The 121,896-nt window shown below is 39.7% G+C and overlaps 2 protein-coding genes, 1 long non-coding RNA gene and 1 pseudogene across 6 annotated transcripts; 2 read left to right on the top strand and 2 right to left on the bottom strand.

The window, feature by feature from the left end:
• Positions 1-1,961: 1,961 nt before the first annotated feature.
• Setd5 (SET domain containing 5) lies at positions 1,962-78,304 on the bottom strand. Its single transcript, XM_021224849.2, is given in 24 exon segments — positions 1,962-2,934; positions 3,550-3,638; positions 4,064-4,197; positions 5,572-5,870; positions 9,470-9,940; positions 15,518-15,765; positions 24,519-24,648; positions 30,989-31,231; positions 31,594-31,914; positions 33,071-33,328; positions 34,541-34,624; positions 35,214-35,463; positions 36,117-36,226; positions 36,916-37,033; positions 37,423-37,571; positions 38,144-38,386; positions 40,682-40,699; positions 40,702-40,722; positions 41,708-41,886; positions 42,235-42,293; positions 42,632-42,840; positions 43,167-43,272; positions 48,239-48,425; positions 78,009-78,304. Coding segments are annotated over 23 exon segments (4,419 nt in total). The 5' UTR covers positions 48,310-48,425; positions 78,009-78,304; the 3' UTR covers positions 1,962-2,325.
• LOC101832160 lies at positions 56,767-57,264 on the top strand (annotated as a pseudogene).
• A 101-nt stretch (positions 78,305-78,405) lies between the features above and the next one.
• LOC121136756 lies at positions 78,406-84,288 on the top strand. Its single transcript, XR_005873871.1, has 2 exons — positions 78,406-78,549; positions 83,277-84,288. It is a non-coding gene; the product is annotated as an uncharacterized LOC121136756 (long non-coding RNA).
• Positions 84,289-85,421: 1,133 nt separating this feature from the next.
• Positions 85,422-109,533, bottom strand: Thumpd3 (THUMP domain containing 3). Of its 4 annotated transcripts, none has more exons than XM_013110257.3 (10): positions 109,424-109,533; positions 108,127-108,413; positions 106,340-106,417; positions 99,324-99,800; positions 95,514-95,644; positions 92,449-92,518; positions 89,578-89,693; positions 87,873-87,983; positions 87,228-87,351; positions 85,422-86,781 (listed from the first exon to the last, which is right to left on the bottom strand). In XM_013110257.3, the coding sequence occupies exons 2-10, from the start codon at positions 108,379-108,381 to the stop codon at positions 86,629-86,631; spliced, it is 1,515 nt and encodes a 504-aa protein (XP_012965711.1). In that variant the 5' UTR covers positions 108,382-108,413; positions 109,424-109,533; the 3' UTR covers positions 85,422-86,628. The 4 variants fall into 4 exon arrangements, with proteins under 4 accessions (XP_012965711.1, XP_005066215.1, XP_012965709.1 ...); XM_005066158.4 differs by having other exon boundaries at positions 109,390-109,510; XM_013110255.3 differs by having other exon boundaries at positions 109,407-109,426.
• Between the last annotated feature and the right edge of the window lie 12,363 nt (positions 109,534-121,896).

Genomic DNA, 121,896 nt, shown 5'->3' with positions numbered 1-121,896 from the left:
GTTTATATCTCTCCCCTAGAACATAAGCTCTAGGAGAGAAGAGATCTTGCTTTGTTCAGACCTATTTCCATTTTAACCAGTGGTACCACAAACAATATCTGGTATTGTCTTTAAATAAGGGACACCAATGAATAACTGCCGAGTAAATGACAGCCACCAGGACACTGTACAAAGTCAGCTTTCAAAGATGTGTTCCAATACCATAGATTTGCATTAACATTGGCCTGATACCAATCACAGATGGCCAGAGGAAGATGAATCCGGATTTCTGGCTCCACTATAGGCAAAAAGCCACTAAGAGCAACTCTTCCTGACATGGGTCCATTTTGCACTCGGTCAGGTAAGGTTAAATCAGGGAAAGTGATCTTCCAGAACTGAACAAACATATTCTCAACATTATGATTATGGTTAAGAATTTTATTATCAAAATTATTACATCTCTTGTGAAAGTTCAAATGTTACAGCAAGGTGTAAACACTCCACTTGAGGAAGAAGCGATGCTCCTTTCCTTCCAAGAGCCCCCCTCCCCCCACCCTCCCCCCCCCCAGAGGTCTGGTCTTGACAGCACCCTGCCCACACAGAGTGGCTGGGGTCTCTGCACGTGCCAGGCAGGGTGAGGGCCGCCTGCCCGCTGGCCTCTCCCCTTGGCTAAAAGCCAAGGGGAGAATGCAAACCCCAGCCCAAATGGAGAGACATTTACATACGTTTTATATAATATACAAAGAAACCAGCATCCCAGGCAACATGATTTCCACTCCCAATGCTCTCCCAGACTGATGGGTTTGTGGGGGAAACAACAAAAAGAAAAGTACTATGCTGAGGGCTCAGCATCAAAAACAAAAATCTAAAACCATAACAGAAAAATCTCCCCTCATTTGAGCAAACACCTGATTTCAATTTTGAAAAAGTGAAATTTTGTAACAGTCACACACAAAGAGAGAAGACTGTGCATATGATAGCTATAGGTCAGGGTAGAAAAGAAGGAGATGAAAGAGGCTGGGGAATGGGAAAGAAAACAGATTAGAGGTAAGGAGGGAGACTCACAGTATATCTTGTCCAAAAGAAGTACGGTCCACTGCAGCACCAGGGATCACACTGTCATACACTCACTACCCTACCATGGTTATAGCCGAATACAAAATTAGATAAATAAAAACACGCCAGGTATTACAGTAAACAAGTGAAAGAAATAAGCTGGCAACCATATGGAATTTAAAAAGATTGTGTACCCCACCTGGGCTGGCTCCAGGGCTCCTCCAGGGGTGTACAACAGGCACAATGCACTGATGGGGAGAAGCCAGTCTACTCTTGTCTCTCATCCAGAACAGTGTTAGGGGTATGGGTGACCTGTTAACTCTCACGTAAGCATCCCCCAAGGAAATGTGGGGCAGACCCCACACACAATCACAGCCCTGTCGGTGCCACTCTACAACCCTATCTGCCCCATTCTTACCCTGCAGTCATGAGTGCATGTTTCTCAGCCATGGAGGCAGTACTGCTCTCAGGACAGCAACGCCTGATTAACCGGGAATAGGAAAATTAAAACTCAAAGGTTCCCCAGACCACTCCTTCTCTACTTACTTCACTATTAGTAAGCCGTGACATGTGGAAGCAGTGGAATGGTAACAGCTGAGGCCCAATCCATCCCAAATCTGCTCCAATAACCAGAAGCTGACTGCCAGCTCCTCTCAAGATAGCCAGACAAGCCTCAGCCAGAGCAGGCAGCAGACATTCCTCTCTGCCCATCTCCTGGTGGCTTTAAGACAAAGGTAGGGAGCACTCCTGGTGGAAACACCTTGATCATGCACCTGCTTTTGGAATGGTTGTCTCACAGCAAACATTTACATACCTACCTTTTTTTTTTAAGTGCAGAAAACCCTAACACTACTCAGATGGCTTGGGGCTTTGAGATTGGCTCTTTCCACTTTTTTCTTTTGAAAAGAAAAAATATTTTTTTTTTATTGAAAAAGATGTCCTTACTGCACAAGTGACTACAGGCTACAGGCAAGGATGGGAGACATAGGCTTCAACACAAGTCATTGCACTTAGAACCGTTACTAACCGAAACACCATTTGCTTGTTAACAATGTACCCTTAACAGCAGGGAGAAGCTTCTTTATAGTCTCTGCTTCAGACAAGATTTACATCTTTCTCCAAGGCCGGAGGCCAGTCACGACCACAAGTCTCATTTCTTGCTGACCAGACCCATTCCTCTGGCACCTTGTACCCCTCTTCCCCAGCAATACACTCGGCCTTGGTTCCAGAGGCAGCTGGAAGGAAGCAGCTATGGGCTCATCAAGTTCAGTTTGCCCATATCCAGAAGCCCTAGGAAAGTCCTGTCTGAGTCTTGACTCCTGACCCTTGCAGTGGCTGGAGTCGGTACTGGTGTACACCCCCACTCCCACGATGTGGGTAGTGCTGTGAATTGGAAACCGCAGATACCCTGGAGGCCTGGTAGGCAGCTGACTGCCCAGCAGCGGGCAGACTGATAGTCCGTAAGTCTGATGGCAATGACGACCTAGAGTTCTGAGGAAAGGAGGTGGAACTCAGAGTTCCTGTGCTGGGCTGAGAAACCGAGTCTGAGGTTGGTGAGTCTGAAGTGCCCTGTGGGGTAGGGCTAGCAGCACTCGAAGAACAGCTCCTCCTCGGAAGATTGCTGCCAGTGCTGTTTCCAGAATGCGGCTGGCTGCTATAATACCCTGCAGTCCCCGTAAATGGGGCCAATGAGTCTGTGGACACAGGGTGGGCAGGGCTGGGGTAGGATGTGGACGAGAGGGATGATTCTGAAGAACCATGAGAAGGGGGGTTTCCAGGTCTCAGTGCAGTAGTTCGATAACTGTATCCTGGAGACTGGGTGAGATGTCCTCTAAAAGGGGACGAACTCTGTTGAAGGAGGCTTTGTGATTCTGTCCGTGGACTGTCACACTGCAGAAGCTTCAAAGAGTAGGGAGGAAAGCATAACGAAGTTAACATAGTCCTGCCAACAGTGTGTAGTACTTACAACATTCTACTTTCATGTTATTATTATTTTGGTTTTTTGAGACAGGGTTTTTCAGTGTAGCCCTGGCTGTCCTCAGAATCACAGATCTGCCTTTCTCTGCCTCCCAAATGCTGGGATTAAAGGCGTGTGCCACCCATCATCTGGATATAGCATTCTATTTTTATCCTTTCCATTAAAAAATGGTGTATGTGTATGTATTACCACACTAATGTGGAAGATATAGGACAACCAGAAGGAGTCCATTTTTTCCTTCCAATGTGTGGGTTCTGGGGATTAAACTCAGGTCATCAGGCTTTTACCCACTGAGCCATCTTACTAGCCCCTGAAAAAACATTTTTTTAAAGGACACAACAGCAGTCAAATGGCCGACTCTAATTATCTCATTTGCTTTACTAAGATCCCTGAGGTAAGCAGATGATGGCTGACTTACAGGGCTGCTAGACACCATATGACGTCAGCAGCTGATGATGTATCAAGACTAGGCATACAGCATCTAATAAACTCCACAGGCATCCCTCTCCCTAGAGCTCAGCAGTCTTTTGACTTACCTGGTAGCTGTATCTGGAAGGGCTGTAAACAGTTGCTCCTTTAGAGAGTGCTGAGCTCAACGGCTCTGGGGCTTCTCCATCTGCAGGGTCTGGAATGCATTACAAGAATCAACTGTGGCTTCTCAGAATACATAGGAAATAGGTATCATCCATTCAAATCATATAATGGTATCAACACATGCTGCCCTCTGTGATAAAATGAGCGCAGCATGCCAGGAGGGCAAAGTAAGTGGTTAATTATGCGCTAAATTTTAAATGCCTCATCTTATTCTTGTCTCCTTCTTTCTCTTCATCCTTCATGGAGTTGGAGCTCCGGAACTTTGGAGAGATGAGAGTTACAGAAAAGTATCCCTTGGGAAAAGAGCAGACAGAGAGCAAGCAATGCTAGATCTCGTGAATATTGTAGCTCAGAGAGCAAGACTGAGCTGGAAAGTAGCACAGAGCAGAACTCAAGCATGTCAGAAACGGACTCTCTTATTCTAGCATTTGTTGTGAACTGCAGACCTTGGCTCACCTGACTCTTTCTCTGTGATGTTACTCTCCCATGTGGGAGAGGGCTCTCCCTTTTGGGCCACTCTCACACTGCTTCGGAGAACCTTAGGGATGCTTCCTCCTTCTCGGAGTCGTTCAACTGATGTAGGAACCATCCTGAAAGGTGGTACCAGGGTGTAAGTTTAAGCAATGGGAATTAGGCAAGAGTCTGAATCAAATAACCACAATAAAGATGGTGTAGTAGAATCTCTTTCTCCTTTTTCTTCTTTCTAGACAGGTTTTTTTTCTATATAGTTCTGGCTTTGTATACCAAGCTGGACTTGAATTCAGAGATTTCCCTGCCTCAAAGGTGTGTGCCACCACTGCTGGCCACAGCAGTCTCTTACATGAAATTTTCTCTTCTGTGAAGCTGTGTTCCTGACACATATAGTGTAGTTTAACATAGGATTCTTAGATTAATGAATATAATCTTCCCAAGATCATTTCAAGATCCCCACACACACCTGAGGGTTCTTGGAGCTCACTGGCCAGACTCTGGCTTAGTCAGTGAATTCCAAGTACAATCAGATCCTGTCTCGTAAGACAAAGAGGGAAGTGATAGAGGTAGGCACCCAGTGTTGATCACTGGCCTCCAAATGTACCATGTCAATGTATCCTCCACCCCACCTCTGGAAAAAAAACAACAACAAAAAAAAAAAAAAAAAAAAAAAACAAAGAATGAGTGCTGTACCCCTAGCTCGGGTACTGTGACATACATTTATAATTCTAGTACCCTGGAAGCAAAGGCAGGTGGATCAGAATTCAAGTTCAGTTATGGCTACAGAGTGAGACCCTGCCTCAAAAAATTGCAAAGGGAAACAAAACTAATCTGTATTACTATTTCATCCAATACCCAGAACTTGTCATTACTATTATTTACTTGGATTTCTATGATGTCTCCTAGCTAGCTGCACGGGATAGATTTCTTTTTGAATTAGACCAACTTGGAGTGAGCAAGATAAAGGTGTTTGTAACCAAGTCTAAGATCCAAGTTCAAACTCTAAAACCAACATGGTGGCAAGGAAGAACTGATTCCTGGGAGTGCCCTCTGACCTCCACGTGCACATATGTACACTCTCCTGACCTCCACGTGCACATATGTACACCCTCCTGACCTCCACGTGCACGTATGTACACCCTCCTGACCTGCACATATGTACACCCTCCTGACCTCCACGTGCACATATGTACGCTTTCCTGAGCGCACACACGCACGCGCAACTTGACTGAACTGTTTACTTACCTTTCATATAAATTAAGACAAAGAATTCTCTTAATAAAATGGCTTATGGGTCCCCACAACTACACATTGTCCAGCGAGACTCTACAACATAAGGATGCAGCTTAAGCGAAGTAGTTGAACAGGACAGACAGCAAACTGGCTGCCTATCTCAGTAAGTGCTCCTATACATTTTAGGCAAGGCTGGAAATGACTGGAATAAATACTTCCTACCTGAATTTCATTATATAGCTAATTAGATATAAGCTTACCACCTACTGCTGATGTTCTCTTGAGGTCTGCAATGAGAGGAAGAAGTGCCCCTGGAATCTGATGGGCTTACTGCCTCCGAATGTGATGTAGAGGAATGAGAGGGGGAGAATTTTCTGTGAGGGGATGAGGGGGTTCGGGCTGAGGATCCCTGCACACCATGGGCAGTATTTTCAGAAACAGAGTTACTGCTGCCTTGCCCAGCTCCTGCAGACTTGCTTTTGCTCTGTGAAGAGTCATTTCCCCCTCCAGAATTCTCCTTAGCTTCTTGTTTCCGTTTGCGGTACTCTAGCAAGGATACCTAGATAAGGAAAAAAAAAAAAAAACTATCATTAGTGAGTGGCTTACTGGCAAGAGTAGCAAGCCATGCAAACAAAGCAGGCCCCCAAAACAACAACCTTTATTGCATTTTAAAAACCATCATGTACATCTGTGTATGCTGAATGCAGGTGCCTGAGTTGGAAAACTTGAATTACAGGCAACTGTGAACCACATGATGTGGGTGTTAGAAACTGAACTCAGAACCTCTGGATGAGCAGTATGGGCTCTTAACCACTAGAGGGTCATTCTAGCCCCTCTATAACCAACTTTTTCAGGCAAAAAAGAGATGTCATCACTGCCACAGATTCAAGCCAGTAAGAAACAGGTGAGGGGGAAAATGTCAGTTTTGAAGAACGGTGCTTAAGTAGACTGTATCCTTTGACTTTCTTCAGAGGAACCTGAGAGAATACTATCACCTTGGTCACCTTTCAGTTATGCCCAACAATGGAGGCATCTGTAAGAGTAGGGCAGAAAGCCGGGCATTGGTGGTGCACACCTTTAATCCCAGCACTAGGGAGGCAGAGGCAGGCGGATCTTTGTGAGTTCGAGGCCAGCTTGGTCTACAAGAGCTAGTTCCTGGACAGCCTCCAAAGCCACAGAGAAACCCTGTCTTGAAACCCCCCCAAAAGCACTTATTTCAATGTTCCTCATTACACTCAAATTTTGACACCACATGGATTTGTGACTATTTGTATTATACATAAGGGAATAGAAGTATTTTAAAGGAAGAAGAAATTATTTCATTTATAGACTTCAGCAACCTATCTGTAACCTGGAAACTTTACCCAATTCTCAAACCACCTTCTAATCTTTACCCATTTTTCCCCTTGCTGTCAACAACAGACCCTATTCCTGTCCACCAAGTACTATTGCTTATTGAACCTACTGTAGAATCTTGACTAAGCTATAAATTAAAGTATAAGTTAAATTTACTGGGCTTTTAATTTTTTCCTTTGTGTGTGTATACAAGCATATATAATGATGCATATATAGGGATTAGAGGACAACTTTTCTGATCTAAAGTTGGCTCTTTTTGAGGGAATTAGTCTTATTTCTGCCCTTGGACTTCTGTCTGATTCTTTTATCATTACTTTGCATCTTGCTACAAAGTGCTGAGGCTGGGATTACAGACTTGAGCTACTTAATCTGGCTTTGGTTTAAAAATTAAGTCTTTTTTTTTTTTGAATGAGTGTTTTGCCTGCATGTGTATCTGTGCATCATGTACATGGCTGATGGTGGCAGAGGCCAAAAGAGGGTGTTGGATCCCCAAGACTGGAGTAACAGATCACTGTGAGCCTGTGGGTACTGGGAATTGAGCCTTATTTTCTCAAAGAGCAGCTCTTAACTACCAAGCCACCTCTCCAGTCCCGGCTCTGGCTTTTTAAATGAAGGTTCCAGAGATCAAACTAAACTTTTTTTTTTTTTTTGGTTTTTCGAGATAGGGTTTCTCTGTATTGTTTTGGAGGCTGTCCTGGGAACTCGCTCTGTAGACCAGGCAGGCCTCGAACTCACAGAGATCCACCTGCCTCTGCCTCCCAAGTGCTAGGATTAAAGGCGTGCGCCACCAACGTCCGGCCATTACCTGCTAAACTTACCTTGCTGGCATATATTTTATTTTTGAAAGGAAGAATTGTCTTTCTTTGAAGATAGTTTCATGTTGTCCTACATGGTCTCAAATTCCTGCCTTTACCTCCCAACTGCTTGGATAGATTACAGCCTAGTATTTAGCTTTTCAAGATTTTTATTTTTTTTCTGGGCCAGGATCTATGTGGCCAGGCAGGCCTGGTACTTAGGATTTACATACTTCAGTCTCCCAGGTACTAAGATAACAGAGATGTACGACACCACATATAAGGCAGAGGTAGGCAGAGATGTATGACAACACTTGGGAGGCAGAAGGTAGGTGGATCTCTGTGAGTTTGAGGACAGCCTGGTCTAAAGAGTGAGTTCCAGGACAACTAAAGCAACACAGAGAAACCCTGCCCTGAAAAATCAAAACAAAACAAAAGGCCCCAAAACCAAAACAAAATACCCCCAAACTATTTTATTTACCCATATGTATGTTTATGTGGCTTCAGAGGGAAGAAGGGGATATGGGATGCCTTGGAGTTGAGTTATAGTTGTTTGTGAGATATTCCATGTAAGTGCTATCTATGTTCTAACTAAGGTTCTGTGACAATCAGTAAGTGTTCTTACCTGCTGAGACATCTCTCTAGTAACCCATTCTTTGGCTTTTTATTGCTAACATTCAGTACAAAAATTTGGCATATCACAGGTGCCCAATTTATTTTAGAAATAGTTCTGAAGCAAACTCTAATTACCCATATATGTAACAAATGAAACCAGAAATGCAAAGACATTTGTCATGCTATATGATTTTTTTTCAATAACTTATTTTATTTTATATGCAATGGTGCTTTTGCCTTCAAGTATGTCTGTGTAAGGATGCTGGATTCCCTAGAACTGGAACCACAGTCAGAGAAAGCTGCAATGTGTGTGCTGGGAATGAACCTAGATACTCTAGAAAAGCAGTCAGTCCTCTTTAACCACTGAGTCACCCATCCAGTCCAATGTTATTATGTATTTTGTAAGTCAGTACTGCTGGAGTTAATTTTTTTTTTTTTTTTTTTTTGGTTTTTTGAGACAGGATTTCTCTGTATTGTTTTGGAGGCTGTCCTGGAACTCAACTCTGTAGACCAGGCTGGCCTCGAACTCACAGAGATCCGCCTGCCTCTGCCTCCCGAGTGCTGGGATTAAAGGCGTGCGCCACCAATGCCCGGCTGCTGGAGTTAATATTAAGCAGCTGTATACCACCTAACCCAGAAGTTGGGAACTTAAGTTGAGTCCTCCAGTCTCTGTCATGGAACTCAATCCTCCTGCCTCAGCTTCACAAATGGGAGCTGAGATTATAAATGTGAGCCACATCTGTCTGAGAAAACACATTTGATGATCTTAAAGCTGTGTCCCAAACTGAGTTCTGCAATAACACACCTTTCAGTTTTCTTTCCAGTGTTCTAGCCTTTCAGCTGCACACAACAGCTATTTAAGATTTGCTGTGTTTAAAAAGGCTAGTATGGCTTCAGCTTTGCAATTCCAATTCAACCTCAAGAATGCTAGGGTCATAGCTATTTGCCACTATGCCTAGCTGGATATTATTTTATTTGTATTGAGGATACTGGAGATGGAAGAAGGCCTTACTCATGCTACACAAGTACTCTTCTGATTGCACTTCAATCCTTCTGACTATTCACAACACTTACCAGCTGTACTAATACAGTCTACTTCTCAGGGCCTGAGAGATGCCAACACTGAAGACAACTCAAGTTCAGTTTCAGGGCTCACATGGTTGAAGGAGAGAACTGATTTCCACAAGTCATCTTCTGACTTCCACATATGTACCTTTGGCATGGTCATGCCCCACACATTCCACATAAACCAAAGAAGTAAATGTAATTACATAAAAGATCTACTTTTCACAGATTACAACAGAGAGGCCAGTGTTATGCACTGGACCTTGGAAAGTTCTGAATTATCTGATTAATATCTTTAAAAGAGGCCCCATATAACATGAATACTTACTTTTTTCCTTTGTGGGGGATTCTGAGGAGCAGATGGGACTCCTTCACAGGCCCTTTCACCACCAGGTGACATGGATCCACGAGAAAGATCTTTCATAAAGCCATGTTCATATCTGCTGGAAAAGCCTTCTGCAGGGGAACAATATCCTCCATCTAAATGTAAAGGCTTCCTGTCCCCCACCAAGGGGGACCCTCTATACAGTCCATCTGCTCGAGGCATAGCGTTCAAAGGGGAGTAGGCGTACATCAGGTTGAACTCTGTCCTAAACGCCTGGTCTGAGTTTCTCAACAATGTCTGAGGGCCATCTCCACTCCTGCTTGGGAAGCCAGCCTCTGAGGTTGGAGCAACAGGGGGATGAGAAGCCAGGTCAGGATGACTGCAGTTGAGCATGGAAGGCCTATCAGCACAGCTGTGAGTGCTGGAGTCTGGGTATCCCACTTTTGTCAAATCCAGGTCTTTTCGGTGACAAAGCTGAAAGGATAAAAATCATCAGAGATAGGGGCATGGCAGAAAGGGAAAAGTCAATGTGCAGAAAGGGAAGTAAAGGAACACAGGTGTACAAGCTGAGGGATGGGAGCAGAAGAGAGAGACTCATTAACATGTATAAAGTCCATTAAGAAAACAAAGGGTCAACCCACCAGACTACTGGACAACATGACTACTCTGTCTGCTTGGGTTGCTGGTCAACTGATAGCACACTTGGGGGCTGGCAGTGTAGTCAGGGGCATATCTGAGCCCCAAGCACAACACAGAAAGGTTTTAAATTGCAGGTTTCTAGTAGTATACATTACTAAATTAGTATCAATGGAAGATGGCGAGGGAAGGTGCAGAAAAGTGGAACATAGCTGAAAAGCCAAGCATGTCAATTACTGGTTCAGTAGGAGAGTGGCATTAAAAAGACAGCAACCAACCTGCTCTTCATTAACTTACACCTTGAATTACGTTTCTCAATTATGTCTGCTCAATTCTTCTGTGTCCTCTGCTGTCTACCAATGTATCAAAGGACTGCAATGACTACCATTGAAGAGCACCGGTGATAAAAACCCACCTACTATTGCTATCTCCTAACATCAAGGTTTCCTCCACTAGGTCAACTGCCTACAAAAAGTACCAGAAACCCAAATACAATGTCAAATAGCAAATCCCTGCTCTATAGGACTCTTTAATAATCAAAGTCAGAACAACCTTATTACTTTCCCAACAAGATGGACTCATTACACCAGGAAATCAGCAGTAAACTAATGGAACACAATGTTTTCAGTTTCTTAAAATCCGACTGACTTAGAATTTGGTCAATTCTCAGGGAGTTGGGCCATAATTATTTTAGTGAGTAGTATTAAAGATTAATTTCTAAAAGATACAGAGATTATAACTTTCTCTTTAAGAGGAAAAAAAGCACCATGTAGATTTATAGAAATAATTACTACATTTTCCTAAAGTTTATAGTAAGAGTTAACACTAAAATCTGAATTTAGGATCTTTACAGCAGAAGAGTTTCCAAGAAAAACATTCAAAAGCATGTACTGATAGCCTGAGAGGTATCAATCACTTGTACAGCAACCATATCCCAGCCACTGCAGAACAGAGCCTATAACACAGAGTGTGGACTTAAGGTTTCTTGAATATTTACTACACCCAGTACAGAGCTTCAGAGAAAGTGAAGGAAAGCTGAGGAAAGTTGGATTCTCAAGGAAGCTGCTCAACTATCACCCGAAGCCCAATGCAGAGCTGCCAGTTTAAATCCAATAATACGTTGATAGCATGATGAATACTGAGACAGTGCCTACCAACTCCACTTTCCTTGTTAACAAGCAGACATTATTACTTTCTCTAACAAGGCTTTGATAGCATAGAATCTGTATCCTTTGCAGATTTTCTTCTTTAAAAACTCTTCAGCCACTGCTTCCCCCAAATGACAACTAAACCAACCCCACAACATATACACAGCTACTTAAATTTCCTTCGTCTATTTCTAGTTATACAGAAGATTCACTCTACTTGCTGTGAATGAGTGGCTGTCCTCCAGCCCAGCACCCCACTCATTCAGATTCCCAGCCCTCCCACACATTCAGGACCATGCTCACATACTTATTTTCTCAATCTCCTCCATGTGTGATTGAGATAGTGCGATAACTATCCCCAGGTGACAGGGACTCAGGCCTATGTACAGGGGGACTCTCTGGGGAAGATTTTTCTAGGGGAGGAAAAAGCATCTTGTTATGCATCTACTCCAAGTCGAGAATCAAAACAAAAGAAAGTAAAGGCAAGCATGGGTATTAGCCACAACTATTTTTTGGTGGTGGGGGTAGGTGTGCTTATGAAAGGACAGGAGAAATGTTAACTGTAGAACTCATCTCCATGGACAAAGTGATTTGCTAAATGCTTCCTGGTGTCTTGGAAAGAACTTAAGGAAAGCTAGGTATAATGTTTCATGCTGTAAATAAATACCTTAAGTAGAACTCAAGAAAGAGGTGAAATGTTAAAGCGTTAATTATTTTTAGAGGACTTAGTGTTTCTTATGGGGTGGTGAGAGCACCCTCCCCTTTTTCTTCCTAGAGGAGTTCTGTTCCTTCACTTCATACCTCTTTTTTTTTTCATTATCTTTCTTCATTTTCTTACTAGCTTTAGGCCTATCAGTTATCCAGGAGAATACCTGGGAACTAACATTAAGAGAAAGATGGCCAGTTCATCTTACACTTGAGCATCTCTAGCAGTCAGAACCCACTGTATTTTAGGGGGGACAACAAAACAAAACAAACAACACAACAAACACCACCAAACCCCCCTCCTCTCTCTCACACACCCAAATACCATGTATATATTTGTTCTGTGACCTACATAGAACACACACGATAGGACAGTTAGCTGAGGCAGTACCTCTCTACACATGGGGACTGAAAAGTGAACTCCTGATGGATGATATGAATGGCAACAGGAAAGTAATGATGGCAGCTCTGACAAGGACTTAGGGTACCATGGGCTGGGGTAGGGGGAAGATTCTCAATATACAGACTATCAATGACTGTGGCCCTAATAGCAGACATACGCTATGTCATAATAGGATATATGGAGCTGTTTCAGCAAAACAAGGTTTGGATAGTAAATGTTTTTCAGTGGGGAGGGTGCTAGAGCCTGTGTAAGATAGAGTATAAATCTGTGAGCTCACGAGAAGGGAAAGGCAAGGCTAAGTGGATGTGTTCTCTCAAGTTGCTTTTACTCTTCCTCTACATTCTTTCCCTTCCTGAAGAGCTCATTCTCTTTGACTGTGTACCTCATTCCCTTAGAACTAGGTGTGTCCTGAATGTATGTTTTGCCTCTCCACTTTAAGTTGGATTATATTTGTGACACCTTTTTGATATTTCAAAACAAACAAACTAAACCAAACCAAACAAAAACCCCCCAAAACTTTGAGATTCTACTTTTACTTAATGTGTTTGCCTGCCTGCATGTCTGTGTATCACATGCATGCAGGACCTGGAAGGATCAGAAGAGGGCACTGCATCCCCAGGGAGTTACAGATCTGTGAAGAGCCATGTGGCTGTGCTGGGAATTCAAAACTGGATCTGCTGGAAGAAAAGCCAAAGCTCTTAACTATAGGCATTTTAGCCTGTATTTTATTTTACTTTTTAAACCTTTAACAGAAAGTTTTATTTCAACACTACTTTTCCCAAATAACAATTGTACATTAGAAGAACAATACAGAAGTAAGTCTCATATTGCATCACCTTTCAATATATTATTTCCTTTTTAAACTAATGGTGCCTTCAAACCGCAGGGATTATAGATATATGGCCTAGTCCCAACTCTCTGTGTGACAGTTTCAATGATAAAAGCTTGTAAACCAACCTTTCTGTACTCAAATATAGGAAAGACTGTTGCTCTCAGAATGATGACAAAGATTGGTAGGATGAAGTTGTTTTTGTAATGGTGAGCATGGCGACACTGCCTTATTTAAATAATAACTTTATAATCATGTACCTACCTGAAGTTTTGCTATTTAACATATTTTCTTTCCTTCCTTCCTAATAATATTTTGAATAATTACCTTTTTTTTTCACTTTTTAAAGCACACTATGTATGGGTGCTAAACCTGCATGTATGTTTGTGCACCATATGCCTGTGGAAGGTTGAAGAGGGCATCAGATCCCTGGAACTGGAGTTAGAGGATTGTGAGCTACCATGTGGATGATGGTAATCAAAGCCCAATCCTCGACAAGAGCACCAAGTACTCTTCTTTTTAAAAATTATGTGTGAATGTGTATGTGTCTGTGCATGTTATTGCAAATGCCTGAGGAAGACACAAGAGGGAGTTCCGTCCCTTGGAGTTGGAGTTATAGGTAGTTGTGACCCACCCGATTTGGGTGCTGGCAATGCAACAAGCTCTTGACTGCTGAGCCATGTCTTTAAATTCCATGTTTTCATGTTTAAAACTTTACATTTATTTATTTTATGTCTGTGTGAAGTCAGAGGTTCAACCTGGGAGCTGGTTTTCTACTTACAAGGGCTGAACTCAGATGTCAGGCTTGGCATCAAGTGCCTTTTTTCTTTTGTTTTTCAAGACAGGGTTTCTCTGTATTGTTTTGGAGGCTGTCCTGGAACTCTCTTTGTAGACCAGTCTGGCCTCGAACTCACAGAGATCCACCTGCCTCTGCCTCCCGAGTGCTGGGACTAAAGGCTTGCACCACCAACGCCCGGCTTCAAGTCCCTTTTCTGTTGAGCTAGTCTGCTTTTTGGTATTTTAAAAGCATGCTTAGACTGTATGTTCTCTCTCTTAAAATACCTTGCATTTGCATAGCATTTTATACTTATTAAATGCTTCAAGGGATAGGAAATCTGCTGTGTATAAACTTACTTGTTTTGGAAGACTTCTAGTGTCTATGATTTCATATTAATAATAAAACTTGCTATGATAAGGTGAAACTCTATTCCTGTTCCAGGGACAATTTCACCTTAGGATATCTTACCATAAAATTCTAAATGTTAACAGAAAGTTTAACTGTTAAGCACACAAAGAAAGGTCTGAATTCTGCTTTAATATCTATCTGGTTAAAAAAGAATGAAACAGGAATATAATTTCCCTACGAAAATTAAATGTAACCAGGATGGTATTTTTCCATCCAGAAATGTTTGAACTATAGTAAATGAATACTGGATTGAATTAGAATTAGAGCACACTGTTCTGCTTTCAGTTGCTAGCTCCTTTGTATTAGTATTAGAAAATCCAGGTGTTTTTAATACTTACACTCATAAAAGTTTCAACAAGAGTGTGAACTGTTAGACATGCAGCCTTTTCAAGATGACATCCAGAGACATTAAAGTCAAGACTTTCTAGTGGACTGATCAAGTCATCCCCCACCCCGAATATCTATATAATTAAAGCAACATGTAAAAGCTGAGTTTTTAATACATATGGATTATATTCACATCTTCCACTTGAACTTGAATACTAAAGTGATTGGGTATAACTGTAAGGAACAGCTTAGTATATATACTTCTAATGTAATCCAACTGTTAAAGTATGTTACTACCTCTCAGTCCTAACACATTGTAACAAGGAGGGAAAGTAACCTGGAGTGGGAAAACCAAAACAAAACATCAACAACAAGAATGACAACAAACACATTCACCATAAGCCAAATCCCAAATATTTCTAATTCTCTGTTCCCTGGAGCTACCAAAGAACCTGGGAAATACTTTAGAGGCCTAAACACAGATGTGAGCCCACAGTGTAGTCTGAGTATCCAGGCTTGGGAAACTAATGGTACCACAGGCACATCCCTTTTGACCAATATGATGAAGATCCTGCAAGCTTACTACCTAAAATTAAGCAGACAAGTGAACGGAACCTTGGTAATCCTGTTCCTATTTTGGCAAGAATAAGGGCTGCCAAGACAAGAGGCTACCAGCTACCAGCCCACAGTGACCTTAGGTCGCTGATTTTCTTAATTAAGATGAAGACAGTTAAGAAACATCTGAAATGATATATTTGAAATGAAGGGGTATAAATAATTTCATATCAATCACTCCCAACAACCAAACCCTAATCACCTCAAACTGCAGAGGAGTGTTGGAGCGACTAGCAGTAGTAAGAGATGTGATTGGTGAGAACATGAGGCTGTATCCATTTCGACACTCCTCTTCTCCTGGGTGAGTCTGGCCAGGTGTGGACAGTTGGGGACTCTTTGAGCCTGAGCTGGAAGGGGGTGGTGTAACTGGAGACAGAGGCTGAAGCAACTTGGTGATATTCTGCTCCATCAGATAGCGAGACTTCCATTTCTTTAATGGGCTCAGTAAGTCTGTGAAACACAAAGCTTGGATGAGAGCCGAATCATATCTTACTGTAAGGCTAAGTAGCAAAGGCACCGACCTCTAACCTGCAATGGGTCCTAACTCTTCTTGTGACTCATCCCATTAAATGATTTCCTCTACTCAAGCCCCATACCTAAGCATACTTCCAATCACTACTTCCCATGTCCCAGAGAAATTCCACATGAAACTAAACAATTTTAACAATCAATGCCAAGATGATTGCTTAAACCACTCTCTACTTCTATACTACCACCTGCTAGGTTATCATACCCATGTTCATCTTTTCTTATTTATCTGTGTACTTTTCCAGCAGCTCTTTCAGCAAACACTCTTAAGTAGGACACACACATATTCTTGGATCCTTATCTAGCTCCTCGTGTTCAAATGCTGAACACTAAGAGCTAGAAAAATTCTCAATTATTAAAAAAAACCACAAGACTCCTTATGATTAGACTAACTGTATTCTTAGGTCCACTTAGAAAAGCAAGTTACTATATTAAGTATTTTAGTGACTGTGGTTTGTGTTTGATGTAGTGTAGTTACTTGTTTTTGAGAGGACCTTCAGGACAAAACATATCTCAGAGGGAAAATGTACTTTTATGTACTTATAGCTAAAAGATCATTTATTTAGTTAGTATGTACTACATGCAAAGTTAGATGTATAAGGGCCATTATACATTTATTCTGTTTTCAAAGAGCTTAGAGAAAACATGTAAAATATGTTTAACCTAAGTTTATTGTCAGTATGATCAAGCTGAACAGTAACCCCACCACTTTTGAAGCAGAGACAGGACTGCCTCAAATTTTAGGTCAGCCTAGTCTACACAGCAAATTCTAGGCCAGCCTGGGATACAAAATGAGCCTTTGAGATGATCTGACAAGAAAAGGTGCTTTGGGGTTCAATCCCAGGAGCCCACATAAAGGTGGAGAAAATCGACTCCCAAAAGTTCTCTTCTGAACTCTACATGCATACCATGGCCCCTCAGTAACGATGAAAATTAAAGCAAATAAATGTACACTTAAACACCCTTCAAAGTGGGTAAAGTCAGATACAGTGTCAAAGGACTATAGTCCTAGTTACTCAGGTGGCTGAAGTAGAAAGACTGCTTGAGTCCAACAGTTGAAAGCTAGCCTAGGCCTGAGCAGCACTATGGATTCCATTTCTCAGAAAACAAAAGAACATCATTATTTAAGTGGTTTCTTTTTTTTGTATACCAGGCATTGTATGGTATGCTTGACACGAGAATTTAAGATGTCTATAAACCTAGCATTACTGCTATTATCATCACCCTGTATTAAAGATGAAGACTTTGAGGTACCAAAAGAAAGACTAGGCATTACAGCACCTGTCAATGTTTCCCTACCCCCATATGGTGCTGAAGATTAAATAGTTTGGATCATGATCAGAGATGTGCTTAGGAAGATTTCTCTGGTGATAATGGAACTCGAACAGCAAAACCACTGTATCACAGGGCATGTGATACAAAGAGGTATGAGGCACTGATTATGTTTAAATAGACTCACTGTTCGGCTTTTTCAGGATTTTCATTTCCCTACACTGAAAGAGTACTTTTTCAATCAGTCTATATAGCATGTTATTTTAGCCTTCTTTTTTTTTTGTTGTTGTTAAGATTTATTTATGACACATGCCTACATGCCAGAAGAGGGCACCAGATTGAATTGTAGATGGTTGTGAGCCACCATGTGGTTGCTGGGAATTGAACTCAGGACCCCTGGAAGAGCAATCAGTGCTCTTAACCTTTGAGCCATCTCTCCAGCCCCTATTTTAGCCTTCTTAACGTGCTTAGATACAAACAAACAAACCAACATGTAATGCAAGACTAATCTACACAGTAACTTTTAAACACTTCTAAAGACTTCAAATCCAATCTTTAAGAGCTCTTTGAGAGTTCGATGACACATTTTGTTGTGAAGATCATTGTAGGGAAACAGGGTGGAACTGCTATAAAATGAATGAATGAACTATCTACTTTTTTCCTTTTGATTTCTCGAGACAGAGTTTTTCTGTGTAGCTTTGTAGACCAGGCTGGCCTTGAACTCACAGAGATCTGCCTGCCTCTGCCTCCCCAGTGCTGGGATTAAAGGATCTATTTGTAATGACATCCACTGAACACTTAGGATGCTATACTCAATAGACCTAATGACTGCTGGAATGATAGGTCAGTAGTCTTTGCCCTGTTTTTCTATTTCTTTATGTATACCGTTGTCAAATTCTCTCTCTTCTCTCTCCCTCCTCCTCACACACACACACATTTTGATAAACCTTGACTAAATACTTCCTAAGATTATGTAAACAAACATTCGTGCATTTAAGCCCACACATGTAAGTTAAAATGATTTCCCTGATACTGAAAAAAATTTTGAGAGTCTCGTTCTTTGAGGGTAGTATGGGGTTTTTGAAATAGGGTCTTATTTTGAACTGACCTTGAAATGGCCATGTAGTTCAGGCTGACTTTAAACTAGCATCCATCTCCTGTCTTCCAAAATCTGGAAATACAGGTATGTGCTACCATGTCTGATTTATGAATACCTTTTAAAAATGGGTATGTGACATCAACAGTGCCAAAATTTAACCAGTGCTGTTATTTTCCTTTAATGCAATTATAAGTGTACTCTAATGATTAAAAAAAATGTTTTCCCCTACTTATTTCTGTACTTGTTTTGTTATTTGTTAGGATATAGGACTTTTGTTGTTGTTTAAAAAGAATGACTATGGGCCTGGGAGCTATGCAAGCTTGAGAATGTGAGTTTGAATCCCCAAAACTAATATTAAAAACCAGATATAGTGGCACTCTTGCCAGTAACCTAGTATGGGAGGTGGAGGTGGACCAGACTACTGGGGCTTCCGGGTCACCAGCCTACCTGTAGGTTCAGTGAGGTGATGTTTCAAAGGAACAGTATGAAGAACTATAGAACAGGACAGCTAACTGCCTCCTCTGGTCTTCATGCATGAGCACTCACACATTTACATATGCTTACTAACTTTCTATTTATGTGTAAATTATCTGCCCATGTTCAGCTTACATTATATCAGTATGCTGATCTTTTCCTTGTTTTATAAGAGTTCTATAAATAAAGAAGTTGACTGTCAAAAATGTTACAAATACGCTTTTTCAGTTTATTTGCTTTTAAAATGTATTTACTGGGGCTGTAGAGATGGTAGTGGTTAAGAGCACTGGCTACTTTTGCAGAGGAACCAGGTTCAGTTACCTACATGGCAGCTCATAGACATCTATAGCTCCAATTTCAGAGGATCTAATGCCCTCTCTGAACTCCATGGGCACCAAGGACTTATGTAGTGCATGTACATGATATGTATAGGCAAAAAACTAAACACACACAAAAAACAACCTAAAAGTTTCTATTGCTTTTGTAACAATGCTTTTATTAGCTAAATGTATCTACTATGCCTTCGCAATTCTAAACCCCTGAACTATGAAAATGCCATCCATTGGCCCACCACCTATTTTGTTTTAAGAAAATATTTTATTTCATGTGCATGTGTAAATGTGTATGGATGCATGTATGCTATGTTGTGCATGTGGAAGTCAAAAGACAACTTGGGGAGTTGATTCTCTCTTTCACCACGTGTGTCTCAGGGACTGAGCCCAAGTTGTCAGCCTTAGTAGCATGCATGCCTCCATTTTTTTTTAAAGGTCTAACAATATATAGCCCAGCAGTCTGTAACTCAATATGTTTATGGGTGTGTTTGAGAACAGATCTCTCACTGTGGCCCATCATTTAGTTCAGGCTGAGATGGAACTTACAGTTGGCAATTTTCCTGCCAGAAACTCCTAAGTGTTGGGATTATAGGTGTGAAGCACCACACTACCTTGTTTTGAGGGTTCAACTGTGGGACATCGACACATACTACGTAAGCACTCTTACCATTTTAGCTATATCCCTGCCCAAATTTATATTTAAGAGGAAAAAATGCGCATTTGTACTACACATGTGTGGAGGCCAGAGGCAACTTTTGCAATCTGCTCTCTCCTTTCACCTTGTTGAAGCAGTGCCTCTATAACCCAGCACACTCCAGGCTCACCGTCCTATGCTCTTCTGGCTTGTCTCCACCTCACCTCATTACAGCAGTGCTGGGCTTAGAGGTGCATCTCATTCATCCTGCTTTTTACAAGGTTCTGGAATCTGAATTTGTGTCCTCAGACTTGTGCAGCAGGCAATTTTACTCACTTAGCCAACCCCTTGATACCCTATAAAACTCTTAAGGAAGAAGTACTTATAATTAAATTTAGGGAGCTGGTTTCCACTCCACCTTTCCTGTAGGTAAAAGGTTACTATCATTTTTCCCCTCTTTGCAAATCTTTTGTAATTGAAAAATAACTATAATCTTTCTTCACTGAATTAAAAAAACACATTTATTTCTATTAGACTAGTACTTTTAATACATATTTGTGGCCATTGTATATTTCTGGCAAGTACCTTACCACTAAGCCTCACTGCTCCCTTAGCTTATTTCTACTGGCTTTTAAATATACTGATCTTGTTTCTGAAAGTTATTCTATTTTCTGTAAAATGTGGAATTGATATTAACATACATTTCTCCACACCTTTTTTGAGACAGGGTCATGTAATGTAGAGGATGACCTCAAACTTAGGATTTTCCTTTCTCAAACTCTCCAGTGCTAGGATTCTAAGCACAAACCATATTTAGCAATACTGATATTCTTGGAAATACTAGCAAAATATTGCTATTGAATATTTAAGGAGTTAAGTAAATATAATTCAGAAGTGATACTATGCTTTTCTTGTGGTGTTATATCGGTTTGATAAACCAACCAAGGACAATCTATTTTAAAAATTGTGGCACCAGCCGGGCGGTGGTGGCGCACGCCTTTAATCCCAGCACTCGGGAGGCAGAGGCAGGCAGATCTCTGTGAGTTCGAGGCCGGGCTGGACCGACAGCCTCCAAAACAATACAGAGAAACCCTGATTCGTAAAAACTAAAAAAAATAAAAAAAATAAAAATAAAATAAAATAAATTGTGGCACCAGAGATCAAACCAAAGGCTTTTCTCATGCTAGGCAAGTAATACCACTTGGCAACAACCTCAAACCAAGAATAAAAATTAAAATGGCCCATGAAAAGGGCTCAGAAAGTAAATGTCAATAATAGTATACATTATTTCATTAAGATAATTTAGGTGAGCACAGATCAAATGACAAATTCTATTACTCTTTTATCAGTAGGAGTTTGGGCTTTTAAAATTTTTGTCTATGTAATTTTGTAACTATTAGAAATTATGAGTATTTTTGTACATAAATATTTGCTTGTCTACATCTTTACATAGTACCTGAAACAACTAGTGAGTTTAGGATTACAAATATTTTAAAGCATATGATAATTCTGAACAGACTGTTTTTTGTTTGTTTGGAGACAGAAATTCTCTGTGTGGCCCTGGCTGTCCTAAAACTCACACTGTAAACCAGGCTGCCCTTGACCGCCTGCTTCTGCAACCACTACCTGGCTCTTAACAGACTGTTAGTTGGAGTACTGTTCTATCATTTTTTGTTTGTTTGTTTTACGAGACAGGGTTTATCTCTATTGTTTTGGAGGCTGTTGGTCCAGCCCGGCCTCGAACTCACAGAGATCCGTCTGCCTCTGCCTCCCAAGTGCTGGAATTAAAAGCGTGCGCCACCACTGGCCGGCCTGTTCTATCATTTTTACTGAATATCTTTTTATTACTATGTTAACTCAAAGATAGCATGACCACAGAAACAAGTGTTAATACTATTTGAATTAGCGTATTGGGTGTGGTGGTACATACCTCTCCCTAGCACTTAGGACACTAAGGCAGAAGATGGCAAACTTGAGGCTAGCCAGGATTACCTAGTGAGACCTTGTCTCAAAAAAAAATAAACTCAAACAAATCAAAACCAACCAAAACACAAAGAACCCAAAAATAGTAAGAAAACATTTAAATACACTTAGAATTTGCACTGGCAAAGGATCCAATAATTTTACAATCTCTCAAGTAGATGAAAACTCCAAAGTAATTTACCACATCTATTTCACAGCCTAGTCTAGTTGTCCTGTTCCATATTCTCATTTGCTCTTGCACATGAGCTATGATACAGTCGTTAGTGACACAGGGAAGCTAATTGTGTATTTTCAAAGTACCTGATTACTACCTTTTCAAATTTTATTTGAAGTTTTAGATAAACTTAGAATCCTTGGAATCTACTGGTGTAATAAGAATATGAAAACACAGCATTTATTCTTTCCATTAGTGAATATGAAATTTCCTTTATGCTCAAACTTAAATCAAACTTAAAAAGTATTTCTCAATAATGGTTTGCATCATATATCCAAGTATGACCATTCCCAGGTTGTTTCTTAGTTTTGTTAAGTTTGAGGAGGAAAACCCTGTCTTCATATTTAAGTGGTATTTACTTTTTTGTTTTGTTTTTTCAAGACACAGTTTCTCCGTATTGTTTTGGAGACTGTCCTGGAACTCACTCGGTTGACTAGGCTGGCCTCGAACTCACAGAGATCTGCCTGCCTCTGTTTCCAAGTGCTGGGATTAAAGGCGTGCACCACCAATGCCCGGCTGGTATTTACTTCTAATCAAAGATTTACTCAACTGTTATTCCTATGTCAATGGTAATATTTCTTATTTTTATACAATTTTAGCTTTAAGCATCCCTTGACTTTTCCTTACTATTTCCTTACAGGTTGTCCTCAAAAACCAGATTTCCTTACCAGTTTTGATTACTGGGATTATATATTAGGCACAACTACATACAGTAGAGGAATTTTTTTTATTTTTAATCTATGTAGTTCATATTTGACAGGAAAGAATATTCTGTGAAGAATGACAGCAGCAGTTTCTACTATGGGTCTGACATTACACCAAGCACTTTATACATTATATAGTATTCAGTTTCTCATAAAGCAGGCATTGCTAGTCTCATTTTACAAATGATGTACATTTAGCACATCACACAGTTTTAAGGATAGAGAGCCAGTCCTCAAAAGAAGATCTATTTGATTTCTTTCTACTGTCTTCATACACTTTCCTCAGTATTCTTGTAAACAAAACACAACAAAATAATTCCTCATGGTTCACACCACATTTTAGTAGTAACAATGGATTGATTTCTTTATGTAATGCTTTTCTTCTATTATACTGATCCTTAAGGGCACGGTGTGATCTGAGAATGTTTCTCATTGCTTGCTTGAATAGAGGGTAGAAATGCAATCAAGGCTGGTGACTAACAGTGCTAATTCAATTCCATTGAGGACATGCAGCAACAAAGACAATTTCTAAGTATGTGAAAACCAGGAAATGAACTGCTATATAGTCTATTTTCCAAGACTAACTATATACCTACACAACACACCCACCAGATAGGAGTCACTCTAACATAAAAACTGCCTAAAAGTTGACATAATTGAGGGACATCTGCCTCAAAAATTTTGTTTATTCAAAACGGAATCTGTTTCAGTAGATGAAGATTAAAATCTACATGGATGTAGAATTTTAATATAATTACTAGTAAAATTCTTTTAATTAAATTCAACTTTATAATAATCACCCAGCAAGTCTACAAAAATAAAGCAACCCTCCACAAAAAACCCAAAACAAAAACACCCCCAAACAATACAAAACAAAACCCCAAAGTATTATGTTAGCTGTAGCCTTAACATGAGTTTTAGTAAACTAGGGTCATGCTATGTACCCCAGGCTGGCCTTGAACTTGCAGCAATCCTCATCTTATTTTGCCTCCCAAATGGTGGGTGTTATCACCACACTTGGCTATGTTATGTCTATATAATATTCAGAAAACTGATTTAGAGGTAAGCTTATGGAAATCACAGAGAATGGTTTATTTTATTTATTTCTTTGTCTGGGTCAGGGACTGAAACAGTGGCACCACAAAAGTTAAAAGTACATGTTTTGCCACACCCTCTCACCCCAAGGATCTACTAATTATGCTAATATTGCATAATTTTGAGAAAAAGGAGAAAGTTAATTAACAAAACAAAACAAAAACCCCCAAAGCTTGGCAGTGTGTGAAGATTGTGTCACAAGGGATGGTGGTATACATTTGAATATGAGTACCAGGGAGGGTGAGATTGATACCAGCCTGCACTAAACAGAATAAAAGGGTAGCATAAGTCAATCACCAATGCTTTCACAGGTAGAAGCCTACAATAAAACACTGTGAAGGATAATAGATCAGATCATTTTTTCCATAGTCATCTGGCTCATGAGGATTTAAATAAAAGCCATGTCATCTAAGGAGTTTTATAGTTCTTGGGGGCAAGTCCTTTAAAAAAAAAGTCAATAATGATTCTTCATAATGTCATTATTTCCTGCCCCTTTAGCTAAATCCCACCCAACAAGTCACATAACATTTCCATTTTTTCCCTGAATATTAGTGTTCCACCACTTTGTACTGCCTCCCCTTATAAAATACAAATAAAGAGTTCCTAAACTTACTACTTTAAACGTATCTAACCTTTTTTATAACCATTTCTGTTGTTATCTGTACACTGTCTAGTTCCTTCTTTGTCGTCCTGGGAAAACTGATCCCTGACTCGAGATCTTTCTCTTCCTCTGTAAAGACAGATGTAAAGTAACTATTTAGAGAACACACTATTTCTTTTTATATCAGAGTACCAACACTGAAATTTTTACTGTGAACCTCAAATGATGGCTATTCATGTCAAATTTAGAAAAAGATCAGATACATACCTGCATTGTCTTTACAGATACTAGAAGAATTACTATTCTCATTACTTTGGTATAGGTGCTGTGTTCTAGTCTCTTGGGGCACAGATGATGTCTGAGTCATCCCTTCTTCCAAGGCTTGCTTTATCCAGCGCTATAATGGGGGGGGGGGAACCCAGAGAATTAAAAAAAACTGTTTAAAACTATTTAGAACATATATTTTCAGTGCACTAAACAGATCACTACACACTAACTGATGAGAAATATAATACAAATACATGCACAAGGCTTTATGGTCAAGTGGTTCAGGACAAGGCTGGCTTTTGCTGTTCTTTTCTTTCTGTTTAATGAAGATCATTCTTGAAATAATCTCATGCAGCCTAGGCTGGCCTCAAACTTGTTAAACATGAACTTGAATTTATGATCCTCTGCTTGACCTTCCAAGCTAGAATTTCAGGCTTCTACCACTATACCATGTTTATGTGGTAGTAGGGACTGAGCCAAGGGAAGCATTCTACCAGCCAAGTTACATTCTCAGTCCTCACAGTCAAGTCAGTTTTCTTCTACTAAGCAAAACTGAAACAGTCTGAATTATATAATGTGATCCTATCAACCAACAAAAACTTAGGACAGCATTACTGTTTAAAGATAGATCGACACTTGAAAAGATATACTCTTTAGTGATAATGTGTGTATGAGCTTCTTCCCCATCATAGTTTATAGGTTCTGAAGAAATCAAAAGTAGAATGTTTATAAAGAACCCTCCAGTCACTTTTTTTTAGTGGCTAATATGCAATCTGAATGGATGAGGAAAAAGAAAGGCCAGAAGAAAACTTGCAAAAGGTATGAGGTAAAACTATGTATCCTGTGGAAAAGGAATTTTTAAAGATACACAGTTGTAAGCGGTTCACCATTCTGTGGTTCTCCTGCCCGGACATAAGAAAGATTCAATTTCAAAAAGCATCAATTTCAGCCAGACTATCTCCGAATAGGAAAAGGCTAACTATTATAATTTTACACCTTTAGAGAATATATGATACAGTAAATAAATACCCTCTTCAACAGAATAGTTCTGGAAGATCTGTGGTGGCTAGATTCTTAGAATGTAAGACAACCCAGGGAAAAATCCTGTCACATATCTTTGATGTTTATCAAATTGAAAAAACAGTAAACAGAGATGAGTGAATGGGTATATTAAAAAAAACATATCCCAGGATCACTTGAATCACATTAATATTCTAGGGCATGAAAAGGTATCTGAAAAGCCAAGATCAAGAGTGACATGCTCTTGTACAGAGTCCCAAAACACAGGCTATCAGAAGCACAGTTCCTTAGAATGCAGAGGAGACCTCTGAAGTCATCTTGATCTTTTCTTTCTTCATAGATGGGAGAAAACTAGCCTGGGAATACAAGTAAAAAATCCTTCTTTATAAATATACAAGTTTTTATTTACATTATATACAAATTACTTCAAATTAATTTTTCCGTACAAAGCAAATGACAAGAACTCAAATTTGAGATCTCTATACTCCCCATAATTAAAGAAAAAAAGGGCATTAGAAAATAATTTCAGAGCCGGGCAGTGGTGGCTGGTCTCCAACTCACAGAGATCCGCCTGCCTCTGCCTCCCGAGTGCTGGGATTAAAGTTGTGCGCCACCAACGCCCGAATGAGGTTGTGTGTGCCAGTTACCTATTTTTTTTCTGTCTTTTTTGTTATCTCCCCCCCCCCCGAGCTGACGACTGACAGGATTTTGTGCTTGCTAGGCAGCTCTACCACTGAGCTAAACCCCCAACCCCTCCACTGGGTTATTAAACTGGTGAAATGAGATAAAAAATGCAAAGAAACCTAGTAGCATAATACTGGAAATATGCCAAATTTTCAACTTCTCTTTTCAATGTGATTCAAGTGACTGGATTTTTTTTTAATGCACTTATCTCTTCTTGCCTCCTCTCTGAATTTCAACAATATGTTTATGTTTAAAGGAACAGATTATCAACCCTTCGAGGGCATACAATAAAACAACAATGTAAAACATAATTTCTAAAGAGTCCAGGAGACCAAATATCCTTTATATATGTGCAGATGACTTAATGTAGAACAAAGATTGGCAATGATGTTAAGAAAACAAAGAATTAAAAAAAAGACATTAATTTATTTTGGGGGGGAACTGGACTTAACTGAATTTAGACATTCCCAGGACATTAATAAATGTTCTCACAAATGAACACTCTGGGTACAAACACACTACTTTTAACTTAGGAGATCTATTGACTTGGGTCTATGAGTAAAAATACACACTGTTCTATGTGTTGGAGATGGCTCAGTGGTTTAGAGCACATGTTGCTTTTGCAGAGAACCTGGGTTTGTTTCCCAATACTCATACAGAGGTTTAAAACCACCTGTAACTCCAATTCAAGGTGATCCAATACCTTCTGGCCTCCAAATGTACCAGGCAGGCATGCATACAGTACACTTACATACATGTAGGGAAAACATTTGTACACAAGAAAAAGCAGACTTCTATTTTTAGCTTAAAAAACATAGTTTAGGGGCTGGAGAGACGGCTCAGTGGTTAAGAGCACTAACTGCTCTTCCAGAGATCCTGAGTTCAATTCCCAGCAACTATACGATGGCTCCCAATGACCCGTAATGAAATCTGGTACCCTCTTCTGGCATTCAGGGACACATACAGGCGTAACATTTTGTGCATGTGTTAATGAAATTTTTAAAAAGTTTACCTGTTCAGGAAAAGTTGGATGCTGCATAATATAGTCTGGATTAAAGAATTTAAAGCGGTGATTTAAACTGAATTCCAATGCAGACTTAGGTGTTTTAGGAAGAAAGGAGAGTAAGATGATTGTATGATTCTTCTGCTTTTCATCTCTCTCAAGAGCTATGATGATAAATCTGTACCACCAACACTTCCAGTTTATGATAGACGCCCACCACCTTTGTGAATGCTATGCAAACTCCCTTCCAACAGCTACATCACTGGCCAGAACAAATAATTAAAACTCAATTTTAATGAAGCAGCCTTGCTATGATAGTCTCTTTATGAATAGTGATATGGGGCTGGAGTTACAACTTGGTGGTAAAGTGCTTATCTAGCATGTAGAAGAATCATGGTAGAATACCTACCTAATCTTGCTTTAAAACCAAAACCAAACCAAGCCAAACCAAAAAAACAGGTATCAATGTTAAAACCAAGCTACTGGAAAAATATGCCGAATTTTCAAGTCTGTGATTCAAGTGACTGGATTTTTAAAAAATATACTCATTCACTTATCTCTTCTTGCCCCCCTCTCCAAATTTCAACAATATGTTCATGCCTTTAATGCCAGCAGTCAAGAGGCAGATACAGGCAGATCTTCCTGAGTTCGAAATGAGCCTGTTCTACATAGAATTCCAGGACAGCCAAGATTATTGTGACACTGGCTTTAAAAGTAAATAAACAAAATTCTAAACACAGCCAGATAAAAGGAGCTCAAAGATGGCTGGTGAGAAGGTTCAGTGGGTAAAAATGCCTGATTACCTGAATTATCCCCCCAGCAACAAAACAACAAAAAATAGGAGATCAAACAAATGAATTTTCTAATGATCATGTCATAGTTTTAAACACTTTTTCTTGTTTGCTTGGGTCTCATTGAAAAACCAAGATGCAAACAAGATTGCAATCCCGCATAGTAATTCCCAAGAAGGCACTTCAAAAGTTTATCTACATTATTTATAACAATCTTTATATTAATCACTACTAAAAACCTTCGGTAAAAACCATACTTTTTTTCTATGTGACTGTTTTGCTTAAATGTACATATGTGTGTTTGCTGCATGCAGGCCAGAAGAGGGAATTAAAATCTCCTGAAACTGGGGTAACAGACACTTGTGGACTAACACATGGGTGCTGAGTATAAAACCAAGTCTTCTACAAGAACAACAAGTGCTCTTAACTGCTGAGCCATCTCTTCAAAGACCCCATCAACTCTGCTTAAACACTAGAATAGATTTTTTTTACTGCCTGTCTCAATGAAAATGCTTTAAAGACTATATCTATATCCTAATGTCCTTTTTTAAAAAGTTGCTTTTCTTAGCATATACTAAATATATATAACAGGTCTTGTGAGTTTTCCATATATACACATAGCATATTTTGAACATGCCCTTTCCATTCTTTCTTATTCCATCCCACTCTTGCTGATCTTCCCTTTCTATAACCAACATAACTCCTATTTTCTTATTTATTTATATTTTTATTTAATAAAGGTTTTAAGAGCAGAGTTTCAAATTAGGGTGGTTTATAGGAGCAACTTGTTAATGCCTATTACCACTGAAGAAACCTTCCCACCCCTGCCATTAACTGAGTTATACATCCTTAAGAGACAGGGTCTTTCTTTTCTAATTTTCAATACTCCTCATGAAAGCTGCTAAGATTCTGCTGTTCCTTAAAACAAAAATGTTAAAACAGGGAGGTGGCAGTGAGTGCTTTTAATCCCAGCACTCAGGAGGCAGAGGTAGTCAGAGCTGAGTTTGGGGCAAGTCTGGTCTACAGAGCAAGTTCCAGGACAGTCTGAGCTGTTACACAGAGAAAGCCTATCTTGAAAAACCAAACAGTGAAAATTAAAAAAGAAATTCATTATATTATTGTGTGTATGGGTGCAGATTTCATGTCTATGTGGATGTTAGAGGACAATGTTGTAGAATAGTTTTCTCCTTCCACTGTTACACGGTTTCTGGGGGTTACTAAGCTTGTGTGCAAGTGTTTTCCCTCTTAGCTATCACTCTTAATGAAGAATTGAGCAATGTAGGCAGACTGGGTCTGTTTTGTCATTCTATACTTAGGAGTTGTATAATCAGTAAATCCTGCTTTATTTTTTGCTGCTTGTGTTTTTTTTTTTTCTTTTCTTCCTTTTTTTTGGAGACAAGATTTTGCTATGCAGCTCAGATTGACAATACAATAACCTTGTTCCAGCCTTCTGAATGATGGAACAATAGGCAAGCACTACCACAGCTAGTGATCGCTGATTTGTACAACAAACCATTTTCCTTTTCAGACAATCCCTTCAAGATCCAAGACAAGTTAGTTGATCTAAGTGACGTGGTAAAAGTCAATTCTCTATAGACCCAACAATCCTTTATTATCTAGACAAAACTCCTATAGTAAAGTTTTTCAAAAACTGTTGCCATTTATGACACCAAGTTACTTATGTTATTGTATCATGCAAAATCCCTTTAAGAAGGATCTTGTGGGGCTGGAGAGATGGCTCAGAAGTTAAGAGCACTGGCTGTTCTTCCAGAGGTGCTGAGTTCAATTCCCAGCAACCACATGGTGGCTCACAACTATCTGTAATGAGATCTGGTGTCCTCTTCTGACCTGCAGGGATACATGCAGACAGAACACTGTATACATAATAAATAAACATTAAAAAAAAAAGGGATCCTGTGATCAAATCTCTCAGAATTTCTTCTACGTGGAAGTTTTTCCCACACAAAGCAAGTGACTGCAACACTTATGTAGGATGTATCATTGATGCTTCTGCAGCTTGTGCTACTGACTCATTAACACTGCCTTTCCTTTATGTAGACTCCCGCTGCACTCCTTGCTTCCATCTCATGCTACATTGGCTATTCCTTCATATCCTTGACCCCCAAGAAATGACTTATGTTCTTGGGGAGAGAGAAAAATCTTTAAGTGTGGAGGAACTAGGGAGGACATGCCTGGAGTTGGAGACTTCATCACATCAAATAAAGCTACATACAGCATCCTCATGTATGTGATGCCAGTGGAGAAGGGCAATGGCAGACACTGAAGGAGGAAGTTTGAATCCAGATCTGAGGATTAGAGAAAAGGGTATTCCAGGGAATAGAACTCTACACCTAAAGGAGGAGCTAATGAAGTGTGTCCTCTGCTTCTGAAAAGCATTATAGCATGTTCCATATACCCTAGAGAACAAAAAGTCTAACCCATTGTTAACTAATCAACTAACAGGAATTATGTCAATTATGAGATAATTTTTCCTGTATACTCCTTCAAGAAGTAATAGTGATTGACTGATTAGTTATAACCACAATACTGTTTATTTTTATGGAAACAACAGTGCTCTAAGTATTTAGGGCCCAATATCACACAATAATCACAAATGGCCATATTAACCAGTACCACAAAACCATTTACAAAATATACCCCCTTCCATCAACTGCCTTGTGTTCTCACTCAGTAACCTGAAAAACTTCCAGGTGAGACAATATCGAAGCCATAATTTGAGTACCAAAAATGCAGCATGCATTCCAAACCTTAATCATCATGGCTCCTGATACATCAATGTTCATGTCTAACAACTAACACAGTAAAACTCACATAGTTATCTAGAGAATTCATGAACATCTAGACACTAACATAAAACATGTTATATGCCACAGTTATATGCATCCAATAGTGCTAAAACACATTTTCATTCACAGGAAGATGTGCATGGGCACACATATACAAACACCTACCTTCTTACAGGAGCTGAATGTGCCATCAGGCAGAAGGGGCCTTCGACGCCTCTCAGGCATAAAGGGTGAGCCAAAGCGAATGTAGTGTTTGGGGGTGGTACAAATTAACGGGGAATGAATAAGACCCGGTAGCATGTTCAATGTTGTTGCCAATACAGTTGGGTCGGTGGTGATACGTAAAGGACACTCAACAGGACATTCTTGCTTCTCTGCTTTGTCATTCAACCATTCTGTAACTAGATACTGAGGTTAAAAAACTATCATTAGTTAACAATGCATGTAACAGCTATCAAAAGCAGTAGTGTAGTTCACAAAGACAACCCTCATTTAAAACTAGAACACACATGCAGCAACCATAGCGAGGATATAGGATATCTTTCCTTTACCCTCTCTGTGCTCACAAAAGATCACTTTCAGTTACCAGTGATTTAAGTTTTGTCTAAAATCAAGTGAACAAAAGTAGATGGTTTCAGCTTTCAGTATAAATAACTTTTATCTAGAACATTCAATCTAATAATTCCAAAATCATTTCTTTTTTGGGGACTATAAAATGTCTTATTTTACTAAGACACTCCTTGCTAGACTAGATTTACATAGTCACTTACCTTTTTGGTTTTGGGGTATTTAGATGCAGTACGGATGACATGTGATCCAGTAGCTGATACAACAGTTGGGTCAGACCCCGTTAATTGTCTGTTCTCTCCTGAACTGTCTATATTTCCAGCTTCAGGAGGAGTTACTGAGTTGTTACTTCCTCCCTCATCCAAGGCAGCTTGTGAGAGCTCTGCCTGTTGTGCAATGGCCTGCTTCTGGCGTTTTAGTCTTTGGGCTGAACTGGTCCGGTACCGAGAAATTCGACTCTTCGGTCTGGGTCTAGAAGGCTTAGCTGGAGGCGGTTTGGGGATTGGTTTTTCTGCAGCTACATCCTGTAATAAACAATATCAGGGCCAAATTTTACTAGAAATTTCTCTTTTCTTTTGCAGACAGAATCTCCCAGGTTGGCCTCTAGCTTACAATCCTCTTGCCTTAGATTCACGAGTGATGGGATTAGACAAGCCACCTCTCACCCAGCATCAGAAATTTCATACCTGTGTCTTATTTAGTTTATCTATTGAAAGCATTCTAAATGACAATAATGGTGAAAAATTATTTACTGTCATTTTAAATGTAATCTTTGGGGCTGGAAAGATGAATCAGCAATTAAGAGGTCTTTGCTCTTGCAGCAAAGACACGGTTCAGTTCCTAGCACCCACACAGTTCACAACCTCTTCTAACTCCAGTTTTAAGATGCTATCTTCTGGCCTCTGTGGACACCTGGCACACACACGTGCACATACATACATGTAATAATTCACACATAAAAATAAAAAAATCGGAACTGGGCATGGTGTCACCTATCTTTAATCTCAGCACTTAGGAGGCAGAAGCAGACAGATCTCTCTGAATTTGAAGCCAGTCTAGTCCACAAAGCAAGTCTCAGGCCAGCCAGGGCTATGTAGCAAGACTCTGTCACAACAAATGTCTAGCTTAGTTACTTCTATTTCTAGTAAAAAAAATAAAAATAGGTCAGAAGTCAGCTAAAGGTAGCTACCTAATATAAAGTTTTGTTTATTTTCTACACGCAGCAGTTTTATGTTAAGCCTTAGTTATTGCTAAGTCAGGGAAGAAACAGATAGGCTTATCATGAGAAGCCCTGAAAGGTCAGGTATATAATTGGGCTATTCAGAGTGTCTATAGGAGAAACCCAATGATTTGCTCGCTTCCCTTAGGGATGGAGACTGAGGTAGGTGAGGCCTTGTGTATGCTCAGCATGCATTCTCATATTAAGCTATACCAAACCTAATATCCAAACAAAATGATTCTATGAACTCACCACCCTGCTTATCTGGGAGACAGTTAAGTGCTGAGGGCCTTTATCATTCAAATTTTGACTTCACCCGCATCCCACAAACCAGCTGTTCAGATCAAAATGTACTTATTCTCATACAGAGTCAAGTTGAAAATACTAACTTTTACCATTCAAAAAAAAAAAAAAAACAGACAGTTGATATAAGCAGACAGACAGTTTTCCCTCCCTCTTACCCCTGCATGGGAAGACCTCCTTGTATTCACACCAATGCTCTGTGGGGTGCTTGGGATGGCAATATTTGAAACAGGGTTGCTAACTTCAGACTCAGGAGCTGCAGTTTTTGTCTCTTCTCCAATGGCTGTCTCTGAACTGCTGGTAGTAATCTCTATGTCTGAGTTGCTCTGTTCTGTAGGCTGATCCCGCCGTTTCTTCCTTTTTTCTAAATTTTCAAAAGCATGCATGATGGCTTCAACCTTCCTATCTTCCCGGGTCTGGAGAAAAAAAAGAAGGAATGTTCAAGCAGAAGCAGACGCAGTTATTTTATAAGTAACATTAGTGGAGCTTATGACAACTTATTCAAGGTATTATTAAGATAGCACATGCATCACTGAACTAAAAGACAAAATTTTAAAATTTTGTTTTAAATATAGGAAAGTTGTAAAATAAAGCAAATTCAAAAGCTAAAAAATTTAAAAATAGCTAAGCTATATTGACATGGTTTAGTACATAAAGCAACCACAACCAATTTCTGTCTTATTTTCAGAGCTCAAAACAAAGTAAATTGTCATTAAACTTTTTCAAAGCACAGATAAACACAATTTAAAAACTTATTTAATTCATTTCACAGAAAAAAGTATTATGACTTAGATATAAAATGTGTCCCAAAGGCTCAGAATTCAAATGGTAAATAATAATGGGAGGTTGTGGAAATCCCAGCAACTGGCACCTACTTGGATGAAGCAAGCCACTAGGGGTGTGTCTTGGAAGGGCATATTCTGTTTTGGACCCTTTACTCTTTTTTTCCTGTGTTTCCTGTTAGTGACGAGGTAAGCAATTGTTCTTTGCAATGGACTCCTGTTGTCATATTTCTGCTTGCTTCCAAAGCAATGAAGCCAGCAGACCTGACTGAAACCTGTGAAACTTAAGCCCAAGTAAAGTGGGCCTCCTTTAAGATGTTTTTCTCAACCATTTCTCTCATGGAGATAGAGAGCTAACGAAGTTGATTTTCTCTCCATCCTCTCAGTAATTTGGGATTCAACTCAAGACCTTGTGTATGCTGTATAACTTTGTTGTCTTCAGTTCTACTTGATTTTGGTTTTCAAATATAAAAACATAAAACAAAGCAAGAAAACTCCTAATCAGACAAACTCTAGTCTTTATCATCAAATTTTAGGGAAATCCAATTGTTAGAAGGAAATATCTTAAAACCATAAACACTGAGCAGGGCGGTGGTGGCACACGCCTTTAATCCCAGCACTCGGGAGGCAGAGGCAGGCGGATCTCTGTGAGTTTGAGGCCAGACTGGACCAACAGCTTCCAAAACAATACAGAGAAACCCTGTCTTGTAAAACCAAATAAATAAATAAATAAATACTGTGTTTGTGCCTACATGTAGAAAAATAAATAAAAACTATAATGAAATCTATTATGGTAAAATTCCAGAGTTAGGAGAAATGCAGAGACAGCCACTAGATATTACTTACCCTCCTGTTATGAGCTGGGCTCTCCTGGTCATCTGTAGCTTCTTCTTTTTCTTCTTCAGGCTTTTCTTCTGGATTGTCAACTTCCTTTAAGATAGAAGCACTATTAAATCATACTCAAGCTCAAAGCAACATCAACCTGCTTTATTCTGGCATCATTAATTCTCTACCTTTTCCTATGCTCTATGTTGAGAATTAAGTTCCAGGTCCTTATGCATGCTAAGCAGATGATCTATGAGACATGGTCTTATTATACAGCGTAAGCTAGCCTCAAATTCACAATCATCCAGCCTCAGCCTTACAGATGATGGGATTATATATATACCAGGCCTTGAAAGGATGGTTCTTGATATTATTATTAGTATTATTGATTTTTCTTTCTAAGACACATGTTATGTGTCTTGTATTCTAAAACAGGGTTTCCCTGTATAACAACCCTGGCTTTCCTGGAATTCATAGAGATCTACCTGCCTCTGCCTCCTGAGTGTTGGTATTAAAGGCATTTGCCACACGCCTCAGGTGGGCCTCATGGTTCTTACTATCATAAAGTGAAAAGAAAACCCAAATAAGTATATTCATGTTGAAATAAATAGCAGTAAATGTTTTAGTACAGCATCTCTAAAACAACACATGGCAACCTAAGTTCAGATATCCTTGACTTGGCCAGGGAGATTACCTCATGTTCGTTGGAAACAGTTACTTTTTCTGGAACTTCTTGTGGTTGCGGGTTATGATTCTCTTCTGGAACCTCATTTTGTTGCTCCATTTCCAGCTCTTTCCGCCGTGCTTTTCTACGTCTGGTCTCTGCTCCAATGGTGGGAAAGCTAGGAGGGGGTGGGAGCGGCAATTCTGCAGCATTGGGATTTCTTTTCTGTATAGGGCAGTTCCGGTTTCCCTTGTGACATGCACAGTCCACCTTGTAATTACTATGCCAAAGAAATAACCAAAAGTGTCTCAATATTCTTGAAAACAGAATATTATGGCACATTATCCATTCACTTGATTGAAACATCAGTGTAATAATTTTTTCAACTTAGAGTAGGTGTGATAATTTCAATAAATATTCTGTTTTTCTGTGTATCTCTACTTGTAGCCTATGTACAGAAGTGGAAAGAAAGCAAACCTCCACTAAATCAGCCCTCCTTACAGCTTTTACTTATTCATTCATTCATTCATTCATTCATTTTTGAGGCAGGGTCTGGCTGGCATGAAACTCCCTATGTAGATCAGGGTAATCTGGAATTCACAAAGATCCACTTGATTCTGTCTCCCATCTGCTGGGATTACAAAACTTCTAGGCAGGAAATACATTACTTATGAAAATAAAAGGTAGGCAAAAAAAGCAGGGGATTGAAAACAGACTTTCAGTTAAAATCTTTTTTTCCCCCCTGAGACAGGGTTTCTGTGTAGCTGTGGATCCTGAAACTCACACCATAGACCAGGCTGGCCTCAAATTCACAAGATCTGCTGCCTCTGCCTCCTGAGTGCCAGGATTACAGGCTTGCACCACCACCATCCAGCTCTGTTAAAATCTTAATAATGTCATTCATTCATGCTGGTAAAGTTTCTGATGTCTTACCAGTTACTATATTCATAATCAAATGCAATGGTGACTTCAGCATCCTTGGTGATAGCAGATACAGCATATATACACAGGTGAATCATCCCATCTGCAATCATGTGTCTCACCTGTGTGAACAAGGTATCATTAGATTTGCCTTTAAGACCAAAATTTTCATAAATAGGAAGTTTGTCAGCCAAATAATTTCTGCCCATTTTGAGGAGTCTGTTATTTAATTCCATCATTTCATTTGAAATTATTATACATCAGAAAACGGAAAATTAAGAATTCTTTAAAAAAGAAAGACCCAACACTACAAATCAGGGTAAATTTGTTTTATATCTTAAAGCTTGTCTGCATTCTGCTAGAGAATTACAATTCCTTAGCCTGCAAACAAAGCTCTGTTGATCATACTGCACTTACTGTGAATGCACCAAATGAAGAATTTTAGAAATGTATAGAAATTCTTATAACACTGTTTTCCACAATCCTTAAGAGTGAAGACAAATGGCTTAGTTGGGCCTGATGACTACTACTACCACATTGCCTTTCTATTTTTTTCCAGTCCAATTTATAGATTTTTTTTTTTATCTAGTTTGTCTTATTTCTTAGCAAATACTAACTTGCCTCATCTCATTTCTGTCCTCTCTAAAGAAACAACCTCATCCCATCTCCATATGGCACCACACATCTGCATTTAAATATCATACAACTAATAGCTACAGACCTTTGTCTGAGTGAAGTTTTCAGATTGTTTCTTCAGTATACGTGTCCTTTGGTGGTTCCATTGAAAGGTAAGTTGCTAAAGATTGCTTACCTCTGCATTTGGTGTACATGATCTTCTGATGAACCGAGCATCATTACCGAAAGTACGAGCATCCACACACATCTCTACACCATTGAATTTTGAGTAGAAGAGCACAAAGGGATATGGTCTAGGGATACAATTAAAATTCCTGTAATTCTCAACACAAACAAAAAGGCCACCCCACGACTACAAATGTGAATCATATGCTGACACATAAGGAGGAGGCATTTGCAATGCCTAAGCTAGAAAACACCACAAACTTGTCTGCTTTTCATTAAAGAATAAACACAAAGCAAGGAATGCTGGGCTTGGAAAGGAGTGGTCTCCACTTCATATACTAAATATTTTGCAGATTTATTCACCCTTTTGTACCAACAACAGGCAGACATGAGCTTGTTTGAATCATTAGCCTTTCCTCAGAAGCAGCCCATCAAGTAGGATAATTTTTACAGCAATACTGACTGGTCATAGTCAGAACCATGCAAGCCCTCAGTGCTCAATGAATGGTGTTCTTACTTTTTGAAGAAATGCCCATTGACCTCAAATTGTTGTCGTAACATGACTTTCCCACGATATTCTATTATAAGAGTGTCCAAAGCCAAGTCTCTTGCAGCCCTTAGGATTTTCCGGTGCTTTTGAACACGAGTGACTCTCCCCAGCTGTAACTGAATAAAAACAGAGAGCATTAACATTTAAGAATAGCAACAGCAATTTGGTAAACATTTTACAATGTTTCCTAACTGTTGAAAAGGCACCAACACTTTTAGTTTTTATCTTTTGTGTTATAGCTTGGAGAATCAGAAAATTTTCATTTTGACATAGCTCAATTTCCCCAGGAAACATGCTCCAAATAGTGATCTCAGAAAAGGCAAGATGAAAAAAACAAAAAACAAAACAAACAAAAAAAAAACAAAACCAAACAACAACAAAAAACCCCAAATCCCACCAATGTCAGTGGAGCTATATCTACTCTATAGAATTAGCTTCCTATAACTCTTTTGTAATTCCTATCTAGGTTGCATTAGAAACTTTCATCGCCATTTATTAAATAAAGACATTTCTAAAATATGTACCTAAGACAGTGTAGTTACTGCAATCTGATTTTGGTCAGAAGATGGGCAGGTAAGGTAGGTAGTTCATTTGTTATTCTGTAAGGGGCTATAATTTCATCTATTCTTATCTTTGGGTATTAAAAAACATCTCAATCTTCTAGTGTCTTTAATGTTTTAGTTCTTACCTGCATTTGGGAACCAATTACTGTATTATTACAGGCCAGTTCAGTCTTATTAATAGTGTCTAACATAGCAGGTTTGCCCACAAATTCCTTGTTAGAATGTAGATGTTGCTCAAGGGCATTCTGTACATCTGCACTGTACTGATTAGTGAAAGCTTCTTCATACTGATCAGTCCATAGTCTTATCCGATTTTCCCAGCCCTCAGTGGTATTTTCATCTAAATTCTGTGCTTCAGAGGGAGAATTCTGTAGAGAACAAAGACCAAGTGAATCAATAAGACACCATTCATGGATATGGGTGGCAGGATAAGCAAGATACTTGTTTTCATTTGTCAGTTGGTGTGCTACAAGAGCAATGGACTGAGAATCAGAGGATCTGGACAACTTCAAGTAAGAAAACTTGTCTGCCCACTTATAAAATGAGAAATTAATCTAGCCAGTATTTTCACCCATTACTGATTTCATGACCACTATAAATTATAAAAATCACTTTCCTATCAAGATTTATATCAAATTTCTTAAATAATTCATAAAAAGGCAAAAAGGGTCTTGTTACAGTGCATAAAATTTCAAAATGGATTAACATTCAGCTGTATAGCATTATAAATAGTTTGCCTTTGTATTAGGAGAATGATTTTGTTTCTGTGTCACCTATTATTTTCATTAGCAATACTAGTTCATAATCTTACTTCCCACAGTAAAAATCACCATTTGCGAACATTACCAAACACACTTCGAATAATGTACTGCCATTCCATGTAATCTATCATACAGAATTATTTATCCAAATGTGTTGAAGAAACATTGGTTAGCTTTATTGTTTTATTTTTAATATTTATTTTACTGGTGTGCAAGTGCAACAATACTCTAGAGGCGGTAAGAGGAGTTAATTTTCTCCTTCTGCCATGAGGGTCCCAGGGATCAAAGTCAGACTGTCAGTCTGGGCAGAAAGTGCCTTTACCTGCTCAGTCACCTTGCTGTCCCAAATCTATTGGTTTTTGTATCTAGTAGGAAAGTGTCTTTGAGATTAAACTTTCAAATGCTGTTTTCTATTCATTTTCAAAGCTCATACTTAAGATATTTAGGAAATTTCTCAGTAATTTCGAGGAGAAAATTTAATAACCCAATGTTAAAAGTTACAGTGAAACCTTTTTTATTCTATTTAGATTTTGACACACTTATGAGGCTACACTGAAACTGTAAACAAAGTGACTAGCAACTGATGACTTTCTAAAGGCTTCAAAAGTATTAGGTTTCAATAATTAGCTAACAGTAGAAAAAAGGGTTTGTAGTTGAGGTCTACAGTTAGCACCCAAATTTATGTAAGGTCCTTCTTAGTAAATAAAATGAAATGAGCAGTTAAAATAAATTTGGCTACTCAAAGAGATCTATCTCATTAAAGAAAGAATGATTATCATGTGTTACAAAAAACAGTTCAGGCCTCTGAAGCTATGTGGTTGTGAAAGTTGTCTCCTAGTTTCACAAGAGGCCAGACCTTCAAATTTCAGGTAAAATATCACTTGATATCACTGATAACATCAATTGGTGCTCCAAATAAATACAAAGTAACCTCAATAAGTTTATCCTAATTTAAGGAAATCATTGTTTATGTAACGGCCAACTTAAGGGATATGAATACTTAAAAGAAACAAACTACACATTCAAACTAAAGATCTTGAACACAAAATTTTTAGGAGCTGTGAGAGAGCAGGGAGCCGGACATTGGTGGCGCACGCCTAGTCCCAGCACTCGGGAAGCAGAGGCAGGCGTATCTCTGAGAGTTTGAGACCAGTCTGGTCTACAGAGCAAGTTCCAGGACAGCCTCCAAAACAATACAGAGAAACCCTGTTTCGAAAAACCAAAACCAAAACCAAAACCAAAATAAACGGAGAGGGAAAAGAAGATACAAGAAAGTACAACCAAATCTCCTTTCTGCTAACTTTTATAAACCAACCAGTATAACGAACAACAAATCAGCCAGTATCTAAAAGGTACATCACTTCTCCATTCTCCACCTAACCCCCCCTCTTACATATAATCAAGCCACACAAGCCCTACTATTTGTTAACTAGTATTACATAAATCTCCACCAAACAGATATGCCAAAAAGTGCTAATTTAATAACAATTCATATTAACAACACCAACTTCCTCCCAAGGAGTTACCCTTCCTAATGGTGATTCAAAGCCTACATATTGTCAGGGAAGGTTTCCAAGAGTTTGGCTCATTAGTAGAAAAACCTCACTCCTCGGGTTGAGTCCAATCACAGGAATATAACACACAAGTCTCATTTTCTCTATAAAAAACTCTGACTTACCCCACCACCACAAAGGCAGCTAATGAAACAGAAATGTGAAAATATTGCATAAAATAGCTAAGAAAATCCACTCTGGAGAAAAGCTCTATGAAAACCGGATGGCAACAATTACAAACTCATGAAAAGCAGACTCCAAGATTCTCAGATCATCAATGTCAGGAAAGAAGCCTACCAAAATGCAAGATCAAACATAAAACACAGCATCAGGGAAGGTGACCCCTTACCTTCATCCGCAAGGACTTCCATCGGATCCCTCTCGAAATGCCTATCCCAAAGAGGAAAACAAGTAGAACAAAACAAAACTTGGTACCAAGAATGACAGTTAAATCCATGAGACTAAAACTGAGGCACTAACTAGTACTCTATTCTGTCACATTTTCTCAGTGTAACCAATACAATGGTATACCTCAAACTGTGACCAAGGAAAATGACAGTTCAAAGGCTAATGAACACAGATAAGAATTCCAATACTTTGGTAGAACTAGACAACTAATAGGTAAGAGCGTGCAACACTTAAATACTATACATACCCCTGACACTGAGCAGAAAGTAATGGCAATCCTTAAATTGCAGATTATCAGTCTTGAAATTAAGAAGGAAACAAAGACCAACACCCTTTACAAAGAGTGGGCAAGTGACCTGGGAGCAACGAAGAGTTGTTGTGATGGGAAAGAAAGAATAGAAAACACAACAAGTTTCTATGGAGACCTTTTATTTAAGAGTATAGGAAAGTGACCAAGACACCAAGGAAACCTAGACCATTCAAGAGATGTTTTCTGAGTTTTGGTGCTGTTTTGTCTAGATACAAGGACAAACAAACAACCTAATGACCTGAGGCCACCCATGTAACCAAGAAAAGAACTTCAGATCACTTTGGGGCAGAAGTACGGAGATGCTCTAAGGATAGTGGAAGCCTAGAGTTGAGGCTGCAACTGATACAGCATTATACCAGGTAGGGGTAGAATTCCGTACCTAGGATGGTGGTTGGAGTAGAAGAAGCTGAGCCTATGGTGATGCTAAGTAGGTTAGAAGAGTTTGGTTTTGGGCTGGAGAGATGGCTCAGCCGTTAAAGGCTAGGCTCACAACCAAAAATACAAGAGTTTGGTTTGTCTACATATAAGAGCTGATTTTTAAGGAAAAACAAAAGTGACCAAGCACTGGTATCAAATTTCATCAAAATATTTAGTTGTATTCTTGCTCAAAAATTTAAGCTATTTTAGACATATTTCTATTCAATGTATAATGCATACCTTGATCTTCTTCGTCTTTGGTGCTGCACGACCCTTTTCTGGACTCTTTTTCCGCTTCTTGGGTTTGGTTCTTCTAACAGTTAAGGTGATGCTTGTAGGTGTGTGCTGTGTTGCTGTGTACAACACAGTGGAAGGAGAAAGCTCCTCATCCCAGCTTTCTGTTGCACTGCTATCCCCACCTGAAAAAAAAGATGATTTCACAGTTCAGGTACTAACATCCATTTCCTTCTTTCCATGTGCACCACATCTGGTAAGTTATCACTTCTACTATAACCCTACATCTATAAATCAACTTAGATCCCATCTTTCCTCTGAAAGTAAGATTTTTTTGTTGCATTAAATGTAAGGTTTATTCCACATTCCATGTATTTTTCCCCTTCAAAGTAGTCTCCAAACTCCATTGTACTAACTATAAATGAATAACTTAAAGAAAAAGGATTTTGTGTGAGATAGCTATGTACTATTGAAGATAATTTAAATCACAAAATAGTTAATCAAAATGTGGGTTTAACCCACCTTCTGCTCACCTGATATGTTGTCCTGCTTCCGCCGATGAAGTCTAATAACCTTCCCCCTGCTCATTCCCCTAAAGAGGGAAAATAAACTTAAAGTAGTCCTTCCAGTCGCATGCAGCACATCACATCATACATGGGAGAAGTGTCTCTGCATATACTACCCCCTCCCTCCCACCTACCAAATGTTTCCAGGACATTAAATTTCATATCAAATTCAAAAGCTTTAACATCAATCTCTCATTCCTTGTTGTCAGCAATTCTCACCTAGTGCAGAGAATTCGAGCCAAGGAGCACTAAGGAATCATCTACATTAACAAACACAAGAAAGAATACTTTGAGCTTTTCCCTACTGATAAGAAACCCTAATCCCAGCAACCCAGGTGTGAATTTAAATGGAACAGGATCTTACCTGCACTTGTCACAGTTGAGAAGGAAGCCATCCTGAGAAAGACCACAAGGACACCAGGTAGGAACAGTCTCTCCTTCAGAGTTCGGGCTGTCTCCACAGCGTTCCTCTACGGGCGACGGCAGGCCATTCAGGTCAGAACGAGGGATGATCGTCTGGACAGGGGGAGAAGCAGGAGGTGTCGGAGGAGGAGGGGCTCCGTAATTATGATCCTGAAAATAAGATTTTTTAAATCAACAGTGTCCAAACACTGGCCCCTCTCTCCCCTAAAGTATGGTACATATGGAAAGAAAGAAGAAAGTAGTACCCTTTGTTTTTTGGCTTCAACCAGGAAAGTGATAAAACAAAATGCCAAGGTCAACTGGGACATAAAAACAAGAACAATGATGCAGGGCTAGACGTCCGCTGGAGGCAGGGAAGTGCAAAAGGGGCAACTTCGTCATGCTGCATATAAACATTTCAAGAAAGTCACAATGTATAAGAATGGATTACAATCCAGGAAGATCACTGCTCTGGAGAGAAACAAGTGCATACTCACAGCATAAGGCAGTCCTCGACACCCATGCCTCTGAGTGGTCCCATAATTATGAGTGGAATACACGCTCTTCTCATTAACTGCTGGACTAGCCTCCACAGATTCAGGGCTGCACAAAGGCGAAAAGCAACGCATGATAGCATAACACCTACTCTTCCCTTAAACTAATAGTTCACTTCCCATTCTAACCCCTTCTCCTTCCACAACCACCAGCCACTAGAATAAGAAACTTAGTGAAAGTCTATTTAACATAACTAAGCCTATGAATAATAGTGTTATTGAATGTGGATTTGTGTGTAACACGAAGCCAGTACAGGCAGATGTCTCAAGGCAGGCACCTGGGATACAAGGTGTCCCTAATGACAAACACAAACGTACCAGCAGAGCGGGGAGTTTCCCCTAGAGAAGCCACTCTGGGCTGGTTTAGACTCAGAACTATTCTTCTTAATTGGATCTCTTAATACTTCCATGAAACCTCACATGACATTTGCAGTGAGTGAGATGATGAAAGTGCCTTCTGCACTGCCCCAGGGACCAGGCCCTCTTCCATTCACTACCAAGACAGGATACCCTGAAGAAAGTACAGGCAAAAACAATGGCATCTTATATTTATCACACCTCTCATCTTGATGAACCCCCAAATACCTTTCACATATTAGAATTTCTCATCCACCAAGGACATGCAAGCATATTCAAAGACACAATTGTTTAACAGCTGCATGATAATAACATGGAACTTCAAAATACTCAAAACTCAACTTGGAAGTCAGATTTGTTTTATGCTAAGTAGTAATTAATTGTAGTTACTATTATGAATCACCTATTTCTGGGTCTGTATGTATTAATTCATTTGAGATCTGTGATTACTAAACATGATAGGCCACATCCCCTTTTTACAGAGGGAAGTGAAGCTGAGGTGGTGAGATTACGTAATTTTTCCTAAGTTCATTGGATGACAGAGCCAGGATTTGAAACAAAGATGTCTAACTCCAAAGCTTGCTCATTTCCCATTATGCCTTGCTTGAAAGCAACTGTATTTGAGGTCTTTACTAACCAGGCTCATTGAGAAACCGAGAGTTAGCTTTGTGTTGATCCTGGGTGAGTAGAAAATAAAACTACCCAGGCACTTTTTTAAAATTAAAGAACCATACATACATTCTATGTAATAAATTTAACATAAGTTTTACTTGATAATAAAAAGGCATCCTTAGTGAAAGATAAAATAGGCTTTAAGGGAAGGATAAAATAGGTTTTTGTCTGTTTACTCAACTTTGTTACTTGGTTAGGTTTTATGGACTTTTGAAGAATAAGGAGTGTAATTGTATGACTTAGCAAAAGTGAAAATGAATAATCAGTAATGTATATTATTCAGAACAAAGATTCACCCATTAGTAACTCCAAGGATCAGTGTTAATACAACTCCAGAGATTGAAGGGTTTTAGGGAATCAAATAATTCAGTTTGCTTCAAATAACCATGCTCCTGCTTCAAGATATACAAAATACACAACTCTGAGCAGGAGTAAAGCGTGCAATTCTATGTAGCACATTAACTGATAAGTGAGGGATAAAGTAAAATTCTGAGACATGTATCAAACTCACCTAGTTTTATGCTCCACAACTGTGAGAAGGGGTCTTATTAATAACAGCAAAGGTCATTTCTAGGTGAGGAACTTAGACAGAGGAAAGTATTCTCTGTTAGTGAGGTGCATGCACTTTAGTAACTGACAGGGTCTTCAAAATGGGACTGGTAGTGGGGGTGGCTGGGAAGGAAATACATCAAGAATGCAGGTCAGTATTCTTGAGAAAAGTATGGTCTGAACATGGGTCACTGAGGCAACTGGCTGAGTATTAGGAAACAGTTAGGGTTTCCTAAATGAAACCAAAGGCAGACAAGCATTAATAAAATGAAGGCAGAATTTAGTTTCTATGATGGACAGTTAAAAGAAAGTAATGGATTTATACATTGTTATTGATAAGTATGTTACTAGATAAATAATCCAAAGAGTTGTATATATTTTTAGGTAGGAGATTTTATACCATTAAACACATGGGGTGAAATAAGACATTTTATTAGAAATGAACTTTTTTGTGGGACAGGAAAAAATAAAAGTTGCATGAAATAAAAGATGGCCATGGAGATGGAGCTATGTTGGTTATATCTTACCCATCTCCAAACTGGGTAAATATGTACATATGCACTTCATGTGCAAGTCTAGGGAATAAAAATAAAACTTATATTGTGGAGGTTAACAGGCCACCCTACTGTTCAGTAGTATGTAATCAAGCACAGCATTTAAAATATTGCTATGCATGTCTAATCTAAAATTTAAACACATCTTTAATGAGGAATCTTTACAATGTCTACATTGGTTAGGGATTGAACAATTACACACTGATATACACATTGACTTTTATTTATATTTTAAAATACAGATTAAAAATTTACAGTATCAAGATCTGGGGATGTAGCTCAGTGGTAGAGTGCTTGCTTATCTAGTCTGTTTGAGGACCTGGGTTCAAGCCTCAGGACCATAAAAAAAAACAGCACACACACACACACACACACACACACACACGCACGCACGCACGCGCACACACACGAGTATTAGGACTGCATGTCTTTATTAGACAACCAGATTATGCAAATAGTTATATCTTTTTTTCTTCTTCTGTGACTAAAATGTTCTAACAGTTGGGCATACACAGAGAAATTCAGGTCACAACAGATATATTCTATCAATTATGTTCAATGAACAATATGCAGCTTGCTACCATGACACCTCTTAGAAAATAGATGAAATTCTGTCATACAAGAGATGCAAGGATCTTTTTTTGGTTATATCTGTAAGTTTTCCTATAAGTGTATGTGTGTCTGTGTGTGTACTGAAGAACGTAAATTGCTACATTGCTACAGAGTTAATAATCTCATGAGGCAAGGTGCAGGTTTCTTTCTTGGTTAGATGTTTCCTTTAATACCAGGTTTAATCATAACAGTGCTCAGAACAATGGTTAGGCATGATGAAGAACAAATATCAATAATAATTAATAGACTAGCACATAAGCTAACCAATTAACATCAATGCCCTTTGTAAAACTGCTCAACAAGACATGTGAAATTAGTTGTGACCATAGATAGTTAGTATTAGAACTTGGGAGACACTGAATTAAAGTGCTCAGAAAGTCCTAGGATACAGCACTACAGTCATAGTACAGATTAGACTGCGTTCATTCTTGCATTACTCCTAGATTCCACAGTACATATGCGTGTAGCTACTGTTATACTTTGAGGGAAATACTAGTTCTAAAAATGACTGCTTTGGGTCTTTTCCTTATCTACAAATTCCAAACTTACTCAATTAACCTCTTTATTTCTCATAAATTTTAATACGGTCTAACATATACATCATATGTTAATGTTGCAGTAGTTTATTATCTGACTAAGGCCTACAACCACTATACAATTGAGTTGGCTATCCAATAACACAGGAAGACTTTTAAGTACTTTGTTTTGGGAAAGAGTTATACAATGGAAGTCTCAGATATAACTAAATCTTGTTGGCATGCAAAAAGAGAAAAGAAAAACCCAGAAAAACAAAAATACAAACCCAAAGAACCAAACCAAACAAACCAACCACCCCCACAAAACCAAACCAAACCAAACCAAACCCCCCCAAGCAATACAAAACACAAAGCCTCTACAATAAAGACAACTGACTTTCCTATGCCCTCCCCCCTCCCATTGTTATATGGGAAGAAGCTTAAAAACCATCTTTCAATTCCAGACTACCCCAGAATACTATACATATATATGAAACTTCCTAGGGTAGTTTCATGTCTTCCTTTTTAAGGAACCCAATAAATAGTGAACAATAGGAAGCTTTATGAAGAAATGTACATGCTCTTTAATAATATCCTGTTTTAAGGAAACCACTATGAACAAGGGATGCCATTCAACCCAGAATTCTGGAACAGTTGCTTTGCTTTGCTGAAGGGGAAAGAATTCCCAGGGACTGAAAATGGCAAGAGAAACGGGAATTAGAGCAACACCCACCTCACTCAAGAAGTGGCTGTGGGATCAAGAGTCTGAACTGGACCTGAACATATTCAAAACACCAGGATTTTTCCAGCCCAGACCCTAATCCCTGGTACTGCCTGGAATAGACTTGGCTTCTGGGGGTGTGCTGCCCCCTAGGCCCCTTGGGTCTCTTTCGCTGGACTTTCACATCCTGGTGTAGTGCCACTTCGTCTTGAAAGGTAGGGGGCTTCCACTTCCTTTCTGTAAGCAAGGAAGATTGGGTACAAGGGAGGTAAAAGGACAAGAGGGGGGAATCTGTGAGCTGGGGCAATCTTGGACAACTTAAAAGAGAAGGGATACAAAAGGCTAAAAAATTTTAAACTGAGTAATATATAAAATTGTATAATGAAGGCCTACCTTCATTGTCATTTGGCATTTAAATTCTTCAAGAACTGAGTCTATTTTAGGGATTGGGATTTTCGACAAATTCTGAATTCCTAATGCTGCTCTTAGCTGAAAAACAAGTTTGGTACCACTGACTTTGAAGGTCCTCTTTCTAGGCAACAAATATTGTAAAAACAGATGATACAGCTCTCCATGTCTTCTACCCCAGAGTGAGCTGGTTAAGCAGACTGCCCATATAGTTTCAGCCCCTTTACTCTAGAATAATGACAAGTACATAGGAAGAGGCCTTCAAAGAAAATCAGTTGGAAAGAAAACCTATCTCTCTTATCAGAATCATTAACGCTTTAGAAGGAGGTGGTACACCTACTTCATTTCAATCTTCCCCACCCATAAAACAGGAAAATATAACCATTGCTTTGCAACTTTGATAATACTTATTATTTACCCAGAAATACCTCCTTTTAAAGTTCCTTTCCTCCCCCTTCTAATTCCTTTGTCCCTCCAGCTTGGGGTGGGGGAAGGGCAAGACTAATGTTTTCTGAAGTTGGATAGGTTTGAATTAAGAAAATATTACATATAGCTTATTAACTGCCCAGAAGAATCCATCCTCACACAAACTTGAAGCAATCCTATTATCTAGGAAGTAGCACTTACTCTGATCCAGCAGCCATATCTGAGTAGGATGTATCTGGTGTGGTGACTCCCAGAGGGATTGCAATGCTCATGACGTCCAAGACAGCAGAGAGTGGAAATCACGGGGTCCAATTAATGGAGACTGACCACTCAGAGAGTGGGGGTGAGCTGCAGAGCCTTAGCCAACATGTTATGGACATGAGGAATCCTGCCACAGAAAAGGAAAACAATAACTACTGACCAGAGTTTTTCAAATTTATCTTAAACACTGTAGAGTTTTTCTACTGTTTCAGTAAGTCTTTTGTGTATTTGTGGTATGGTGCACAGTGTATGCATGTCAAGTGTGTAGGCTTGAGAGTATTTATGAATGCACATGGAAGCCATAAGAGGATTCTGGATGTCTTCTTCTATGGCTCTCAAACCTTATTCAGTATTGACTGACCAACAGGCTTAGTCTCTATTCCCACAAACACTGGTTAGAGGTATGTGAAGTCACATCTTCCCATCTTTTACATGGATGCTAGAGAAAGGTTTACTATGCACTCTGATTTACTAATGTTCTACAACTGAGGTTAGTAAAAAGTTATGCTTACTTTTAAATTTCTATTTTAATTATTTTCTTTTCTGCCAAAGAGGAAAAAAAATAGCTGGCTCACTAGCAATCACATGTTCCTCTCTAATTGCCCAACAGAGTTTTCCAGTAGTCTAGGACATAGCAAACAAGCTTTAAGATTCAGGACAGTTATCAGAAATATCCTAGTTTACGCCTTCATAGTTCCATTTCAATTTTTCCCTAGGCAATAAATGTAGCTTTACCAACACTCAGTTATTACTTCTAAAGAAAACCCAGTAGAAATAAATTAGTTGTTCATTTTTGATCAGACAGCCATTTCTATGCTTTGACTTGTTTTTTAAGAATACATTTACGTATACGGGAGTTTCACCTGCCATGTCTGCACACTACAGGCATGAAGTGCCCACACAGGCCAGAAGAGGGCATTGTATCCCCTCAGACTGGAGTTTCAGACAGTTGTGGTACTAGGTAATTGAACCCAGGGTACTCTAGAAGAACCATCTCTCTAGCCTCTCTCTGACTTCTTTTAAATAGTCTTAACTTGTCTTGGAGAAGATATAATTATCCAAAAAACTATATTTGGACAGCAACATATACTGATAGATATGAATAAAAACATAAACCACAGGAAAAAGGTAAACATGTGTAAGTGCAGAGGATATACAAAAATCTGTTAGTTCCTGCTCGATTTTGCTGACTTAATAACTGCCTTTAAAAAGTATACATGAGTACTTTTTCTCTCTGTGAAAGATAACATAAAAACTCTAAACAACATTTCATGACAAAGATTAGAGATTTTTTGCATTAAAAAGCAATAAACAGCTGGGCGGTGGTGGCACACGCCTTTAATCCCAGCACTCGGGAGGCAGAGGCAGGCGGATCTCTGTGAGTTCGAGGGGGGGCTGGACCGACAGCCTCGAAAACAATACAGAGAAACCCTGTCTCGTAAAAACCAAAAAAAAAAAAAAAAACCAACAACAACAACAACAACAAAAAAGCAGAATCTAAATGACTCACATCAGTGGTTTCATATTAATGTAAAAAGAGCCACTAAAGCAGCAAACAAGCATTTTATGTGTGTGTTTGGAAGTCAATATTAGTCTAGGCTAAAAAGGGTCTCATAACTGATACATGAATTTATGCTAAAACAGTAGAAAGTAGCTGGGCGGTGGTGGCGCACGCCTTTAATCCCAGCACTCGGGAGGCAGATCTCTGTGAGTTCGAGACCAACCCTGGTCTACCAAGCGAGTTCCAGGACAGGCTCCAAAACAACACAGAGAAACCCTGCCTCGAAAAACAAAACAAAACAAAACAAAAAACCAACAGAACAAACAAAAAGACAGTAGAAAGTAAAATAATTATCAGCCAGGCAGTGGTGGCACATGCCTTTAATCCCAGCACTTGAAGGCTAGCCTGGTCTACAGGGTGAGTTCTAGCACATTCAAGGCAACAACAGAGAAACCCTGTCTCAAAAAACAAAACAAAAATTATCAATACTACTTAAAAATAGCTAAATAAAATGAAAAGCATAAGATACTGGTTGAAGCAATCCAGGAATTCACGGAGACTTTTAAATAGTTACTGATTTGAGATGTGAATTTTAGTATTTATTTATTTATTTATTTATTTATTTATTGGTTTTTACGAGACAGGGTTTCTCTGTATTGTTTCGGAGGCTATCGGTCCAGCCTGGCCTCGAAGTCACAGAGATCCGCCTGCCTCTGCCTCCCGAGTGCTGGGATTAAAGGCGTGCGCCACCACCGCCCGGCCGTGAATTTTATTTTTATAAGTGAGATAGATCAATGTGGTTAAGAAAACTAATTCTGAATGGTGAATCAGTCCAAGATTTAAGGCTACCTATACTTTTGCACCATTAGTTCAGAAAACTACCACAGAGCTATAAATTAAAATGGTTTTCTGTAGGACCTGGGTCTCTTCAAATAGGGTATAGCAAAATACCTATTCTCATCCAACTCATGATGACACTGTTAGATTGAAAATTGAAATACAAATGAAGTCAATCTTACTATTGTCATAATTCATGATAGATGTGACTGGTCCTCTTGCTGTTTTTGGACCAACTTACAAATCAATCCCCCCCCTCCCCAGTAGTCAAATAAGAATTCTCAAACACACAAGTCATTGGGAAAATGACACAAGATCTGTGACAAAACAAAGAGACCACCTACAAATAAGTCCAAAAGGGCATATTAAAGGGTAGATATTCCTTCTAATTTTAGCACTGTTAGATAATTTTCATTAAGACTAGAAGTTGTTTGACTAGATAACCAGAAGTCTATCAGATGATCATAATCTCTGACTAGTCAAAAGAAATCCAAATCATGTGTTTTGTTTTCAGAAAAGTCCTTTAAAAAAAAAAAAAAAGAAAGAAATGACTCATCTGGATGGTGGTAACACATGCCTTTAATCCTAGCACTTGGTAGGCGGAGGAAGGTGGACATCTGTGTGTTCGAGGCTGGCCTGGTCTACAGAGTGCCAGGACAGGCTCCAAAGCTACATAGAGAAATTCTGTCTCAAAAACAAAACAACAAAAAACAAAATGAAAAAAATCTTTCTACATAACCTAATGAAATCCTAATACAACAAATGGGTGTGGTGGCATACACATGTAATCCAGGCATACAATCGGCAGAAGGATCAAGAGGGGCATGCCTGAACTACATAGTGAGACCTTGTCTCAAATGCAGTGGTGAGCTATTACACCAGCTATCTGGACAGTTGATACACATCTTTAGCCTCTTAATTTCTCTTCATAATTTTTTCCCTCTTGCCTAGTTTTATATAACTATACTACTGCTACTGTTCTGATGAAGGCAATTATAATAGGCCAATTTGACCATATTGTTCTAAATTATGCTTCTATAATAATGAGATTTCTTTTTTAAAATTTATTTATCATGTCTATGGCTGTTTCATCTGCATGTACACCTGCACACCAAAAGAGGGCATCAGGTCCCATAGGGCTACAATTATAGAAAGTTTTAAGTTCTGGGAATGGAACTCAGAACTTCTTCTGAAAGAGCAGTCAAGGGTCTTAACTGCTGGGCCATTTCCCCAGACCCCAAGATAAGGTTTCTTAATTCAAATTCTAATAATACAAATATTCTCTTTATATAGTACCTTCCTTGAAATATGGTGTGAAATGTGGCCATTTAGATGTTAATTGAAGACTCTCTCTCTCTCTCACAAATCTTTTATTATAACACTATATTATATAAGAAATCAGGTATTTACTCTGGTTTATCAAGTTTATTAGTTAAGAGTAACTATTCATTTAATCTCATAGTTTGCCCTGAAAAGAGTGTAAGAAGAACTCTCTAGACAGAAATAACTTTCAAGATTTACTCCATCACTCAAATACCACTAAAAAACACAAAAAAATGGCAGGGAGTTTTACAAAAATATTTTTGCCCACTGCTATAGTTCCAGTGGCTAAATACTATGACACATCAAGAAGGATCAAGAAAATATTTACTAAGAAAACTCATCATGGTAACCAATATCTGCATTTACTAAAATTCAAAATACAACAACTGAAAAGATTTGGGTCAGTCACCTTTGAGGTCCCCCTGAAGATCTAGAAAAGTCTGAGACACAAAGTAGTATATGAAGAAAAATTGATGGGCTTACAAAGTGCAAACCTACAGATTAATGATAATTTTGTTTGCTGCACTGCCTTATTAATCACTTTACTTTCCATTTAGCACCAAGCCTAATCTTTTAACTTGCATACCTCACTGTGCACAAAATAAACTAAGGGCAGGAAGGAAATAGCCTTGATTTCCAAGGTGATGAGATACTGTATCATACTGCATCTCTTCCCTTCAAATCAAAACTCCCTTGTTTCACAAGGAACCCTCAAAGGTTTCTTTTTCCTTTTTCCTTGGGGGGGAGGTCCCTTCATCGACCATCCCCAAAACTCAGAAACTTACTTTTCCTTTTTTTGAAAAGTCTCTGTAGCCCAAATCATCCTTGAATATGTATCCTGCTGACTCATCCCAAATGCTATCAAAAGCATATGCCACCACATCTGGCACAGACCTCTTTTCATCAAATACCAGATTTACTCTGGACAAGGACCTAACAAAAACGTCAAATTATGACTCCTTTCTTCTCCCTCATCCCATTCCTGACAGTGGGTTGGGGCACGTTTGGGGGTGGGAGGGGGAGAGTTAATCAGTTCTAATTATGGTCAACTCATCAATTCTCTACATTTCCCAAAGGAAAGGAAAACAAGGAACCTGTAAGATTTGGGGAAAAGAGGAGGAAGAAAGGGAAGAGGCAATGAATATTTCTTAAATATCAGTGTTTTCTCCACAAAGTCAGATATAAGTATTGGCCAGAATGAGCTCTCCATACCTGAAATATTAATAGGTTATAAATATGGGAAGAGAGCTGTTCATGAGTCACCAACCATTAAAGGGCAACTTCATTTTTCATTCTTTTTTTCTTTTTTGGTGACTTTCCATTTCTTAAAAACCTGGAAAATAAACTACTCTTTAGAAAAATATTTTCAAAAACATACTCATAATTAAAAAGTCAAAGGCATGAAGCTGAAAGTAAAAGGAAGAAATAAAGTAGGCCAAATATTCAGCAGCAGCAAGTAAGAAAAAGGACAGAGGCAAAGTAAAAAGGTAGTTTCACCCTCCCATCAATTAACAACCTCTATAGAATATGGGATCAACAAACAAACCCAGTTTGTCTTCCAATACAGAGTACTCCTGAGAGTCACCATTTATATGTAGTTTCTAGAGTTTTAAGAGATTTCAGAAGAAATACATCAGACAGGTGAGGCGGAAGCAGCTGGGAGACAAGAGTCCAATAAACAGCCAATCCAATGAAAGAAACACAGAACAAGTCTGCTTTAGCCATCCTGTGAAGAGGACTGGCAGGAAGAGGAGCGCCGCTTCAGAAAGAGCAGGCTTCAGACAGTCTTTGTACTGAGGCTATGGACCTTGGCCACTCTCCCAGAGATGATGCAATCCTAATGAACAAGATCTGCTGCCAGACAAACGATTGTTAGCAGCCTTTGCAGACAGCAACTCAGCCAAGAAGCAATCTCTGATCAGCTTTCCATAAGCCACCAGAATGTCAAATTTCTTCAATTTCAGTTTCTGATAAAATGAAGGGAATATCCCGCTCCACATACCTCAACCCCCCACTTTAGAATGTTCCTTTGTCTTTCCCCACTTTTTAATTTGTTTGGGTTTACACTATTTACTACTCATGATTAAATGTAAAACGAAACACCAAGAACATTTTTACTTTGATGAACAGAATTCTTTCAACATATTAATGATAGTATGTTTTGTTTATTATTATTGTTATCTTCCTCAATCTCCTAAGAAAAACCTGTAACACAGTGGGCTCATGAAGTATGAAAACTGCTATGAAATCTGGTATCTGATTATGAGATAGAAAATCAAAAATAAGTATTTAACTTAATCTAGTGCCAGAGAGATAACTATCTTATATTTCTAAAATTATATGGAACTCAGTACATAAAATAATGTCATCTAGTAGAGAAAAAGAAGAAAATCCACTCTTGCTTAGGCCAACATAAAAGACAATGTAATTCACAACTCTTACTTTTCTAAGGGGCAGAATTACAGTATGACTTCAGCTCTTTCTAGAGTCAATGATTATAATCTATTAACTTAGACTCCAACTTAAATATACACTCAATGTAAAAATCATCTTAGGCTCAATTTCTTTTTCAGTTTCAGTACCAGATTTTTCATAGAATATTGTTTCTTACCTTGTTAAAGACCTTGGATTAGTGAACTCTAGCTGGCTTGAAGTCACAAACCAAATTTCCTTTTAAAATAACCCTCTTAAACTGGGACTAAAAAAACCTAAAAACTCAAAACTCAGGTACTAAGACATATCCTGAAATCATGCTCATCCTCATATTTACATGATTACACACAGCTCCAAAAATCTTTAGTAGGCTAATGAATAATTTAACTCAGCTAATAAGAGAAAAAATTTACAAAAAGGGACTGGTTATGTAATTTGGGAGGGTACTTGTCTGGCACCACAAAGCCCTGGGTTCTATCCCTAGCCTGGCACAAACTTGGTATGGTGTTAAGACGGATTCAATCCCAGCACTTGGGAGGTACTGGCAGAATTATCAGATGTTCTACGTTATTCTAGGCTACATACAGTAAAATTTGAGTCAACTGAAATATATGAGGCCCTATCTTAAAAAAAAAATTACCTCCAGAAAAATTGCAACAAGGGCTGAAAAAAAAAAAAAAAGAGCTGGTAATTTTACAATTTAATCTTTTAATCTGGTTACCTAAAATGCCTTAAATGTAAATTGAAGTTTTTTCTTAAACTAGTTTTTGTTATGACTATAAATTTTAAAAAAGGAGTGGAGAAATTTTCTATTAGGATTTTTGGGAGGTAGGGGTTTGAGACAGGATTTTTTGTTTTTTTGGGGTTTTTGTTTGTTTTGTGTAGTCTTGGCTACTGTCCTAGAACTAGTTCTGAAGACCAGGCTGGCCTCAAACTCTGCCCCTCTGCCTCTGAGTGCTGGGATTAAAGGCACACATGCCACCACCACCTGGTTCACCCTCAACAATTTCAACTTTTGCTTTTAATCCCATTACTTATTTTTTAAAATCACAGAACAGTTCAAAATACAAGTTTTACCTATACAATCAGCTTTCTGCAGGACTTATATACTATTTGAATCATATGTTTATTCATTTCTTGCCAAATCCCATGTATTCCAAGGGAAAAAAATTGCCAATACCATAAAATTACTTTTTACCTTCGGAGAAAGGATGATATGAAAAAGGATTATATAAGGAGCCAGAAAATTTGGAATGCAGCCCACAATTTAGTTTGATGACTTCAGAAACATTGTATTACACAGGATGAATTCTACAAGGTCTCAAAATGAAATACTCATTTTCTTTTTTCCTGCTTCAAATTTCTGTGAATCCTGGCATACTCTCAACTGGCTTGGCAATCTATATAATGTCTCAAGTCAGTCCAACAGAAAGAATATTGTCCAACTGACTCTAAGATGCACATTGAGAAGAGTTTGCAGCAGAAGAATTTGGAGCAGGATGTTTACACAGCTCTGTAGCATTAGGTCAGAATCTATGAAGACAGAGGAACTATCATTAATAACCTGAATGTGGCTAAAAACAGCTTTCACTTTTCCCAAACTGTATTTCAATATTGCTATGAAAAAAAAATGTGGGAAGAAGAAATGTGGAAAACATGACAAAGAAGTAAACAACCCCACATTAAAACCCAAACAAAAGGCACAGGCTGGGCATGGTGGTAAAGGCCTTTAATCTCAGTTCTTGGAAGGAGAGCTCTGTGAGTCCCAGGTCAATCGGCATTACATAGTAAGACCCTGTCTCAAAGCAAAAGGGAGAGAAGGGATAAAAGCATTATGTAAACTTTTAAGAATATTCAAAGTGGGAAGTTAACCTAACTTAGATAATAAGTTGGGCTTAACTCTGAAGACAGTGAATACAGGCAAAAGGTCTAGGAGTTGGGAAGAAAAGAGTGAAAAAGACAGAATGACACAAACAGTTAAGAGACTGCAGATACATGGTTTACTAATTCAAGCCAAGATAAAACTTCCTTTTCTCCTAATTTTCCTGTAACATTAGTTTATCCTTTCATCTCTTTAACTAAATTACATTCTCTCCCGGAGATTTCTGGACCTGATATAAGTCAATGTCCATAAAGCTTTGCTTACTATGAAGCAATTTAAAACTGAATAAAAAGAAACTCCTACTTATAATGGTCATGATAGAGGCTGAGCTGTATATAGCAAAAGAAGAGTAGGAAATGTAGTAGTGTAAGACCATATACCGTGACAACAAAAATAGATAATATAATCTCAAATTAGCAAGACTCTTTAAGAACTTTGTGTCCTAATATAGTAAAGAATATCCTCTTCTGGTTCTCTATCAAGGTTCAAGATCAAGGTGAGAAGAACCCATGTGAGAACTTCACATCCATAAGCTTTGTCTCAGTATCTGCAAGGAGAAGAGTAGAGACAGACTGACCCTGACCACAGTGTTGGAATAGCTCACAGACCAGACACCTGTACTTTCCTAGGTCTTTTGGCATAAGGAGAAATGATAAGATTGCTGTTTGCTTCACAGTCTATCCAGCCAAGCAGAAGAAATACTGGGAAAAGGTCTGAAAGTGCACAAGTATGAGTTATGGAAAAATAACTAATTAGATATTGGAACAATATCAGGATTCAAGAACACATTGAACTAGGCATCAAATATGACCTGAGCATTAGGATCTATGGCCTGAACATCTTTGTGGTGTTAGGTAGGTCAGGTTTCATTCAGTATTACAGAAAAGAATCACAGGACAGACTGTGTTGGGACCAAACAGAGTCAGCAAAGAAGAAGCCATGTACTAGTTCCAGAAGAATTATGAAGGGATCGTCCTGCCCGGCAATTAGATTTTATTCAAAAGATCAATAAAATTTCTCAGAGAAATGAAAAAAGTGAGAAAAGAAAATGCAAGGCTCCTAATAATTAAATAGAGATCTTGTCCTCAAAGAATTTATGTGTCAAAACACCCAGTTTTATGTGGAGCTTGGAATCAAATCTAGGGTTTTGTGCATGGTAGGCAAGCACTCTTAACAGCTGAGCCACATCTGAAGATGTTTCTTCCTTCACTTTTTTCTTTTTTCTTTTTGAGACAAGGTCTTAACTATGTAGCTCTGGCTGTCCTAGAACTCCTCAAACTCAGGGATCTTGCCTCTACCTCCCAAATGCTGGATTTAAGGTGTGGCATCACCTGACCTGATCCCTAAAAATGTTTCTTAACTCTTTAGACTTATCTATTGACAAGTACTGCATTTTCACAACCACATACACAAACAAACAAACCAAACCTCAAACCTTGTACATTCCTTTCTGTAACTAAGTCTAATTCTGAAAGAAAGTAACTCTCCCCACTGCTTAAATCAATCCACTACATTGTTTACCAGGGAGAGTTTATGCTATTTAGAGAAAACACAAAAGTTTTTCTTAAGAATAAAGGTAAATATGGCAGGAAGATTTCTTAGAATATAGAAGAAATGAGCTTGACCATGCATGTTCTATGATTCCTGACAAAGTAGCTAAGAATAAAACACTAAAGAAACCCAAAGCTCAGTACTCTGATGTGTACAAGAGGCTTCCTCACCGAAGTTGGCTGGTTCTATCAATAAAGATCCTTACAATTAACTCATTACAAAGATGCTTATAAAAATATACAAACAGGGCCAGAGAGATGGCTCAGCGGCTAAGAACACTAGCTGGTCTTCTAGAGGTCCTGAGTTCAATTCCCAGCAACCACATGATGGCTCACAACCATCTGTAATGAGATCTTGTGCCCTCTTCTGGCCTGTAGGGATACATGCATACAGAACACTGTATATAATAAGTAAAAATATATAAACATAATCTGGGTGTGGTGGCACATGGCTGTAATCCCAGAACATGAGGAGGCAAAGGCAGGTGAATTGCTTTGAGTTTAAGAAGGTTAGTATACACAGCAAGTTTCAGGCTGGCTAGGGCTACACAGTGATACCATATCTGAAAGAAACCCAACATTTGAAGAATATTAAAAAACAAACCAAAAAACAACAACAACAACAACAACAACAAAAAACCCAGACCCTCTTAAAAGAAAAACAAAAAACAAAACCCCCCAAAACAGATCCTCATACAATAAAACAGTAGCTGGGCAGTGGTGGCACATATGCCTTTAATCAAGCACTTGGGAGGCAGAGGCAGGTGGATCTGAGTGAGTTAGAAGCCAGCCTATTCTACAAGGTTCCAGGACAGAGAAACCCTTTCTCAAAAGAAAAAGGAAATAGCTTGACCAGCTCTGTAAGCTGGTTTTATTTAACAAGACATACCTTTGTGTAAATATGTACTTCTTCAATGATACCACAGCACACTTACTGATTCATTATAATTTAAAAGAATCCTCTGAAAGCAGATGCTCACACTGCTGCTCATTTTTGGTGTTCTGCAGTACTGTACTGAACATTCATTCATGTTCATACTGAGAACTTTCTTTACACATATGCACACAAGTCCTTAGGACAAGCTGTCCCTATGTGGAACTGCTAAGATAGTATGAACATGTTTCATAGTCTTTAATAAACCATTCTCCAGAAATGAGAGTCACTTTACATTCCTACAGACATTGGTGAAACAGCTAAAAGTTATTTAATCCTAGTATTATCTTATAATCTGAGTGCAGATGTACCTTACTCAATGTAACTAATGATAATATATGAGGGACCTACTTATCTTAACAATAAAGTTGTAGAGGGAATCAAGATCATCACTCCTTTACAAGGTTCAGATGACTAAGTTTATGTAAGCCAACAACTACTAGACTGCTGAGTAATGTTCAGATGTGAATTACACAAGTAGTTATTTAAACTGTTTCAACGGATGAATTCCCTTAAATCACTGTAAACAACAATCTTATATGAGTTTCTTACATTACTGGGAATGAGAATTTCTCATATGGAATAATGAACAGCATTCCTATATATTGTTTGTCATCACATAAAAATGAGTAAAACATAGGAAACACTTCCCCTAATCAAGGAAAGAGATAGAAGTTCATGTTGTGTTCTGTAAACTGTTTCTGGAAAGATAACTAATTACATCACATCATGGTGACCAGGTGCCCTTGAGTGGTCTGAATAATTTGGAGGGTTTTGAGTGGTGACAGACTTCAGGCAAAGAGACTTATCTATTCCTGTGATGGTTTGAAAGAAGATGGCCCCCAAAGGGAGTGGCACTATTAGGAAGTATGCCACTGTGGGGATGGGCTTTTAGGTCTCTTTTACTCAAGCTTCCCTCAGTGTTGACAGTCAATTGGCTTACTGTTGCCTGCAAGATATAAGACTCTCAGCTTCTCCTGCAGCACCACCATGCCACCATGCTTCCTACCATAATGGTAATGGACTGAACTGCTGAAACTCTAAGCAAGTCACCTCAATTAAATGTTTTCCTTATAAGAGTTACAATGGTTAGTGTCTTTTCACAGCAACAAAAACCCTACGACTCCTGGCGACGGTGGTGCATACCTTTAATCCCAGCACTCTGGAGGCCGAGATAGGAACTACAGAGTGAGTTCCAGGTCAGCCAAGGCTACACTGAGAAAAATCTGTCTCAAAAAGCCAAAACAAAAAACCCCTAAGACAACTTCCCAATAGAAAAATAACTCAGTAACAATGGCTGAGTGTAGCCGGGCATTGGTGGCTCATGCCTTTAATCCCAGTAGTTGGGAGGCAGAGGCAGGCGGATCTCTGTAAATTCCATGCCAGCCTGGTCTACAGAGCGAGTTCCAGGACAACCTCCAAAGCCATACAGAGAAACCCTGTCTGAAAACAAAAACAAACACACACAAAAGAAATCAATGGCTGAGTGTTACAGGAAAAAACAAACAAACAAAAAAATGCAGTCTGGACAATTCCTGTTGTAAATGGAAAGAAAGGCCCGATAACTTTGGCCTCTAGTTACCAGAAAACAGACCAAAAGCACCATCAATGAAAACTATACTACTACATTACCCACTGCCCAAGTAAACCTTAACTGTACTGATGACAATGAAACTAACCTTACTTTGTAATTTAAAAAGTAACAGTAATGGAAGGTAATAGCTACCTCAAAGAAACATGAATAAACATTGGGGTAAGCTTTGCCTTAGCAAAAACTAGCTTATTTTATTCACACAGCAAATTTTTAACAAAAATGCAGTTTGGGAATGGAAAACATGTTCATTTCTCTATAAGACAATGAGAATGAGTGGGATTAGCTAGCTAGTGGTTTGGTTTATCAGTTCCTTGATGGGGGAATATCCTTCTGTATGCTGTGAATATATGTTTAGCTTATTGTTTCAGCCAATGGACAGGCAGGATTTAGCCAGATGGGAAATCCAAACAGGAATAGAAAAAGGTAGTAGGCAGAGTGAAGAATGCCATGTAGCTGCTAAGAAAGCAAGAGGCCCAGACATCACCAGTAAGTCAAGACCACATTGAGATACAGATTAATAGAAATGGGTTAATAATTAAGAGAGCTAACCAGTAAGAAGCCTGAGCAATAGGCCAAACAGTTTATAATTAATATAAGCCCTGTGTGTTTATTTGGGACTAAATGGCTGCAGGACTGGGTGGGACAGAAACTTCCATCTACAGTTCTTATCATCCAGAGCATAAAATAACATTTAGATTACAGGCTACAAATACTTTTGCAGAAGATTTTACCATGAAAAAGGATTCTGAAGCTTTGACATGAATACTTATTTTTGATCCAGTTACAGTAAACATTTCACTGTATTTGGAATGTTTTTCTAAATAAGAAAAAATTAGCTTCAGGGCACTGATAAATAGTACTTTTGCTACTATGAATTCCTATATGAAACATAACCACAACCACAACATTTTTGTAGTTATTTTATTGTCTCCTGAATCATTTGTTGTTTTTCTGGCTATGGCCTAAAACAGAGCAGGGAGTTTACAGAATGGAGTAAGACAGAAAATATCTTAGAATTTCCATGCATCTGCTATTTTTTTCTTTAAAACACCTATTTATGAATTTTTCTTGAACAACGTATTTTCAAGTGAATGTTTTGCCACTATTTTATAACCAACTTTAAAACTCAGATTTGATTTTATTTTGCTGAACTTGAACATGATATGCTGGCTAAAGATGACCTTGAACTCTTCGACTGTCCTGCCATTATCACCTCCCAAGTGAAGCATCAATAGAAGCTAAAAATTCCATGTCCCATGGTGAGTGAGTAAAGACACGTGCTGAAAAGTATGAGGATTTGAGTTCAATCCGCTGGACCCACATAGAAAAGAACCAACCCCAGCAAGTTGTCTTCTAACCTTCACATGGAAGTCCAACTCACATCCACATTGCAAATGCACATATTCACACAACAACAAAATACATGCTCTGATTTTAACAGATCTCTTATAAATCAGCATTAATAACTAAACAGCAGACTCCAGCTTTCTGAGAGGGGAGGAAAAAGATCCTTGAAAGTGTAAAAATTGGCCAGTGTGGTGGTACATGCCTTTCATCTCAACACTCCTATGAGTTAAAGGCTGTCTGGGTCTACATAGAGTTCCAGGGATACATAAAGAGACTCTTTGTCTCAAAATACAAGACAAAAACACAAAAATTATTCCTACTGATTAGAAAGAAACATGCCAAAACTATGCTATGGAATAACTTGCAATACTTTTGCACAGGATCCTTTATTTTCTGTCCTAACAGACTGCTAGCAATTTATACACAGCTTAATTACCACTTGCCACAAAGAGTGACAAAATTAACACGATTCTTCCATAAATTTAGGACTTCTAATTTTCAAGATTGCTTTTCACATTATAAATTCCAACTCTTAGAGGAAACAAACACATTGGCCCTCCATTTGCTTTAGTACAATATTCAAACAACTTTAATTAATTCCTGGATGTTAACTAGCTTGTTTTCTACTAACTTTCAAACACAATACAATTTTAGCTATGACCTGAGTATATACACTCACAAATTCAACTCATAGGGCCAGGCAGTAGTGGCGCACACCTTTAATTCCAGCACCTAGGAGGCAGAGGCAGGCAGATTTCTGGGAGTTTGAGACCAGTCTGGTTTACAGAGCATGCTCCAGGACAGGCTCCAAAGCTACAGAGAAACCCTGCCTCGAAAAACAAAAAAACAATTCAACTCATAAAGATCTAGTATATATTGAACATACTACTAACAATAAACAAATTTGCTTCCCCAATCTATCAGTGAAAGAGGCCTTCTAAACTTAGTAGACATCTTTAGAAGTTTAAAAATCATGACATATCTCAGTTTAGTCTACGAAGTAAGTTCCAGGGCAGCCAGGACTACATAGAGAAATCCTGTCTCTAAAACAAATAAAGTCACGTTCAGATTATAGGTATATCCACTAGTTCTATTACTACTGTTGTCTACTTGGCCAGTTCTATGACTATTTTTATTTTACATTTAAAACATTTTATGATGAAAAATTTCAAGTAAGCACAAAATTAAAATGGTATAGAGGACTCCATCTAGTCCGTTATCCAGTTTCACAAACACCTACCACTGATTTGTTTCCTTTATTATCTCTTCATTCCAAAGCAAATTCCAGACAACCATCATTTCATAAATATTTCAGGACATATTTTTAAAAGATAAAGATGCATAAGACCTTTTTTGCTTGAAGAAGGACTTTAGTTTGCCATTCTGTCCTTTCACACAATTTCCTCTATCTAAAATGCTGTCATCTAATACAAATTTTAGTATTCTTCGGTTTCCAACCTCAAAATTATTAAAAAGAAAAAAAAAAGATGGGGGAGGGACCAAATTCATTTAGTAACTTGCCAAATGTATTTTTATCTAAAAGTACATTTATCTAAAAAGCAAATGTTGCCAGGCGGTGGTGGTGCATGCCTTTAATCCCAGCACTCGGGAGGCAGAGGCAGGCAGATCTCTGTGAGTTCGAGGCCATCCTGGTCTACAGAGCAAGTTCCAGGACAGCCTCCAAAGCCACAGGGAAACCCTGTCTCGAAAAACCAAAAAAAAAAATACAAAAAATTGTGGTGTGTGTACACAAGCATTGGCACGTACCTTTAAGTACTCACACTTCACTGGCAGACAACTCCAGTAAAGAATGAGCCCTACAACTATGCTGATACATGGTACCCTATAGTTACTTTGAGGACTCTAATTCCTAAGATTCAGCTGTCCTTAAAGCACCCTTTCCTATTAAAATCTTTCTTTTTCTATTTTTTAAAAGATTTATTTATCATATATAGTGTTCTTCTGCATTTATGCCCAAAGGCCAAAAGAGGGCACCAGATCTCAATACATATGGTTGTGAGCGACCATGTGGTTGCTGGGAACTGAACTCATGACTTCTGGAAGAGTAGTCAGTTTCGTAACCTCTGAGTTCCCTCTCCAGCCCTTCTAATAAAATTTTTAAAAGTTTATTGTATGAATATGTGTGGGTGCATCAGAAGACATATTTAGGGATTTGGTTCTCTTCCTCCAGCTTTAAATGAGTTCTGGGGACTGAACTCTAGTAGGGTTAGCACAGCAAGAATTTTTTTTTAGCTGATAAGCCACCCAGTGATAACATCTCTGAAATCGTCCCACTGACTAGCTGGATTCACAAGTTCAAGGTCAATCTGGGCTACAGAGACTTAACTCAAAGGAGGAAGGACTGGGGATACAGCTCTGTGGCAAAACAACTGGCAAGCACATGCAAGGCCCTGGGTTTGACTACAGCGCCCAACAAATTAAACAAAAAGCTTCAAATTTCAGCAAGGTACCTATTACTCATTCGTTAACAATTAGTTATTTTTCATATAATCAACAATAATGAAAATCAGATGCTACTTATAACATATGAACATAATCCTAAGTAAGGTTGATTCAGAGTTTAGAAAGTCAATTAAATACTCCTAAAAGTAATACCAACTTTCAAATTAAATGCTACTGTTTACTGATTATTCCTTACCAGTCACTGTTTCTATACTCCGTTTTCATGTATTACCTCCTGTAAGGTTTAGTAATGTCAGTAACAGCTCTGATGAAGGTACTATTTCTATTAGGCCAAAGAATTAAACTTGCCAAGAAACTTTAAATGAAAATTAGAATCTGGGGCTGAAGAGATGGCTCAGCAGTTAAGGATACACACTACTTTTGCAGAAGACCCAAGTTCAGTTTCCAGCATTGAAGAGGGGCAGGTCACAACTTATTAACTACACTTCTATGGGATCTTCTTCTTGTCTTCTCAAGCACCCAAAAATGTGTTTACACACGCTAATAAAGACAGAACCAGAGCACGAATTAAGGTCTATCCAATTCCAGAGTCCCTGTCTTTTTTGTGGGAGCTACGGGGGAAGGGCCACAAATCAATCTCAAAGTAAGCTTACTTCCTTTCTTTTTTTTTTTTTTTTTTTTTTTTTGGTTTTTCGAGACAGGATTTCTCTGTGGCTTTGGAGGCTGTCCTGGAACTCCCTTGGTAGTCCAGGCTGGTCTCGAACTCACAGAGATCCACCTGCCTCTGCCTCCCGAGTGCTGGGATTAAAGGCGTGCACCACCAACGCCCGGCACTTCCTTTCTTTATAATTTAAATTTGTACCACAAATACGTGATGTATATTCAATACATTCAGCATATTCTCTCTCAGCCCCATTTCCCCTTCAGAACCTTCCCATTCTAATCACTATCCCTGTCTCACTTATTGTGGACAGAGGCAGGCAGATCTCTGTGAGTTCAAGACCAGCCTGGTCTACAGAGCCTCCAAAGCCAAGAGAAACCCTGTCTCGAAAAAACCAAAACCAAAAACAAACAAACAAAAAAAAAACAAAAAACAAAACTTTGAATTTATTTGAAATTGAAATGATAACGTAAAACAGGCACTTCTGAACAGCACCTGAATTTCAAGCCTAAAGGTGAACTGTTCAAGAAATGTCTGCTGAGGAGCTACTAGAACAGCAGCATCTGAAGTACACCTGAAGCCAAAAGAAATAAACATAATCTAGCATTTCAAGACATTTTTTAGTAGAAAAAGGAAGATTCCTACCTCAAATAAGTTGTACTAAGTCAAGAAATTCTAGCTCCTAGAAGAAATTCTATGCTTCTGCTTTTATGGCATGAAGCTATGTTATTGAAAAATCTAAGAGGAGATATTTATTTTTACATAAACTAAAATAATCTAAGTAAGTACTTCTTCCATTAAAACAGAAGCATCCTGAGAAAATACCACCTTGAGGGCCAGCAAGATGGCTCACCAGAAAAAAGTGTTTTACCATAAAACCTATAGACCTGACTTTGAGCCACAGAATGCATATGGCAGAGAAAACTGACTCACAATTTGACTTGTCTTCACGAATGCAAATGTGCATGCCTACCCATAAATGAATGTAAATGCAAAAAACACTGTGCTGTTCATAATGTATAGGTGGAGTCTTGAGTATGAGACAGAAAGGACAGGGAAGAAGACATTGGGAATAGAAGCAGGATACACAGGTTTGCAAACTTCATACAGTAACTAGTATTTCCATTTATTTAATTATCATGCAGGAGGTAATCCCTGAAAAAGAAATAAGAATTAACTTCACTGAGTATGAAGCTGGTAGCACACCACACAGAGAACACTCCAAGAGATTTTAAAATACTGTAATTTAATTGACTGTGTCTGAAGGGATATGCTTTAAGAAAAAAGAGGAAACAAGAAAACAAACCACCCACCTTTTAGTAATCATATTGTTCTGCTAATCTAAAACTGGTTTAGTATACTATGGCAAAAGGTGAAGAAGTATGTTGGTATCACTAGAATTTGGGAGCTGGACACAGAAAAAAAGGAGATCAGTTTACATTAAGTATGTGTTACTGAATTTGAAATACCAGTGATTAGGGATTTTAAAAATAAGAGCATTTTTAAAACCTTGTTTATCTAAAAGATTTATAAACAGCATCAATTCTAAAACAATGAATATTCCTAGCCTCTAAGGATCAATTCCCATTAAAACAAACTAAGGCCGAGTGAGACATCTGAAGGAAGAAAGCTCTCTGAGCTCCAGGTAAGTCTGTGCTATATATATGTATCTCAGGGCCCTATAACAAAAGCAAAGCAAAACACTACTTCCTTCCCCCCACACATATCAGAAACTGTTTTGAGATGAAAAAATGGTAAAATTGTCCTAAAACATTTGGTCATACTAGAACTAGAAAGCAACGAAACAATTGAGCAAACTACTAAGAATGAATTTAAAGGATTTACTGCCAACAGTACATACATACAATCTGAATGTCAAAAATAGAAACAAGAGACTAACACATTCAAAACCATGAGCACAAAATAGTAATACTTCACTGATCACCTCCTGAGGTTGCTAAGTTACCAATCCATTATTTTGAAAACCAATAAATAGGGGTGATGAAAAACAAGTACTTATCTTGCCTTTTGTATTCAACTGTAACTTCGCCCAATATTACATGAGAGGGAATATTTCAGACCAAACAAAATGAGGCGATAGAATATCACCATTTCAAAAGCATGAAGAAGAATGGGCTCTAGGCCCATGATTCCAACCACAGTTGTAAGAGCTCCTGAAATCTGTTAAGACTCCCTCAAGAGGCACATTGGGCTCTTCCCTTTTCTGACTATATCCATATGAGGCATAAAAGTCCACTGTTTTCAGCTTATCACAACAAATTAAAGGCAGAAGCACTTTTGAAAAAGCAGCTGTCTTTTATTTAGATACTGAAGAGATTTGCAAAAATGTAAAACAATGTCATTAAAAAAATAGAGTTTCTGTTCATTAAAAACCTCATGCCTTTAATTCCAGCACTTGGGAGGCAGAAGCAGGTGGATCTTTGAGTTCAAGGCCAACCTGTTCTACAAAGGGAGTTCCAGGACAGCCAAGTTTAGACAGAAACCCTGTCTCATAAAAAACCAACAACAAACCCCAAAATCAATCAATCAAAAAACCTACCAACCAACCAACCAATGTCTTAAAAAAATCTTATTAGTAATTAAACATTTAAAGATTTATTTTTTATGTATGTGTATATGTGTGTATGCTCAAGGAGGTCAGAAGAAGGCATCTGTGAAGTCACCTGACATAACTGCCTGGAACTGAATAAACATGGGTCCTCCGGAAGAGCCGCATGTGCTCTGAATCACTAAGCCATCTCTCCAGAATTAATCTTGGTTTTAACTTCAAATATTAAATCAATGAAAAGAACTTACTTGTTTTAGGGAAACTTTAGTTTTTAACACCTTAAAGTTTGAGGGTGGCTGATCTAAGGCACAGATATCAACAGTTGCATAATATCATAACAAGCAAATACTAAGAAACTCAAAAAAGTACACAATATTATAAAATATATAACAAATCTAATTTATATGAAATGTAGGTAGAAGGACATCTCACAGTAAAATGTATTAATGACAACCTAGCCTTTAAAATTAGAAAATTTAGAAAAACAGTATTTTAAATATACACAAGACACACAAAAAAAGAGGGAAAACATGTAGACTTAGTAAGTACACCTATACACAGAAGATAAATAGGATTTTTAAAAATTAGCTGAATGCTTTGCACAACTATTTGCCACAGAAATGCATTATTATTATTATTATTACTACTACTACTACCACTACTACAACTACATATTTAGGAAAAACTTCGGCATTCCACAAAAAATTACCTTGGTTAGCACATTGATATTTTGTATAAGATTTATTTTATATGCCTTGGAGGCCAGAAGAGACTATCAGCTCCCCCAGAGCTTAAGTGTGTTGAGAACAAAACAGGGATCCTCTACAACAGTGGTTCTCAATCTGTGGGTCAAGACTCCTGGGGGTTGTCTAACAATCCTTTCACAGGGGTTCCGAAGACCATCGGAAAACACAGATGTTTCCATTACAATTAATAACAGCAGCAAAATTACAGTTTTGAAGTAGCACTGGAAATAATCTTATAGTTGGGGGTTACCACAACATAAGCAACTGTATTAAAGAGTTGCAGCATTAGGAAGGGTGAGAACCACTCTAGAAGCAATTGCTCTTAATTCCAAACTGTCCAGCTCTCATACTTGCTATTTTATAAAGTAAGGTATACCTACTACTTCTAGCTGCTCTGTATACTATGTAAATTTCCAGCCATTCCTTTTCATACTAGCAGTTCACAATAAACTATAAAAGGAAGGTTACACCTACCCAGTGTCATGTTTCTCAAAAAATACATGTCTTTGCAGGAACATCATACATGGTCTAGCTAGATGCTAATGAAATCACGAACTGATACATTATGACTAACATTATACTATAAAGCCTAATGACCTAATCATCAAGTCTATGAGTGAAGGTAAAACATTTGGTTCAGGCCAACTGAACCCAAAATTCCAAAGTAAATGTGCCTTGTAGTTAGCTTTCTTTCTTTAATAATAAACTTTATTTTGCATGCATTGGTTTGAAAGTGTCAGATCCCTTGGACTGGAGTCATAGACAGCTGCCATGTGGGTACTGGGAATTAAACCAGGATCCTCTGGAAGAACAGCCAATGCTCATAAGCACCAAGTCAACTCTATCTAGCCAGGGGTTAGCTTTCTTATTTGTTCTACCTGCTATATAGCAACAGTAACTTCTGAGCACTATAGCTGATGTTAGCAATGTTTACTTGTTTTGATTCTTAGAAAGTATTTGAATTTTGTTCTGCTTATTTACTGTGTAGTCAAAAAAGTAATTGTTTAACCTGTGATGATTTTGTTATTTTGTTTTGAAGACTTTAAATATACATTTTCAATACAAGCAGGCCAAATACAAAAATCCCAACAATTTTATATTTTTTTAGCTTAATCTTTAAATGTGCTTTGACATTATCAACCTCTCCTCATTTTGTACTTTTTTTGCTGGGCTATGAATTAAAGTTCTATTTGATATAAATAAAACTAAAGTTGTCTGGAAAGAACAGAAATATTTTAAAAGAAACTTCTATTTTAATTTGCTCCTACATTTTTCCCAGATCTGTTCTTTAAAAAAAAAAAAAAAAGGAATTCTAGCTTACATTTTTCAAGCTGTGGGCACAGAAACAAATTTACTTTCACAGCTATAGTAGTTTGTGCCACAGAATTGAGAAAATAAAATTAATGCATCCATACAACAATCTAATGTTACAGTCACTGTGTAGTCAATCTGACTGCCTTAAAAGCCCATTTGTTCTGTTTTAGTAAGTCAAATACTTATCTTAGAATGAAAATAACATTTTGGTTTTTTCTTTCTAACTGTCCTTTTGGTCTTATATATAGATAGCACTTGCAAACACACACAAGGTCCTGGGTTCAATTTTCAAAACTGCAAAAAACGAAACAAACAAAAAACACTCTTTTGATATATCTCAAATGTCACAATAACCACATTTATTTTTGAAATAAATATAACTGTTTTTCCTCTAAAAATAAGCCAACTCTCAACAGTCCCTAAATAAAGGAAATTTTAATATAAATATACGCAGAGGAAAACTAATAGCTAACATGTCCTTCAAGGTTCTTCATAAGTAAAACCTGGCTTTGATACCAAGAATCTTCAATTGACTGTTAACTGCAGATCACTCTCCTTCACAAAAGCCATGAAGGCACAAAACTACATGCTATGGTTAGTGGTAGGAAACAGAATTTCAATATGGGCTAGAGATCAAAACAAGACAGGAATTAAAAAAAATTTAAGTCATGCACATAGGGAGAGAAAACAACAACTCCCTAATACAAATTGACAATGAAGGCAAACATAAAACAATGAAATCCCTGTGGACTGACACCACATTATTAAATATGCTAGCACAATCCTGGAAAATCTAAAACAGATCACAATGTCTAAGAATTACAAAGTTTCCATTCTTACAGTAACAGCAGCACACACACCTTATTAAATTATTTTAAATTATGGGGGGAGTCCTAAGTCTTCACATTTCAGGAGTGAAGGGGGGGAATCTCAGCACCAGAATACAACAATAAAAATGATAAAAAATTAAATTTTCATTTTGAGTAGGGCTGGAAAAAGCTTAAAGAACTCAGCTATTTAATTAGGTAAAGAGGTCAAAAGATATAGGGGTTTAACTTTAAAAATATTAATTCTAGTCATAAAACCAAGCTGTATAAATTGGTAATCTCCACTACAAACTGCAAATACACAATGGATTTCATCTTATAATAGAGTGGCTTCTGGTAGTGGTATCTACGAATAGCCAATGAAATTATGTGCTTTAAAACCTTTCTGTAAGCTAAGAATATGAAACAGATCTGGAAAGAGTGGAGGACATAAGTTATCTGTCATTAGACTTTAAGCATTAGCTTTACAACATTTAAACAAATCCACAACCTACCATAATATAAACTACAGTAGCCCATTCAATTCCCCTCTTTGTCCTAGTTTCTTTTTTTTGCTGGGAAGAGGCGTAGTGGGATAATAATAGCAGGAAGTAAGGTGGAGCAGCTGCGCGGCAAGATGAGGTGCTGTGTGTATGTGTGTTTCACCTCCATGTTGGCCTACTGCTGCTCAGTCTTATGAAAATGAAATTAGCTGTTTGGGATGCTGTTAAGTTATAAACATTACTGGGATTAAGATGTAGTTTCCTACTTTCTCACTTTTGTCAGGATCTGTTTTGGGTCAGATTCAGTTTAACAGGAGCAATAAAAGCTACATTTTTAGAGATTTTTAATATTTTCTAGGGGAACTATATAATGCTAGCAATAGGAAAACTGAGGCTAGAACCATCTTCCTTTTAGTCCTACAAATTTATGGAAATAATCAATCTTAATTGACTATAAAGAAAAGAAATGGCCATTTAAATTTCTATAGTAATGTATAATACACCTCACTAAAGTTCATATTAATGCTGTTATTTTGCTGATGAGAAACTTCTTATAGCAGTGATAGCGACACAAATTTACCTTCTTGTTTGGGTGTGTGTGCATGGGCATGCTATTCAGGGCAGAGGAAAACCGTCATTTCATTTCTTAGGCACTGTTTTTCCCCCCAACACTCAGACAGGGTCTCTTACTGGCCTAAACCGGTCAAGTGGGCCAGACTGACTGCTGATTGAGCCCCAGGGATCTGTCTCTGCCTGCCCAGAGCTGGGATTACAAGCATCCATTATCCATCACGCACATGGCTGTTTTACACGACTTTGGGGAACAGAATTCAAGTCCTCTTTTTACAAAAACCTCATCAACTGAGCCTTCTCACCAGACTCTCAAAATTTCCCCTTTCAGATCAAAATATTCTATGTGTTGTAATTGCCAAGCTTAAAATATTACATGGGCAATACATTTGTATTCTTTAACAAAAGAGAGAAATAACACAAAACTTGATCAATGTGTATTACATACAACATTGTGGTTATGTTAGCTTAAAATCATGTCTTCTTTGCCAATCCATAAAAAGAAATCAGAATTCCAGTTTTCTTTATCTCATATAAGCAACAGATGTGCTCTTGGAAAAACAGTTCAAGATTTCTAAAAATTAAATTCTCTTAAAACAAACTGTTCGCCGGGCGTTGGTGGCACACGCCTCAGGAAGCAGAGGCAGGCGGATCTCTGTGAGTTCGAGGCCAGCCTGGTCTACAGAGTGAGTTCCAGGACAGCCTCCAAAGCCACAGAGAAACCCTGTCTTCAAAGACCAAAAAACAAAAACAAAACAAACAAAAAAAAAAAAACTGTTCATGGAAATGAACTGTCATAATACTACTTTATAAGGAATCCTTGTGTAATCTAAGTAACTACTAATTTGTGAATGTAATTTTTAAAAAGAACTCATGCATGTAACATTTGACATTTAATGTAAAAGTAGCTGAAATGATTCAGGACAGACTTAATATTTTAATGACAATTTCAACAGGAACCTGAACTTGGCAGTACCTCATGGTTTTGCCTATAAGACATATAACTTACACACCTCTAACATCATAATTCTTACTAAGTAACCAGCTAGATGCAATCCCCTTTTACTGAGAGCTAAGCACAAACTAATAGGATTGAGTCTAAACTAAAAGATGGGGGCAGCAGTAATCTCTAGAGCATATCAGATTGTGCAGGAAGTAGGAGGAAGACTGAAACAATAAGGCAGCTTTCCGTGTGTGTGTGTGTGTGTGTGTGTGTGTGTGTGTGGTTTTTATTGTTATTTTTCTTTTTTAAGACAAGCTCAGGCTGGCATCAGTCTTTGGCTGAGCCTCCTGACTTAGTTTCCTGAGTACAGGACATACAGATGTGAGTTACAAAGCTGTTATAAAAACCTCTACACATTTTACACGATGGTGAACAAACGTGAATGTTGGACTGTGTTTTTTCTTACTAAAATAAAATCAAAGTTAACAATCTGTAATTACTGAACAAAGGAAAACGCAGTATTTGACACCTTGTCGAATCTAAACCCAACTAAACATACTGCATGTTATTGAAATACAAATTTAATTCACACAGAATATGCCATTCCAATCCTTACTAAAATCTGGCTAGCAGATGCTCTAGACCTGGTCCACTAAGGAGGCAACTTACATTTAAAAAGGCAGGGAACATGGAACTCACTTTAATTCACACAAGGCTAGGAGGTTTTCGGTTTTTTCCCTTGGAAGATAGGATAGATTCTTCCCAGATTTCTAGAATATATGGAATTTGGGCTTAAAAGTATATACTTGGCATAAATTCAAGGCTTAAGTGGGAACTAAAAACAGTTTCTTTAATTGTAAACCAAAGTGAATAATCTCCTGGAGGGAAAAAAAACCTCCTTTTGCTTTTCCTACCTCCTGCCCCTCCCCCACCAACACTGCTTCCCTGCTGTGCAAAGAGCCCTTTGTCCTGCCCCGCACTTATCTAGCTGTTTGGCCATATTGACAGGCCTACTGGAAGCATAATAAGGGAGTCAGTCTGACATAAGCAGCTGGCCATTTCAAACAAAAATCTTCCTTTTCTACTCACACCAAATCCTGCTGCAGAGGTCTGTGGCTCCTCCCATACTTCCACCTATTTCTCAAACAGAGCAGCAAGGAACTGGCATTTCCCTTTGAACCATCAGTATAAATCAAAAACTTGATTCCCTAGCCAGAAATTATTACAGGCCCTGATTTGTTTTGGATTATACCTCATAACATTAAGGATAAAAGGTTTTCTCAACTCTGGGTGTACACATATGACTACCACTTCAATTTGTCATGAAAACTCTGGGAAGTCTCATACTACAAGACAGAAAAGACATTGAAGCAAAAGACTTATGTTCCAAGAAAAACTGACCAATCATCTTAAGGTTTTGAAAATATCAAGGATTCAAAAAAGCCAAAAATTCATTTTCCTAACTTCATATCAAAGATACTTTAAGTAAGGCATTTCCCCAGTTACTCTGAAAAAAAAATCATAATGGAAAGAGTGGGGCAGGATAGGGTCTGAGAGCCCTTACTCAGAAGGAATGAACGAACAAACAACGCGCGCGCGCACACACAGGCACTCTCTCTCTCTCCCATGGGGTGGGGAGGCCTCTGACTGGGAGGACGACACAAGACACACGACTGACTGAATTTAGCACCACTGTCCCTTTAGTTACCTCACAGCTCCCTTCCTCAAGTGCTGAATAAGAACATTCCCTAGTGATGCTTGCTAACACAATCTCCAGTCAAGAGTTACTGGCATCTCTACCCAATTTATAATTAAGTACAGAATAGGACAATTTCCCTAAGATTACATGATTTAACAAAGTATGTATAGATTAAGTGAAAGAAAGGCTATTCTCTCTACCTTTTGCAACCTTCCCTGAATTCTAGCCACTAGGGAAAAATAAACAATACCAAGTGAAGGTCATGTCATTTACTAGACATGTTAGAATTTCTGGAGTTCAGAGTACCTATAATATAGGTTCATTACTTGTCTAAGAGTCTGTCTAAAAGAACATTTGAAATCAAATTATAAATGACTACCAGTTGTATTATTATATACACATTTTCAAGGCACTTTGCAGTTTAAGTTCATCCTAGCTAGCTAGGAATCTTAATTTCAAAATAAACTGACAAGTCACTAGAGTTTAGTTGAAAGTTATAGTAAAATCTTGTTTTACTTACGATCTAATTTTTCTTTGATATGCACTCAACAAATACTGATTACTATGGCCTAATGTTTCAAAATTATTTCAATATGAAGATTTTATTTCCCTATCCAAAGGCAAAGTTGACATAAACACCCTTGTCAAAAGGGTCAGAATAATTTTGGAAAGCAAGCAAGCTCCTAGATACTGAACAGTAACAGAAGATATAAACATTTTTAAGTGTGCCAGTCCAAGTAATCCTTCTAAGAAAATAGTCTCTTGATCCGCTAGAGAATGACAGTGAGACTACAACCAGTTCCAAAAAACAGAAAACTAGCAGACATTATTTTCTAAGGAAAGTTACATGTTATAATTAAGCTAAAAACGTTTGCATTTTAACTGTAAGTATTTTGTACTATAAGCATATTAAATGGTCAATAAGAGTGAATCCACACTGGTGGGATATGCATCTTACCTATGTAATAATTGTATTAAAAACACCTGAAACAATCATTGACAGAGTTTTGTTTTATAGACCTGCTTTTAGCACTGGAAAAACAGTACGAACCATATCTGTAAATGACAAAATGCTCACCACTGTTTCTTGGTTCCTTGCCACAGATGCTAGAGACATACTACAAATTATAATAATCTTAAGGAGAAAAAAACCACAATAACTGCACATGCCTGGGTGATGGTTCAGTTTTAAATATTCCTGTCAGACAAACTATTGGGCTTAGTCAGAGATCATCCTGGTTCTGTTTAGTTGGGGGCAGATATCAAAACTTAGAAAGGTTTCTTGCTGCCTTCTTACTATCCTGAACTAAACTTACTCAATTTCTTAATATTCCTTCTGGTTGTTCCTGTGTCTCTGATGGGTTACTGTCAAGACACATCTTTGTTCAGCGAAAAGACTATAACCCAACACACACACAATTAATCCAATTTATAGGTCAAACATGAGTGAAGATACCTAATTTGTAGAGGCCTACAGATTAATACAGAAAATAAGAGCAAAAATTAAATATTAATCGAAAGTAGCTCCTTTTAGTTTAGGCTTTCGATTATATTAAGACGTTGAGCATAACATCTATTCACAAAGGCAAAGATGGTCTAATATGGAGAGACATACAAATCAGAAGTGACTTAAGCAATTAAGAGATAGAGAAAAACATATCAGTTGCATTGTAAAAACAAAACAAAGATCCTCCTCACCCTGTTCTGGTACTCAGGGAAATCTTTACTATTTTAGTCTTCAAAAGGATTAAAAAAGATCAAAACACCAATGAACTTTTCTAGTTCCATATAAGCATAAAACCTCAAAAAGCTGTCAACCTCTCCCCAAACAAAAAAACCCAAATTCTTTAACTTTGATGCAGTTTTCAGATAATGATATCCATAAATGGATACAGTTATGAATTGCTAATTCTGGTCTCCTCACTAACAAAAAGCAAACCAGCTCAGCAGCAGTGCATTATCCCAGGAAAGCAAGCAAGGTTTCTTTCCAGTCCTGAACAGCCATCGCCTAAGTGCAGTTCCCTGAAGCCAACAGCATTAATGGACGCTGCACTGCTGTCCTTCCCTGGAGACAGCAGCCAGCACTACTCAAGCTTCTCACGTAGCAACCAGAGCTCCAGAGCCAGCAGCTGCTGCCGCCTTGTATACTCACTCCTGTGATCCAACACAGGAGCAACCTTCTCTTTACCCCACCCCCACTTCTTAACACACTTTTTTTTTTTTTTTGGATCAGTGCTCCATGCTGGAAAAGCTCGAAGTATGCTTTTAGAAAGAAACAATCCTAAGGTCAGTTTTAAATTGAGATCTTTGATTAGAAAAATCAACATGTACCAAATTCCAAATATTAGCTTTTAATTAAACTAGCGATTTAGGAGTAAGCAGTAAGCTGTGGTTTTTATTTTTAGAAGGCTAATTTTTCAAACATTCAGCAATCGAATTTAAATTTACAGCTAGAACAAGAGCCTTGGGTCATGTCCTACCGAAGGACATAATTCAACATTGTACACACGACAATCTGAATAACCTTAAAGGCTCTAATCCCATAACTGGCCACAAATTTTGGCCAGAGAACTAATGATCTTCCCGAGAAAACTGGAAGAAATCCAAGGGAAAAAAATTCCTGTGTCCTCCAAGCTCAGAAATCTCTGATTATGTCAGTATTCTCTGCTTTAGTCCTAGGTCAGACTACACACATCTAAAACTATCTCTTATAGCTTTCCTCCTAGCGACCTTAGACTATTATTAATATAAAATTAACCATAAAAAGCACTTTCCCCTCAATACATTGCACACAAACCTCCTGAAAAAAAAAAACTCAAATAATCATCAGGATCTTTCTTCCACAATCAAAAGTATAGGCTATTTAACATATGCCCAAGGAAGTCATGTAAACATGACCTTGGTCATCTAAAAACAGTTTATTTAGTCCAAGTATGAAGGAAATTAGAGGACCTGAATTCTTTAAGTATTCTAAGCACAGGAAAAATTGGAAAAAGAAACTCAGGTATAGACAAAACCCAGTAGAGCCCACAGCTCTACGCAAGAAAATGAGTTGCTGGCGAACACATTACACAAGGAACATGAGAGAGCAGAAAATGCAGGTCATACACGCACCCCTGACCCAGAGCAGCAGAGCGGGCTGCAGCATCAGTACACAGAAGGATCCCTTATTCCCAAGGATGAAAAAGGCAAAGGCGCTCTACAGAATAAATTAGCACAGAAGGGGCTTTCCCAGCAGTTGAAACTTTCCCTCGGCGCGATTCACCTACTAAAACCAGGGCTTCTGCCCACTGCCGCTCACCTCACATCGCAGCTTGCACGCGTAAGGGAAGAGAATTCATAAGGGGCACATTTTCCCCGTCTTTAAAGTCGTTCTTAAAAGATCGCTCTCCACGCCCTAGGCACGGAACACGACGAAATCTGGCTCAATTCCAGAATGGAACCCTACAAATTCAACAGGGATAGCGCAGAGATACTGGGGCATACGCCACAGGGAGTCCAAGAATGCGAGGTGGGGGTGGTGAAGGTAATGTCTTTGGCATGGGAAAAAACAGCAGCCATCTGAGATACGGACTCGAGAACCAGAGGGAGGCATTCAGGAAGATTATGGAGGGGAGGACTGGGCCCCCAAGCGATGAGAGTTGTCACAAGGCCGCGAGAACTGGGGGTGGAGGTGGGGGCTCAGGGACAGAAAAAAAAAGTATGCCTGTGTATTTTGAGAGCAGGGTTGCGAGAGGCCTCTCCTGAAAAGGGTATAAACGTGGAGTAGGCAGTGCCCAGGAAAAAAAAGGGGAGACCAGAGTAGGGGGAGGGGAAGAGTTCTGACCCAGGGAAGACATTAAAAGGGTAGTGGGGTCGACTGGATTAAGAGGAGCCTTTCTCCCTGTGCAAGAGAGGTGCAATGGTGTGTAAGGGTAGCCGAGAGGGAGGAAAGGGCAGCATCCTCCTGCTACCAGCCTTGGGAGGCCCAGGCCCGCGACCCCGAGGAGAAGGAACGCGGGGAGACTGAGGTGACCCTTCTTCCCCCGGGGACCGGTGGTGTGGTTCGGTGTCTCTTTTCTGTTGGACCCTTACCTTGACCCAGGCGCTGCCGGGGCCTGGGCCCGGGCTGCGGCGCACGGCACTCCCGGGAGGCAGCGAGACTCGAGTTAGGCCCAACGCGGCGCCACGGCGTTTCCTGGCCGGGAATGGCCCGTACCCGTGAGGTGGGGGTGGGGGGCAGAAAGGCGGAGCGAGCCCAAGGCGGGGAGGGGGAGGGCCAGGGGCGGAGGGGGGCCGGCACTACTGTGTTGGCGGACTGGCGGGACTAGGGCTGCGTGAGTCTCTGAGCGCAGGCGGGCGGCGGCCGCCCCTCCCCCGGCGGCGGCAGCGGCGGCGGCAGCGGCAGCTCACTCAGCCCGCTGCCCGAGCGGAAACGCCACTGACCGCACGGGGATTCCCAGTGCCGGCGCCAGGGGCACGCGGGACACGCCCCCCTCCCGCCGCGCCATTGGCCTCTCCGCCCACCGCCCCACACTTATTGGCCAGCTCGCCGCCAATCAGCGGAGGCTGCCGGGGGCCGCCTAAAGAAGAGGCTGTGCTCTGGGGCTCCGGCTCCTCAGAGAGCCTCGGCTAGGTAGGGGATCGGGACTCTGGCGGGAGGGTGGCTCGGCGCGTTGGCGGGGACGGGCGGTTGCGGTGGGCCCTCGAGGATGGCGGAGCCGCCTTGTGGGACTGCTCGATACGATTCGTAGGCTGGAAGGGGCAGGCGGGTGGTGCTCAGGACTACGGTCCGCCCTGCAGCAACCGGAGGGGGGAGGGCGAAGGGAGCGGAAAAATCACCGGACGCGGCCATGGCTCCCACGGGGGGCGGAGGAGTGCTTCCGGCTCACGTCTCGTCGCTGATTGGCCTCTTCTCCTCCCGCCGTGTGTGAAAACACAAATGGCGTGTTTTGGTTGGAGTGAAGCGCCTGTCAGTTAACGGGTGCCGGAGTGCGCAGCCGCTGGCTGCCTGGCTGTGCCCACTGGGTGGGGCGGGAGGTAGGTGGGGTGAGGAGAGCTGGACGTGCGGGCGCGGCCGGCCTCGGGCGGGGCGGGGGAGGGGAGGGAAGGTCAGCGAAAGTGGCTGGCGCCCAGGCGGCCTCCCACCCTCCCCTTCCTCTGGGGGAGTCGGTTTACCCGCCGCCGGCCTGGCCTCGTCATCTGATTGGCTCCCGGGGCTCAGAAAACTGGCCCTTGCAATTGGCCCGCGTTCCTGCAAGTTCAGTCCATACGCGGGCTGGCGGGGGCGGCAGGGAGGCGCTCGCAGGTTCCGGCCCTCCCCAAGGCCCCGCGCCGCAGAGGCTGGCCCCGCGCCCCTGCGCAACGTGGCAGGAAGCGCGCGCTGGGGGGCGGGGACGGGCAGGTCTGAGCGGCGGGGCGGGGGGGAGCGCGGTTTCTCCTAGAGTTGTTGCCTCACGAGGGGCAGGATGAGCCGGGCTTGCATCGCGCACTCCTGGGAGTGGAGGAAGGGCCGGGGGCTCGGTCGGGCAGGTTTGGAGGCTGGGAGCAGCAGTCAATAAGGGAGCCGCAGTGGAGTAGGCGGAGAGAAGGCCGCACCCTTCTCGGCGGGGGGAGGGGAGAGCCGCAATACCTTTCCGGGAGTTCTCTGCTGCCTCCTGTCTTCTAAAGACCGCCCCGGGACTGGAAGAATCCCTTCCCCCACTCCCCTCGTGATCTGCAAGTCGAGGCTTTCTGGGAGATGGGCGGGAGTCTTCTGGGCAGGCCTAAGGGCTAACCTGGTGCGTGGGCGTTGTCCTGCGGGGAAATTGAACTGTTGTAAAATTGGAGGGGTGAGACTTCTCAGGAATTTTCGTTTGTTTCGGGAGGTGATTATAATTGGGGCAAAGAAGGGAAATGGGAGACTAGGTGCTCACCTGGGGTTTTGTGCAGGGAAACTACAGGTTATTATTAATACTCCTTGGAGTAATTTTTATCGAGTTAGATTAAGGACATGCTCACCCGAGTTTTATGCTCATACTTGAAATCCTTGCTATATCATGAAATTATAGTATCGCAAATTAGAATACATAAACAGGATTTTAGTGTTTTCTACAGAGCCTTGTACTTTACTCTGTCCCTCCTGCTCCCTCTGCAGTACTACCAAAAGATATTTTAACACTCTCATTTTTGTCTCCTTTTCATTTGTTAGTACTGGCTTATCCAATCCCTAGACAGAGCACTGGCATTCTTCCTCTCCTGATCTTAGAAGCCGGATGAGTCAGAAACCAGACAGATTAGTTACACCACAAATTGAGGCTATAGCTGGGGCCTTACCCTGCAGTTCTTTTATACCTCCTTAGTTGATCGTTGGCCCAGATTTTCATGTTTTATCCCCTTCAGGAACTTTACTACAATAGATTTATTGAGAATCCAACCTAAAGTTCAGCTTCTTTCCACTCCCATGAATGCCTGTCTCCTTTCTCACCGTTAATAAACAGAGCTGTTTCCTATAAATGGCTTCCAGATGGATATCTCCTCCAGTATGACCTGGTGTATCTTAACATATGGTCAGACTGATTGTATTAAAAGGTACATGAATTGACATGAAATTTACTGACGAATACTTTAGTGGATTCCATGAGTATAATACCGTTAATGGGCTAATGACAACTTTTTCATTTCCTACATACACGATTATCTTTTAAGTCACATGGAATTGATTACTGCTTACTCACATTTTGTCACTGTACACATCTATAGAAGGTGGTTCCTTTTGGAATGCAGACTTAAGGTTCAGATGTTGTCTCTCCTGGCCTAAGGTCCTATGAGCCTGTATTTCCTATTTAAGCAGTGCTTTCTCTTAGCCTCTGGCTTGATTATGTCACTCATGTTATTGCTGGTTTAAATACAGTTTTGCTGGGCTACTTCCGTACTGTCTCACTGAGTTCTGTTGTGCTAATTTCCTATTATATTGCTTGATTTGTAGCCAGGTACAAGTAAAATGTAGTAAGCAACATAAATTTATTTCTGAAGCTTATTGTCTGCCATATGTCTGACTTCCATGCAGGTTTAAGTAGTGTCATGAGGAGTGAGGTTGGCCTAATAACTAAATGAGCCCCTGCCCTCTAAAAGACTTAAGGCTTTGTTTTCTATTTAACATTTCTTAAAGTATGGTATGTTTAGGACAGGGATCTGGGCTTTAGTGTGACTGTTAATAGACTGTTGTCTTGCTATTTAATTCAAGTTTCCTAATCTCATGCTCATATAATTTAAATTTTGGGCAGTCAAGGTCAGGTTAAAATGCTGTCCTTCCATGTTCATCTGCTTACTGTAAATATAAAAATGGTAGCTATAAAGACTTTTTCCTGAGACACAGGGTCTCACTCAGTATGTATCTCTGGCTGGCCTGCAACTCAATAGTTATAGACCAGACTAGCCTTAAACTTAAGAATTCTGCCTGCTTCTGCCTCCTGAGTGCTGGAGTTAAAAGTGACCAGTGTGCCCTTAGCCTGAGCTGTTTTTTCTTCCTTTTTTTTTTTTCTCTGTGGCTTTGGAGGCTGTCCTGGAACTAGATCTTGTAGACCAGGGTATTCTCGAACTCACAGAGATCCTCCTGCCTATGCCTCCAGAATGGTGAGATTAAAGGCGCCACCAATTGCCTTGCTTCTTCCCTCTTAAAAAAACAACCAAACAATAACAAACCTTGAGTGAAAGGGAAAAGCAAAATGCGGGTCAGATTCTCTTAAAAGGAATATATTGAGGAGGCTTGAGTGATGATTAGTAAAGTGTTTGTGTTGTAAGCAACCCACATTAAAAAAAAAAAAACGGCATGTTAGAGCATGCCTGAGGTATCCCTAGGACTTCTTTGACACAAAAACCTTGTTACTTGGCAAGCTCCACGCTGGTGAGATCTCAAAAAACAAGGCAGAAGGCAACTAAGAAACTACAGTTTGAGTTAGATTTCACACCCTAATGTTTCCTTCAACTTTTATCTAATACTGTGTTTCTCCCATCGAATTGCATTCTTCAAGGACACAGGGTTTTTTTCAGTAAGCAAGCAGAGTTGGGAACCAAACAAATAGGGATTTATGATTTGTGAAATCAAGTTTAAAATTGATCAAGTCCATGAACTATAGGATAAAGCTCTTGTGCAGGAATCTAATACTTAACTGAGGTGTCTTAATGCTCTTTTATCGTGGAGGAAGCTGAGGCCTCCCTGCCTGTACTCAGAAGTGCTTCATTAGGTTTCCCCGAACTATCCTCTGCAGCTATCCTGTTCTTGTACTAGGCATGCCTTGGGCTGGTGATTTAGATAAACTTAGTTTCTTGTCAGGTGGTACCATATGATTTCATACACTTACGGCAAAAAACTTGCTATGTGTATTAAACATTTGCTCAATGTGAAAGTTAGGTGAGGGTTTGTGGTTTTTAATTTTCAATTTTTGAGCTAGGTAAGGCTTTTTTAACATATCTTATGTTTGGTGTAACTGTATAATTGTGGTTTGCATTTGAGCATCCCAAGAAAAAGACCAGTTTGACTTTAACTATACAGCACTTGCTGTTCACAATTCTAGGAGTCAAACATTTGACCTTGAAAGTTGAGACCTTGACTTTGTGTAGTGTAGTATAGTGTGTTCTAGTTTTAACTCATGACTCCATTCTTGAGTGGATTAGTAAGCAAAGCAGTAAGTGGCCTTTAGACTTGAACTGGAGTTGTGTTTCTCTGTTGTCCTAGACTAATTTTTCCTACTTAGTGTTTTTCACCCTTTGTTTTCTAGGTGTTAGCTTATTTAAATGTTTTAAGTTTCGATCTCCTTTTAGTAACAGTAACATCTTTTCATGTTATAATCATAAAATTGAGTATCTTGTTACCTAACTAATCCTACCTCTACTGGGTGAATTTTTAATTCACTGAGATTTGATGGTCTTTATTGACCCTTCACTAAAATTCCATATGAAGTACTACTCACCATAACAGGTTTTGGTACCAGCCTGTGTATAGTAGAGTAAACTAAAGCTCTGTGAGACTTAGCAACTTCTTATGGATATGCTAGGAGATACAGGTCAAAGATAGAAACTGGTCTAACTTTTGGTTCCTACCAGCTTTGTACTACCTTGCTTTGATTGAAATGTTTTAAGAAATCTAGTATAGCGTACTACAAGGTGCTAATAGACTTATAGAAACTTGAAAGCAGAGTAACTACTAGACTACTGGGTTTCCCTGAGGAAAGAATTGAAGTGTTGAGAGTGGTTTCAGAACATCTCAAGGAACCCTTCCTTAATACTCTCACCCCTACACCACATTTGGTCCTACTTGAATGTTGTGGCTCTTAAAATCTAATTAAGAATAGCAATTTTGTAATTATTGTTTTTCCTCCTTAGATTGATCCTTAAAGACAAGACAGTTTAAGGCTATATATATCCCTGCCACCTGAACAGAACCAGGTCTTCGAGATCAACACACTTTACCTAATCCCAAGATGTTGCCTTTTACATTCTCCGAAGCAAGCAGAGGCACATGATTATCACTGACAATACTGTTACTATGCTAAATACTGCTGTACAGTTTGGATTTTTTTAAATATAGGTATGGAGTATGTGTTTTTATGAATTAACTCTTTCTGGTTGTGCCTTCCATAATCCATGCAGTGTGTCATGCAGTTATTTTTAACTCTTGTAGTTTTGTGCATAAGGATAAAGGTGTTTTATTGTCATAATGTTTTAAACATTTCTCCAAAGTTCCAAATAATAAAATTGCTACTTTAGAATCTATTTTAGAAAGATATTTGTGGCTCTATAAGAAGATGCTTAATTGTTCCACTAATCCCATTTGTGTTTTAAGGTGCTATTTAAAACTGACATGGAAGAGTTGGTCAAGAAACTTTTAGGAAGTAAAATGTATATACTGCCTTTAGAGATCATTTGACTCGGTGTGTCTTTTGCAACACACTAACTTTGAATAGTGTTGGCACCAGCTATATTGTAGAGTCATTTTGAAAGGAGTTATTCCAATGAATGTTGGATTGTTTTGAATGCTACTGAATATTTTAAATTCTGGCTTTTTGGTGTATCTCAAAGCAAAACTGTCAGAAGCTTCAAACTAAAAATTAAAAACAAGTATTTCAGCAGGAAACTACTTGCTAAGAAAATTTAGAAACCATATAGTTGACATTGCTGAATATCAACCAGGAGAAAAAAAGTGCTATTAAGTGGTTCTTTTGAGCACTATAGTAGCTTGTAATAAAGATTTTTTTCTACAGATACAAACTCTAATCCATAATTCATAGATGTATATGTAATACTTTACAAATGGGTGAAGCTACAAGTGTAGTTGGGCTTGTTACTCTGCTTGTATTTATGTGAAAACTTGGCAATAAACCTATGTCCTAAAATAGTCAAAAGTGTGGAATGACTTTAATCTCTGGCTTATCTGGAACAAGTATGTTGACATTTGTCCTAATGGTGAACAACAAAGTGGGTAGGGCTGCAGTGCCTAAGCACATACTGTTCACTGCCACTCATTGGTGGTATAAACAAAAGGGGGGGCAAACTTTGAAGTAAAAGCAAGAATTGGGGAAACTTGTACATATGATAAGAGTGTTTTCCAACTGGCCAATACCTATCCTCTAGCAATTAAATGCAGGAGATTAAAAAACATCTGGCCCTCTTAGCTCAGAAATTCAAAGTTACAAACTTACAGGTTAGTGTTCTCACTGAGCTACATCCCCTGCCCAGTCTTGAAACCAGCTGTCCACCACACACACACACACACACACACACACACACACACAATCCTATGCTACTGTGTTTCAAAATTTTAAGAATGTGTGAGCCAGGCTTTGGTGGCGCATGCCTTTAATCCCAGCATTGAGCACTTGGGAGACAGGCGGGCGGATCTCTGTGAGCTGGAGACCAGCCTGGTCTACAATTGCTAGTTTCAGGGCAGCCTCCAAAGTCACAGAGAAACCCTGTCTCAGAAAACCAAAACAAAAAAGTGAGAATTAGCTTTTAAAATTTGAGAAATGGCTTTTCTAGAAGGATGTACATGGTAAACAATGACTCCTAAAAAGCCTAAAAGGCTGGTATTGGGTACACTGGACTGGCAGGTTTTACTGGAGAAAGGTGTGTATTACTTTAAGTGGGTCACAGAAGACAGGCAGGAAGTTAATTTGGGCTGAAACTGAACGGCATCTTAAATGGCTACATCTTCACAACTGATTAGCAAGAACTTCACTCTTGTGCAAAGAAAGGGTAACAGTGGAGCCTAGACAGCTGTAGTGGAGGACTTGTTCAGATCCCATCAACCCACACTAGGCAGATCAGACTGCCTGTTAACTCCAACTTCTAGCCTCCATAGACACCTGCTCCTACCTGCACACAAACACAATTTAAAAGTAATACTTTTACCTGAGAGGCAGAGGCCAGCCAGGGCTATGTGGTAAAGCCTTATCTAGAGGAGAAAAGAAACTGCTCATAGCTCATTTCTTATTCTACTAACCAGGTTAACAATTACTAACCAGAGATGAATGAAGATGACATAGTGCCCATTTTATTTTCAGTGTCTTAACTCTGATTTTTTTTTCATATACATAGTAGAATTAAATCTGTGAGGAAGCAAGCAAAAACCTGGTGTATTAGCTTGAGAACTTAGCATTAAAAAGTAATAGTTTGTTCAGGATATATTAAATGCTCACTAGCAAATAATCACTGTCAGGACTTGGTAAATTGTGATTAAAAACAGACAACTATCCTTGTACATCCTGGTTCTGACCAGCTTTGAGATAACAAATGGTTTTATCAACAGTGGAAATTTTATGTTCAATCATTAATGTATTTTGACAACTGCAAAAATGCCCATCTAGGATATAAAACCTTTACAAATTTCCTAATCCTAGTTCATTTTCCAGTGAGTAGTTACAAGAAGCCAACAGGCTACTGACTATACTGTCAATGTGGATTCTGTTTTCAAAGAAAGGAAGTACTGTGTCCTTTATTCTAAATAGAAACATCACTGAATATCTAAGCTGAATGAAGCCAGACTACAAAATAACTTCCATCAAAGCTCGATCAGGGCTTTCTTTAGGAAGCACTATTAAGGGACTGATGAGTACTGAGGTTATTTCATTTCCCATAGTACTGAGGAAGGATTCAGTACAGCTGGAGAACGACTGAGCTAGACTAGAATAGCAGGCCTCCCAGGTCAGGGTTTCTTTTAAAAATGTATTTGCTCCCCACAAAGACAGCACTTTTTTTTTTAGTATTTGTTTATTGGGCTTTGAAAAGTAACACATACTGAAAAAAATTCCTTTAATTTGGCTTGTTGGTCCCATACCTCATCTACTGACGCTTCTACACTTAGTAATGTCCTATTACTAATGGTCACACAAAGCATTTTTGCTCTGTTTTGGTGTGTATTTATTTTAAGGCAGATGGTAAGCTATAGGTCTTAAAGGGATGCTTTGGTTTCTGTGGGTGATGGAAAGAACTTAGGCTACAGAACAGTGATAGAACATGGCCTACAATGTTCTCAAACCTAGAAGCCAAGCAATGTAAGCTTCTGAAGAAATACCACCAGTCACCTTGCTAACAATAAAGCGTTCTGGAGTAGTCAGCAGTGTAGACTGCAATACTAAGTTACTTTTCTGCTATTTTTCTCCCAAAGCAAGTTCTTCATGCTGGCATGTCCAGTGTTGGTTAGCAACTACAAATACTATAGTTCTTTTCATTCTTTGCTTTACCAAGGAGGGTGTCTTCCTCCTTCTTGTTCTGAAGGATGAACAAAGACTTGAGGCGTGCGTTTTAGAAGATAAACTGCAGCATGAAGGCCTCCGATGTTTACCCAGACTGTATGAACCTTACGCCACACATGTCCCATTCCAGATAATGCCTGGTACACACAAAAGGCAAAAGTCATTAGGCTGCCACTCTGCTTTTAAACCAACCTGGAATCTCTGCCACTTAAGAAATGTTAATAGATGGTATATTGGAGAGTTGGCTCAGACATTAAGAGCACTTGCTGGTCTTCCCAGAGGATCTGAATTCTGTTTTTGGCACCCACATGACAGCCTACAACTATCTTATAGCTCCAATCCTAGGGGGTCCATACAATACCCTCTTCTGTCCTTTGAGGGCAGCAGGCATATATGTGGTACACATGCAGGCAGGTGAGTGTGGGTGTAAAGTAAGGAAGGGTCTCACTAAACCCAGAAACTCACTGGATGGCTACAATGGCTAGCCAGCAAAGCTCTGGGGCCCCACTTGTCTGCCCGGCACTACCTTCTTTTAAGAATCCTAAAGTTGCCTTAAGCTGAGATTTTAACTCATGTTCAGTACCTTGGCAAAACATTTCTTGTCTTGAGTAAGCAGTACAGCTCTGCCAGTCCCTGGTCTACAGACACGGCTCATTTCCCGAAGGCAAGCTGGATATAAATTCCAGTTTCTCTTCTTGGAGCCCATCCTATAAAAGAAGGTCAAGTATAAACTGTTGCAAAAGGTAAATAGTTTGTTACATGAGACAAAACCAAAATCCAATGTATGAAGAGGTCATCTTTTAGAGGCCAGAGTTTTGACATTCTACGCCAATAAAGGAAGCTATGTTAGTCAAGTGTTCAGAGTTTTCCATCTAAACATTTTTTGGTTTTTTGGGACAAGGTTTCTATGTTGAACAGCTCTGGTTGTCCTGGAACTCACTTTGTAGACCAGGCTGTGCTCAAACTCTAGAGATCCACCTGCCTCTACCTCCCAAGCACACTTTGTTCTCTTTTTTTACAACTATAACTTAATGAAGACAACAAGCAAATACATGAGTCAAACCACTGACTAGAGAAATCTGGCCTAAGAAGTCAGTGCTTCTCAGTGTACAGACTAGGAGGCACAATGAATGAAATGAATTATGGTATATCTTTCTGACTGATGAAAAAATAGTAACATTAATAGGTGAAATCAAACTCCATTTTAAAAAGAAAAAAAAACTCTTACCTTTTTCCAAAAGGCATATCTGTTACAATAATGTCCACAGAAGCAGTTCTCAGTGGGAGGTTGCAGATATCCCACTGAACAGCATCAATGGGCAACCCCCAGGATGTTTTTCTATGGAAACAAAAAGATACTTCAACATACTCGCCCAGGCTATTGAGATGGCATCTCAGATAAGACACTTGCCATTAAGCCGGACGACCTGGGCTTGATTCCTGGGGCCCACATGGTGGAGTAAGAGAACTAAATCCTTCAGTTTGACCTCTAACCCCCCCACTCTTGTGCTCACACACAAATAAATGTAAAACAAAACAAAACCATTCTGTAGTATTAATTTTTAAAGATCATTTTTCTAAAAAGAAATGTTACAGAAATGTAAGAAGAAATATTGCCATAACTGAAAAACAAGTTTTTTTATATGGTTGAGATTGGTTTTCAAGCTGGGCAGTGGTGGCGCGTGCCTTTGATCCCAGCACTTGGGAGGCAGAGGCAGGGGGATCTCTGTGAGTTCAAGGCCAGCATGGTGGTCTATGGAGCGAGTTTCAGGACAACCAGGTCTGTTACACAGAGAAAGCTTGTCTCAAAAAACAAACACAACAAAACAAAAAACAAAAAAAAAAAAAAAACAAAGATTGGTTTCCAAAGAATGTATGGTTTTACACAATTTTAAAAAGCACCAGGGGAAATGAGTTTACATGTAAAAAAGTGTTTAAAAGGCCAGAGGAATGGCCCAGCTGGCAAAGGTGTCTGCCACTAAGCCTGACAAATGGAAGTCTGATTCCTGGACCCACAGGAGGAGGAAAAGAAACTCCTCCTCCGACTCCTACACTAGCACAGCTTCATGACACTCTCAGGCCCACACGCATACACAAATAACAGAAACACTAATCCAAAAGGCTTCAGAGGAAAAGTGATCAGAGGGTTTCAACAGGCCAGGGCCACAAGTCAACATCACTGGTGATTTCAAAGTTATGGGGATGGCTTTCATGCTTCTTTCAATTCACATTTTTATTTTACTTTTTTGGTTTTTCTAGACAGGTTTTCTCTGTAGTCCTGGCTTCCCTGGAACTCACCAGGCAGGCCTCGGAAGTCACACAAATCTATCCGCCTCTGCCTCCCAAGTGCTGGGATTAAAGGTGTGTGTTACCATACCCTAGCTCAACTCACATTATTTTAGAAAAAAAGCTAAATAGATAAACTGTAGTGGTTCTGTATGATAGGCTGCTGTGTGGATTACTGTATATAAGTAAGTAAAAATATTAAAAGTATTTTCAAATTTGTGAATTAAGATTAATCTAGCCATGTACTGCAAATGTAAACATTTGGTAGCTCATGTCTACAATCCCCGTCTTTAGAGGCGAAGGCAGGAAAATCACTGTGAGCCTGAGGTCAGCTGCACAATACAGTGAGTTCAAGGTAAGACCCAGTTATAGGAAATGACCTTTTCAAAATAAATAAACCTATACTATATCATACTGTTTGGGGAAAGGACACATGAATAATGAACAAAAAAGAGAAATAAAATTGCAATAAAGCATGGAAATTGTAGTTTAAATATGAATGATTTTCAGTAAGCTACATGGTGTCTTCTTCACACTGTTCATTTAGTTATAAAGATGCTGCAAAGCACTGGCAATGGACGATAATTCCAAGCCAGTATGGAGAGTGACTTGCAAAAATGCAATGCAGTCTTTGAAGTTAAACTTACCCATCCTTAATCTGGCTCTTAGTCAATAGAGATGAGATGTTATTTGCTGCTCTGTTCACTGCCAAGGGGTTGTTGTCCCCAGCAATATGGTAACAGTGAGACCACTCAGTAGCCCCCTATGAAACAAGAATGTTAGTTAAATATGCTACAATTAAAGGGGAAGTCAATATGGTCAATTTTCAATAATGTCGCCCCGTGCCATTTATTTCTTTAACAGATGTGGTGGTACACATCTTTAATCCCAGCACTTGGGAAGCAGAGGCAGGTGGATCTCAGGGAGTTCAAGGCCAACCTGGTCTACAAGAACTAGTTCCAAGGACAGCCTCCAAAGCCACAGAGAAACCATGTCTCAAAAAGCAAAAAAAAAAAAAAAAAAAAAAAAAAGAAAGAAAGAAATGACCTCCCTGTTCTTTTTCTGCCTGGTGAATTTTCACTCACAGGAGATGGCTCCAAAGTCATCCACTGTCATCCACTGTGATATCAACATCAGCCCATAAGAGAGACTATATTCCCTAAATAAACATGATTTTAAAAAATTAACCAAACTGCCAGGCATTGGTGGTGCATGCCTTTAATCTCAACATTCAGGAGGTAGAGGCAGGCAGATCTCTGTGACTTCAAAGCCAGCTTGGTCTACAGAGCGAGTGCCAGGACAGCCAGGACTGTTATATAGAGAAACCTTGTCTCAGAAAAACAAAACACCTACCCCACCACCACTAGCCAAACTAACCATACCTATACTCTTGAATTGTGAGAGTTTAACTTTTAAAAGATTACCATCATATATCTCTGAGAGGATTTTGTAGTTAAGTAAAAAATGTCAGCAGAATATAAATGCTTGTGAAATGAGGTGACACAACACACAATGGTACAGTTTTTGCCACGAAGACATACATGCATGAATACAGTACTGCATAACTTTGTATTTTGTCCAGACCCTTGAGGGTGCTGACATATTCTAGCTATTATTCTACAATGACTGCAAACAAAAGGAATGTTCCCATATGCCAGAAACTGGCTGGGCAGGGATACAAAAGGAACCCACAGAGTAAAAAGTCTCAGGTGATTCTTACCCACTGGAGATGTGGCTCCAATGGGTAACAATCTTTGTCAACCATTTTTTTCTTTTAAATTTGTAATCCAATTTGGATTTCCTACCTTATATCATATTACTTCTAAATTGCAGAGCATTCCAGGCCACATGTTTGATACTTTAATGGACACATGTGTTCACACCTGTTTGATACTTTAGTGGACACATGTTCACAGATACCTGGTAACTCTTCACGATTCCCATCATTTCCCAGCTAAAGTTTCTACAATGGTACTCTCACACCTATTTTTACATGGAAATGGCTCAGAGTGTCTATTTCTGTTGCATGTTTCTGGACACATGGTAACTTTACCTGTTATTTCATAGAAAAGTCATGGTTTAATGCTGGAAGACTACAGCTTTGTTTCCAGAATTCTTGATTGTAACTAAGCTCTCTGGTTCAGATCTCAAGCAGTAGTCATTCCCAGCCAACACTAGTGGAACATGCAGACTATGTGGTTTCCTCTTGGATCTTAACTCCTGATCAAAGTCAGACCATAGATTTTCTAATTACACTCTGGATTATTTTTCCCTTTTTGGGTTGCTTTGGGCTTGCTCATCTGTCCCATTTCTGCCCACTCAACACAATCTGTGGTACTTCTGTGCAGTTTCTTTTTACTGGCTTTTGATATAGTCTAGAATATTTCACTATGTTTCACACAAAACTAAGTGATTTTACTGTGAGCTCCTGTCTATCAGTCACTTACAGACACATAGGTGATGTAATTCACTCAATCTCAACAGTTCTCTACCTACAAGATCCCTTTTCCACTGTGTGGTGGCTCATGTCTGTGATACCAATATTTGGAAGAGGCTGAGGCAGGAGGACTTCCATGAATTTAGGGCCAGCCTGTGCTACATACCAAGACCCTGCCTCAAAAGGCTAAAAAATAAAATAAAATTTAAAAAATCTTTCCAATTCTTGTTTTGCCTTCTGTAGTTTTTGTTTTGTTTGGTCTATTGAGACAGGTTTTCTCTGTATATCTATGACTGGCCTAGAACTCACTCTGTAGACAAGGGCTAGCCTCTAACTCAGAGATCTACCTGCTTCTGCCTCCCAAGTGCTAGGATCATAAAAATTCTTTAATTTTTGTGAATGAGGTAGTAATTCTGAAAATTACTTAAGGTCACTGTTAGATTTCCTAAATCATGTAAAGAAATTTTTTAAAAAAGAAAACTTTTTCTGTCATTTCTCTGAGGCAGACAGATCTCTGTCTCTCTCTTCCCCCAATAAAACTTCTTTTCCATGTAAAAAACAAACAAACAAGAAAACAGGTAAAAAGACTGAGTGTGGTAGTTTGTGACCTTAATCCTAGAAAAAGATAGGCAAATCTCTGTGAGTTCAATGCCAACCAGGGCTACATAGTAAGACCCTGTCTCAAAACAAACAAGTATAAAGGATGCTCATAGGTGGTGGATTTGCTTCTAGTTTTGTTTTGCAGTGCAGGAAATCAGGTCCAGGACCTCTGGCATGCCAGGCAAGTACCCCAGCACCGAGCTACACCACTGTGGTTTCTCCTTTCCATAATTGAACTTGTTAGCTTCAGGAACCTCTAATTATATGGAGACGAAAACTAACTTCCTCCAGTTTATGATACCTTCAGTTATCCTCTGCTATTCAATCTAGTGGCTCATCCATCTATCGCAGAAAAGGGTTTATGATTTTCAGCTTCTCTGGGATCCAGAAAACAAATGTCACTATCTACTTGTATGGCATTTGGCTGTTTGAAATAGATGATATATTACTTGCTTATGTAAAAATAAATAGGTGTTATTACCTCTATTGGTATTGCCCCTGTTCCACACATTGGATCCACTATTACATCAGTAGGTTTAGGTTCACAGAGCCTGGAGAGAGAAAACAAATCAGCACATGTGAGATCAGTTAAAAGCTGAGGCTTCCACAATAGAGATTCCTAAAGGTTAGGACATAGGTATGAAGGAGCAGCAATCTACAGTCTGAAAGTCAGTCTGGGCTGTCACTTAATAGTAGTGCTCACCTATGTATACAAGGCTTTGGATTTCAGACTCAAAGCTGGAAAAGAAAAAAAAAAAAGAAAGAAAGAAAAAGAAAAAGAATTGTTATCCCAGAACTCAGGAAGCTGAAATGGGAAGATTTTTTTTAGTGGACATTTGCTGACAACCAGACATTCAGAGTATTCTTTCATTTTGTGCTTAACTGTAGAGATAACATCTTTAACATAAAATAACTGCCTTAACATTATACTTATTTCACTGAATCCTTCCAAAACCCCATTACCATTTAACAGATAACATGCAAAGAAACATTTTTCCTAGTGTAGTGTAGTGCCAATCCTTAGGTCACTAAGCTTTGTCCGTTCTAACCTTTTCATGTTCTGTTTGAGACCTTGCACCATGCATGCTAACTATCTCTCTCATAAAACAGATTCTTAGGCAACCTGTAATGTCAGTCATTGCTAATGGGCCTGGACTGGGCATTTGATCAAAATATGTCACTCAAATCCTCTAATTTGGAATAAGAGCAAGAAGCCCTAGGTTGTGTGGGCTAGTCAGCCGTGTGCAACTGGAGGTACACATATTTAAATGGCAGGCAGCCGTGTGCAACTGGAGGTACACATATTTAAATGGCAGGCAGCCGTGTACACAGGTGAGCTGAGCAAAAGCACATACGCTTTCAAGAGACAGAAAAGCAATTTCCTGAGGTTTCTACTATTTCGTTTCTACACTTCTTAATTTTTATGTTTATGGATGCATTGCTTGCATGCATATCTGCATCACAAATGAGCAGTGCCTGGTTGAAGCCAGAAGAGGTATCAGATCCCTTGAGATTGGAGTTATAAACAATTGTGAGCCACCCATTGGTGCTAGGAATTGAACCTAAGACCTCTGGAAGAGCAGTGCGTGCTCTTACAGCACTGTGTCATCTTTCCAGTCCCATAGTTTCTACCTCTCCTGAGATGGCTTTCAAAGTTTTTTTAGTTTTTGTGGGTTTGGTATAATTTTTGCTCATCTCTCCAATCACCCCATCCTCAGCATAATTCTTACTCTGTGTGTAAATGTGCATGTGAGTACACACTTATGTTTGCCTATATGCATGTGAAAGTCAGTGGGCATCTCTCGTGTGTGTGTGTGTGTGTGTGTGTGTCTGTCTGTCTGTCTGTGTCCGCCCGTCTGTCCATCCATCCTGGAATTTACTATGTAGACCAGGCTGGCTTTGAATTGATAGAGACCTGTCTGCCTCTACCTCCCAAATGCTGAGATTAAAGGTGTGTGCCACCATGCCTATCTGGGCATCTTTCTCAATTGCTCTTCACTTCAGTTTTTAAGAAAGGGTCCCTCACAACCTGGAGCTCACAAATTCAGTTAGACTGGCTGGCCAGAAAGCCTCAGGGATTCTCTTGTCTCTGCCTCCTTAGTACTGGAATTAGAGACACATATGCTGCTGGTAAGTCAAACCTTATGCTTACGCAGAAACTGTACTGAGTACTTCCTTAGCTCAGTCATCACTTTTTTATTCTATTTAGCTTTTTAATACTTGCACTCAAAATAACTCTTTGTACGCTGGCTTCTATAATCACAGTTGGAGGCAGATAATCAATGTCTGTTCAATGAATGAAGTTTAGGAGTGTTTCTAATTTAACTTTTCTGTTATCAACTTCATATGCTCCAGTTGTGAGGAACTATGAATCCACACATGAACAGGATAAAAGAGGAAACAAGGACTAGAAAGAAAATGTACTTATAGAACTCATTAGGACATGCCAGGCACTGTATAGAATAAGACAATCTGTCTATGTTTCTGCATTCCGTTTTCATGAACAAATTTTTAACAAAATAACTTTATCTTTTACTAATGTGTATGTATTTTTGTCTCTCTGTACATGTGCACATGTGTATGCACATCTGCACAGTGCCCATGGGGGCCAGAACAGAGTATTGGAAGAGATTATGGAGCGGGAACTAAAGACAGTTGTAAGCTGCCAGGCATGGGTGCTGGGGATTGAAATCTGGTCCTCTGGGAGAACAGCAAGAACTAGTACCTGTTGAATCATCTCTACAACCCAAAGTCAGCTACCACTGTTTTTAAAGTATGTGTGTGTGCATGTGTGGATAGGTATGTGCATGTAAATGCTGACGCCGGCAGAAAACAAAAGCTTGAGTCCGGTGGAGGTGGAGTTGCAGGTCATTATTCTCTATTTGACAGCCTGAGTGCTGGGAACCAAACTCAGGTCCTCTGCAACATGCACTCTTAAACCTCTGAGTCATCTCTCCAGCATGAATGAATAAGTCTTTTCTTCTTTTTCTTTTGTATTTATATGGACACTACACAACTAGAAAGGAGACACTAATAACAAAAATGACAACAGCAAAGGGTTGTTGGCTTTGTACTTCTGAAAGTCCCAAGATGATCCCTGGACTGCTGCTAGTGTAACATTTAAAAATATGAGTAAGTGGGATATGGTAGTGTGTACTATTATCCCAGCACTCAGGATACCAAGGCTAGCTAGCCTGTGCTGCATAGCAACACCTTCACTCAATGTACAGGTTCTCCATTCACTTACACATTGTCTGCTTCACTGTATAAAAACAAAGTCCAGCAAATCTAGCTCTGTCTCCTAACAAAAGATATCCTTTCTCAATAGCAACAGCCAATCCACTGAAGGTATGCATGACACTACTACTCTCACTTTATAATCAAGAATACTAATACATCATCTAAGCCCAAACAGTGAATACTGAAGAAGAAATAGGTAACTTCGTAATTGGAACCACAAAATTTTTTTAAGAAAATGAGTGTTTTAAGGCAAGATTCAGAAAAAAGTGTCCATTGCAATATAGACAGAAAATCCCCTTCTGTTACCTGAGCATCCCATAGGCAAGAGTTGATCTAAGAGTTGTAGGTCCAAAATGTGTAATATTTCTGCGATGGAGACTCTCCTCTGTCAATGCAATGCCAACAATAACTTCATTATCATGAATGTTCAAGAGAACCTGCATCAAATCAGACAAAAGAAAGTTGGTGTTATTCAAACTGCACTTATTACCAAGACCTTTTTTGAGGCCAGGCTGGTCTACATAGTGAGTTCCTGGACAGCCAGGACTATACAGAGACCCGGTCTTTAAATGCGCCCCCCAAAAAGCAGTGCCTTAGCTAGGTGTGGGCCTGCCCTCCCAAGTGCTGGGCAGGTGGATCTCTGTGAGCTCAAGGCCAGCCTGGGCTACATAGTGAGTTCCAGGATAGCCAGGACTATCAGATAAGGAGACCCTGTCTCAAAATAAATAAATAAGTAAATAAATAAATAAATAATTTTAAAAGAATAAAATAAAACAGGGCTTCAGACTCAAGATTGGCTTGAATTTCTTATGTAGACAGCTGGACTGAAACTCAAAATCCTCCTGCCTCTGCCTCATAAATGCTAGGATCACAAGTAGGAGACATGTCTGCCTCATTAAGACTTTTTGAATTCTTAAGATAAACAAAAACAAAACAACTTTCTTATCCAGGGCTGGGAAGATGACTCAGTGGAGAGAGTACTCACAAGTATGAAGACCTGAGTTTGGATCTCCAGCACCCATGACTTGTACACACATAACCATGATGCACAAAAACTTTCTTTTTAAAAATTATTTTTTCCCTGAATATGTATCTGTGCACCACATGCACAGTTGGTATCCATGGAGACCAGAAAAGGATGTTAGATCCTCGAGAACTGGAGTTACAGACAGTTGTGAGCTGCCTGCCATGTAGGTGCTGGGATTAAACCTGTACCCTCTGAAAGAACAGTCAGTTCTTTTAACTACTGAGCCATCTCTCCAGCCCACACACACTTTCTGAGTTATACTTTTCATGCTTACTACACAGTAAAGTACATAAAATTCATTAATTCGTGTGTGTGTGTGTGTGTGTGTGTGTGTGTGTGTGTGTGTGTGTGTGTGTGTGGCCTGGGTGTGGAAATCAGAGGACAACTTCCACCATGTGTCCTAGGAATTGAACTAAGGTCAGCAGCCTTGGTGGCAAGTCTGTCTAGCCACTGAGCCATTTCATGAGCCCAGAGGTATGTAAACCTTAACTACATATATATTTCAGTAAGCTTTGACCTACATACAGTACCCTTTAGAAGACTCCCTTTGGCCGGGCGTTGGTGGCGCACGCCTTTAACCCCAGCACTCGGGAGGCAGAGGCAGGCGGATCTCTGTGAGTTCGAGGCCAGGCTGGACCGACAGCCTCCAAAACAGAGAAACCCTGTCTCATAAAACCAAAAAAAAAAAAAAAGAAGACTCTCTTTGTTTCCTTCCTGGTCAATATACAGAGTGATCATTAATCTGTCCACTACTATTATAAATTAGTTACATCATTTTTGAACTTCACAGAAATGAAATATGTGTATATATTTGTATATGAACTATTTTCATTTAATTTTTAAAAATTTTATTCTTTTCACTCACTATATATACAAGCTGGGTATCACTAGATTATCTCCCAGTTTTTATTATATTACCATATTTTGATAGCATGGCTTTAAAATATGAGTGTATGAGTGCCTGTGTGTTTTATTGCTGTTTAACACAAGGCAGTGGTGGCACACACCTTTAATCCCGGAACTCTGTAGGAAGAGGCAGGTCATCTCTGAATTTGAGGTCAGTCTTGTTTACAGAATGAGTTCTAGGACTGCCAGTGTTACAAAGAGAAACCATGTCTCAAAAAGCCAAAACAACAAGAACAACAACAAAATCAGACAGGATTTCACTGTGCACTCTAGCTGGCCTGGAACTCACTATTATAGACCAGGCCAGATCTGCCCATCTCTGCCTCCTGAGTCAAAGGCATGTGCCAACATACTTGGACTACATATATTTTTTAAATTACTACATTTTGGGGGGAAATACTTAAAACAAGCCCACTTTCGCAGCAGACTCTCAAACATACCTTTACTCAGAGTTGACACTGTGTCATATTTGCTTTATCAACTACTGTTTTCTTAGTACTCCTAGTTCAGAAATACACTAAGAAGATAAAGTGTCCCCAGTCTTCGCCTTAGAATGGACTCATCATGGCATTACCAAAGGCAGCAGTGAGGAGCTGACACTCCAGCAAACACGGCCATACTCTACATCTTACTCGCATGGCTTCATTTTCTATAAACCACTCTGACCTAGGACACAAGAGACATCAGATCATATGTCCTTCACACAAGTGCCTGAGCTGCAATGTAACAAGGCAGTGTGACTCCATGATTTGTCCTCTGTGTCACCTTGCTAATTTCTGAACATGACTGTTCTTTAGCCTGTTCATTCTCATGGCAGCTGTATAAGGGAATATGAGGAATTGGATAAGTCTGACATTTTTTTAAAAGAAAAGTTACAAAGAAAATGATATGCCCCAGATGTAAGTATCCCAAAAGCAAGAGAAATTTACTTCTTGGTAAAAATGTCAACTGCTAGGGACCTATATAAGTCACAAGAAATTTAAGGAACTCTAATCACTATTATTCACATTAGTCACCCAGTAGTCAAAGGATAATTAATCAAACTGACAAGAGACATTTGGTTTTAAGAACCCAGCCATCTTTAAAAATGAGCAGAGCTGGTTCTAGACTAAGATGAGCCCTAAAACCCAGACTTGAGGGTCTGAAAATTAGATTTCACTATGGTTCAGAACTCTGCAACTAAGATTTAGTAAGTTTCTTTTAGGTAAATTTACAACCTAGAAGTCCTCATAATGTAGAAAAACACTAGATTAGAAATTAGAGGACTGGGCAGATACAGCTTAGAAGCAGAGTCTACTATATACAAGGTCCTGGGTCTGAGTTCAGCATCGTAATTTAAAAAAGGAACTCATCTACTGCTGGACATGGCTATGCCAAGTTCAGAGACAGAGAGACAAAGCACACTGAGGGTTTCTCAAGAGAGGCTCTCTACATAATCCTAGTTGTCCTAGAACTCACTGTGTAGGCCTGGCTTGCCTCAAACTCATGAAAGATCCTCTGCCTCCTGAGTGCTAGGATTAAGGGAGCATGCCACCATTACCTGAGTTCTGGCAGCATCTACCCAGTGAGCATTTAGCATATACCAACATACTATCCAAATACTTTGAACCATTATTTCATTTCCCTTACAATGTATAGACCTTCAAGGCATATAATATTATTGGCTCCATTTGAAACAGAGGCTCAAAGAGATAGTCTTGTCCATTTCTACAGAGTTTCAGAGTAAACAATGTCAATCTATACCTATCCATCTATCTCCATAGGCCATGTTATTCCTAACTACATCCTCCTAGCTTTATGGCGATTGTTTTACTGCACCTTTGCTAGGTTAGTCTGGAAATTCTACAAATGTATGAGAACCTTTTTCTCTTTTGTGTGTGAGTATGAGGAAGCCAGTTTACACCGAATGTCTTTCTACTATTCTACCTTATTTTTGAGGCAGGGTCTTTCACTGAACTTGGCTCTCATTGTTTCCGCTGGAAAGCCCAACAAGCTCCAGGGTACTGCCTGTCTCTACCTAACAGTGGTACGGTCAACATGCAAACACATCTGTTTCCAGCTTTTGTGTGGGTGCTAGGGATCCGAACTCAGATTCTCATGCTTGTTCAGAAAGCACTTCACCCACTGAACCATCTTCCCAGGCCCATCCCAGTCATTAATCATCAATCAAAGCTAATACCCACCTCTACATCAAAGTTGGTCATATCAGCCTTCCACTTAAAATACTCTTGAACAGAACCCCCAAAATCCCTTGCAGCCTCATTTGAGGTAAAGCAATGTTTCTCTCCTGCTCTATTGCAGGTGACTCTAAACTTCTGTACTTGTGGTTCAGTTTCTTCTCTTAAGCTTTCACCAGTCTCATCTTTGCAAGATGCCAAGACATCACCCACTAAGGTTGAGACTTCTTCTTTGATGGCTGGATTTTCATAATAGTCCAGGATATGTGATTCTAAAGTGCTGCTGCCAAGCACCCTTTTACTGCCTTTCTCTTCTGCTTTGTCTCCTTGTCCACAGTCGTCCTTCTCTTTACCTGCACTCTGATTTGCTTTTTTGCGCTTTGCTTTCTTCTTCTTAAAACTGGTGTTAATTTGCCAGACTTTTAAAGGGTCAGACCATGGCAACTTTCCAGCCAATTCTTCAAAGTCCTTTAGAACTTCTTCCTGCAAAGGATGGAGAATGAAACCCTTCATTTCTCACTATTATAACTGAAAAAATAAATGCCTACTTTCTTTATGGACAGTTCTGGTCCCCACAAAAGTGTGGGAGTGCAGAAGCAAATAATCCCAGTGTGAATGATAAGTGAGGGAATACAAACATTGCACCACTGTAAATAATAGAGCAGAAGGCAAATCAGACATACAGCACTGAGGAATGCCTGTGAGGGGAAGCAGGGGACGGATGGTAGCAGAGGAAGAAGGCAACCAGTCTAGATGACTTCCTTTCAGATACTCTGAATTTGGACAAAATTGTTGAGGTTTAAAAATATCATCTGTCCAGATTTTAAATAGTGATTATCTTTTGTTTTGTATTTTGAGACAGGACCTGTTCTCTATAGCCCTGGCTGTCCTGGAATTGGCTCTGTTGTCCAGACTGGCCTAAAACTCACAGAGATCCACCTGCCCTCCTAAGTGCTTGGATTAAAGGTGAGCGCCACCACACCTGGTTCATATGATTATCTTTTTTAAAAAGTAAATTCTGTGGTGCCTGCCCTGCTGAGTTCTGCTCTTCAGTTTGCCTACAGTACCAAGCATGATCTATGGTTACTAGGTTTATGTACTGTTTACTAGCCAGGCCACACCTGTAAATGCATGGTGGAAAGACCCAAACTACCTTGACCTTAGTTACAGGCCACACACCTACAACCGCAGAGGCATAAAAAGAGTGGTTAATCTACAGCTGCCCAGGGTGGGTCTACTGGCACAGGGTTGTAATCCTAGCTATGGCAAAGTTGCAAGTTCAGGCTTTACTGAGCTACAGAGTGTGTTAAAGGCCAACCTAGATAATTTATTAACAACCTATCTCAAAATAAAAAGTAAGAGGGCCAAGGGATCTAACTCAGTGGTACAGTGTATGGGGTCCTAAATTCAGCTGCTAGTACTACAGGAATAAAGACCAAAGAAGCACTTACTGATGATATTTAAATGTGAAGTACAGGAAGCTGCTGTCCAATAGAGCAAGCACTAGTCAGACAGAGCTACAGAATCTATATAAACAGCCACAGTATAGATGTTTAAATGACTAAAAGCTCCAGAAGCCCGGTGTGGGGGTATACAACTTTAATCCCAGGCAGAGACAGATGGATCTCTGTGAGCTTGAGGCCAGCCTGGTCTAAAAACTAAACAAAATCTTTAGAAAATGAAATTACTCAGTCACTTCAGCCACATTTTATACTCCAACCTAGCAGTTAGCATGCCACATCAATACACTTTTTTCAAATATTGTTTGTCTACAGTTGTTAAGAGTTAAGTGTGCTTTGCTTGATGAACTCTAAAGCCTCTGTTCCCATGAGGCCAGAGAGGAAGTAAAGATTAAAACAATTCAGTGGAATAAAATTTATACTTCAATAAAACAATAAAAAAAAAAGGATGAAAACACTTGTTCATCTCCAGTCAGTCCAGGGAAGCCTCTTCTTGGTCTAGAAAGCCCTCGGTCCCACCCTCAAGACCCTCTTAAAAAGGGCAGGCCCAAGAGAAACTGCCTCATTCAAATTTAAGTTCAAAACTTATTAAGTAAACAAAAGGATGAAGGGGAAACAAACAGAAGCAGGAAAGGAAAGAAATAGAAGGAAAAAAAGCCACCACAGAACAGATTTACGACATACGATTTACTCGGGAGGTGGATCTCTATGAGTTTGAGGCTAGCTTGGTCTACTGAGTAAGTTTCAGGACAGGCTCCAAAGCTACAGAGAAACCCTGTCTCAAAAAACCAAACCAAATAAAAAAAAAAAAAAAAAAAAAGAATGCATTTGTATACAGCCAGGAGAGATAGCTCAGGGGTTAGGATCACTGCTGCTCTTCCAAGGGTCCCAAGTTCAATTACCAGCAACCACATGGTGACTTATGACTGTCTATAATGGCATGCTGGCAGAACACTGTATACATAATCAATAAATAAATCTTTAAAAAATGAAAGGGGTAAACTACACTCAAAGGCTTCACTTTTAATAATTTAGAAATAAAGGGACCAAACCCTCACTCAGCCCCACTTTAGCAGCCATGACAGGATACAGAAAAGACACGTAGGGCCTGACACAAGGAAAACTCCAGATCCTCTGGCCTCCCAGAGTCTACGGCCAAAACTGAACACAAAAAAACTCCAGACCCTCTCCCCAGCCTCCAAGATACTTGATTCCTGGGCACTGTTTGGCCACAAAAGAAACTCCAGGGGGGACCAAAACCTCCCCTGTAGTCTCCAGGATATAGTTCTGAAAACTACTGGTATCTATGTATAACAGGTCACCTGCAAGTAACAAGACAATGCCATAGAAACCATAGAATGTTCCCTCTCAGCACTGACCACTGAGAATAATTGGTACACAGGTATTTCATGCCAAAATAGGACTTTGAGAAATTCTCCTAATTTGTTCTCAAATGTCAACCAATCAGAAACCAACCCGTACCCACTTATGTAATCCTGTAACTTTTGTCTTTAAAACCTGGCAGTAGACAGGGAACTTCACTCCCTCTGGAGGCTGCTGCAACAGCTAGCCAGATGGGGTCCCTGTCATGGTTGGATGAACAATCAATAAAACCTTGCTTTTGCAGTTTGATGGGTCTGTCTTCCTGGTGGTCTCTGGGGATCTTAGCAACTTAGGCACAACAAAAAATATATGATTTAAAGACAAAACAGAAAAGACAATGACATCAAAAATAAGCAGATTCAAAGTAGAAATGAGGTGAGTCATCAGGAGATGAAGGAGTCTGAACAGAGTTTAAAGAAAATGTAAAATAAAAAAATAAATAAAAGTTAAATCAGGGAGTTAGGCACATGATGCAGTTGCTAAAGTCACTGCTGCACAAGCATGAGGACCTGAGCAATTCCTCAACACTTTTGTAAAAAGCAGGCATGGTGTGTGTGCTCACAATCCCAGTGCTGGGGTAGGGGAGAGAGGAAAATCCCTGAGGTTTTCTCACTAGCCAGCCTAGGTAAAAATGAGTTCTAGGTTCACCAAGAGACCCTATCTCAAAAAATATGGTTGACCAGGCAGTGGTGGCAGATGCCTTTAATTCCAGCACTCCTGAGGCAGAGGCAGGTGGATCTCCCTGAGTATGATGCCAGCCTAATCTACAGAGTAAGTTCTAGGACAGGCTCCAAATCTACAAGGAAAACCTTATCTCCAGAAAAAAATGAAAAACAAACCAAACACAAATCAAGGTGGAGGAGCTTTGAGTTGACTCAGTGGGAAGATCACTTGTTGTACCTGTCGAGGACTTCAGTTTAGATTCCATCACCTACTGGGAGTTCACCTTATTCACAGCTTCAGTTCTAGGGAATCCAGTCCCCTGTTTTGACCTCTGTGCACCAGGCACATGTATGTGGTGCACATACATACATGCAGACAAAACACCCATATACATAAAAGAATAAAATGAGAATAAGGTAGAAATAAGAGTGCTCATGTATACATAAATACCAGTAAAGACCACACTGAAACCAGTATCTATAAAATCTTACTGAAAAACAGTAAAGGATGTGGAGAAAAGAAAAGCAAATAGAGTTAAAAAGAATTGAAGAGAAAATGATAAAAAAGGAAAATAATTAACACATACTTATTTATCTAAGAGATCTAAAATTTACAATAATTTAAGATATTTTCCAGAAAGTTAAAGTGGACTGGCATGTCCTAACAAGAAACTACCAACAATAAGAGATACTCAAACTTAAAAAGACTACAAAGAAATCTGGGTTTTTCCCTTGTTTTTTGGTCATCACACAGAAAGCAACAATAAGGGAGAAATATTTATCAAGATGAACTCAAGACTCTTCACAACATTATTTGCTAGAAAAAAATGATATTGATTCCGATGCTCTTTCTAAGAGGGAAGACTAGTTCTTTATACTCCAGCTAACAGAACATATACAGATAAACATCCATCAACACGGGTCATTAAAAATAACAGAGACGGGCGCTGGTGGCTTACAACAACAATAAAAAACAAACCAAAAATACAAAAACTAAAACAAAGAAATAGCCATGAATACAGGCTCATGCTAACAGTCACAGGAGAATCTCTTCAAATGCAAGCCTAGCCTGGGCTACAGAGCAAAACTTCATCTTCAAAACAAACCACGCAAACAGTGAAGGACAAGAAGCACACCTTTATACATTTGACTTTAAGACTAAAATAAAAATAAAGTGTGGATTGTGACTATAAAACAGAAGCAAGTTACACAACAGCACACAATAGGAAAGAGAAGTAATTTAAGAATGCTGCAACCCTCATCTCTTATACTTACAGGTCAAAGGACAGAAGTACAAGCAGACAGAGTATATTAACAGGTACAACACTAAGGAAGTTAAACAATAAAAATCAGAATGAAGTGGAAATGGGGAAAAACATGACAATTTCATCTGCAATCATAGCAGGGATATAAAAAAAAGACAAAATTAAAAAAATAGACAAAAATAGATTAGATAGATAATACCAAGTTGTAATTTATACTGCTAAAAGTTCTAATCTATTTAAAAGCATAACACAAGAGCCAGGTGTGGTAGTCACATTTTTAAACCTAGATCTCTGAGTTCAAGGCCATCTTGGTCTACAGAGGGAGTTCCAGGACAGCCAACGCTACACAGAGAAATCTTGTCTTAAAAAAAATCAAACAGGCTGGGCATTGGTGGTGCACACCTTTAATCCCAGCACTCAGGAGACAGAAGCAGGCCGATCTCTGTGAGTTCGAGGCCAGCCTGGTCTACAGATCAAGTTCCAGGACAGCCTCCAAAACAATACAGAGAAACCTTGTCTCAAAAAAAAACCAAAAACCGAAAACAAACAAACAAACAAACAAAAAAAAAAAAACCAGACAGGCAGGCGGGCAGGCAGGCAGGAAGGCAGGCAGGCAGACAGACAGACAGACAGGACATCTCACTGAAGCCCAGCTAGGTTGGCTGGTTAGAACTCGACGTTCCACTTGTCTTTCCTACACACTGCCATGCTTGGCTTTTATGCAGGTGCTAGGGACTGAACTTGGGTCCTTGTGCTTGTGCAGTAGGAAACCTTACCAACAGTGATCTCCTTTGCCTTCAAGAACCTTTTGTGAGTGATTTCCAAAGCAACTTTGAGAGGTTAGCTCATGTAGATTCATAACACAACAACCAAATTCACCTCCAATTAAAGATCAGAATTGCCTCAACTATACAAATGTTAAGATGACAAAAATCCAAGAATTTAATAAATTTAATAATGCCCTGGTAATTTAAAGGCAAGAGAATTTTTTGTTTGGGTTTGGTTTTTGGAGACAGGGTTTCTCTGTAGCTTTGGAGTTTGTCCTGGAAATCACTCTGTAGACCAGGCTGGCCTCGAACTCACAGAGATCCGCCTGCCTCTGCCTCCCGAGTGCTGGGATTAAAGGCGTGCGCCACCAACGCCCGGCTATTTTTAGCTATTTTCAATGGATATGCCTTTAGAGCTGTTTGAATTTTTTTTGTGGGCTATGGGTTCCATTAGCCTTTTTGTTGTGGTTTAAATTTTTTACTAAGATCTAACAAGGAAAGTGCTTTCTAAGCACCCTTTCTCCCCCCAGATCAGTTTGACTGATTTTGGAATACTTTGGCTATCCAAAATAATCTGGAAAATTAATAAAGACCAGAGAATTAGACAGCATACCAGTTCTTTTAAGAAAGATTATCTCTAAGTCAGACATTAACACAACATTGACAGAAAATGTTTTAAGCACTTGATTCTGGAAACCTGGCCAGAAAGAGATGTAGGAAAAACCCTGAAGTGTTACTGAGGCCTATTTCCAACCTTCACATTAAACAGCAGCTGAATATTTAGGACTCAGATGGTAAATACAGGCTGGACACAAAGCTGTCGTCCTAATAACTGAAGGGGTATTAAATGTTGCTTTGGCTTCACTTCAAAACATGAAGCTAAAACAGGACAAAAGCAAAATGGAGAGGGAATGCTACTGTGTCTTCTTTCTTTCATGTGCTGGAAGAAATTCTAGTTTCAAACCATATGTACCATAGGTCAAGCTAATCCTAAGACTCTCCAGTCAATTTTTCCTTCTATAAACTTCAGGGTTTTTTGTTGTTGTTGTTTTGGGTGTTTTGTTTGTTTGTTTGGTTGGTTTTTTGGTTTTTCGAGACAGGGTTTCTCTGGAGGTTTGGAAACTGTCCTGGAACTCTCTTTGTAAACCAGGCTGGCCTCAAACTCACAGAAATCCTCCTGCCTCTGCCTCCCCAGTGCTGGGATTTAAGGCATGTGCCACCACTGCCCAGCAACTTCAGGGCTTTTTTTAAAACATTGACCTTTAAAAGCAGCTTTTGGGATGGACTGTCAAGAGATTTCTGCATTTTAATGAAAAAGCTTGTGGTCACATATTTGGTACCTACAGGGCTCTTGCTTTATTCTTAACATTGTATACAAACCCATAGCAAAGTGACTGACAGACAGGTAGTAAATAGTAAAAAAAAAAAAACAATCTCTTTGAGAAAGATGGCTGAGAATCAACTACCATGCTTGGAATAGCTCACCTTTGTATTTTTGAACTGGTAATCTTTAAACTCCTGAACAACCACAAACAAGTTATCAACTGATCTTAGACAATGAACCTAGGGAGGAAAACAGATGTTAGAAACAAACTTCTAAAAATATTTTTGCATACCATAGCTATCTACAGTTAAATATTTAAAAAAATGAAAAAAGTACAAAAAATGTGTCATTTTTGTTTTGAGATAAGAGTCTTACTATGTTGCTCTGGCTCACAATTCCCCTAACTCAGTCTTCCCAGGACTGGAATTTACAAGCATAGTTTTAAAGCACCTCATATCTGTACCTTAGTTGTTGTTTTTCGAGACAGGGTTTTTCTGTGTAGCCCTGGTTTTCCAGGAACTCACTCTGTAGACCAGTCTGGCCTTGAACTCAGAAATCTGCCTGCCTTTGCCTCTTGAGTGTTGGGATTAAAGGCATGAGCCACTACTACTCAGCTCACACCTATCTTTTATATTTAAAACTTTTCCCATTGGTTTGGAGAAGGGAAAAATATAAACATAAAATTTTCTGGTCCTGAGTGTTCCATTCTTTGGTTGATCATCAGTTCCTGCCCTTTTTTTTTTTCCAGAGAAAGGGCCAATGAGATAAAAGTACAATGGTTTGAGATGTGGGCAACAATACTGGTTTGGAGAAGGGAAAAATGTAAACACAAGTGGGCTTTATCATACTTCTTTCATGGGTTGCAGTGGTATGTTGTGTACTTCAACGGCAAAGAGCATGAGATTTGAGAGCTGGGTATACAAGTGCATGCCTTCAATCCCAGTATTCTGGAGGTACAGCAAGGGAGAACAAGAGTTCAAAGTCACCTTCAGCTATGTAAAGAAATGTAGGCTAACCTTGGTTACATTAGACTGTTTCTGTTTCAACCTCCTACCACCCCAAAACCCACATGGGGTTTAAGCTCTAACTTTGTGATGGCTGAGTTACTGAAGACAAACTACTTTTCTTTTTGAACCTAACGACTAATGACAAGAGTAATAGTGCCCAATCTTAACAAAATTGCTGAGGGCATCAACAAAATACTTGTTTACCAACAAACTTGTTTACCAAAAATATTTTGTGGGTGCCTACTATAAGCTTGGGATAAACTGACAAGATAAAAACAAAAACCTAAAAAGAAACCTCCAGACAATAATCTATGTCCTATGGCACATGTGTGGTAATGAGACGTCTTGCAGCTTTTGTTCTAACGGATGTCAGTTTGCTAACCCCTACTTCTCACCTGCAGTCATGCATAATTACTTCTGATCAAAAATGTCTCTGACACAGATGAAACGGAATATTTGATTTAACTTCTGCTAATTTTTGTTATTCATTTATTTATTTATGTGTTTATTTATTGTTGGTTTTTCAAGGGAGGGTTTCTCTGTGTAGCTTTGGAGCCTGTCCCGGCCCTTGCTCTGTAGACCAGGCTTGACTCAAATTCACCTACCTCTGCCTCCTGAGTACTGGGATTAAAGGCATGTGCCACCAACTGTCAGGCCTGCTATGATCACTTCTAAACCATAGTAAACTCATGCTAAAATGTACTAAACTGAAATACACATTATAAAGACATCATAAACATTAGCATTGTACACTAAAAAAAAAAAAGTCCCAAAGCCACAGAGAAACCTTGTCTCGAAAAACCAAAAAAAAAAGTCAATTTCACAAATCAGTACACAAAAGAAAACCCAGAGATACTTTGAGCAGAAAAAAAAAGCAAAGGATCCCAAGGGGGTCTACAAACCAAGTTAGAAGACTAGTTTAAATACTGTTTTGTTCAAACCTGAGCCAGACTTTCCACTGCAATGTCAAAATATATCTTGCCCCGGTCTTTGCTGATTCTGCATGACGACTTCAGTTTCTCTCTCACTTCATCTGCAGCTGTTTGCTCAAAGCCAGTAGGAACAGTGGCTCCAATAGTGACCTGGAGATGCTCAGGCTCACTTCTGAAGTCACCTTCCATCAAGGGCACAGACTTCTCGTTCTCATGAAGGTTCATATCCAGGAGTTGGTTGGTAGCTTCTTGAGTGTCAGACATGATGGAAATGTTTCTAAAAGGCCTAACAGTCCCTTTAAAGGCAATACAGAGCAGAAAAATAAGTAAACAAACCTCAGTCTCTTTTCATATTTCAAATGCATGTACTGGTATTGAAACTGTACTGTCATATAGATATGGGCAGGGATTGCAGACAGTGAAACATGATTAAACAAGCAACATACAGGCACATAAGAGAAAAGAAGACAACGCAGAGCATTTCCATAGCATGCAGTGTTTGGTTTGGGGGTCATCTGAATTGACAAGCACCATCTTACAACTATACTTGTTAACATAAAAACAAAACCTCCTCCCATCTCGTCCTTCCAGCTAGCAGGGTGAGGCTTTGACCGTTGGAAGTCTTGCCTCCCACATTCACAGGTCCAAATGACCCTCATGCAAGTTAATCCTGCCTAGTCTCAAACTGGGAAGTAACCTTTCTCTTAATGAGAATAATACAGTTCTGGTCTAATCAAAACTTTTTAGATTTTCCTCCCTCTAGTGGGCAGTGAATTTAATAAAGAGTAGCTCAACTTCCACTATCTAAATTACAAAGATCTGAAAGTTCGCTACATAGTGACGTTGAAACCCAATGAAGTGCATCCAGGGGAGACCTTGAGAATACATGAACAAACTTCCTGCATGGATGTTTATGCAGGTTGAAGGAGCTGGAGCGGTGTTACCGCGATGGAGGATCCACCATTAGATTTTTCAAAGGAGTTGTGACTTAGGCTAACACCTTCGCTGTCCCTATGCTGTACCAAGGACAATCCACACAGGTTACCACCGTTACACCGTGTCACTGTTGCCACTGGGTACAGAACTCCACCTTTATAGGCAGTTTGGAGGGTGGATAGGTGGCTCAGACGGAAGGGAAGTCGGTCTCCCACTCCCGCCCACGATGAAGCCTAGCAAGAGGCCAGATGCTCCGTCCCGGCACCGACTCACACAAAGTCACCACTGCCCTCCCTCCGTCCCGCCTACCCGGCCACTCCCACCCCGGCCAGTTACCGGCTGCAGGCACAGACCCTTCCGGCCGCCGCACCTGCGGGGACAGCGTGCTCTGGGCACGCCGCCGGAAGCCGCGTTGCCACCCCGGAAACGGAAGTCAGGCTTTGGGGTCATGGTTCTCCCGCGCTCGGGGTGGGCTCGTGGTGAGACGAGTGTGCGCATAAAGCTGTGCGCAGTTGGCTGCATTCTGAACCGGAAGAGGAAGAGCTGTCGGCAGGTCACCTGCCCAGAGGTAACCTCTGTGGAGGGCGTTGCCATGGCAAGCGCTGAGTCAGCTCTTCGGTTGTGCCCGGTAATTTGCGTCAAGCACCAAACATTTGGATGACACTACGACTTGATTCCCGTTTTAAAGTTAGAGAAACGAGGTCTAGAGAGATTATCTCTCCCCATTCCCGTCTTGCATAGCAGTTTTTGCTTTATTTGTGGGATGGAAGTTTCACTATGTAGCCCTGACTGGCTTGGAACTCTATGTACATCAGGCTGGCCTGGAACTCAGAAATTCACTGTCGCTGTCTGTACCTCGGAGTGCTGGGATTAACGATGTGTGCCACTCGGCTTGGTTTCTGCCAGGGGCCAACAAGATGGGCTGTAACTGGAATACAGCCCACAGCCTGGGCTGGTTTCATACCACATTTTGGTAGTGACTGTTACTACACTGTTGTATATTTCATGTATTTTCGTGTTTTTCCTTTATATTTCAGAGGTTACACTTTATAGTTACCTTGCACGTTAGTTCTTGTGTGTGGGGAGGGAGCATGTGTGCCACATCTGAGGTCAGAGGACAACTTGTAGGCGTTGGTTCTCTCCATCACGTGGGTTCTAGTCATCCAATTCAGGTCATCAGTATTAGCAGCAATTGTCTTTAACCTCTAAAACGTCTCAGTAGTCCCAAATGTAACATTTTAAAAAGGAAATTTACAACTCAACAAAAGAAAACTATTTTTTTTTCTTTTTTTTAAAGTGATGGTGTTGGAGAAAGGGCTCAGAGATTAAGGTCTATGCTTCCAGAGGATTCAGATTTTGTTCCCAGCACCCACTCATATTGGGCGCCCACAAATGCCTGTAAATTTAGTTCCGGGGGATCCGACACACCTGTCTGCAGGAATGATGTGAACATTCTCCCTCTCTCCCTGACCCCAACTTAAAAAAAATTTTTTTAAAGTTGTAGTGGCTGCAGCAGCAACAGAGACATAGAGCCAGAACCAGACCGTTCCTGTCAGCAGGGACAATGAATAAGGTAAAACCACATCCTTGGCTTGCATGCAACAAAGAAGTTTGGGACCAGGAGTGTTATAGCTAATTAAAAACAGACGTCTGACATAGATGACTCAGCAGGTAAAATGTGTCTGCCACTAAGCCTGACCATCTGAATTCCATCCCCAGAACCCACATGGTGGAAGGACAGACTTCCACATGCAAGCTAGGAGAACCCCACCCACATAAATAAATGTTGGGGGGGGAGCAGGGAGGTGGTGGTGCACTCCTTAATCTCAGCATTTGGGAGGCAGTGGCAGGCAGATCTGTTGAGTTTAAGGCCAGCACAATCTACAGAGGAACCCCTGGTGGGGGCAGATAAACACTCAAGAGGAAAATAAAGCACACCTGAGACCATAGGTGTGGGCTTCTTGAAAAGAAACACACTTTATTAAATACAGTTATAGCATAGATTTTAAGCCTAGGAGTTAAGAGTAATTTAACTCTTAGTGACTCTGAAGTTACATCTCAAATGAGAAAGCTTATCCCTTTTTATTTTTCACAAATGAGATTATAGGATGATGCTTCAGAAATCCTTGGGTGGGATTACAATCTGATAAAACCAGGAGCCACTAGTATTGTACAAGGGGTTAGCACAAGCACTTTACTATAAATGCAGTTTCTGAGGAGAGTCTTAGAAAATTACAGGTTTATAGATGAGAAAGGCGAAAGGCCTCAAGCAGTTGCTAATTGTTTTTGAATTTGTGATTCTCAGCTGTTGAGAAAGAGGCTCCTTTTGCTCCTTGGGTGCTTGTAATCTCTCCTTTCCTCCTTCACAAAGGACTTGCATCAGAGCTTTCGGAAAAGATAATACAAATGACCAATAAGTACGTGAAATGTCACTAATCATTAGGGAAATGGAAATTAGCACGAACTTCATGATACCTCTTCAAATGCAAGTTTGAAAAGCAAGAGCCATCTCTCATGTTCTAGGGAGGAAATGAAGCAATGAAATGTTGCTGCTGCTGATCCAAATGTTATAGTAATGTTAGAATTTGGCTTAGCGTTTCTGTAAAAGGTGGGATATATAATCACCACCTAACCCATTCTACCAGTATATACTCAGAAGTGGAAACATGTCCAAACAAGAAGTTGTTCACAAATATACATTGCATATAGCACCAAAGTAGAAACAACCTGAATATCCATGAAATGATAGTGTCTAAAGTCAACTGAAGGCTTCATTGAGGCAGAGACTCTGCTGTGCAGATGAATCCTCAGGGCTGGAGACACTGATATCTCATGATTCAGCCACACTGTTGGTGGGGTAGGAACAGGGCATGGAGCCAGCCCTCACGAAAGCCTCACCTCTTAAGGAGATGGAGTTGGCAAGGAATCTGTGAACTTCAAGGTCACCACCTAGATCTATGGCCATGTTCTCATACACTCCATAGTCTCCATAAAAAGTACTAAAGTACAGACACATGCTATAATATGTGTGAACCTTCATGACATTAATTAAAAGGCAGATGCAAAAAATCACATATAGTGATAATGTTCTTCGTATCCTAGTATGTTGAGAGGACATAGGTCCAATCCCTAGTAAACCCACACACACACACACTCACGAGAGAGACAGAGAGAGAAAGAGAGAGAGAGAGAGAGAGAGAGAGAGAGAGAGAGAGAGAGAGAGAGAGAGAGAGAGAGAGAGCGCACTCTCAGAAAACCATGGGTATACCCGGGCGTTGGTGCTGTACACCTTTAATTCCAGCACTCAGGGAGGCAGAGGCAGGTGGATTTCTGTAAGTTCAAGGCCAGCCTGGTCTACAGAGTGAGTTCCAGGACAGCCTCCAAAACAATACAGAGAACCCCTGTCTCAAAAAAGAAAAAGAAAAACCACAGGTGTAGGCATTTCAGTTGGATCGTGATGGGATAGGTATTCTGGCACTCGGGAGTCACAGAATATTGAGTGTTACACAGCTCGGGTGGAAAGGTATCCTGGAACTCAAGAGCCAAGGACTACCATGGGTTGTAGTAAGCTTAGCAGCTTACAGTCAAGCCTCAGGGAAAGGCTTCCCCAGTGTATCGGCTCTGCTCCGGCAGGACAGGGTCTTCTAGCTGGAGATGTTCACCCAGTGTAGCAGTTTTGCTTGGCAGGAGGTTTCTCAGGTGAAGTTGCTACAGTTCAGCTCTGCTCGTGGAGAGTGGAGAGTGGAGAGCTGAGAGCGGAGTGTAAAGGGGAGAGCAGAGAGCCAAGAGAGAGCAGAGTGTAACAACTCCCTTCTGCCAAGGGAAGGTTTCCCCTGCAAAAGTGTTACAGCCCTGCTCTCTCTGCTCCGCCTCAGCAAAAGATCTTCACCCAAAGCTCATCCAAGGGGTTTATTGGGAGGGAAGAATCCAGGAGAGTGGCTGCCCTCTGCCAGAGTATCAGAGGACAGCCAGGTAGGGAACAGCCACAAGCTGAACACACACAGGGTTTATATAGGGCTTCCAGGGTGGGGATTGGTCAGATTTTAGTGCTGAGCTCAGATTGGCTAGAGCTCTGCTCGAGGATTGGTTACTTTTCTGCACAGGATTAGAGTCAGATTTGGCTCTGGTTTCAGGGCCAAAGTATGTTTCTTTCTCTAGTCCTTTTTAGCCTTTTGGCTCCAATTTTAGGGCCAGGGTGCATTTCTTTCACTAACTCTGATTCCAGGGGCAAAGTGTGTTATTTTGGCACTGGTTTCAGGGTCAGGGTACATTTCTTTGGTTCTGGTTGCAGGGCCAAAGTGTGTTTCTTTGGCTCTGCTCAGGGTGTGATTCTTTGACTGGTCCCTTTTCCCTACAACAGGTACAATTCCATTTATTTTCAGTGTCTAGGAAAGGTGAATATATACTCTGAAAGCAGATTAGTATTGCTTAGGATTAGGAAGGGAACTGGAGGTGATAAGTAAAGGTTATTGGCTTTTCTGAGGATGAGAATGTTCTGCAATTAGGTAGTAATGATAAGTTACACACCATCATAAATATACAAAGAGACGCTGAATTATACATTTTAATAAAATAGCACGTTTTATGTGAAGCTTATCTGAGTGGAGTAAGCTCTGAATCTTTTGAGAGATTCGCCTATCGTTTCTTCATTTGCAAATTTATACTTTACTCCTAGAATTGTTGGGATGCTTAAATGGAACACATGATTCAGCAGGTGGGTGTGCCAGCCACTAAGACTGATAATCTGAGTTCCATCCTCTGGACCCACATGGTGTGGGGAGAGACAGTTCCATAACAGGCTCCAAAGCTACAGAGATACCCTGTCTCAAAAATTCAAAATCAAAAGAGAGAGAGAGAGAAAAGAAAAGAAGACACAATTACTAAATGCTAGTCAGATAGTATTCTGTGTAAAAGTCTTTTATGTTGATTTTCCTAAACATTTATTCATTTGCTTCTTTATTTTACCTTAGGATTATAAAAGACTTTTAATAGGCTGTGAATCTACAGATCACTTTCCAGTTGTAAAAGATAAGGTAGTAGAGATAATCAAGCACTAACAGAGACCTTCATGACATAATGAAGGATTAAAGTACTGAAGAGAGAATCTCTGGGTCTATTTTAGTGCCTTCTCATGTGTATCTTATGTGTGTCTTTATACTATCTAATAAGGTTCCAGTCATATGATGAGCCTGTCAATTTAGGCCACAGATTATATTGACCATTCATTATATGTCAGACATTTTTTAGGCTCTGGGTATATAGCAGTGGAGGTAAGAGAGAGATCCTTAGGTGTGTCTGCATTTATATTCTAATGAGAAAGACAGCATAATAAAAGATATATAATGACATTCTTTTTTTGTTTTTGTTGTGTTTTTTTTTTTGGTTTTGGTTTTGGTTTTGGTGATAGGGTTTCTCTGTATTGTTTTGGAGGCTGTCTTGGACCTTGCTTTGTAGACCAGGCTGGCCTTGAACTCACGGAGATCTGCCTGCCTCTGCCTCCTGAGTGCTGGGATTAAAGGTGTGTGCCACCAATGCCCAGCTATAATAACATTCTTTAAGGGTCAGTAATATGCTGGAAAAACTAAGGAAAGTCAGGGTTGGGACAGATAGAGAATGCTGGAGAAATAGGGAAGAATTCTGTGTTGTGTTAGCAGGACAGGAAATGGAAAGGCTTCTTTGTAAGGTCACAGAGCAGGGCCTGTGAAGAGAGCAGCCTGATTAGCAATCTAGAAGAAGAATATTCTTTAACAGGTTCAAAATGTTGGAAAGGTCTAGAATTAGCCAGGAGGCCTGTTAGGCTGAGGACATGAAGGAGTCAAGTGTAAGATGAAATGACCAATGTTTTACAAAATCTCACAATGCCTTACAGTAAAAACAAACAAACAAACAAACAAAGAACAACAAAACCACTCTGGAGCTAGAAAGATGACTAGGTGGTAAGAAAGACTTGCTGCTATTATGAAAGCAGAGATCAATTTCCAGCACCAATATTGGATGGCTCATAGTCATCTACAGCTCCAGCTCCAAGGGACCTGGTCTCCACTCTCTCTCTCTCTCTCTCTCTCTCTCTCTCTCTCTCTCTCTCTCTCTCTCTCTCTCTCTCTCTCTCTCACACACACACACACACACACACACACACACACACACACACACAGTAAAAAAAATTCGCTATTCTGGGATTGGGAGTGTAGCTCAGTTGGCAGAGTGCTTGCTTGGTATGCAGAATCCCTGAATTTTTCTTCAGTAAGTGGTGATGGTGCAGGCTTGTAATCCTAGCATCTGAGAGATAGAAGTTCAAGGTCATCCTCAGCTACATGACAAGTTTGAGGCCAGGCTGAACTACCTGGTGGCTTGTTTCAAAGTCAAAAATCAAACAACAAAAACAATACCATTCTGGAACCTGGATGAAAACAGTAACTAGACCATTTCAGTGTTCCAAGTAGTAGGTGATAACACTTTAGTAAACTAGAGTGTCAGGGTTGGATGTGGTGAGAGTTGTCAAGTTCTGGTACATTCTGAAGGAATAGCAGTCATTGCTGATAGACTGGATGTGGTTTTCAAAAGAAGATAAAAAAGGAAGTGAGTGGCCAGAGCCTACCAAATATGCTGCTTTAGGGTAACCACATTTTGCTGATAGGTCCATGCTAAGGAACTTGTGCCAAAATGTCACCAATGAAGCCAACAGCACATTTTCTCTTTATTCTATTTGTTTAAGAGGACTATTATTTTTGTTTGTTGTAAACAGCCCAAAGACATGCTATGAAAATACTGACAAAAATGGATCCTTAGTAGAAAATGCCTATTTTGAACAAGTTACATATGTGTATGAAAACTGATGAAACTCTAATTTGTAACTTATAGCAGTGGTTCTTTGTGTGTGTGTGTCAGGGGGAGCGGGAGTTAAGACATGGTTTCTCTGTATAACAGCCCTGGCTGTCCTGGAACTCATTTTGTAGATCAGACTGGCCTTGAACTCCCACAGATCTGCCTACCTCTGCCTTCAGAGCACAGGGATTAAAGGTGTGCACCACTGCATCTGGCAGTGGTTTTATTAAGCTAAAGTCATTTCCAAGTAAACAAATATGTCTTGAAATGTTTTACCTTTGTGTGTGTGTGTGTGTGTGTGTGTGTGTGTGTGTGTGTGTGTACATGATTATTATTGTATTTGTGGAGGTCAGGGGACAATGGCAGGGATTCACTCTCTCCTTCTACACTGTGGGTTCCAGCAACAGCACTCAGGTCATCAGAGTTCTTTTAACTCCTGAGGCATTTTTCTGCCCAGCTTAAATGTCATAACTCATATCAGATACAAAGCACCAAATTTAAAGCTCAGAGGAAGCTGTTCCCAGAAACTTCAGGACCCGATTCACACTAACATCTCTCTTCGCCTGTTCTTTTCCTTTTCAATATATTTATTATTTGGTTACTGGGCTTTAAGATCAGGTCCTCATATATGCTGTGCTGTTCCATTGAGCTACTTCTCTGCTTCCAGCCTATTCTTAGAAAAATTATCATTGTTGCCAGGTGGTGGTGGCACACACCTTTAATCCCTGCACTCAAGAGGCAGAAGCAGGTGGATCTCTGTGAGTTTGAGACCAGCCTGGTCTACATAATGAGATCCAGGACAGCCAGGGCTGTTACACAGAGAAACCCTGTTTCACCAACCCCCCAAATTATTATTACTAAACGTGTATATATGACATGTACTTGTGCAGGCTGTATGTGTAGAGGTCAGAGGACAATTTTCAAAGGTCAGTTCTCATATTCCATTTTTGTGTAGATTCCATGGATTGAACTCAGGTCACTGGACTTACTTGGCAAGCACTGTGCCCCACAAATCATCTTACCACTTCTTAGCCTTTCACTTCATTCTTCCATGATGATGATTATAATGGTGATGATAGCGACGATGGTGATGATTTGTGTATGCACGCACTATGCACATTTGGAGGTTTGAGGAGCACTTTGAAGTGTTGATTGTCTCATTCTGTCTTTACATGGATTCCAGGGATTGAACTCAGATTGTAAAGGGACCAGACTGACCTCGAACTCACAGAGATCCGCCTGCCTCTGCCTCCCAAGTGCTGGGATTAAAAGTGTGCACCACCAACACCTGGGTGCCCTAGTCTATTCTTAATGTAAATCCAGGTCATGGTTAGAAAATGACACAGTACAGCTACTCTGTTGCCTAGTTCCCTCATCTTCTCTATAGACACAAGGTCTATTAACTCTGTGCTTTCAGGTTTTTTTGTGTGAGTTTTGTTTTTGGTTTTTTGTTTTTTGTTTTTGTTGTTGTTGTTGTTTTTGGTCAATTACCTTCATGTTCCACATAACATGTCCTATTTCTTGTTTTTTCAGTTTTCCATATTTTCTATGGATGGTGCTGACCACTTAGTTGACCCTGTTAACTTTGCATTCATCCCATTTTCCCCTTCCTTCTGTCCTTGCAGTACAGCCCCCAAAGAGTTTGTACCTTAATGTTACATTTACCTTTAAATGATATGTTAAAAACCTGTTTATTTGTTTTACGGTCTCAATGAGTAGCACTGGCTGGCCTAGAACTCAAGTTCCTCCTGCCTTGCCTTCCAAGTAATGGAATCACAAGGGCATACTACCACACTTGGCTATATATCTTGTCCTGTCAACTGTATAAAGCAATTCTTGATCCTCCATGCTGTAGGGCTAGGGTTTTATTAGCATTCCTGGCCTTCATTCTAGATCTCCTCCCTTCTTTGTCCCTCCTAGTCCATTTTGTTAAAAGGCTATCCCACTAGGCAAGTTGGATTCCTGTGGGGATGTAATTGAAAGAAGGATGTGCCTACACCTGCTTCTATCTCAGTAAGCAGCTGAAATTCCATCTCCTCCAAAGAAGCCGTCTGGGACTCTCACTGGGAAATGAGAGATGCATCTACAATCCTATTAATGGAACAACGGCCTAATAGTCTATGAACCCTTAACCCAAAGACCTTTGTCCTGTTGGGTGTTGACAACTGGAGGGAAAATAATTAGCTTTAGCTCAGTGCTGAACAAGCACTGTTTATTTGCTTTTCCCACGCCCTTCAAGCCAAAGGTAGTAAAACTTCTTCAGTAATATGACCCCTGTGAGAACTCTGAATGGAACCAGTGACCTCACAGGGGATTCTCAGAAGAACGTATGTGAATTTTATTAGTTCTTCAGCATTCATATTGATAAGTAAGTTGATTTAAAAACAATTTACTCATTTATAAGGAACTGTAGTTTTACTGCATTGATACATAGAAGGGAATAAAGAAGACACTGAGCCAGGCAGTGAAACACCCCTGCCACCTAGTGGTTCCTCATGCCGGAACTTTTTGGCTCTTTCAAAGCACAGAAAACAAGAAAAGAAATTAACTTGTACAGAACAAAAATACAGCAAATGTCCTAAACTGGAAATTTCCATTTCCTCCTCCAGTTGTCCACTTAGAGTTGAGAGAGACTGGAAAGGGAAATGTATAGGTAAACACGGATGGCCTTTAAGGCCCTAACACAAAGTCACAGCTAGTTGCAAAGGGAATAAGAGGTGAAACAAAAGAGCAGACACAGGGTCAACAGTGTGACAAAGTCCCTTGGGAGTAGACACTGCAGCAGTATTAGGGTCAGAGGCAAAGCTGACTCAGAGACAGCGTCCTAAGGGATGATGGGACAATGACAGTGAAGTCACAAGGACTTAGTATCATTAGGACACAAAAGCTCTGGGCAGTGTGGTCATGAGACTGCAATACAGTGCTTGATTCAAGGCAAATAACTAGGACACCGGGACCAACCATAGTAAGGGGACAGTGGTCCTTAGATGTGGCAGTAGATTCATCCCATGTACCCCATAGATTCCCAAATTCAAAGATATTAAAGTACCTATATAAAATGCCACAAGTATTGATTTGCACACATCAATTTGTATATTTTAAGACATTCCTAGGTTGTCTATTATATCTAATACAATGTAAATGGAATATAAGTAGTCTGTACAAGTGTAGTACAGGTGCAATTAAAAATCTTTTCTATCTGTGATTGGCTGAGCCAGTGAATGCAGAACCCATGAGAAAAGAGGACCAGCTACGTGTATCTAAGCAGCACCTTATCTCACCACTGTTTCAACTGTGCGTATAGTTACAAGTTCCATTATTAAGATTGTGAAACTGAGGCTAATGAGCCCAAGTCATGAACCCAATGAGTTAAAAACAAGTATTCAAACACAAATTAAGGTGATTTGATCTCCAGCTTCTTAACTCTTAAGTACTTTGCTTTCCCATCTCTCTCGGAGAAAGAACATTGGGTTCTATTCATTTAACCACTACCCTCCACCTTAAAGGGCAGCTGTAAAGTGGAACTTTGAGGCAGTGAAGAGCTACTCTTAGATTTTCTGCCTGCTTTCAGGGGGCTACTTAGTCATCCCAGTCTGAGTTTTCCTTAATTATACATTAGGGGGTAAATGATGACTGTCTTATAAGTGACTGTGCATAGTCATTTAGGTAATATAAAGGTTTATACAAAGATGACTTCCAACAGTTCTGATATCCTTGCTCTCAACAAGGGGTACAATGTAGGCTGGGCTTATGGCTTGCTTTTACCCCTAAATTTGATTTGGTTCTCTGGAATGTGGCAATGGTTCACTGACCAGTTTCAAGTGTGAATCAGGAGAGGCCTGGAAGCCTCCACCTTCACTCTTGGCACTGCTCTTGCCTCTGTTACTGTGTGAGACAGACAAGCCTCGAGAGTCTGTTTTGGGACAAGGTCTAATTTCCTTTAGACCCTCTTCCCTTGTGCTGGTTAGGATTTTGTGGAACAAACTAGGGTTATCTGGGAAGAGGGAACCTCAACTGAGGAATTGCCTCCTCCATCAGGTTGGCCTGTGTACAAATACAAAATCTCTTTGGGGTGTCTTTCTTTCCTTCCTTCCTTCCTTCCTTCCTTCCTTCCTTCCTTCCTTCCTTCCTTCCTTCCTTCCTTCCTTCCTTCCCTCCCTGTGTTTAAAAGCAGGGTTTCTCTGTGTAGCTTTGGAACCTGTCCTGGAACTCTCTCTGTAGATAAACCATACTGGCCTTCAACTCACAGAGATCCACCTGCCTCTGTCTACAGAGTGCTGGGATTAAAGGTCATCACCCAGCTCATTTCTTAATTAATGGTTGATGTAGGGAGGTCCCAGACCACTATAGGTGACACTACCCTGGGCAGGCAAGCCTAGGCTGTGTAGAAAAGGAGGCTGAGCAAACCGTGGAGAGCAAGCCAGTAAGTCATATTTCTCCATGGTCTCTGCTTTATTTCCTGTCTCTAGGTCCTATTTTGGGTTCCTGCCTTAGTTTCTCTCAATGATGGACAGTGAGCTGTAAGATGAAATAAACTGTTCCCTCCCCCAAGTCACTGTATTATCACAGTAACAGAAACAAAACTAGGAGATCCCTCAATGTTTTTCTGGCCCTACATATTTGTCCCCAGTTTTCTCTTTATATATTTTGTTTTCCTCTTCTCTCCTTACCTTTTTGCTCTTTACTCTCTTTCCTGATGCTGAGGGTCAGAAGCATGTACTCTGCCATACCTCAGACCTTCCTGCCTTTCCTATCTTCCCTCCTTATTGGGATACCTAAATGAGTTCTACCTGGAAATGTTTTGTTTTCTATAAAATACTTTTTCTTTAGAACTTGTTCTTTAGAACATGTGTGGTGACTATGCATTGAATTAAGCAATGGGTATAGAGTAATATTTACCATATATTATGCTCAATAGCTAAAACAGTTCAGTGATATTATATATGAGATCATTCACACTTACCTTTTAAATGTTTGCTTACTTATAACCTGCTTTCACTTAGTTTTATTCCTCTTCCTTCTCTCTTTCTCATGAAACAGGTCTTACTGTGTAGCACAGGGTGGCCTCAGATTCACTATGTAACCCAGCTTGCCTTTAATCCCAGCACTTGGGAGGCAGAGGCAGGCAGATCTCTGTGAGTTTGAGACCAGCCTGGTCTACAAGAGCTCCAGGACAGGCTCCAAAGCTATACAGGAAAACCCTGTCTTGAAAAACGAAAAACAACAAACAAACAAAAAAACCTCTGCTGTTGAGGTGAGCCCTATTCTGGTACTTCCGTGAGTTGATTGAAATCTGGGAAAGCCTGACAAGAGCCTGACTGAACATGTCTGTTGGTATGTGGGTGTTTCTAGTGTTGGTGAGCAACTCTTGGCAGTAGAAATGTGAACAGAACCAAGTAGGAATAATTAGCCAATTTTCTCTTCTCCTTTTTCTAGATAAAGGAATGGAAATGTACTGAAATGCAGTAGAACAGTCCTTTCTCAGGCAGTTTCTGTTAAGAATCCCTCTTGAAATACAAGCTAGGCTTGGGAAAATCAGACTCCCATATTCTCTCATAAGCTGATTGTCAGGGTAATCATACGTCTTAGAAGCATGACTTCCAAGGCTAGATGGGAAAAGACTTGTTAAACTGATAGCTGGAACCAATTGCATAGCTCTGTTTCCTCAGATAGTTACTGATGTAGGAAGGTCTTGCTTCTCTTTCCTACTAGTCTTTTTGTTATGCCAAGTTCGTGAGACCCCAAAAGACCACCAAGGAGCCAACTCACAGATGCAAACACACAAGGTTTAATGTTACGTCACAAGCCTCGGCAGGGACCCTGCCCAGCAAACTGGCACGGCAACTGCAGGGAAAGGGTGCCTGGCCTCAGTTGCAAGGGGTTTATAAAGGAAAAAACCAAAAGCAGGGTAGTATATGCCTTGGCTCTTCAGAATTGGGTAAGAGTAGATTCACTGATGTGGGGGCTAGCGGAATTTCAAAAGTCCTACTAACAGGAGCTGGGTGTTGGTGGCGCACG

This window comes from Mesocricetus auratus, unplaced genomic scaffold (assembly GCF_017639785.1).
Source record: "Mesocricetus auratus isolate SY011 unplaced genomic scaffold, BCM_Maur_2.0 Super-Scaffold_100676, whole genome shotgun sequence".
In the NCBI taxonomy this organism is placed as follows: Eukaryota; Metazoa; Chordata; class Mammalia; order Rodentia; family Cricetidae; genus Mesocricetus; species Mesocricetus auratus.
The sequence above is the reverse complement of the archived record's forward strand: the minus strand, read 5'-3'. Positions and strand labels throughout refer to the sequence as shown.

Coding starts and splice junctions, on each gene's coding strand:
- Thumpd3 (XM_013110257.3), bottom strand. CDS start 108,381: ATGTCTGACACTCAAGAAGCTACCAACCAACTCCTGGATATGAACCTT. Junction 99,801..106,339: donor ACCAGTTCAAAAATACAAAG/GTGAGCTATTCC, acceptor CATCCTTTGCAG/GAAGAAGTTCTAAAGGACTT. Junction 92,519..95,513: donor CTTGCCTATGGGATGCTCAG/GTAACAGAAGGG, acceptor TTCTCTCTCCAG/GCTCTGTGAACCTAAACCTA.